Here is a 144,179-nt window from a genome sequence, read left to right as displayed (position 1 = left end):
GCTCATAACTGCATTAGCACTGCAAAGCATGCAGAAAGGAGGCAAATCACCCCACTGCAAAGTCTCTATATCTAATACTGATTTACACCGAGACTCCTGAATGTGTTTACATGTTGGAAAAAGTGGATCAATTACTGATAAGTAAGTAAGTAAAATTTTATTTATATAGCGCTCTTCCCAGTACGAATACACAGAGTGCTTTACAATAAAAACAGATAAAACGAGACAGTCAGGTGACCGTCAACCAGTGTTGGGACCAATTACTCACAAAACTAATAAGTTACAATTACTAATTACTTCTGTAAAAAAGTAATTTTGATTACTGCTCAATTACTGCTGCAGAAGAGTAATTCAATTAGTGGGGAAAGTCATTTTTATGGTTACTTTTTTTCTTTTCTTAAATCCTCTCATTAATGCACATATTTTTGCGTTGCTGTTGCAGTGTGGACATTGCTGTCAAATTTCATCTATCATTGTCAGTGTTGGGCACGTTACTTTGAAAAAGTAATTCATTATAGTTTAAAGTAGTGATGCCAGCTTATTCAGGCGGGGAATTGAACCCGTGGTCTTCTGTACAACAGGCGGCGAAACTATCCGCTCTGCCGTCGGGGAACACATACGGTTCTTCTAATTTGTGCTCAGTCATTCTCCATGCATGTTGATAAGTTAGGAAAAACTGCGAAGTCCGACCGGTTTGAAAATTGATACACCGCTTTTTCTCCACAAGACGCACATTTTTCGAACAGGATAATGAAATAATAATAATTATTAGTAGTAAGTAACGGCTAGTAACGGCGCATTTTATTGTCAGTAACTGTAACGGCGTTGTAACGGGGGAAACAGTCATTTCTTTGATTACTCGTTACTGATAAAAGTAATGCCGTTTCTTTCTAACGCCATTACTCCCATCACTGCTGATGACTGACCTGTTATCATTTTTTTGTCAATATGATAAATTATTAGACGTAGGTGAGTCAACTCCCAGGTGAAAGAAAACACTCCAGAGCAGTGATTTTTAATCGTGTGCCATCCTGACAGGCTGATGTAATGCTTGGCTGAAATAAAAAAACACATTTCACATGATTTCAAACCTCCAGCCTACAGGTCAGAGAAGCGATTCAAGTCATCAGGCTGCCTGACCTCGATGACTCGTTGTCCTTAACTCCTGAATCTCTGATTTTCCCTGAAGTAGCCTCAAGTAGCCTTTGATTTTTTTTCTTTATTGCACAACGTCATACTCTGAATCTGTTAGTTGGAACGCTTCAGTGAAGCTCCATCACACTTATATCGAGTGAAATATTCAAACCCATGATGCTGTTGTTTTAGGTGTGCAGGATTACATCAAATAGAAAATATTTAGATGTCTCGTGCATCATTTTATTCACATTTCCCTGAGATTCAACAGGATATATTTGGCATGTTTGGAAACCTTGGGATCTCCACTACAATTTAAAATAAAGTTTTGTGGGTTTGAACACAGCTCAGCAGCGCAGCGTGCATTTGTAATGGTGAGGACCGGCACAGATGAAGAGACTGTTTAGCAGCCAACAACAACAGCAACTGTGTAGAAGACTGTGCTTTTTTTTCTGCTCTTCATTATTATGACAAAAATCACCAGATCAAATTTGGCTGCTGATCGATGCACCGCTCGGCTCCCAGCAGCCTTCGGTGCAGCGCGGTGCAGAGCATCTGTTCCAAACCGTGTCTTTATGTCTGGCGTGTCAGACGCAGAAGTCTCATTGAGGACAGTCTCTGCAGGGGAGTGTCACTTGTTAGCACCGGCCCTGAGACTTCACACACATGCCGCGGCTGAGAAGTGTGTCCTCAGCACCCGTCCCGGCTCCTGGTCTCAACACCAGTGTGCCAGCACCCTCTAAAGGCGGCTCAGAGCGCGTCAGCCCGAGAGCACCCACACCACTTCACAAATCTGTGGTGTATTAACCGCGCGTTTTAAGCCTGGCTGTCCAGCTGCCAAAAAAAGAGAAATTATGTAATGCTTATTTTTTGAAAATGTGCATGCACTATATCAGAAATGGCCCGTGATTTTGCCGATGCCCATGTCCAGGGGAGCCACCTGACCTTCTCTTGGCTTTGCTACCATAAAAGCAGCCCTGCCAAACCAGGGCTCTAATCCACAGGGTGACTAAAAATGGATTTGGCTGGAACAGACGCCCAATAAGCTGCCTTTACACGGAGGACAGAATCACACAGGACACGACCTCTCTCATTTACTACTCAAATACCACAGGCTACTCTGTAGCTGCTGGTAATCCTGCACTCCTGACCTACTATATTGGTTGATTAGTTTCTATGATGATGGCAGGTCCAAAGATTAAAAAAAAAAAAAAAAAAAAAAAAAATCCACATGCTCAATGAAATTTTCACTTTTTAACTCAACCCAACAGGTTTCTCATTACAAATACATGCTGCACAGCTAAGCTTTGTTAAGCCTGCAGGAACATTATTTGATATTCTAATGGAGATCCCAAAGTTTCTAAAAATACCAAACATATCCTGTTGAATCACAGGGACATGGGAATAAAATAATGCACAAGACAGATATATTTTGTCGTTTTTCTTTTTTACGAGATATTTTCTCTCTGATGTCACGGTGCAGCTCTAATGCAATGGCATCTTGGTTTTGAATATTTCACACAATATGAGTGTGTTGTTGCTTCAATGAAGTATGGCAACCTGTAGACATATGAGAGTATGTATAATATATAAGAAAAAAAAATTCTATACCTTTGAAGATACACTACTTGAGCGTTTTTTTATTAATAATTTAAGGGCGAATCTGAGTTCAAGGGGCTAAACTTTTGACCGTAAGTGATATTTACGTCTTAAATGTGTTCGTGTGATCTATATCTATCTAGGTTTATGCTCTGAGACCAGTTCTGCTTTGAATCATATATATAAACTGTAACATGTGGAGGCTTTCTCCTCAATTTATAAGGGTTCATTACAATCTCCAGCAACGATTTCTCCAGCTCAGCGGTGGACAGTGTAAGAGATCAAAGGGGGAAATAGCTTTGTGTAGGTGAAGCAAATTGAATCCCGGATACCTTTGGATAGTTATTTACCCACATGCAGCACTGGACCAGACTAGCGATGCATGCTACAGCAGGATCGAGTCTCTCCGAGTGAGTGAATATTTCCTGGCGCTGGACTCCCTCTTCCCTCCGTCTCCAGAGGCCTCGGACAACAGACGGGTCACAGCGAAGCCACATTTCAAATCCGGTGTGCAGATGGACACCAGTAGTGCCTCTAATCCTGAGCTAGTTGGCACCGGGCAGAGAGGAGAGAGAGGAGAGCGGGGCCGGACCGATATATCTGCTGTCTGATATGTCAGGTCAGTATTGGCCTTTTGGTACCAATCACACATTGTTCAGTTGGAGTAGTTTTCATTTTTCATCATCACAAGGTGAGAAGAAGAAGACGCTCACATTCCTTTGTCCTGTGACCCTAAAGGGCATGATTATTTAACTGCACTTTATGTAATGGAGGAGGGCTTGCTGATTTGCCAAGTTGGTGTATTTTGTTCAAAAGGTGGCCTTTTTTTTTTTTTTTTTTTTAAGAGAGATGGAAAGGGAAAGTGCAAAATTTGGGGGATACCTGACATTACCTGACAACCTTCAGGGTGCTGTCGTTCCTGTATTTGAATGAAACGGCTGGCATTTATGGTTTGAAACATTAGTGTTAAATAATTCAAACATCACAGCATTAAAGAATAAATTAATTTCAGGTGTCGCTCAGACGTCTCGGTGTTAAATCGGTCAAAAAGAGGACAAGGGTGGAGGACATCCGGTCCTTTTTACAGAGGAACCAAAGTGTAAGTGAGAACGTAGCTGAGTTAAAGGCTTATTTTGGATGTGGGGTCGGACGAGGTGCTTATCGGCAGTCAACATGTCATCTGTTTTCTGGACAGGAAGTCGACCAATGCACTGTTGAAGAAGGCGGCAGAGGCACAGTGTTTTTTATTCATGTGAGAAAAGACACACCTAAAGAAATCAATACATAAATCTATATTTAGACTATTTCCAAGCTCAACCTTGCCTTCACACCGCCCTTTCCTGTGGCACTGTCAGACTTCCAGCACAGTGATACACTAACTGTAGATAAGTACCTGATAAACCACATCAAAATCTCTGAAATAACCCTTTAAGACTGTTTTGTAATCACAGCTGAGCAAACAGTGAGCAGCTTTGATGTGGAAAACTAATTTAGCCCCTTATGTTTCATGAACTAACACCACGCCCCCTGCTCATTTGAGTTGAGTTATTACTGTATGGATCATGATAACATCAGCATTATTCATATGGAAAATTAGCCACAGCACGCTGATTTGTTTGTGAACGTGATGCATCATTTAATTAGGAAAATCCTGGTCGCGGCGGCTCAGAAGGTCCACAGGCAGGTGGAGCCGCCGGGCCTCAGGTGAGCTCTTACGCCACACTGAAACGAGCGGCTGCAGGTTTGGGAGTTATGTGAAATGAAAACAGGTGAAGGTTTGAGCGCGCTGCTGTGGCTCTGACATGAATGTGTTTATGAGATACCATTAAAATACAGTGGAAAGGCATTTATCGGTTTGATTTAGGTTGGCTCACTTTGTGTCCATCATACAGCGACTCAGTGTATGAACTGCTGGTTTATCAGGCACACACACACACAAACACACACACACACACACACACACACACACACACACAAACACACAACTCATAAAATGTCCCTACCAACGTTAAAACCAGACCCACAGCCTTTATTACTGATTAAATACTACTGCAATTTTGACAAAGTGACATCATGCAATGCAAGGCTGAAACTCTACTTAACAATCATAGCTATTTTTATTCTTTTATTTCTGGTGCCATATTAGTATGGAGGACTAAAAGGGACAGAATGAAATAAATAAATACATCTTTAAATAAATACTTAAAAGTGTCATTAATTAATTAAAATGGGAATTAAATAAATAAATGTGTCATTAAATAAATAAATATGTCATTAAATAAATAAATGTGTCATTAAATAAATAAATGTGTCATTAAATGTGTCATTAATTCATTAAAATACCAGTTCATTTAATGTAAAAACATATATATAATTATTTCATTATTTATTTAATTATTTCATGGACCGGTGTTGCAGTGCTTCATGAATTAATTTTATCTGTCAAACTCACCCATCAAAGTCAGTGGGCGGGACTAACGTGAATCTAGCCCAATCGATTGCTTAGGTCTGAAGCCTGGAAGTCTGCCGGAGCCGGAGGAGTTTTGCTGAGAGCCTCTCCAGTTAAAGTTACTGCTTCTCTGAGTAGTTCTGGGCAACTTCTCGACATTTTGTGGCTGCACCTATCTAGCACGCATCGCGCACCGCAGTAACATTTGCTCCTGCAAATCCCCCATTTGCTTGAACCGAGTAAAGGTTGCGCCACCAAGTGTGTCAGAATATCAAATCAAATCAAATCAAATCAAGCTTTATTGTCATTAAGCTACACATACAGCAGTAGTGCACACAAAATGAGATAGAGTTTTTCACTTGGGAACCCCGACTGATGGTAAAGTCAGCAGTTTAAAAGTCTAACAGCTTTCTGGAGGAAGCTGTTGCTCATTCTAGCGGTTTTGCTTTTCACCGTTTGCCTGATGGAAGCAGCTCAAAGTATTTGTGGAGCGGGTGAGAGGGGTCTCTGACAGTGTTCAGTGCTCTACTCCTGCAGGGATGGGATGTTTCCATGGAGCCATGTCTCCGCAAAAGCAAGCACACAGCAGTCTCTCTCCTGCGGGTGTCTTAGCAAGCGTAGCTCGTCCAGCTTGTTGTCGAGGGAGCGAACATTAGAGAGCAAGAGCCACGGTCCTGCTGGTCTGGAGGGGTTAGCCTTTAGCCTTTAGCCTGTAGCCTGTAGCCTTTAGCCTGTAGCCTGTAGCCTTTAGCCTGTAGCCTGTAGCCTCTAGCCTAGCGTGGATCCCGGCTCTCTTCCCCCTCATTTGTTTACGTTTGCACCGCTTGCGCTCCCTCCTCTCCCTGGTGGCTGCCGGTGTAGACGCAGGTAAAATCCCGTGCTGGCGTAGTGTGTCCACATCAAAGCAGAGAGCCTCAGTTCTTGCAGCGTGCTTTACCTGATGTTTAGTAAAGTCTCTCGGCTGTAGGTTATGCAACCTGAGCGTCTGGATTAAGCAAAACAGTTAAAAACTTTCACTCTAGAATATGTTTACTTGCTCTGCATCAATCGATTATCTGAAGTCGATCTGTCTTGGCTTGCTGTGCCGGGTAACCAATCAGGTGTTAGGATCCGCCCACTGACTTTGATGGGTGAGTTTGACAGATAAAATTAATTCATGAAGCACTGCAACACCGGTCCATGAAATAATTAAATAAATAATGAAATAATTATATATATGTTTTTACATTAAATGAACTGGTATTTTAATGAATTAATGACACATTTAATGACACATTTATTTATTTAATGACACATTTATTTATTTAATGACATATTTATTTATTTAATGACACATTTATTTATTTAATTCCCATTTTAATTAATTAATGACACTTTTAAGTATTTATTTAAAGATGTATTTATTTATTTCATTCTGTCCCTTTTAGTCTTCCATATATTAGCGCATGCCTCGCTTGTAAAAGAGTTTTAATCTCACGTGGACTTTCCTGGTAAATTAAAGGTAAAGAACAAAATCATCACATAGCTGAGAGATCCCTCTGGTGTGCTGTGGGAGCAGCTCTGGTACCTTCAGGGGTTTGTATTGTTGAAGGTGCAACACAGTTTATTATGTTTATTGTGTTTATTCATATATTTTTGTATTATTCAGTGAGGTTTATTAATCGCCTTTCTTTTCATGTAAAGGTAATAATGCATCTCCAAGTTTTAGCCTCGCACTGAAGCGGCGAGGAGGGTCACCCTGCACCTTACAGCAATTAATTAGAGCAGAATTCATTTCAGAAGAGGGTTTTGGTGTTGCATGAAGGTCTTAACCCTATAAAGCCTTTTGTATCATATATGATACACATTTTCAATTCCGTTTTTCATTTTCAGTTTAATCAATACTTGACCAAAATACTGTTGTATACCTTTGGACACTTCCCCTGTTCACCCTGGACCATACCATTGGCACTTCAAGTACACATCATATATCATACACCAGAAAGGTCATGTAATAACATATTTTTTTATTTTTTTATATATATATTTTGTTATAGGACTAAATAAAGGGTTCATTTAAAAAAAAAAAAGGAATTTTCTGCCAATTCTTTCATAGTTCAGGCTTTATAGCGTTAATGGTGTTTTAGAAGCTTCCTCACACTGACTGACTGAAGAAATGAAAATCTGGGAGAAATACTGAATACTACTTTTTTCTTACTTTCACTTTTTTTTTTATCTATTATATAGATATTGGTTTTAAAATGTCAGCTCTGAGCAGCTTGAGTGCAAAACTATCGGTACCAGTACTGACCTTCAGATATAAATATCAGTCTGAGCAGGAGAGGGAGGGAGCGACACAGAGAGAGACAGACAGACAGAGAGAGAGAGACAGGGCTTGTAAACGTGCGCGGTGGCAGCGGCCCAGCACGAGTTTGGAGGGAGGACAAACCAAACTCTGGACGTTTGATGAGGAGCGCGCCCTGAACGCGTCCAGTCTCTGTCCTCTTGAAAACAGACCAACAGTCCTGTGCATCGAGCGCACCAGATCCACGCTGACGTCAGCAGATCGTTTCCGTTTGAATACCTCGACACCCAGTTATTTTTATCCCGATCACTAATTCAAAATCGTGCGCTTTCTCCGGGCTTCTGTCTCCACACGCTGACCTCTCTCTCTCTCTCTCTCTCTCTCTCTCTCTCTCTCTCTCTCTCTGCTCTGCCAAAGCGTGCATGCCGGATTTCAGCGCTGTTAGTTTTCGCCTCACACCTCATCACACTCACATGCTCCCCCTTTAAAGAGCAGCTTCACCCGGGCCGTGTTAAAATGTTGACACCCATTTCCAGCCACACAGAGCGAAACCTCACCATCAGCTTCAGCGACAATAAACTTGGCCTTCAGCACAATCCAATACGGCAAAAAAAAAAAAAATCTTTTTTGAAGACAGAAAACTCACAGCAGAGTCACATATATCTAAATATTGTCCACCCAGGGTATTTTTTCCCAAACAAGTGTTATTTTGCATTTGGAGTAATACATTGCCTGATATGTGTGTGTATATATTGTTATATATGACCACAGTGTTCTGCTGTTGGTCTGCTCACGCTGCGTTCACTTGAACTCGGACTTTGGATCTTCCATCCTGTAAATGTCTGACCTTGGACAACGTTGCGTTCCCAGTGTCAGCTTGGGATAAACAGCTGCTCCTTTCTTTGGTTTTTCCTCGAGTTTCTCCGACTTGTGAGCGCGCAGCCCGGCACAACGCCGAAAAGTTCACATTTGCTCTGGTCGCTATTCCTGCTGCCGTCAGTAGAATGAGTAAAAATTAAAATATGATACGATAAAAAAAACTATTTTCACCCTCCTCTGAGCAGACCACCCCCTCTAATAGAGATAAAGTAGATCCACCCTGTTTGCTTAAACTGATTTCATGCGTCCTGTGTGGTCTCCAGTAGAAGTAATGAATCAAAAACTAACAGTTGAACCATGACTGTCTCCTAAACCAGTGGTTCCCAACCCAGTCCTCAAGGCGCCCCTGTCCTGCAGGTTTTTGTTTCAGCTCTGCTCTTTCACACCTGATCCATTTAAGGGCTTCATGCTGACTGGCTGAAACAGATCTACCTGAAGAGGGCATGCATGAAGGTGCATGGGCCTTAATTGGGTCAGGTGTGCAAGAGTAGAGCTGGAACAAAACCCCTCAGGACAGGGGGGCCTTGAGGACTGGTTTGGGAACCACTGTCCTAAACCATCACCTCCACCAGCCGCTACGGAGGAAATTAGGTCTGACGAGTGCAGTTTACTGATGACACTACATCATTTCTCAGTGAGGAAGTGCAAACTTTACAAGGTTGGTACAATTCAAAATACTTTATGTTATTTCTATATCATCTCTCAATATCAATAATAGCACTTTATATTATACTGTATCTATATTCATTCCTCAGGCTTGCCCTTGTGTTACAGTGATTTGTGTACGGTAGTGTAATTGTGTAATGTTTTATCTGCACTTTGTGATTTTTCATTTGTCCTGTTTTGAGCAGCTTCATCTCATTTCATCTCATTTATTTGTTTCACACATGTACAAATACAAAGAGAAAGGTGGGGAATCACATACAAACAACAACAACAACAACAACAACAAAACAAGAAAAATATGTGTGAGGTGTGGTCAGAAACCTATAGAGGCTCATATGAAAACCACACCCCAAAAAATACTAATGTTAAGATACACACAATACAAAAATCACAATTACATATTAAATGTTCAAGTTGAACATATCATGTAAAAAGAAAAAAAAAAAAGGAAAATCATAATTCATCAATAAAAATAGACAATGATTTATACTTTTTAAAAAAAAAAAATAATAATAATAATTTAGAGTGGTTCTATTTTTCTAAATCAATAAACTTCAACAGAAGAGCATTTTTAAGTTTCTTTTTGTGTATGGACACACCTCTTGAGCAGGTGGTCGCTCTGAATGACAAGCTGCTCCCAAATGACTTTTGTTGTTAAATAAATTTGAGGTTCTCGCTCCTGTAGACTTTTTTGCTCCCGTTTCCCTCTCCTATTTTCTACCTCTCACCCCTTTCCCCCCCCTTTTACTTTCTCCCCGTGTCTCTGCTGTAAATGAGGCACTGCCCCATGCCAAGAAAGTGAGTTTTCTAATGCATGGCTCTCCGGTCACCCAATTCCCCGCCTGACCTTGCATTACCCACAAAGCCACGGGTCATCAGCTGTGTTCTCACCTAATCTTACAAATTGTGGCTGCACACGCGACGGCAGCTCCTTTTCTGTCCAGCCCAGCACTTTTGTTGCCATTTATAGCATGAATCTTCTCAGGATTCTTATCATTATTTTCCCTAATAGGTCGAAGGAGGGAGGGGGAGTTTCGGCCGAGCTAAATTCCTAACGGCAGCACCTCTGCGACGCCGTAAAGGGTATTAAACCGAAATCATATTAAGCTGTCCAGGTGGGAGCGAGTGTCACGCGGGCCACTATTTCTTCTTGCCTTTGTGGCTCATGTTTAAGGGTATGAGCTGCCTGCTGACATGGCTGGAACAGAGACATTATAAAAGGACAGCCAGTGTCCCGATCCGCCGGGCTGCGCTGTATGTTAAACACTGCGGGGCCTTCAATCATGCCATTTGCATGCATACCTCGGGTCAAATTTAATCAGAAAAGAGCCCAGCGGCCGTCCGTGCACTATACACTGTCCTGCTGGAGGAAGCGTGCACGTGGTTACACATGGGGCCCTGCCGGGTGTAATTTAATGGCATTTTCCTCTTTGTGAAGACTCTTGTGTGTGTCAGCTTTATGCGTTCCACTCCCACCACAGAGCCTCTACAAGCCCCATCAGATGTGATTTTTATCACCTGAGTGTGAGTCTGCAGCTCTTCTCTCCGGGGTAACAGCACTTTGTATGTGTGTGTGTGTGCCTTAGTATACATAAAATGTCAAGTAAATAGCTGGATAAAAGCGGATTGGAGTTTTTAGTGCATATGTGCTGCAGTGTGTAACATGCAGGGGACACAAAAACATGTTTATATTACACAGATAGACAGATTGAGAGATGGTTGTGTTTTCGGGCTTGGAGCAAGTGATTTTAGTGCTTTTTAGACCGGATGCTTTTCCAGGTGACACTAAACTGATCTTAAATCTGGACGTTCATCTGCAGAATGGGCGGAAAAACTGAACATTTTACGTCTCAGACCAGGTCGGTCACATTTAAGTGAAGGTTATAAGATCTGAAAGGCAGAGTAGCAACAAAATCACGTTATTTGTACACTTGTCTCACACAGATTTATTTATTTTATTATTTAAAAGTGGTGCATGTTTGGACACGTTGCACGTCCTGTCTACCTGCGCTCCCCGGTATCCTGGGCATTGGGCCGTCCGGCGGCAGCCTCGTCCCCCCCGACCGGCAGCAGCACGGACTGCAGCTCTGCTCAGGGGCGTTCATACCCGGCCATGAGCCCCTGTGTCTCTGTGCCCATATCTAGATTGTATGTACTGTTGTTGTTGTTGTTTATTTTTCTGGTTAATGACACACACACACACACACACACACACACACACACACACACACAGTCATGTTTCTATCACTTAAGCAGATATGACATTGACTTACATTCATTTTCTGGACATTTATCTTAACCTTAACCCTAACCTTAACCACTTCACTTGAAAATGAATGATTTTCACTAAGTGGACCTGCTTTTTGTCCATTTAAGGGAGGCAACTCCTCACAACATTAGTATACCTGGTACACACACACATACACACACACACACACACATCTTTTATAGTTGTTGTTCATCTGTCCCATGTGAATAATTTTTTTTAAATTGAATTAACAAGTCACCCGTATTACAAAAAAGACTATAAAGTGACACTGAAACTAAGTAAGTCATACTTAAGTAAACTTAAGTATGACTAAGAATTTTCAAAAAATAAAAACTAAACTAGCAAAGTCAAAAACTGATAAACTAACAAAAAAAAAAAAAAAAAAAAAACACTAATGCAAAATGCAAAGCTGTAATAACCTTGATCAGAGAGCAGCAATCAGCACTGACCTGAGGTAAGATCAAATGATCAAATCAATCATCACGATGGCAAAAAGTAGGAAAATAAAGCCCAGCTTGTCGTTTTCAGTCAATCATGCATAAATGAAAGCTGTGTATATGTAGAGGTGTGTGTCTTTGGAGAGGTGTAGGTATGTTCTTCATCTTTTGCTCTGTTTTCTGCCCATTTATTCATCTGTGACACAGCACGATCAACTCTGCGGGCTGCGAACCTCTCTGAAGAGTTCCTGGGCGTGTGGCTCCCTCTTCTGGACACGCAGCTCCATTACAGTGTCAGAGTGCTGAGAGCTGTGCATCAAAACCAGATGGAAAGGCATAATTAATTGGCACTCAGCATGCAAATGTGTGAATAAAGCATCCATTTAAGTGTTCGCCCTGACACGGCGTTTGGTAAAAAACACGCTGTTTTGAGTCTGTGAGTCAAAAATCGAAATTTCACAGAGCAACATAAAGGTGGCGCGCTGCAGATGGCTGGTGGATAGGCAGCGTCCTGTCGCGCTCACAGCAGATGGCTGGGTGCTGGGCTGATGGATGCCGTGTCTGCCGCTCCAGACAAGATACCTGCTGGTCCCCTCCAGCCGGAGGAGCTCATGGAGGAAGCGGGGATACACCGGAGCGCCTTTTCACCTCCAAACACACAGGAAGCACGGCTGCACCTGCTCATGGAAGTTAAATATGACTTGGGTTAACATTAGAAAGGCCAGAACATTCTCAAACACAGCCTCTTTCAAATATTAGAATCAAACTTTTTTTGCTTTCAAAGTGTTCCTCCATGCAACGGCCTGGCCTGGTTGATTTACTGGGATCTTATAATGTTTTGAATTGCATGCAAGGATCTAGAAGTTACTATATCCCCCCCCCTGAACTGATGTCTTGCTGGCTTTCTCTTATCCCCCAAATCCATCAGGCCTTTCTACTATCAACAACCGAGAAAGATACAGACATAAATTTGTTACAAGCAATTAAGTTTTTGTATTGTCCCCCACTGAAACATATTATCACTTATTATGAGATAAATTGCACTGAGTGGAGGTCAAAAGGGGATACCGTCTTTCGACAGCTGAGATTAATTATTGCAATATTTACAAAAAAAAAAAAAAAAAAAAAAAAAAAAAGCAACTAAAAGTGTCCATGAATCTGATTTGGACCGGAGTCCTTATTTGACCAGCCGGATGTTCTGTCTTCATTTTTAAACGCTGCTGAAATGATATTAGGGAAATGCCTCTACCTTCTTAATAATTTGATAGCGCCGTCAAATATTTGCGTTGGCTTTCTCCGCCACAGCAACACGCTCGCCGCTTTGTCAGCCGCTATCTGCTCCTCTCTGTTGGAGTTGATATATGGGGTCTCTCAGCCCCTGCGCTGGCTCAAATCCAAGGCCCATTTGTACAGATGGGCTTTTACGTGGGCCATTTTAGTAAAGCACCCTCCCCATAAAGCCAAAGTGTCTCATCGCTTCATAATTGTGTGATTATGGTCATTTCCTGTGGTTGGGGTGACAGATCCTATTCTAGTTCAACAGATGCTTTTATCATATTTGAAGTCCCCATTTGACCTTAATCAGCCGTTACATGTATGAATAAAACCCAGAGATAATATTTTACCTCTGAGGTGCGCCAGGTGTCCGTGTATGACAGAGGGGAGGGACACTGCGGCTTTAAGATGAGCTACAAGTGAAAATAAAACCAGCCGTACTCCAAGACGTAAACTGGCTGCACTGAATGAATTATATATCAACTGGAGCCTGTAAACAACACATTTGCAAGACAGATGTATGGTGCCACCATGTGGGATTATCCTGACATTACAACTGTGTTATGGGAAGCAGTGGAGCAATAATGAATAGAAAAGTGTCTTTTGCAGATGGAAATTTTTGCAATGGCCACCGAGGAGGGTGATTTTTAAGCAGGATTAATACATTATTAATCATTATTGTGGGTTCAGTGAGGACTAATGCTCAGGTTGGACCACATGAGGCTGTTTAAATGTTATTAATAAGCCAACAATCACCTGGTTCATGTTTAAAGTGCCTCAAACGCTCCCCGTCATAATCACAGTCGAGGTGATAAGACTGTTTTCTAGTGAGCTCTCACTCTTTCACTGAGGAATAATAAGTGGACTAACTACACTTACAATATAGGGATGCTAAATTAGATGCATGTGATGATTATTGGCACTCGGTGCTTCAGTCACATCGGGTGGCTCATTCCTGTGATGAAGCGGACATCAACAGGGTAGTCTGAGCAGCAATTCAGTCCTAAAGAAATAAAAAAAAAATCTGTGTACTGAATGAAAAGTAAAAAAGAAAATGAAAAGTCTATAAAAAGAAATAGTCAAAAATCAGCACACAGTGGAAAATCTCCGCCTTAACAAGTCACTCAGTCTCATGTGCACTGCTGACGTCTTGATTTTCTTATTAAACAGCTGAAAAACAACCAGTATGATGAGATAATCCCACTTCCACTACATTTTTTTTTCTGGTAGATTAATATATATTTTGAAAAGATGAGGAAAATTAAATGTCTGGGCAAAAGATGATTAGCATTGGAGACAAGTGGGATTATCTCATCCCACGGGCAGATTAGATAAAGAAGTGCACTGAAGGAGTTCTGCAGCCATACTTTACTTTAATGCACTCGTGTAATGTATATCTGTATGTTTTCCTTTTAAAATGCTGCAACCAAACTACCATCTGGAAATGAATAGAAAACTGATATTTCTTTTCACTTGTTTGAAGAAAAACAAGATTTTAGCACCGGAGATGTGACTAAATGACTGGAGATAGATTTTACTTTCAGCGCAGCTTTACCTCTTGACCCTGACTTTGCTGAGCGCTACTTTCTATCTAAATGAAAAGTTAAAAAAAAAAAAAAAAAAAGTGTGATATGGGTTTGCATTTGAGGCCTCAGGCTAATAAAAGTTAAAAAAAGAAAATGAAAGAAAACTGAATATATGTGCACTGTTGATACTCAGTGTACACTCACCCACTGATAGCCAGTGCACGTGCTGCATCTTGCACATTTTGATGTGGCAAAGCAGTGACACATAAAAAAACAAAAACAAAAAACAGCCTTTCCTGGATTTTCTTTTTTTTTTTTTTTTTTGGCTGCGGAAAAAAAAAATCCCATCTCCCATTGTTTGTAGAGGCTCAAAGGATTAAACAAAGCCAACAATGATGGAGAGGCACTGATCTTTTGAAGTATTTACAGCGCTTTTTTTCCCTTTTTTTTTTTTTTTTTTAAACTTCTTTTCCCTTCTCCCCCCTGAAGGCGCCCTTATTTTTCTTCTTGCGGGGTTCAGTTTGCCAGTTTGTCTTTGCTCGGGTTAGGTAAATGGCGGCCTTGGCAACAGACAGGTGTTCTCCATCTTGTGGGCCCGGAGGGGGTTTGGTAAGACAAATGGGTTTGGGAGCGTGGCCCCGCCCCGTTCCACCTGGCTCGTCCCATGCGGTGTCGCCGTGACGTCGCGTCCTGGGATCTGTAGTCTTACCAGGCGCCCCGACCGCCGCAGCTCATCACTCACCACAAAACAACACCGACACCCGGCGGCTGAAGTAGACAAGTTTATTAATGATAATAATGAGGATGATGAGGATGATGATAATATTAATAATTAGTCATAATTATAATAACGTTAATGTCATAATAAATAGAACTCTTCTTCTGAAGCACGTAAAGAGAAGCATACAGAAAGAGAAAAAACAAAAACACAAAGTTCAGAGTACAGAGCCAGAGGAGGGAGGGGGGGGAGAGGGGGGCTTCTAGAGACCTTTTTTTTCAACCTTTCAATATATCCATTTAATTTTTTAACATTTTTAAACTTTATTTAACTGGAACATTTACAAAAGGAGAAAGAGATAGATTTTAAAAAATCCTTATAAATAAATTTTGTCATTATTAGAACAAAATACAAGATTTTCGGGGGGGGGAGTTAGAGGGTGTTTTTTTTTTTTTTTTTTTTTCTCTTATTTATTTATTTTTTTAACATCCCGAAGGAGTGGCGGGGCGGGGGGCGGGGAAGGGGGGAGGTCGGGATTTATTATGTACAGTACACCAGGAATACAAAAGGGGCCGGTCGACTCACACAGTAGAAGGGCATGGAAGTTGGGGGGGTGGGGAGTGGGAGGGGGTGGCATGTTGGGGCGGGGTGGGGGTCGAGGAGGTGGGGCGGGGTAAGGGGGGGGGGGGGGGCTCTCAGAGGGACATCCTGCTAGTGTCACAGCTCAAGCAGTTGTGCTCAGGACTCAGGAAGATCAGGATCAGTTCGTTACACTGAAGGCCAACAGAGGGGTCGGAGGGAGCGAGCGGGGGGGTTCACACTCACACACACAAACACACACACCCCGTACACACACACACACACACACACACACACACCCTCCCCCCGCTCCCTGCTGCTGGGTTGCAGATTGGAGTTTTAGTTGCACAAACATTTCTCGGAGGCAGAAATAAAATCTCACTGGTCGAGTTAAACCTCAGCTCAGTTTTCAAGCCGGAGAACAAAACGCATCGAGCGTCGATCGAATCCAAACCGAAACAAACACAGAAGCTGCAGCGGCACCGACGTAGGAATCCATGACCGCGATGTGCACGAGCTCGGAGGGGCATGCTCCCTCTCACTTCCGTTAAAAAGCGCACAAAAGACGAAAGTGCTCAAAGAAAAGGAGGAACATGGAGGAGTTTCCGATGATTTTACATCACCCGAGCTGAGTAGCAAACGCGATATCGGTGGCACCCTCTTGTTTTTTGGGGATGCCTACGTTATCATGCATGATGGAACGGGTGCGACCAAGATTTAAAGGTGCATTAGCAAAAAAATTACAAATCAAACTCACACAAATCAGACTCAGACAAAAAACACCAAAGTCTGCTTTCAAATTCTCACTTAAACGGACCCGTGGGAAATTTAGCGTAGTGCACCTTTAACGCGACCAGAAAAAAAAAAAAAAACGGGCTTCTTCGGCTCCGCCCGTCACCTCCACCAGTGAGATTATTTCTGCCTAAACCCTCTAAAGCGCGTGGGCAGAACTAAAACTCCAACGTGCTCAGGAGTCTGTCTTTTCTGACCCGCTGCAAGTCTTTTTTTGTTTTTTTTACATTTTTTTTGTAAGAAAGCCAGATGCACCATGTTCCTCTCCGAAACAACCCTCTGCATAATGCTAAGCCTGCTTATGATCGCTGCATGGGAGAACAAACGACTGGCTTCGCCCAGTCAGACTTCACAACAGTAAGGTGGCGTGGCGTAAGACATGGGAGGTATGAGGAGCCGTCTGAGGATGAGCAGAGGTTACGTGGGTATGAGCCCTGATTCAGAACAAGTTTTTAAACCTGAAATAAGATGAAGTTACTCAAGAGTTGTACGGTGAAAACGCTGTACACAATATAAACAGTACATACTTTCGTTTCGTATAAGAAGTCAATGAGTATGTTTGCATCCACCGTTGATAATCTGATTAAGGTTTGGCTGAAAACCCGACTAAGGCAATACCTCAACCGCTGAAGCTGCAATGGGAACACCTTCATCCGACTGCTTTTCCCTCTTCTCAGAATCAGGTTTTGGAATCGGAAACGCGACCATAAACATCTCCACGATTGGATTCGTAGGACACGCGGCGTAATGAGTTGCACGTCACTTATGAGATGTTGCATTTACAAAGCAAACGCGGTAAACTGCAGCTCATCTTGACGTAATAACTGAATGTTTCTCTGGGCCTCGTGGCTCTAAAAGGCTCTAAAAGTGGAGCTGACGGTTTCAGGGGAGATCACAGCTGATCCATGCATGTATTTAATCAGGATATATGACCGGCAAAATGTTTGACCATTAGCCATTAGCTTTCTTAAATTATGAACTGGTTGTTTTTCTTTCATGATGATGAGATAACGAACTCTAATAACCATGAGAAAACAAAGTTTGGTTACGCTGCGATCCTGATTAACAAAGTTATGAGCAGCCACTTCCGCGGTGCGGTAACGAGCTGTGGACTAAAATGAATTCTTGTAAACTGTTTTGTTGGAGAAATCGCATTACTTCGACTCATGTAAACACTGGGATCGAAATATTGCCTTCGCTGATTACTCCCCGGGATCGGGGCGTCTGTGTGCATGTAAACATACTCAGTGTGTTTGTTAGAGGAGCTTTCTACCGTTTCAGTTAAACTCGATCAAAATAGTGTTACCCTGATGGACCCTGATGGAACTATTCACACAAAACAACTACCAACTAAGTTGCGTACCCTGAACTCTGAAACAAAGTTGTGCTTCGCCCAAACCTGCTTGCCTCTGATAAAAAAGTTTCTTGTCAGGGCCAGCAGGTTATTTCCAATATGCAATAAAACGCCCACCAGGGTCAGTGTGAGAGCTGCTGGAACGCCGGTTTGCAAACTGTAGCTGTGCAGAAGCTATGAGCAGGGCTTCATCAGCGGGGCTCATTATATTAGCAGAAGAGCGCGCTCTTCCTCGGCGATGATGAGCGAATGAAATCTAGGTCACGTCAATACACATCCGGGCTCCGCCGCCATCACCGAGTCCCGCTGTCTCCTGATCAAAGAGCACAGAGGCTGTGTTCAAATCATACTTTGGTTCAAGTAAGAGAAATCAATATTCATAAACGTTTTATCTGACATCCACAACACCTTGCTCTAATTAGCAAGCCTTCCCAACTCCAAACGACGAAGAGCCAAGAGCACTGTGGGGCCGGTGCAGTTGTGATTCTGTTTTTTTTCTGAAGCGCTCTCGGTCTGTTGGCAAACAGGAGGATATGATGTATTGCATCTGATGGGGCAAAAAATGTGTCGGTCGGGAAACGGCGTTTGCGTGTGTTGTGTGTGTGTGTGTGCGCGCGCATGTCCGCGTGTGTGCGTTCGTCTCCGTCTCTCTGCACAGGGTGTGTTTGTGTGGTAAGGGGTGGGGGAGATCAGTTCACACTATCACCATCACACTTTCAATCATATAACACATGATCACATGTTACAGTATATATCAGGGTATATTTAGTTGGAGGGGGTCTGATATCTATGTATGGGGGCGGAGGACAAGGCGTACTTGCCCACCCCCTCTACTCCCTGACATCACCACAGCCCATATAATAGATATGTATATATATTTATATACAGAAAAAGAATACATACTTATTGGACACCCTAGACATTAAAGTACATTCAAAGAACTGAACCAACATTCTTGTTTAAACACGTTTACAGTGACTCTCCTGATATAAATTAAGGTTCTGCTTCACCAAATTAAAACGTTTTTTCCTCTTTAAAAGTTTTCAGTGCTGCGAAAAAAAAACAAAAAACACACACAAATAAATAAATGTTCTCAGAATACATTGACAAAATAAAAACCCCCAAAAAACAAAACAACAACCAAAAAAAAAAAAAAAAAACAACAGAACATTGTAGTTGACATATTTCAGCCCTCGTTCCTTATTACCGTTGAATGGGCACTACTGTATTTCTATAATGTTTTTTATCTAGCGACATAGTCTATATGCCTCAGGCTTGTGTTTTGGTTATGCACCTGCTGATGTATTACAATGGGATTATTCGATTATAATTCAATTTGTTACATGGAGGTTGATGAGTTATTCTCTTGGGTGGAAACGTGCATCGTTGGTAGTTATATGCACCTCGTCGTGTTGGTCTGCGCTCTGGGTGGGATAGTTTGTCGGTCGGTGCAGAGTGACACAAAGGCTTGGGCTTGGAGCCTGGCAGGTGAGTAAAGTCAGGGACTTCTGCGCCATTTTCTCGAGTCCTCAGTCAATGACCTCTGCTGGGGCGTGGAGAGGGGCAGACCGGGGAGGCTTGGTTTTCGTACCGTCTCACCGTCCCGCCGTGGCTCGACCCCCCCGCTCCCCAAAGCTGTAAACCGGTGACACCGCCCGTCGGGGGAGGGTGGGGACACCCAATGGTGCTGTCAGGAGGAAATGACATCATGACAGTATCCACGGGGGACGCTGCTAACAGTAGTGACTGCCGATAGATAGATAGGAGGCCGGCCGGGGACGCTGCAACACGAGCGAGGAGCAGCGCCACCAGCCCAAAAGTCGGAGGGGAAGAAGGTCGGAAGGAAGAAGGCGGACCAGTGAGACCAGGAAGTGAACCTCAGAGACCTCCTGCTGCAGGACATCTGACTCCACCCACAGGAAGTACAGCATAGCGAGCCCCTCTGCCTGGATGCCGAGCTCTCCCAGCCACCGTTCTACGTACTGCACTGTTTAGTCTATGTAGGCCTGTTGTTTGTTTTCACGACCTCCTGTCGTCTGTCAGCGACAGGAGCAGTGTGCCATAGAGAGAGGAGGGGGATTTGTCCTCCCTCTCCTTCCTGCATACCACAGAATCAGCATCGAGGGCCAACTGTTCATCTCCCTTACCAAAAAACATAAAAACATATTTGTACATATATACTGTTTTATACACACTTTTTTTTTTTTTTTTTTACCATTGTAAATCACAAAAGTATAGAAAAATAAAATGTTTTATAATAACGGGACACTTTTCTTTCTCGCTCTCTCTTTTTCTACCCGGCAAAAAGGTGGTCCCTGGTGGAAACTGGCTCGCTCCGTCTGTCAAGCTTGTGGCTGGTTTGACACCGCCGCCGCGGCGCCACTTTGTACGCCTCCCGTCTTCCCTCGCCAGCCTCAGTAGAGGGACTCCTTCTCGTCTTCTTCTTATGTTATTTTCTTAAAGCTAGTTCTCCTCTCCTCGTTGTTTTCATCTGTGATGTCCATCAATACTGAGTACAGCTCTTCCTTTTGTATTTACTGGAAACAGGGGAGAAAAGCGGGGAGACGGGTAAATATGCAGAATGTCATGTTTCTGATAGGCATACATAATGAGAGTTGTTATGAACAGCCGGTATGGAGCAGTGTTGTAGCTCAGAGCAACTAGTTTTTGTTTATTTCTGTCTGAGCAAGTTTTTAGGAGAGTAGATCTTGTTACCAAAAAAACATAGTCTAGGACATTTTTCTTAAAATAATAATAATAATAAAAAAAAAAAAAAAAAAAAATACAAGTAAACATATGAGATAATGTATGGAAGAGTATACAACACCGAGCTTTCATAAAAGTCCTTCTGCCCCGAAAATTGAGAAAAGTGAGAAAAGTACACAATGTGAGGTTAAGATACAGTGATGGAGTCAAAACAGCCGATTGGAAACCATGCTGGAAATAAAAAAAAAAATAAAAAAAAAAAAAAAAAACTCAACAGAAAAGGAAGCTTTGAGAGGGAAAAGAGAAGGAAAAAGAAAAAAAGCTTCATTCACTTTTCATGCCATTCTTATAATGTCGCATAAAAGAAGCGGGAGCAAAGACCTTAAGCTTGCTACTTCTCTCCACAGAAAAGAAAAGAAAAAAAAAAGAAGAAGAAAAAGAGAAAGAAAAAAGAAAAGATCAGAGTGTGCTGTAATCATACAAGTGGAGATTGGTAGTTTGGCAGTGCAAAGTGGAAAGTCTCTCCAAGTGAGGCCTGCTGTATCGGGGATGGATAGAGGAAGCCGGGGGAGGGAGGAGGCAGGAGGGGAGGGGGGCGGTTGGTGAGGGCAGCCACTGGAGGGAGGGGGGGCGGGAATCGAGCGTCGCGGGACCCTCGTCACGACGGTCGCTCGCTAATTCAGAGAGATCTCCAGCAGCTCCGTCGAGCTTCAGACCAGAGGAAATAAAATAAGATGAGGCTTTAATTTCCAAACGGCTTTGTAGTGTGTAACCTCCCTCCCCTCCCCAGGAGACACACACACACGAACCAGTGGCATGCTAATATCAGCCTCCACCCCAACCACCACCCCCCCCGCCGCTCATCAGCTGGCCTCCTCCATCCATCCCGTCTTTCCATCCCCCCTCAGATTCACCGTGGACGCTCCGCACAGAAACACCCCGGTGCCGTCTTACAACTCAGCAGGGAGGGAGCACAATGGAGCCGGAGCTGCACACCGTCCTCCCTGACAGGCGGGCAGCCGGGAGACGGAGGGGCTCGTCGACACAAATATTAATCACCTATGGACATGAGGAGTCCAGGAGGGGGGAGTTTAAAGGAGAGGTGTGGTGTTTTTTTTTTTTTTTTTTCCCAGCCCAGGCTGTAAGAGAATGTCTTTCATCACCGGACACGGCACAAACTCACCGCCGGCTTCAGTGACGAGAAAAACTCACCGCTCTGCTGCAGCTTCGCACAAGCCTTCTACGTTTTACGCCTCAAAAACCACAAAAGAAATATATATATATATTCATACATAAATAAATGTAGCTGCAAATGGTGCTTTCCAACAGGTTTTCTTTAGTGTTCACTGTAAGGCTGCATGAACTCCGACCTCGAAATTTCCGTCTCGTAAATTTTGACATGGCGTTCGCAGAGTTTTCTTTTGTGTTCTTTTCTCACGAGGAAAATGAAAAGTTTCCTCTTTTTCATTTATCCCGAGTTGACACTGTGAACGCCATGTTGTCGGAGACGAAAAATTTACGAGACTGAAAGTCCGAGGCTGGACTTCCTATATAAACAAGGCAATGTACGATCGTAAATGCTAAAATAAAACCTGTTAGAAAGCACCATTTGCAACCATTTTTTTTGGAGTGGACATTTTTAAATGAGTTTTGACTGTGCTGTGAATTCCCTGTTTTCAAAAAACACATGTTTAATGATTTTTGAGGCTAAAAACAAGTAGACTGTTGCACCGTGTTAAAGGCTAGCACTGAGTTTCCCATAGAGTTTCACACCAGCCTACATCACACTGCACTTTGCTTTCCAGAGTGCGAGATGGACGATGCACTAAAAAAAAAAACAAAAAAACGTGCCTGTGAGGAGAAACGGACCTCTGTCGGATAAAGCGATGTGTCTAATCTGCAAGCAGGTGAATGCAAAGCGGAGAGAGTTGAACATAAAGCGCCGTTGTGATATCGATCATAAGATGTACGACGAGTTCACGGACGAGGCGCGGTTTTCACAAATCTGTTTCAGCCTCTTTAAATACAGGTTGTGTTTGTTTTCCGCTGCAAACCGTCTCCAAAGTATGAACTGGAGACATCTTTGTCATTAAAACATCTGCAGATGCTTTACTGACAAATGGGAACACAACTGACATTCCTCACGTTTCACAGTTTGCATGACTTTCAGTCTCGAGTTGCGCTCCAAAAGAAAAGATTTGTTTTGGAAAATTTCGTGTTCTGTTTTTTCTCGGGCGGCCCTCAATCCAACGTTGGGTCCCTAGATTGGTCCTTAGCCTTCGAAACTTTGAGAATGAGCGCTTAAATGATAAGTATCGACATTTTAATACAGCCTGTGTTGAAAAATACCAAACGTGTTCTTTAAGTGTTATTCTCATGGCATAGGCTCACATTTCACTGCCTCTAACAGTGACAGTCTGGAAATAAAATGTCTAATTTTTACCCATTGATACCACTCATCCACTTCAACTCACTGAAAGAAAAAAAATCTAAAAAAAAAAAAAAGATCAGATTGGACCAACACCACCACCGACATGCATCCATCTCTGAAGGCAGACATAATGTTCTTATAACTGCTTTATTCTGACACTCAAAACAATCAGAGGTTACTTAGATATGTCACATATACGGACAACAAAAGTAAGTCATGAGTAAAGAAAAAACAAAAGAGTCATAATAGTATACTTTACCTATGAAATTAATCAGAAAAGCAAATTACTTTACACCTTTCAGACAATATATTCTCATTATAGAAAGTACATACAATTCAAGAACAAGTTCAGCTGAATTGAAAATACACAGATAACCCCACTTCATATAGGAATACATATAAAACAGTTACTCAGAGAATTGCGATATAGTGTGTATATACATTTAAATGTATTTACAGGTACTGTAGCTTTTTTGCTTGGTTCTCTTTTTACAAATCTTTTTGGATGGATTAATAAATGCACCCATCAGCTTATCAGGGCTTAGTGAATACAGTAGTAAATATAAACGATGGAGGATAAAGATTATTTTCTGCTGATATGTAAATATCCCTAAATACTGCTAATAATAAGTACTAGCAAATTTGTTGGTCAAATAGAGGTCTGGTTGCATATTAAGGTGGTAATGAAATATAATGAAATAAAACTAAACAAACAAACAAAAATATATTTATATATATATATTTATATCATAGTTTTTTTTTTTATAAATTCACATTTTCATTACTTTTGACTCACTCTAAGCATAATAAAACGTTTCAGACCTCTACAATATTGACTACCATAGCTATTTACATGTCACATTTAAGCCTTGATAAGCTGACACAGTTTAACAGTTTAACAACGCTAAAGTTAACTTTTCTGTAAACGGTGGACAAACCCGTGCAGGCTCACATGAGCAGCTCTAGATGACCGAACTCACACCCGTCCCCGTCGTAACACGAGCTGCACGAGCTTCATAAAGAGGCGTCTGCAGGGGATGAGCGCGACGCGGGGCTCTTTAAACTCGGCCGGGACAGCGCCGGATCTCCTCCCCTGACGTGTTTTATTAGGGATACTTTGCTGTTTTAATTTACTGCGCTCGTAAAGAAACACCCAAAGTCAAAAGGTGCATCCACGGTAACAATCTCCATCTCCTTTTAATCTCCATCTCTTCCTCTCCATTTGGTTCCAATCCAGTTTCTGTCACCATTTAAGTTGATCAACAAGCCTTCCAATATGCCAGGAAACAAACAAGAAAAAAAAAAGAGCTGTGTATGTGCGCTATTTTGGGGAATAACTTGGGTTTTGGAAGGACAATACAGGCGATGACAAGCGCCTGAGACGATGAGACGAGGCTAACGGCGAGGACTTTAGAGGACTATGACAACATTTTGGGATATCGGCCCATTGATTACCTTACCTTTCCTAATTACCATACCCAATATCTGATGAGAGGATTGGCACCGAACTGATCTCTTGTCTGCAGCGGATCCTCCGGTGCTGTGCGCATGCAAACACTTTAGCAAACATAATACTGAGGAAATTGATTAGAATGAAGAGCCGTGGTGGCGCGGGCTTCGTGTCGGGGCTCGGTCTGAGTCCAGGCCCCCGCCCTTTGCTGCATCTCACCCCCCCCCCCCCCCCCCCCCCCCCCCGTCTCTCCCCTGCCTTGCCTGTCTCTCTCTACCAGTCCTATCAAATAAAGCAGAAACAAAAATAATCTTGAAAAAAGGTACACTGCAATTTTATGGGTCTTTAGCACCATCTAGTGGCTGCTCTTCATCTGCGATTGTGCACAGATTCAAGAGGACGCCAGTTTTAAGGTAATTTATTTTTAGGTGAGGTTTATGTGTTTTCTGCAAAATGAAACCAAGAAGCCAGACTTTCCAGGCTTGGCTATTTAAGGAGCTCAAAAATCTTGCAGATTTGAGCAAGTAAATGATTACAATATGTAATCATTAACTTGCTTAAATGTGCAAATTATTATTATTTTTTTTTTTTATCGTACCTCTAAATATGCCAATAAACATTTCTACAATCCAAATTTGGTGTTGTTGTTTTTTTTTTTTTTTTTCTATAGCTGCCAGTAGATTTCTAATTTCTGAAAACTAAATTGCAGTCCTCCTCATTAGTAAAACCCATTATGAGTCAACAGTGCTCAGTGCCTCTGTGAACAAAACTAAATTTTGCCATTAAAAGTGAATTATTTTTGTTGCATTTATTTCACCAATCCCCTAAAAGAGCCCGGCAGGTTCAGATGCATCATTAACTAACCATCCAGCCTCAGAGCCGCTCTCTCTCTCTCTCTCTCTGTCTCTCTCTCTCTTTCTCAGGATAATGCTAGTCACCGACAATTGCTTAACAGACTGTATGCTAAAGCGTTAGCATGCACGCTGCGTAGAGCCGTTTCGCTGCCAGTTCTCTCATCAGATATCTGGTGAAGTGGCCAATGGGCCAAACTCCCCAAAAAAAAAAAAAAAAAAACCTGGTGTGGTCCTTTGATACTTAAATTAATTGAGATGAGGAAATAAGCTGTATATCTCCATAATGTGGTCGTATTCATTTGTCACGTCCGGTGAGTCGCGCGGGTCCTATCTGAGCTGAGAGCACCTGCAGAGTGAAGCTGCCGTGATGTTATTACAGCGGACGGGGAGTGGAGTCATCTAAAACTGTCAGCTTCCTGCAAACTACAGCATATTAGCAAACCGCACTCACTCCCTCTCTCTCTCTCGGCCTCTTTCTCTCACCTCCCTCACACACACTGACACGCACACACACACGGAATGCATATACATAGGCACGCACATTCAAAAACAAACAAATGACAAAAAGAAAAAATAAAAAAAATTCAATTTCATTCCCATGTAGCTTCACTAATAGTGGTCAGTAGCTGAACCCCCGCACACACACTCTGCTGAGAGCTCACACAGGAAACTCCTACAAATGCACAAACCAGTTCTCCCCTTTGAAAATGGTAAAAATAATATCCAAAGTTTGTTTTCACTCATATAAAAAACCCCAAATGGTCTCTACATAGAAGCATAGAAAAGGAAGGACAACGTTTGTTTACCCACATAAAGATTTTCTTTGCGTTAATGAAATAACGATGGGTTCCTTTTATTATTATTATTTTTTTAATACACTGTATATACAACATTACTCTTTTTTTTAAACTATTTTATCATGTTGACTAAACATAACTAGTTGTATATGATACTTTTGTAAATATGTTACATCTTGGAAATGATTAAAAAAAAAAAAAATAAAACAAATAAAGTGCAAGAAACAGATCTGGAGACCACAAACACTTTTCTGTGAGTATATAGAAATTAAATAGCATTGGCAATAGCTATGTTGCTCGAGTTGTATTTCCATAGTTGCATTGAAATCTTGACAGCTTACAGCAGCTACACACAGAGTTTCTTTTCAAATCCGCCTCACTTTAGCACGAGGTTGTAATAGAAGCCGACGCGACGACTGCATGTCAACTAAGAGGCGACTCGATAAACATTTACATTGTGTCTCATACAGTAAGTCCTGGGTGGCTTTCATATAGTCTGTTACTGTATTTGTGGTATGTTTTGTGTTTGTATACAATGTAAAGTATGTTGTACAGTATATGTATACATACATATATATATATATATAATACAATAGCTTTAATGAGGAACAGTAAAATCTTTTTGTTTCTGCTTAGACAAAATCAACTCCGCTAGAAAGCCACGTTGCAAAGAGAGCAAAGCTGCTGGTTATGTTCGAAATCAAATCTCCTGCCTGCTGAAGGTGAATAGCATTGTATTCTGTGTGGTCTGTGATTTTGCTCTAAGTTGCAGTTAGCTTATCCTGAGGTAAAACATTTTGTGCAATGCTTAAAAAAGAGACCGGCGACTGTTACAGTTCCAAAGGAGCCTCTGGTTGCACTAAAGGACCCTCGACCCTCCCTCCGGTGTCACCCGCGTGCGAACCTCGCAGACGGGCCGCCGCCGTGTGCGAGTCGGCGCGCGTGGAAAACGCCCGGCGTGACGGCGCGCCCTTCGGTACAGTGTATCTGCCGTGTTGGATTAGTGAGCGTGTGAGCAGTGTGAGTCCGAAAACAGAAATCTGACCTCCGTGGCCTTTTACTCTGCATGCTGTCACACCACATACTGCAGCTTGTAAGGCTCCACTGCAAGTGCACAACAGTAGGACACTCCAACGTTTAAAAAAAAAAAACAAACAAAAGAAAGAAAGAAAGCAATCAGGGCAGTGCCGTCGTGTGAACTAAGAATTACCAAGGCATGCTGTTCAGAGTTTGAACTGAGATCTCAGCTTCTGCAATGGCAGGTGGAAGAGAGAGGTAAACAAAAAAAAATCTGAGTTAGTGAGATTGAGCAGCAATCGGTGTCAACTTGAGAACACGCAGGATGTCTCCAGTCTTTTCAGGTATATATGTGTGTATTCGAATGCCCCGGTATATTCTTAGTCAGATGACAGCAGCTGCATACACACACCTCTGAGCATGCATCATGCGTGCTGCAGTAGGCTCACATTGGTTATGGTGACACAGCACCCATATACAGCAGTCGAGATAATGCACATGTGCATAAAACTTTCCAAAAGAAACCAAAAGCACAAAAATGAGTACAAAACAAGAGCAGACCAATGATGACATCAAAAAGGTTGTTGTAGAAATATCGGCTTGAGAGGGAGTCAGGGGAGGGGCTCAGCATGGGGACCTGGAAGCTTTTAGTTTGATTTAGCTCTCCACCAAGGACCAGCTGTTCGCTTGTTTTGCTTTTTTTTTTTTTTTTTTTTAAAGATCGTTTTTTTTTGTTTGCTTGTTTGTTTGTTTGTTTGTTTGTAGGGGTAATGTCTCTGTCTTTCTCTCTTTTTTCTTTCTTTTAGTAGGGAGTGAAGCGACTGTACCCTCCTCTGTATAGGCTAGCCTGCAACATCAAAGATGAAAAAGTACCAATCAGTATTCAGGTGACAGCTTAGTTGGTTTCTTTTTCCCCGCAAATTTCCTTCCTTTTTCCACGTGGTCACTTTGTAAGGCTGTGCATGCAGGAATGATGAAGAAAATAAAGATTGAGATATTTAAGCTGATGTTTTTTTTTTTCTTGTTTGGTTTTCTCAGGCGCACAATGTGAGTGTGTGTTAGGAACAGGGTCATAAACCGCTTCGGAGGGACTGGTGGATTTGGAGCTTGGTAGTGAAAGTGGAAATCAGCGAAGTTAATGGAAATTTTTTTATTTTAACCATAGCAGGGGGGGAAAAAAAAAAAAAAAAAAAAAGAGTTCCAAGATATCAGTATCCCTTTGCCTCGACAAAAGCGGAGAGACGTGGGACCTGCCCTGACGCATTTTCTTGAATTAATTACATTAAGAAATAAATTGGAAAATATTGTGCTCGGTTCATGCTTTTCACTGTGGAAAAACATTCCTTGAGGAAAAGGCTTTTCAGGCTATAACAATGGCAGAGATTCAACCAAAGCAAAATAAGTTCAAAGGGGTTTAATCATAATTCCTTTTCAAGTCCAATGGAGGTGCCTGCACCTTTCTGGAGGGGCAAACCACCACGGGGTATTAGTTCCTAGATTCAGCACCATGCTCGGGATATCTGGGGCAAAACACGCACATCAAGCATGCACGTAGGGGCCTACGCATGCACACCTGCTCATGCACGCACACACACACACACACACACACACACGCACACACACACACACAGCCACTAACTCCCTCATCTCATCTTTCACCGGCTCTGCTGCTGGTAGGAATTGGGGGAAAACTCCAAAAGCGAGTGCATGTGTTCAAAGGCTAATTTCTCCTAATTTTGGGGAACCCTCTTGCTTGGTCAAAACTTTAATCCGTGTGAAACGTATCGGCGCGCTGGAAATGAGCAAAGAGAATTTCATGCAACCTCAGAGGAACTAATTATTGTATAGCTTTTAAATGCAAAAATGACTCGTCTCTGCTGTGGAGCCATTAATCAAATATGATTAAAGAATTAGGAGCCAAACTGGTATTTCTCCTCGGCTCTCGAGTCTATTTGATGTGGGCCTCGGCACAGCGGATCCCCCGGTCTCCACATCATTTGTTCACCACCAGGCTCCTCTACCACACCAGCACACGCAGCCTCCCGAGTCTCTGTTATTTCCCTCAGCTCCCAACACACACAACATTAGCTCTGACGGTTTTTTTAGGGGCCAAATCATGTCTTATTTTTGTTGGGGAAAAAAACAAAAAAAAAAGGACGGCTATAGTGTCAGAGAAACGGAAGGAAATTTGGAGGAAAAAGAAGAAAGAATAAAAAACGTTCAAGCACATTTTTTAATTAAGTAAATGAAGAGGAAAAAAAAAAAGAAATGTCTTAATTAATGAAAGCTTTTAGCTAGCAGCTGCACCGGGGAACTGTATGCTTTTTTATGTTGTTGAAAAATCGCATGCATGCCGGAATGGTAAATTTGAGTCATTTCTCAGGCAGAGAGCACTCCTCCGATCAACCTTGTGGGTAGAAGGGGAGGGTGAGACAACTTCCTCCTTCCGTCTCGCTCTCTCATTTATGTCCCACGGCACACTGCTGCATGCGTTTGGTGGTCCTTAATCTTTAGATTAAGTCTGTGAGCCCAGTCCCATTCCCTCAACATAAAACAAACCAAAGAGAAACTCTCTCTGTTTTCGGAAAAGATGCTCTTTTATTTATTATCATTTTTCATCTTTGATGTTACAGTAGCTGCAAAAGCTAGCTAAAAACAGACATTAACGATTCAACTTCATCCCTTCAAGTTTGGTTTGGCTGAATGAAAAAAAATGAGCCAACTCCGGAGCGAGTTGAGTGATGCAGAATGAACAGAAAGCTTGGAAATGTAGTCATTACGTAAGATGCAGAGTTGGTGTAAAACATGTTGCAGTGATCGCTCATTCTCACTTCAAGAGAACCTGTGTTGAATCAATATTGCATGAGGTGGGCTAGCATGGCATAACACAACATAAGTTTGTTGCACTGGGTGTCTGAGCCAATTTCCACATGCTGGGCTGTTCAGTACTGCTCAGCTCCACTAGGCTGTGCCAGATAGCATGACAAGGGGAAAAATAAAAACCAGTGACCGCTGGAGTCTCTGGTCTTTATTTTGGAGTGTGAGTTGTGTGTCTGCTGGCTCATGTCTTAATGTTGCCGACAGGGTGCAGATATTACAGGTCAAATCTCACAGACTTACCATAGTACCCACACTGTACGTGGCGGCAGGGCCAATTGTATGGTGGTAGGGGTCTGCTGTTGCATAGACTCTGCCATAGCTGCACAAGAGGAGGTACAGAGAACACGGTCATTGATCTATCATTGACAAGGAGAGAAGAACATTTATGCATGCTTGTTTAATGCTCGAGCCCCGAAGTCGACTCTTTCAAGTCTCTAACACAATCAATTATTTCCCTCCTCTCCCTCCTGGGCTTTCTACATTATACAAGGTGGTTCAAAAAGGGGAGTTCAAAGGTTGGTGAATTATACTTGTCTTTTCATTGTCATCTTGATTAGGTGGAAGGAATAGGTAATGAGCATGGAGAGAGAATGAGAGAGAAAAACAGAGAGGAAGACAGAGAGTGAGACAGCGAGAGAGAGAGGGAGAGAGAGAGAGAGAGCTGAAGCTGGAGGGCTTGGTCTTGGTCTCTCACCCTGTTCTTGTTTACCCAAGCTGCACAGTGGGCTCACGCCCCTGTCTTTTCATTGTTGCTGGTTTGGAACTAATCCTTCCAATTTCCTTCTGAGACAGGACAAGATGTGTCTGCCTTATTTATTTATTTATTCGACTTCACATATTCCTCTATTTACTTTCTTTTTTTTCCCTTTTTTTTTTTCAATGCTCGCTTGCAAATGAGGGTCTGCACGGAGCAGATAAGGCACACCCAGCCAAGGACTGAGGGCACCAAATCAACCAGGAATAAAAATCAAGTGGAGAGAGGGGAAAAATTTTCCTAAAGGAGACAACAAGACGTACAGCATGCATGCCTTTCGCATGAGCTACATTGAGTTATATAAGATCTAAATATGGCTTGTCCCATTTAAGTCCAGCAGCACCCAAGGTCAGTGAGCAGGACGTGAAATCAGAAAGGCTGTCTCGGCTCCTTGGGGAGGAGGCCAGTGCCATGAGATGGTCAGGGAAACTCTCCATGGTCCTCTTATCTTCAGTGAGCACCAAACCCCACAGGCCCTCTAAGGCTAATATATCTACAAAATGGCTCTCACCAGAGTGGCACTGCTGACATCCGCCAGGTCAAACCACCCTGTGCAATGTCACAGCGCCTCAACAGAGCCGATTGGAAGCTGGCAGGGTCTCTACAATGTGACTGGTTCCTCACAGGGCCTCTCTGATATATCAGACTGCCGGGATGAACTCTGCGATGGCTACGGTTACTTACAGGGCTTCGTGATGCAGGCCTGTAGGCTTTTCAGATAATGAATGTTTCATATTTTACAGGGGTTTCACAAGCCTTCTGCGATCCCGGTGACCTCTTTTCATGATTGGCTGATTGCTCCACGGTTAAGTCTGATAAGGTATTGCTGAGACAATACCGACAAACCCCTATTGATCCAATGGGCATGACCGCTTATTCAAAAGGAAACAAACAGACAAGGGAGGCAAAACAAAAGCAAAACAAACAACTCGGGAGCGAATTACATTAAATCTCAGGGAAAAATATAGGCAAGAGAAACAGGAATTAAATCACTCCCAGAGGAAAAAGCTCCTGTCCAATTTCTGCTCTCGCCGAGCACGGCTGCTCATAATTCGAGCTGCGGCGAGGCCTGATAAATCTTACATTATCGATATGATCTTCAGGCTCTCAGGCAGGGTGTACGTTATCACAAGTGACATGCTCAATCCTTCCCAGATTAGATTCCCAAACCAGCCCACATCCTGGCTGACAACGGCTTTCAGGGGCCGAATGAATCAGCGACGCCTCCTCAAACGGAGCACACCTGAACCGGAATGGCATCACTCAGAAGTGATAGAGTCCCTGCCTGTCCATCTTCCCCCCTCTCTCTCATTCTCCCTGCCTCCCTTCCACAGTCCTGGGGCAATTCATAAATACCACTGATATACCCACTCTCCCATCACGGGCAGAGAGTCATGGGATATATACCTTCTTCTTTTTTCATCTTGTCCAACAAGGTTAGTCTTTTTGTGTGCTTTAGCTTAGAGCCAGATGGTGGGCTCCCTAATGGACAAGATAATTGAAGGAGGAAGGGTGGGGGTGGGGGGTGGGGGTAGGGGAGGTGGGGTATAAACCCTGAGAAGGAGATTCCATATATTTTGAAAATGTTGATAAGGTGGTCTCCATTTATCAAATCCAGTCAGCGCCAAATGTCTGGGCCATGGATCTTTCGCTTTTTTAGGAATACACCGTGATTATTTAGAGGAAAACTCCACCCTCTGACACCGTTAGATATAATCAATTTGTGATGCGCGATGCATTCCAGCAGATATCTCGTGATTAAGTGCTGTAATTTAGTTTGTTGATGCATCCACTTTCGCTCAACCTTACTTCCACTTCAGCCGGTGATTTCTTATGTTTCCGGGAATGCGTTTTCAACAACCCCCGGAGAAGGGGAGTCGGCGTGCGGTTTTTGATCAAAGCCGGGTGTACGGGCGTAGAAATGCAGCGAGTCAGCCGGCTAGCTCAGAGCACTGTGGCGTGTGCGTGATTGTGGCCATGCTCATCTCTCAAAATGCACATCCTTGTATACAAACAATATTGAACTGACTTGCATTGAAAATGGGTGTGAAGCTGTAGAAAGAAGCCAAAACCTGATCTTTACTGTGTTTTACTGTAAATAGCCGGTAAAATATTCAAGTATTTAAATGTTTTAGGGTGGGTCTTTAAATTAAAACAGTTCAGTTTGTGACTACATAATGACTTTCACATTTATTATTTGTGGCGCTATGTAATTAATGATCAAAAAGACATGCCTTTTCTGAACTAGTGCTTAACTATTTTGACTCATTAGTATTATAAGCTCGCAGTATGATTCATTTCTGTTTCCCAGTAGCAGCGCACTTATTAAACTGATGAAGTTTGCATGAGGGAGATTCTCACCTGTCACTGTAGGCAGCGGTGGTGGTGGGCTGGGCATATCTGTATGCTGCATAGCCACCCTGTGAAAAAAAAAAAAAAAAAAAAAAAACCCACAGTGTTAATCAGTGATGGAGCACAAAATGCCGCGTGCCTCATTGATAAAGATGCATGTCGTGTTACAGAAGATGAAGTATTACAGAAACAAGGAGGCGGCAATACAGACTGTAGGTTCATATCATCATACGAGTTTAATTTCAGTGCACAATATTGTGTGCAATCCACAGACTGCCCAATTGCAGGATCCCTTGCAGACAGCCAGAGGGCGCTGTTTGATACATGCTGTGTTGGGAAGCAGGTACTGGCAACCGGGGGAATGAATGATGTGCTCAGAGACTGGATATTAGAGAAGCTGGTCATTGTCAAACTAGAGGCTCATCCCAGCAGCAGTGGTAGCATAACACAGGCCAAATGAGCCAACTCCCAAAATTCAACCCATTTTCAGAATGAGAAAGCTCTCCTGCTACATTATTGAAGAGCTCCTTTTTTCTCCGCGCGACCCCCCTGGCTGGCAAATGAAGTACGAAGGCAGAAGATGGTTGGACCATTGGGGAGTCAGGACCGTTGTATTCATTTGCCAGAGTAGGAAAGGAATTAAAGACCTCATTGTGGAGTGCAGCTATTACTCTCTTTGAAAAATGAAGCTGTTCTCCTACTGTTTTTCTATTAGTGCCAGTGGAGTGTGTGCCCATCTGCGTCCATACGGTGGATAGGTGGCTTTTAATAATGCATGTTTTCATTTATTTTTAAACTCAAGGGGGGAGATGTCCGATAGGGAACAGCGGGAAGAAGCAACGTCAACGGCCGCGGCCATGGCTGCACGTGAATGCAGGTCAGGGGCCCCGGCGTTTGAGCCGCCCCCCCCTCCCTCCGTCCCCCTCATCCTTTTCCATGGGGACAGGAAGTCACAGCACTTAAGGCAGATGACTTCCTGTGGGATGGCCCTGCCTTGGGACTGTGCTGATTACCGCTACAGCCTGAACAAACACAGGCCAATAAATCACTCTCCTACGTTGTCAAATCCTGCACACAACAGTGCAGCACATTTGTTATTTTGTCGTGCTGAGTGTGTTTACGTGCGCGCGCGTGTGTGCATGCGTGCGCTTGTGTGTACGCGCTCATGTGTGTTTCTACGTGTACGTGAAAGCATGCATATGTATCAGCACAGGAGATTAATTCAACGTATATTTGTGTGTGCCGACAAATGCCCTCTCTGCCTCTCTCAGAACGTGTTCGCATGTTGTCTGCTGCTCCGAATGGACGGGACGTCGGCCGGTCGCGGCTTCGACAGCAGGACGGCGTCCACTGAATGATTGTGGAGGACGGTGAGGGCTGAGGGACTGCTTCCTCCCAGTCACCGGAGACCTTCGGGCGCACTCAGCCAGTCTGAAGCAGTGCAGTGACCAGTGCCAAAACTAATGGCAGTAAAGCACCAGGGGACAGCCTGACGGGTTGAGCGATGGGCCGACCTGGCCGAGCCTCGGTCAAGGGACGCTGGGACGCGGGGCTAAGCTGTCGGAGGCTGGACGAGCGTGGGAGACAATATCGCTTACAGCACAGCCTTGGTCTCCTCTACGGCAGTGGGTGTCGCTACAGTAAAAGCTAGTGAAATACAGTCCTATCATTTGGGCTGGTGTATAAGTCATATATCACTGGGATTCAGCGTTTTGTTCCCAGACACTGGTCATCTGTTTGTATGCCGACAGGGTGAAAGTGAGAGGCAGCTGCTGTTGTTACTGTGCCCACTGTCATCTCGCTATCTCAGCAGACGGCATTGGAAAAAAAAATCTCCCCAGCAGATTCAAAGGGACAAATTACATCCCCTCCCCAAACGTTTGGACTGATGTCAAAGTGGGGCAGCGTGGTAATTTCAGCATTATCTCCACAGCGTCCATGCTTTTCTCTGTCAAGGGCAGTGTGCAGCAGGGCCAGCCCCTGATGTGACCCTGTCTGCATGGACAGCTCCAGAGGGATGGCTAATCCCTTTATCTGCCGCCGCTCCTCTTATCTCCTGCACGGTGATGGCTGGGAAGAACCGGCCCCACTCAGGCCGCACACGGGCCCCCTGGGGCAGGCAGGGCTATCCCAGCCAAACCTTCTGAGCATACACACACACATACACATGAGCAGGAAAGAGAAGGAAAAGAGGTAGCAAGAAGGGAGGGCCGTGAGAGATGAGCCACCTCAAAAACCCAGACAAATTTAAAGGAAGAGACGACCTAACTTGACACGGGACACTGAGCCGGGGTCTGCCTCTTTGCCAAAGTCTGAGATCATAGGAAGGGAGCGAGAGCGAAGAGAGAGCGAGGAGGGAGGAGCTGAGGGGGTTTTAAATTTTGTTGTCGGGTTTCTTGGCACAGCAGACAGAGGCCTAATCGACGCCGGCTTGGCAGCAAGGCTGGGGGAACGCTGGGGGCTGAGGAGATCACGTTTTCCTCTCCAGGGCTGGGTTTTTGTCTGCTTTACTTCTGTTTCATCTAAGCATGCAAGGGGAGAAAAGCCAACTGTACTTACATAGATCTCTGCACCATAGAAGCCATCTTGGTACACCACCCTGCGAAACGAGAGGGAGAAACGAGAGGGAAGCGTTAGCCGATTTGACGTATGCAGCGTCGTTTTTTTTTTTTTGCACAGCCCGATTGAATCTCTGCCCCTGATGTTTTCGATATTTCCCATCTCAAACCAGGACCAAGTCAAGCGCATATTTGCATGGTGGAAACGAGGAGTGATGGAGGCGAGCTGGGGTGAGTCCATAGGGTCAGCTTTTAGCGGCTTCAGCGCACCACAAATAATGAATGACATATTAAGGGGAAAAGCGCAACCATTTCACAATCCCCGTCCAATTTTCTGCTCTGGTAAAATTGTTTGTCTTTCCAGTTGCTGCAGTGTTGTCAGGAGGGATGGTGATGGTGTTGGCGGTGGGGGGATAGTAAGGGAGAGAGGCGGGGAGGACAAAGGAACTCAGCGAAGGGGCTCTCTCACGTGACTCTGCTATATAAATCAACCAGCTGCCATCAGTAGCAAAGGGCCCCGGAGTGGCAGGGAAGGGAGGGGGACATGGGATTTCCAGTCCCAGCTTCAGCAGTGAGTCTCTCCGCAGTGAGACGGATCCTGATCTAATCACAGATAGACAGCTATACTGGGCCCTTGGCCTGCCTCCGTCAGACCTCTCCCACGGCCACACAGACCACTGCTGATAAGAGACGAGTGTAAGGCAGGGCTGCACAAAGCCAGGAGATCAGCATGGGCCCTGGTCACAGTCCAGTGAGATCTGCCCAGTAATACGCTATCTCAGCTCTCTATAGCTCTCCCTGTGGCTTTGTTAGGTCCTCCTTTGTCAACAGACAGCGTACAAATATAAGGACAGGCAGACACAGTTAAGCATACGTACACAGATAGAGACACAAAAACAAATATGGATGCAGAAAGTCGAGCGTATGCGTGCACGCCCACACATGTTCGCACAGCGAGGCGAGAAAGCCTCATACATATAGACACAGACGCACACACACACACCCACGCGCAGATGCAGATACTAACACATGCCAACATAAACACAGAACTAAAACGTCTGGCACTGCGAGAATTGCTCATTGCCGTTGTCTATTTGGGTTAGAGATGACATTCGGATACTCACGCTCCGTAAGCTGGGATGGGTGGTGGTGGGGGTGCCGTGCGGAACGTGTTGTACACGGCCCGCCCCCGGCCTCGCAAGTGGGCGCCCCTATAGGCCACCGTGGCCCCTGTGGCAGGGTAGGGAAACCCTGTTACTATGGAAGGAAACACACGAGAGAAAAGAAAATGACTTTCAGAGAACATCCTCGACTTGGCATTGCTTACCTTATGACAGAATACATTAGAGAGAGACGTGTGGCACTGCTTTCCCTATGACAGAATGCATTATGGAGAAGACAAGGAAACAATAGATTTAATCTTTTCTAGGTGCGCCTCATCGAGCACTCTCCCCTTTCCCAGCTCGCTGCTTTGTGCCGTACTCAGCAAGGATCCACATTTGCTGTACGCATCCTTTCCTGATGCCTGGTGAGGGGCAGCCTTGAAGCATAGGCAGGTAATGGATGCAATACCACTAGTTTCGCACCATGGCTTTTGCATAGTTTAGACACAATGGGCTAGCAGCAATGAGGGAGGGACGGTGCGGGGGGGGGGGTGCAAGGGGGAGAGGTAGAGGGCGTTTCTAGGTGTTGGGGAGAGACAGGTGGGAGGTGAAGGTTGTTGAACATCGTCTCTGGATGTTCGGAGCCTCCCCGAGGGGGAATGGAGCAGATGGGCTGGACAAGCGAGGCCCGAACCTCGGCGTGACCCTCGTAACGAAACCCAGCTGGGACCACCTTCAGCCAATCACACAACCGCATCTGTCCTTCTCGCAGTAAATGAGGATAGCTAGGGGCGTGGGGCGGACGTGGGGGTGGGAAGGTTCGGTGTGACAGTGCAAGGAAAAAGTCCATGGTCACAGATTAGAGGACGGGTGATGTGATCTTCAGGTCTCTACTTAACCTTCAATCAGTCCAGCAGCTGTCTGATTACGAGTCGCGGCGCTGCATACAAACACGCCGATCCCTCTTCCTCCCTTTCTCTCTGCCTCTCCCGGTCATGATTAAGCCGGCCTTTTCTCCTCCAGCCACTGAAATTCCCGCACACCTCCTACCCTCTGTTCTGTTCTTTACCCTCTTTCCCTCCCTGCCTCACCCACTCCATCACAACACAGCTACCCCCACCCGCTACTATTATCGTTCATACCAACCCCCAACTCTTCTCCTCTCTCCAGTTCTTGATTTATTCATTACCATGACATGTTTTGGGTGAATTCATCACAGACCACTTCAATTTCTCCAGTCTGGGATCACTGTGCGATGGGATGCAGCGAAGCCCCCGTCTTGTATTTGTGTGTGCGTGTGTGCGGGAGGGAGGGGTGGTTGGTGCGGGGGCTTACACAGGTTAATAACATGTATCCAATGCGTTTCAGATGAACCCGCTGCCGTGAAGAAGCCGGCAGGCAGTCCCTTGCAATCGCAGATAAACTAGACTACAATGAAGATCCATGGTAGCTGGTATGTATTCAGTGGTGTATAGGTTTCTGCCTGGGGAACGACGGCCAGGCATTACTGTGCTGTGTGTAGCGTTAACCCTGCAGGTGGATAAGACTAGTGAGCGCCCTAATGAACGATGCACACCCTAGCCCTGCTGCTTCAATAAAGCTGACAGGGAGACAGATTAGTGGTGCTTTTAAAAACACAGAGAGCCAGGTTTAATGTCTTCTGCCATTAACATCACGCTCCATTAGTGGGTCCGCACACATATTCAAACTCTGCGTCTCATTTGGCCAGGTAACGCCCCCCTACCCCCCCACCCCCCTACATCTACCTCCACCCGCCCCTCCCCACGAGGTGCAGGACACTTTGTTTGCTGCCAACGTAGCAATAGACTGCCTGGACTCGCAGTGTGCCCTCTTTCCCCCAAGTGATTTATAATGCTGACCTTGACATTTAAATTAGTCTCTTTTTTTGGAGCAGTGGACATCTGAGCTCAGTTGCTAAAGGGCAAAAACAATCCTCTTTGATAGTTTCCGCGGTGTTTTTTTTCACCCCCTCCTTAACAAATCGCTCCTATTTGCGGGCTTGGAAAGTCCACTGTTCTGTTATTTATTTATTTATTTTATTTATTTATTTTTTTTGAAATTTATATGCAATATGCATGTGGTGATGTATGTGAATGTAAACTCATAATGAGTTGGCGATAGGCTACACTGCTTCAATAATAACCCATAAATCAAAGGCACTGTCACACCTTGGTAAGCCCATGAAAAGCAACAACAGCCACGGTGTATAGGAGCACAAACCCGGTCTAGCCACCAAAGTCAAACACCTTTTCCGGGAGGAGGGCTGGAAAAAATATGAGTTATGTGCTGGAGGGCGGCGGGGTCACGCTGCACCTCATATGTCATATGTGTCAACTTGAGAGAAGCTCAATACCTGCAGAGCCAGTTGGACCTGAGGTAATCCAGCTCTGTGCCAATGATGGGGTCGTAACCGGCCCCCATAAAGAAAGACCTGATTTTCCACAAGGTTGATCTCTCTAATACTTCCTGCTCAAATACATCGGGCAATGAGCACTTAATCCAAGCACTGGGGACCAAAAACAGCTTAATCTAATCAAGAGTCTGGAGCTTAATTATCCCCTTAACATACACTCCAACAATGAGAGGATCTGTCTACATATATTAAGATGGCAATTAGCCTTTCTTTTCTGTCATTTACACAGCTGGTAGCTTTTCACCAGTCCTCAAGAAAACTCCACCTCAGTAGCTGAAAATATGAACTGGTGAATGAAGAGCTACTCATCCCCTGTCTCCTTAGGAATTAGCTGGAGAGAAGAGGGTCTCTCTCTCGTTCTCTCTCTCTCTCTCTCTCCCTCTCTCTCTCTCTCTCAGTGTTAGCCTAAGGAGCTTGTCCAAATAAAGGGATTTCTAAGTGGTAGCTGTCCATGGTGCTGAAAACATCCAACGCAAGGGATAATCCAGATAAGTTTGTCAGTGAGATTTACAAACACAATAATTCAGTTACGGTAAAATGATCAAAACAATACAATATTTATTCCATTATTGGGAAAGCTGACAATGTACATATTAGCCCCATGTTTTCATTTTTCAATTTGCAGCTATTTCCAGATTGAGACACTATTCTTATTTTTTATTTGCTACCTTGCTGTATTTGCTTTTTTGTTTTATAAATCAGTCAAAATAAATTTTGCGCAGAATATTCTTTTGAGTATTCAGCAAAAAAATAATGATATATGCTGCCATTTTTAATTCATCAATCATTTAAAGCAAAACTAGAATATAACACTCAATATTCTAATAAAAACAAAAACAAAAGAACACATAAATAGGATGAATATTGCACTGAAAATATGATTTAGAAAAGTTAATAAAAGGTTATTGAGAGATACAGCAGATACTGCACAGCGACACACCCACCTACTGTAAATGTGAATATATATATACATAAGCACATACACGCACATATACAATGCGTTTAAGCATGTGACAATAGAGAATAAAACGATGCAGTCTTGTACTGCTGTGTAATTTTTAGCCCACCCAAACTTTTCTGTGAAAGCGCATCAGAGTAAAACAGGATAAAGTTGAGCTCAGCTTGTGGACAGCTACCAGTCACTATACACCAGCATTTCTGCCACTGCCATGTTTTTCTGCCAATCCCTCCATTTGACTGGGAATCCAATCACCTTGCTCTTGTTCCCCGGACCGCCACCCCCCTCATCAGCTCCCCACCTCCCCCCCCAGGAGGGCTCTAGGGGAGGTTTGGGTTGCAGGTGGCAGCAGAGGACATGGGCCCGGGGTTGGCGCCGCCCGCCTTCACCCCACCAACCCCCTCTCTCCCCCATCAGTAGGAGGAGCCAGTCTACCCTGCGAGAGGTTAAGAGCGGGGAGCCGGCATGAGGCTCTCATCCGTCATTCTCCTGAATGGGTTTTGAGGACAATAAACCTGTAGCGCCAGGACGAATGGAGACGGAGTGTGCTGTCACCGAGCCAGGATTTATGGCTCCCAATTTCACTGATCTCCCGCACAGAAATGAGGACTGATAAACAGTGATTAATCGCCTTTACATCCCATTTTACTCCCACCTAAAGTATATTAACTGTAGCTATGATGATTTTAGAATACATCCACAAAACTGCACGCGCCTGATTCTTGATTTTTATTTTTTTTTCATTTTTCCAGGGGAGTGGAGCAACATAAAAATATCATGGTCAAAGGCGTGGTCCGCTATTTATTTTCTGAAAGCTAAAACGCCCTCTTGGCTCCTCGTTAGGACATTTTTGTTTCAAAAATGTATCTCTTATTTATGTTTCCCATCTTCCCAGCTGGCAAGCATATGTTGTCGTTTAGGCTTGGCAAACTCCAGCGCCATGTCAAGACGACTTGAAAAATTAGCAGCCAATAAATCACCCAACCCCTCCTGCTTCCCCTGCCTGGAGTGGTGGACCACACTCCCTCTGATTTATGAGATGATTTGGGAAGTGTGTGTGTGTGCGCGCGTGTGTGTAAAACGGGGAGAGAAAGTGTGCAAGAAAGAGGGGACATCCGTGAGTATCTGTGTTCTACATAGGTTACATATTTCTGTGTGCTGGAATGCGTTGCTCTGAGTCTGAATCAGACGAGAGAAAGCGATGTCGTCTGTGAAAATTGAAATGGGAAATTTGAGGTGAATTTCAAGATTTTGTATTTGTCACAAAATATGCCCGACTGTGGCATAATGTATGAGCGTGTGTATGCTTATAGGGAGGTGTGTGTGCGAGTGTCTATGTGTGTAATTATCAGGGGAAGATGTCGGAACCAAGGGAGTTGTGAGGGGAGGGAGGAGGTGAGGGGGAGGGAGGGTGGGAGGGAAAGAGGGAGGGGGTGAGGGGTGCGAGATGAAATAAAAATGATAGATGACTGCTTTCTGTCATGGACAGTTATTTAGAGGTTCGCCGTAAAGCTGTCCGGGGAATGAACAGATTTTAGTCTAATGAGCAGAAAGGAAAGCCGTTAAAGTGGCGCGATGTGCTCAGCACTTCTTCCAAATGAAATAGTACCATTTCCCCCTCATTAAAATGCAAAGGGTTCATATAACATACAGCAATAAAGCTGGCTTGTCGAGGCAGGGAGAGATAGGGAAAACCCCACTGAGCTCATCTCATTCCTCCATTACTGAGACCAGAAGGAATAGCGGCCTTCGACAGGGTAGGTGCCAACAATATCGCTCACTCAATCTCCCTTATTCGGTTAGCTCTGTAAAAGTCAATCTGGCGCACTTGGCAAATCCATCCACGGCAGCAGCCTCCACAATCTGATAACAGTTGCAGGGGCGCTTGCTCTTGAAATCATTTTTTTCAGCTTTACAGTTGCACACCGCGCAAACAATGGCTCAGGCTCCCTCAGCCACTCAGAAAGGCTTGGATCATCCACTGCTTATCTGGGCTGCTGTTAGATTCACTTTGATTTGAGGGGAATTTCATGTTCGGTGGGTTCAGGATGAACTTGATTGTAGAATTCAGGGGTCAGATTGGATTGGGCCCGACTGATAGTGGCCACACGTATGGAGGAGTGTGATGTGATGGTGCGGAGGTGTAAGGTGGAGAGCGGAGTGGCCATACTGCGGGTCTCTTACCAGCATACAGTTCAGGACCATAGACAGCTCCTACCACTGGATTCAGCTTCCAGCCTGGCAAAGACCAAAAAGCAAAACAGGTCTTAGAGAACAGAATAACTATAATGGTAATGACAATGACAGATTTTTTTTTGCTTTTATCATTTATTTATTTATTTTTTTTAAAGGACTCACCATTCGTATAAGGGTTGGCCACTTTTTTGTTTGTCATAACCCGTGCTGTTGCATTGTTCACCTGTTCAAACCAACAAAACACAGGGCCAGAGTTCACTGAAGCGCACACTGCAACACAACGCCTAGTACGGGTCAAAAGACCAAGACATGAAAGCAAAAATTCATGAAAAAAAAAAAACGAGATAATTTACGTTACACAAATAGGTTTGAAACGACTGAAGAAACAATGGCCTTGAATCACCTATACATGAATTTATTCATCATTTCAATTTTCTTTCAGATGATTCAATTACTGTAAAGAGAGGGAAAGCATGCACCAATTATCTACGGATATGAAAAAAAAACAAAAAAGACAAAAAACAACCTCCAAAACCAGTAATTGGTTGGATAAACAAATGGATTTGAAAAGAAAAACACAGACAGTGCTTTGATTTTCTTCTATTGACCTGATGAGAATGACTGAGTAGGGGCCTGGCTCATTGTAAACAAGGCCAGAATTAGAGCAGGCAACACTAAACGATGGTGACAGGGGGGGATGCAGGTCCTCTCAGATTTGACAGGCTCCTAGGGGATGATAGCATGCATTCATTCTCCATTGTCAGGTAATGATGGACAACTGGCACGTCCGGGTTGTATGTATGTATGGATCCTGCATTCCACTCGGTGCATGTTATATGCGGCATTACGCATGCATGCATCCAGGCACACATACAGTACAGCAGCCACATGCTAATATGTGGGGCTATGGGTGAGAGTGGGTGTTGAGAAAGGGTTTCGGTAGCAGGCAGAAAATAGAAAAAACAGGGAAAAAAGGGGGAAAAAAGGAAAGCACCTCTATTTTGCGTCCTTCTACGATTGTACCATTTAGTTTCTCCCGTGCACGATCGGCATCTGTGCTTGTTTCAAAAGTTACAAACCCAAAGCCCTGAGAGTGCCACGTTAGCCACCGGTAAGAGAGGAGGAAGTGGGTAAGGATGGACACGCCCACACACATACACACACACACACACACGCGCACACAAACACGCACACAAAGAAAGAGGAAGGGGGAGGGAGGAGAGAAGGGAAAGAGAAGTGAGAAGACAGGAGTAGGTGAGCAATAGCGGCGGCAGAGTCGAGTTGTAAGCAGCCAGATTAATTAGAGGCAGTTAGTGAGGCGTCAGGAAACAGCAAACAGAGAGATCCAAGGAGAAGAGGATAACGGTGACATGACCTCACACAACAACACTAACAAACCTGCCTGCTTTACCCAATTAAACAGCATAACACCAGCGCCATGGGTGAATGTCAGGAAGCAATGGATGCATAACACTGTGTTAGCCGGCATAACAGTCACATAATTACCCGCACTACTTCAACACTACCCTCGCCCAAACAACCCAGTCCTCCTTTGAAGACAGGGACGATATACACAAAGGCGAAGAAGTGTGCATGGATCCTCAAAAAAAAAAGAGTGATTAACTTGACCGTTGACTGTTTCTATTCGGCGAGTGAAAGTGCCCCGCGTCTTTGTTGCATTTGATGAACCTTTATGAAAAGAAGTGAGTGATGTCACGGCTAATGTAGTGTCCTCCGCCACGGCATTTTTGAAGCTAATGAAAAAAAAGAACCTCTTTGATAGAGAATGGGAGGCGGAAATAAAAGTGGAGGGTATCGACTTAAAACCTCAACCAAAATATATCCACCTCTCATTTCCATTCTCAACCCCCAAGCCCCCCACATACTCTTGGTGTCTCTCTCTCTCTCTCTCTCTCTCTCTCCCCTGGGGGTTTTGTCACTTGCTTGAGTTATGTGGACTGGGATACTGGACCTGAGCTCTCGCGAAAGCCTTAAGATATGCTGGCCAAACAAGTCCCATTCCATTGGTTTCTATATATACTTATGGAGGTATAGGCAGGGGGAGAGGGAGCATGGCCAGCACTGCCTGATAATTGCTTGAGGATGTAATACATGTGAGAGATGGCAAGCAGTGTGATCTCGTATGCATACACAGGATCTCCGGGCTTCTATTCCTAGCATAAATAACATGGGAGCTGTCCTTGGGGAAAGAGAGATAAAGAAATAAATTCAAAAAAGGAATTGAGGGCAAAATTAATCCTTTGGACATTTCACCCGACCATGGTTGCCCCCTCTATCTTTTTTTATCATGCACAAATAATTAGCTTACATCGAAGGAGGGAGGGGGGGGCGCGGACGGAGGGGGAGTGGAGTCACCATTTTTCAAAGGAGACAAACATATTGAATGCAAATTGCCAAAGCTTCATAGAAAATAGATTGTTTATTAATGGCCTGGTAGGTTCATTATATAGCGCGCAGGGTGCGGGAGAGAGAGAGGCATCATGGGTAATGGCTTTGTAGGGCACAAACAATAAATGCTTGTTACGGCGGAGGAGGCAGGTTTATCCGGTGCTCAATCTTGTCTGGCTGAGGGGGCTGAGTGCAGCAGCATTGCCGGGTTCCAGGGCTCCCTGCATACCTATATAAGACCCCAAACTACTCCCAGGTAGGAATGGGAATCAATAGTATTCATGCCTCAACACCCAGCTAGGGAGCCTGTCTCCTTTATGAATGGAAAGCCGTGGAGCTTGGTACACTCTATTAAATGAACAGCTGGACGGGTAGCACTCTGCTGTTCACACCACCGAAGGCTTCGGCTGCATTTTACTACACAACGCTGCGGCTATTTTGCTGGATTAAGAATTAAAAATTTATTCCGTTCGTATATTCATGAAGACCGTTGGGGTTTGTTTTGGAGTGGTTACGTCTGAAGGACCACACCGGCGGTCGAATGTCTGGCCGATTTGCTACAATTTCCCCGCATTTTCCTTTTGCAAGCAAACCACTTTGCAAATCATATAACATACCAATCAAGATCCCTCGATTTTCAAATTTCAGTTTCGGGTTGAAACGGCCGCCGCGTAATGTTCTGCATCTGTGACTAACAAAGCTGTCGCCACTCGTAAAGCGCAGACCTGATAATTGGCAAAAGTTTCCGCCCAATTTCAAGTCATCAAAACACAACACGGCTGCTGCTTTAAGGAAAACTAATGTGGATGAAAGTTTATTTTCATACTGTAGTGGAATGAATGGAAAGCAATAAAAGGTTAAAAAATTATATCAGAGTTCTAAAACACAACTGCTTAGCAGAAACGTTGAGTATATTATACATATTACATAAACATGAAAAAGCACTGGAATTCAATAAAAGTTCTTCTTCCCGTATGACATCAATTCAGCATTAATTTTCAACTCAAAAAAGAGTATATTTATTCGCCAAACATTATGGAGTGCATTATTCTTATCCTGAGCTGTAGCATATTTTAAAACCATATCATAAACGCTGAAAAACATGGGACCCTTTCAATCAGCGCTCCAGCTTTAAAGCGGATCGGCTCCCTAAATGAGCAGTTTCAATCCCATAAGCTTGAGGACCTGCAGCCGCTGGTGAGTTGAGTGAATTGTGAAACAGCTCAATCATGAATTGATTGACAGGGCTAATGATTCACAACTTGGGTTAGAGCTACAACAACAACAACAACAACAACAATAGTAAGAGAGGGGGAGAGCCAGGCGCGGTGGATACAGCTCTCCAGGACCGGGCTTAGAGACCACTACTCCCAGCCAATGTACACACTACACTAATGCCATCATTAGGAAACAGAAGAAGTACATGGTAATGAAGCAGCTGGCGTTCTAGTTCACTTACCTTGGATCCTCGCTCATTAAAGATAATCTCCACATCTAAAATCTTTCCAAATTGCTGCAGAGAGAAAAGAAAAGAAAAAAAGAGAGGGGCAGAGATAAAGTTAGAAAGCCTCACTGGCTGTGAATTCATGAGAAGGACGACGAGCGGGGAGAAAGAGAAACCATTAAGGCAATGTGGAAATGTTACTTTTGAGAGGAGATGGTGGTCAATTTGCATTTGTTAGCTTGGCAAACAGTTTTTGAAGCCTGCGTACTTTAAAAGGAGAATCCATGGCAACTGCTTTTAGGCGATTGCGTAATTTTCTGTTTCATCAATACTAAATGAAATGAGCTCACAATATCTCTAAAAATATCTGTGTACACACTGAATATCGGGTAAAAACATGGAGAAAACGAGACGGTATCAGATGGTGTTTCGGGGGTTGTGTTGCGAGGTGGAGAGCGGAGAGCCTCGCCCCCTTCTCCCCCCACAAGCTCCCAGGAAAAACTCACTTCTTCAAATCCCCCCACTGCCAGATAACTGGGCTCTGACTTGCAGAGAGGCTGCAGGGTTTCTACCAAACAAGTGGATCAGCTCTCTCTATCTACCCATCTATCCATTTACCTGCAACCCTCTCTCTCTCTCTCTCTCTCTCTCTCTCTCCCATTCTCTCATTCCCTTTTCCTCTCTTTGTTTGTGTGCTTTCACAGTCAACAGGACTTAAGGGGCGGTCCCAAGGGGTTAACATGCTCAAGCCTTTCGATTTAACAGGCTTGCTTTCGGATCATTAGAAAACAGAGGAATGAAAGCAAACCGTAAGTTCCCCTAATGAGTGGAGTGAGAGCGACTTTTAATTGCTGTCTACAATGGCCGTATTATTTCATTAAAAGTAATTACCCTGTCAAGCGGTCCGCGTCGCCTTCATTTCTGCACAACAGGGAAGAAATGGGCCTTCCATGTGGTCGACGCTCAATGGGAATGGATGGATCGTTTGACTGAGCCACTAATAGGGGTTAGGAGGAGCTGGCTATTATCTGGCTGTGCTGGCCATGGTGGAGTGAGGAGTGGAGTGGGCTCGAGGAGGAGAGAGTTTATGGGATGGCAAAAAAACATATGTCTCCTCACACTCCAACGGGTCACGCGGCGACCTCGCCACACCAAGTTAAAAAAAAAAAGGCCGGGATATTTACGACCTCCTCCTTGCCAGCAGGAAGCGTCGTCTCCGCTGTATGCCTGAGCACTTTTTGCTCGTCTTCAAATGCGATTCCATAGGGCCATCTACACATCTGCCTCATATGGCGCTCGGCTCCATTGATTCGAATGGGAAGCGCTTTAAGTGTGAGGCTCGATCACACACACAGGCATTTATATCCCAGCGTGATGCCCCTTCTTCGCCTGAGATGACAATGCTTCCCCCACGCAATGTGCAGATGCTAATTGTTTTAACCGAGCGTAATGGGCTTGTGGCGCCGATTAATTAGTTTCAGAGGAAGTCGTCTTTGTGGATTTCCACATGGCACTGGGGACTGCTCGCTGCTCACGAATGATCTCGACACTTCTATCCCCACCCACCCACTCACACACATGCACAGAAACAGCTGCATCAGCATCACCGATAAACAACAGCATCAATGGGCGGGGTCTCCAGAGAGAGAGCAACGGAGAGACTGACGTCATCTGCGAGGCTGCATCGCAGACTAAGAAAATACATATATATGTATATCTCCATATAAAATAAATAAAATTCAATATGGAAAAGAATGGAAGAAACCAGTGGAGTGGGGAAAGTTATAAGCACTAGTTAATACTGCATGAATCTTCTGTCAACACATTTTTTCCCTCCTTTTTCATCTTCTCCTGAGACACTCGGCCCTGAATTAAGATACAACTGCATTTCTTCCGCTCTAGTCGTCGCAGCGTGGGACCACCAAACAGGGGTGAGGGCGCCATGTGTCCTGCCTTTGTTTAAATACCTCTGAGCTCTTCAGGCACCTCGAATTATCATGCTACACTGGCATGATGTATCGAAACAGTCGAGGCCCAATATAGCGCAGGTTCAGCAACAGCTCTCGGTGTGCCGTCAGGGTGGGGGTGGGTGGAGGGCAGAGGGTAGGAGAGGGAGGCGGGGCAGAGGTCTTGATTGCTCTGGGGAACGCTGTGAGAGCACTTACACGCACTGTAGCGGGAGAGAAGTGCTGCTGAAGAACCCAGACGCAGAAAACGAGGGCACCCTCAAGCAGCACAGCATGGGCCCTGCGCAGAGCGCACACTTGGAGTGTTTTCATTTCCCCCACACTCGCTAACTCTCAGAGATCACAGTTTCTAATTACTGATTAAGGTCCGCAGTGGTTGTCCTAATGAGCCCTTCATTCAGCACCTCGTTAAAAGGCTCCCGGGCTTCTCCACACCCTTAACCCTGCGGCGGACGGGGTGAATCTCGGGCCCTGCCTCCTTATTTTAGGGCGCCGGCTCTCTGCTGTCTGCTGGTGGCCAAGCCTCGCTACTGTACGCACACCGGTCACTGGAGAGGGGCTCTCCGTGCCATGTGGGAGCAGATGGAGCTCCCTGGGGGGCTTGGCTCTCCTGCAGGGCCCTTCTCTACTGGGCCATGCACCACCTCCACACTACCTCTCCTCTGCCTTCCCTTCCCTCTCCCTGCCTCCCATGCCTTCCTGCCTCCATGTCTGTGGGTTTCACTCATGCGTAACAGTAATGGCGTATTGAGCCGGTGGCGCTCCAAAAGCCATTAGAGCTGGAGGGATGAGGCTTTGCACACACTGATCACACAAAGGCCCATTGTGGAGGCCATGTCAAGGGGTGGAGCATGCCGGATATCTCCTCGCCAAGCGCTGCCCAAGACAATCAATCCCGCAATCCTGTCCCATGCCAACCACCAGGAGGGGGCATGTAGCAGGAAGGAGCGGGCAACATGGGTGGGTGGCGGTCGGGGGGGAGGGTGATTGAGGGGGACTGGGTGGGCCGCGATCAATTTGCATCGTATATCTGCACGCGCCGGCCAGGCACACAAAGCCTCCGAGCTAATTACGGAGGTGATTTGGATTCCACACGACCCGCACCAGAGCTGGGAACAATAAACCCGACAATCAGAGAGAAACGGAGAGAAACAGAGAGAGTGAAAGAGAGAGAGCAGCCATGTTGTCCACAATTTATAATGCCATGGCTAGAGCTCTCCTGTAATTAATATCATCAATTTGATGTTGTCTTCATAATGATTGGAATTAACGCCTCTGGGTTCTAATGGTCCATTTAGTGCATAACAATTAAAGTACATTTTTGGCAACCCTCTTGATTCAGATCCATTATCATTATTGAATTGCGAATGTTTGGTTCAACTCTTATTGAGGTTTCTGTGAGCTGCTGGGACTATTAGCTGCTGCTTTAATTGGGCAAAGAGAGAGAGAGTACATTTGATTAGGAGCTCCAGTATGCCAATATGTGATGTCTTTTTGTTTAGATAGCGCCTGCTGCTGCCCACTCTACTTGTGTGTGTGTGTGTGTGTGTGTGTGTGTGTGTGTGTGTGTGTGTGTGTGTGTGTGCGCCCCCCCATCACTGAATTCATTAGGAGGGTGGGTACATCACACTGCTTTGTAAATGATTGTCCCCAATCATGTCGCTATCAACACGGCACTCACTTTTAGACTATTTCTAGAGACGCGTGGTTTGGCACTGACTCCTAGATTATCTGTTTTATTACAATATTACAATAAATACTGTTCCCGTGAGTGTGTATTTTTTTTTTTTTTTTTTTTTTTTTTTTACATACACACTAAAAATCCACACACAAACCTGGGTGTTCCAGACTCCCACTCTCCAACCTGCTAGCATGCCTGAACTGTTTGTTAACTCGCGAGCCAATCCGCCTTATTACCGCGGTGTCCCTTAGCAATACCCTCTGCTTTTGAGGACGCCGCGAGAAGCTCTCAGAGGGGCAAAAAAATCATCATGAGTCAGGATGTGCGGAGATTTAGTTGTTCTGAGAGCCACATCAGCAGCTTGCTCGGATGTCTCGCCTCCACAGCGTCTGAGCTGTCCGAGCGACCCTCACGGGAGCTCCAAAGGGAAATGTGTGTGAACGTGGACGGCAAATCTTTAAAAAAAATACATTTTGTAGCCACTGAAACGTTTAATGAGGCTGTGTCTTAAGGCCTACCCTGTCCTCATACTGCTTCCAGAAGCGTTCGCACTCTCCTAACAATTAAATTTTGTGGGAAAACACCGGCGTTGTGGATGTGGATGTGTAATCTGTAAAGACCGAGGAGAGGAACTCACCCCAAACATTTGCCTTAGGTCGGGGTCCCGGAAGCGGAAGGGGATGTTCGAGACGTGTAACCTCTTGGGCTGCTGCTTCTCTGAAGAGTCTGAGTGCTGGAGCTGGAGCTGCTGAGAGCCCTCTGTTTGCGTCACGTCATCTGTCTGCCGGAGGGAAACAAACACAGAGAAAACACAAGCTGCTCATTAGCTCCTCCAGTACACTGTACCTCCCGGTCCCAAGGTGTGGGGGCGGAGGGGGGAAGAGGGGGTTGAAACAGGAGGGCGGTGGGCTGCGGGGTGGGGGTGGAGAGGGGGGGCGACTGACGAACTTACTCAGCGTCTGCCATTTTTCAATCCGGCGAGAAAGCTGAAGCGATAAACAGCCGATGACTTATAGTTTCAAACCTGAGGTCGTGCATTATAAATCCACTTATTAATCTCTTGCACTTAGCTCTTGAGCAACGGGGAAGATTGAAGGCGCTGACAAAAAGGCGTGGATATAGATCCCACAGAGCCCTGACACGTCTAGACTAAAGACACATTATTGGTGACGTTTGCACACAGCCATCAGAGTGCGAGGCCCAGAGCCCCGCGCGTTGTTGTTTCCATCATTATGCGAATGCTATGCTGACATTTCTATATAAATGACGCGTCTGATGTCAATGACAAATTCCACTTGTTTCTCTCTGTGACACCGGTGATGGATTTCACCATGGGTGCTTACGGCTTGTCTGTTCAGATGGACCTTGTTTTGGGAGAGAGGGTTTTTTTTTTTTTTTTTTTTTTTTTTTTTTTTCACAGGGGCCAAAACTTCACCGGTCGACAGTGCAGTTTATCCTCTCAATGAAAACATCATTATGGGATGATGAGTCTGTCTGGCCTGCAATGAATTATTTAAACATATTTACAAAAATTGAATCCAGATTTACAGACGCCGGTGACGCTGAAAAGAGATTAAAAAAAGGAAACGGAGAACGGGGAGAGCGAGATAGAAAATAAGCGAGGGAGAGAGAGAGAGAGAGAGTAGAAGTGGCAGATATTGAGTACAAAAGCTGTTTGAATGTGATATGTAAACTCCGAGGTCTCCTGGGAAGTGCTCTGAGCATGGCAAACACACTATACACTGGCTGGGAACTCACATACACAGACACCGCCTTGTACTGAGATGCAGGAGTGAAAAGGGAGTAGCTTGTTGCCAGAGCGCAAACGGTTCAAATGACATACACACATGAAGATGAACACACACACACACACACACACACACACACACACACATGCGCTGATCACCCTCACCCTGCTTTGAGGCTGTCGGATGGCTGCAGGCCTCTCTGAGTGATACATCTCCCACCATTTAGGAAATGGGGTAGGGATTTATTCATTATAATTCATCATCACAGTATTATCATTATCATCATGATCGTAATGATGATCGCCTTTATTATTCTCATTATCATAATCACAATCTCCAATGTAATGGCCGTCATTTATTTGGTTTTTATGGCCCATTCCGAGATGGTGACATACATTGTTAACAGTGACAGTTGTTTGATTCAAGGTCCCACTTTGTCTCCCCTTCAGCCATCCAGGTAGGGCAGGTTGGTGGCAGCTTCCCCTGCCGTGCTCAGCTGCGCCTGGGCCCGGCGGTGCCCGGACCGCAGGATAACACGCGGTGAAGGACACGGCGGCCGGCACATGGACGGAGCCGGCTGTTGCGGAGTGGATTTGTGACAGAGAAAGAGAGACGGGCGGCGGGGCAAAGAGGGTCTTAACTCTGCCATGTCCTCGTGCGCTGGAGGTTAATAGCCTGAGTAGCCATGTTGGGCCCCGGGGGTGACACATCGCAGACAGATGCCGGGACCGCGGAGGGTGACAAGGTACCAGAGCCCCGTGGGTCAATCTGTTTCATCGGTCACGCATGACACTATCGACCTTTAGCGTATGTTACCAGACTACTGAGCACCGCTGTCCTCCAGCCCCGTCTGCCTGGCGTTTTATCATGGGAGGCACAGTCGCGTGTTTGCAAACATCCAGATTAACTTTCACTCGGCGGCTCAGACAGGCCGGCTGCGCGCTGACATAGGGGGCAAATACACATACGCAGAACACAAATACTGAACCACGGACTCCCAGCCCTGTAGACTCCCTCCTACTAACTTAATAACTTACGGTGTCACTGAGATCCAGGATGCCCGCCTGAGATCCTCTGTGTCGCTCCCGAGGCTCCAACCTGCCTGCCTGGCTGTGAGACGCTGGTGTTGCAGTGGAAAATAATTACCTCGGTATTACCATAGGAGGCCACCTTCAGTGGCACTTTACTGTCCCGACAGCTGCTGTCACGGGGAGGCTTGAGGGGCGGGGGGGTGTATGATACAAACCACACCGTTACCGCCAACGCCGGCGGAGCCCAGCGAGTGAGAGAGCTGTCAACTCCAGCGACTCTCCGGCTTTCTGTTCAGTCATTTCTCTAAAAGACTCCCTCGCTGTTATTTGCAAATCGCCTGCAAAGTGCTCTGCTCAGCACTTTCCCCCTCCTCGCGGAGTGGCATTACAAGAGCATAATTGAAACTATCTGATTGGAATGCTGCCAAGCAGGTAGATTACATCCGATTAAATAGGGGGGGATACCGAGTCTTCGCTCACAAGAATTATAATGCCTTCGCTTTAATTCGTTTTTTTTCCCCCCCATCCTGGTCCTCCATTGTTTGTTTTCCCTCTCTAAAGAAGCTGCAAACGCATCCCTTCTGTCACCTGAAAGAGCAGGAGGTGAGAGGGGAGTGTGAGGAGTAGAGCCCCCCCCCCTCCTTCCTGCTATTCATATAGAGGAGATAACACAGACATCCCCTTTAACAGTGGCCTACATACTGCCATCAGCCCGGCACCCGCCTCTGAAAGCTACACCCTGGTAGAGTCTCAATCCCTTAAACACAGCTCATGAGAGATGAGAGAGGGCATGTGTGTGTGTGTGTGTGTGAGACAGAGTCTGTGTGGGTGTGCTCTTGTGTGTGCATGAATGTTTGCATGTGTGCATTTGCGCGTGCATGCCTGCCACGTGCCTTTGTGAGTGTGTGTGTGTGTGTGTGTGTGTGTGTGTGTGTGTCTATGTTATCACAGTCCCCCAGAAAACCCTTTGGAAAGTCTTCATGCGGCTGACACGGGCTGTGAAAAATCTGGAATTGAGTGCTGCCCTAACGCCACTGCCTTAATTTGTTATCTGAAAAGAGAATGATTACTCATGAAATTCAACCAAACCTCAGACTATTTGAACGGGGCCAGATAACGAGCTCAGTTTTTTTTTTTTTTTTTTTTTTTCCCAAGCAGAGCTCACTGGCAGCCCTCTGCTACCCTCATCTCTGAGGATTTGGAGAGAAAAGTTGGGGGCGCTTCTCTCCTCAAGTCGCCCGCTTTCAAGTCAGCTTGTTTGAACATGGCAGAGAGCGAGGTCCCAGAGGTCTGGCTCTGGACAACAGCACCTTCCCAGCGTAGAGGACTGGTAGACACAGACGGAGACACGAGAGGGAGAAGTGAGAGGCCCCGCGCCTCATTAAAACCCACACAGTCTCCGCTCTCTGCGGGGAATTCACACAGAATCCATACATCTCGCTGAATTTCCATTCTCTCTCGGCTCTTTTTAAGTCTTTAAGTCGAGAAGATGGGCAGAGAAAAGCGTCGTCGTGGGGAAGAGGAGCTCGGCGCGGCGGCGACGAGGGAGGGGAATAGTGGCGGTGATACCGGGGTGGTACTCTGCGTGTGTGTGTGTGTGTGTGTGTGTGTGTGTGAGGAGGAGGGGTAGTCTCAGTGAGCGCTGATCTGCTCCCCCAATCTGTGTTTCTGCAGGGTGCCCTAATCAAAGGCGCCCGGGCCCGTCTGTGGCACCCAGAGCAAACAGACTGGGTCTGTCATTAAAGCTGGGGAACACAGCGGTGGGCGACACTACACCAGAGGCCCCGGGGATTAGACTCTCTGTTTACAGCCCACTAATCTCATCCCTCTCTCCTCGCAGAGAAAGATGGGTGGAAGAGGACGGAGAGGGAGAGGACGCGGGGAACAGGAGAGGGGAGAGAGAGAGAGGGAGACGCAGAGATTGAAGATGGAGGGAAGTCAAGATGAGGCGAACGACAGCACAAGAGGGAGGGAGCATGAAGGAGAGCAAGGGTAGCTCTCATCTCTCCATGGCCACCATCTCTAGGCTTTCTTCACAGCGGGTGAACACATGAAATGAAATCAAATGCAAAATGGGGAGAGAGAGAGGAGGGAGAGAGAGAGGGGGAGAAAAAAAAAAGAAAAGGAGGCAGAGGAGTGGTGTATGTGTCAGGGGAGTGGAACCTCCTGCCAAGTCTCTCCTCTCTTTAAACTCTCTTGTGAGTCGGCCATTACTGTAAGTGCGAGGCATGACCACAAAGCAGCGGGAGAGTGTCACACAAATCTTCAAATCAAACATTACTACATTACTGAGCAATGATAATATGCTACACAGCGCCATTGCTCTGCCCGCGCCGTACAGGCATTTTTCTCCCGCCAAATGGCCATGGCAGTGCAGTAATTGTGAGGCTGGGAAAATGGAGTTATTAGCCGTGTTCTTTATGAGTGACCCAGATCCCTCTCAGGAGGGCTGTGGCCTCCCCGTGACCCCTCCCAGCAGGTGTGTTCATGCCATGGGAGGAAAGAAGGTCTCAAGTCTTTCTTTGTCTTCTCTCCAGCAGCATTTCCACTCTTTCTGGAGGCATTTAGAAAGTTTTGAGCTAAGCACTCCTCCCTTTTTTTCTAAAACCGCTTCTTCTAAAGGTAAATCCCAGGTCAAGGCATTTCACAGAAGACTATAAATATACATGTATGAAATATAGGATATATATAATGCATAATCTCACTTACAGTACAGTTCTGTGTGCAGAGCGCTGTGCCAACTTGGCCAGCTGTTTGACAAACTTTACATGAGTGCACTCTTTGTGCTGTCAACAGCAAAATAAAATGTAAATTCACCAAATAGAATATGAAACCGAAAAATGCTGCTGGCACACAAAATTCCCTTTATTTCATTTTAACAATATTCAAAAATTGCTACTTTTTTGTTAGACAGTTTAGAGCCTTGACTAAGAAAAAAGAAAAGACAAAAATAGATAGATAGATAGATAGATTATAACAATTTTTGAAAACCTGTATTACCTTACAAAGGAAAAAAAGAAAGAAAAAGTACCGAAAGTATTTAAAGAAAAAGGTTAAACTGTAATGAATGTAAATATATGTGTATATATTAAAAGAACAAAACAAAAATCAAACAAAACAAACAAAACAAATGCAGTGAAGAGTAAAAAAAAAAAAAAAATCAATAGGCTAAAGTAGCAATTTTTAAATATTACTCAAAGAAAAATGGGATTTTATTCAGGTTTCAGGGGAATACATATCCTATCTTATGGACCAGGGGGGAAAATGTGTTGCTGGTCTTTGCTAATTTGCTGTAAGAGGGAAATGGTGGCTGGGATGTGCAGTGGAAAAAAATAGATCCTCGCTGCAGTTATGTAGAAGGTACTGCAATGTGTGGGAAGGAAAATTTGAGATGTCTGGATACAGTCACAGCTAATTAGCTAATTTGACAAAACGGGTTGCCATTTGTTTTTGGCTGGTCTAGGACAGGAAGAGCACCTACAGGCAGGGTGCATCGCGTTTTCGCTCCTGTAACTGTGAGACCAAATGGATCAGGGGGAAGGCTTGTCCTCCTTTCAGAGAGCCTAAATCATTCATTTCTACAGCATGTCGAATCTCATCCACGCAAATAAATAAAACACCTCAGGTTCACATGTTTTCTAGGGAGCCCCAAATGGCTCTTTCAAAATGCACTTTCATTTTATGAGAACACTTCCAATTAAATCCAATCACCTCCAAATCCAAGCACTGGGCTTTGCTATTGCATCCTCTGGCACCAAAGTCAGCTGCTGCTCACTAACGTGTAGTTGTATAACTGCAATGTTACCAAATGCACCTCTGGATAACCCTTACACAGTCAGTTTATGAAGGAGGTTAAAAGTTATAAAGATACTTATTAATTAAGTTAAGTATATACTACGATTGAAATACGACATCGCAAATTCAGAGCCAAAAAGACAAAAAATCTTCTCTGAAAGCTCTTTAGGTCATCTACACATTACAAGGCAAATCACTGAACACCCACATTCACTATGTTAACTTTTCCGTCACTAAAAATAGCATGACACATGACAATAACACAGATCAGGTACGACATGTGCAGTATTTTAACATCAATCAGTCATTACCGCATTCATTCTGAGACGTTACCGTATGAGAAAGACAGAGATTGCGTTATTGCACACACAAAAAGGAAGGTGGCGCTGTTCTTCCGGTGCAACTGGAGCTAAGAGCGTCCAGGAAAAGGCAGATGGTGGAAGAAGTGAAAGACAATCACATCCAATATGTTGGTCCTATTCAGTAAAACCGCGCAGGGAGCAGGGGAGTGGGAACAGATCGCAACATTGCCTTCATAAAATACACTCATTTGTCTATTTTTTTTTTTAATCCATTTATCATATTTCCCCAATTAATCGCCCGGGCGTTTAGTACACAAAATCAACTTTGACCCCGGGTGTTTAAAAGAACCAGGCAGCTATTCGCTGCAGGCCTTTATTTATTTTTGCACAGACCTGCACCAGGCCATTATTGTGATGACAGTTACTGTCCAACATATTTACAGTCGAGCAATTTAAGATTACGGTACACCCTTTTTTTTCTAACGTTAGCTAGCGCTCTTATTTTGACAGAAAACGGAAGTACCGCACAGTTATCGTGCGGCTAACTGTTTACTTCTGCAAAAATAAGGTGAATAGCCTTATTTTGGGTTTACCTCAATTATTATTAATTGAGGTAAAAAAAAGTTATTTGGGTGGGCGTTTAATACGCAAAATGGATGCAGACCCCAGGAGTTTAAAAGAACCAGGCGGCTATTTCCGGCCGGGCAATTAATTGGTAAAATACAGAATCCTAGTTTATTTGGCACTGTTTTACTGATGTTTAAAAAATCACAAGTAATCTTCAGAAAACACCAGGAGCAAGCAGATTTTTACGTAGCCACAAGGGCAGAGCGAAAAGCTTAAAAGGAGCGGCAGCAGCAGATTGAGTAGTGCCACTGCACAAACTGCGTGACACAAAATTGACCATTAACTTACTGGCATTCTGTTGTAAAGCTTGTTGCTTTAATCATCAAAAGCAACAAGCCTGTGTTTGGGACCAGCATTTATTTGTAAAAATGTAAAGCCATATCCGGTTTTATGGTACGTATCGAAGCAAAACTTAAAAAACTGTCTTTGCGCTACATGCATCGATCGCTTGATGGTAATCCGATGACTATTTCACGATGCACAAGCAATCCTTTACTAAGTGGCGTTTGTTAATATTTGATGTGGAATCTGCCTTTTCTGCCGTGGGATCAGGTCACCACAACCAGCCGGCGCAGACCTGCCAACCTTGGGAAAATATTCTCAGCGCCTCAGTCGTGCAAAGCGTGGTTCACACATGGTTTTCCCAGTGTAGCTTTGCAGGCTGTCGTCCCCCTGTACATCGCTGCATTCTAATTAGTTTGTTGAGGTTTCGTTAATTTGAGGTACTGAGTCTGTGACAACCATCTTTGTTAAACGTTCTGCACCCTCCGCTCAGTCTAAAAAACACACACAGAGCAAGCCTACATGTAGAAATATATTTTTTGCTGTTGAAGGAATGAGTAAACCTGCATAATTCAATCAGGTTTGGGAAGTAACACACACCGCACAGTATTATGATACACACTAACTACTGTCATTTCTTACTTCAAAAATGGAACATAGGATTCGAAAAGCCCAGAAATAATTTCACTCCACTGCCTTATATGTATGGGAGCTTTCATAAATGTGTTATTAGTTTTGCTGTCAATATATTTTAATTATGAGGTATTATGGATCATCTAATTTACAGTGTCAATGGAAAACATTGATAGCTTATAAATCACTCTAACTGGCACTGACATTTGGTCACACAGCATTCGATTGACAATTATTTACAAATGTAACTAAAGGTTTTGGCTAAGTTCTTTGGCTGAAACGAATTACAAACAGCATGGCCAGCACATTCATTAAAAGTGAAATGTGTGACTTTTATAGAAGGATTTATGCAAATGCTGTTCATTTGATCAAATTTAAAATGTCCTTGGTGAAAATTTTCGGATGTTATGGCCAGATTTTAATCTGTCTGACTCAACGGGCTCCAGCAGAGTCAGCGTGTGATTCAAAGTTAGAGCTAAGTCAGTGTTTACCAGACACCCATGCTGTGCAGGCCTGGGAGCTGCATCCCCTCACTAACTACTGCCCTAATAAGGCTAACCACAGCTACAAAATTCAAAGTTTTGTGCATGTCACATTTAAAAAAAAAAAAAAAAAAATTTCAGTCCTTGCCACTTTCCATTTTACCTTTTCTGTTTGAATACATAGACAGAAACACAAGCTAAATTTAACTCTTTTTGTAACTTGGTATTGTCTTGAATGTCTGACTCCTGTTCTTTGAGACACTTCCAGGAAATTTGGGAGGTGGTGGGCTTCAGGTTTTATGGAAACTCAAAGGGGGCATGGAGAAAATATGTGGTTCGTACGCAAAATGAGTAGTGGTTGGCAGGTCTGCATGCACCAGTTCATGTACAGGATACAAGTGGATTGGAAACCAAACCCATATCGCACAAACTGACACTGTGCTGGTCAGGTTTAGGAGCACATCCCCACAGGGCTGCATGGACAGCTGATGCAAATGTAAGACTCTAAACATTTGGTTGATTTATAATACGCCCAGGTGTGATAAAACAACTGAGGCCAGTCGCTTGCATTTCTGGTGGCATCATTTCCCGCAGAGAGCGTGGTGAAACAAACAGTACGAGCAGCACCTTTTAGCATCATTTAAATAACATTATCGCCTGCAACATCCATGCCAAAACTGGGGAAAAAAAAAAAAAACCTGTTTAATGTAATACCACAGGATGACACTGTACGCACAGCAGGTTGTGAGCAGTGTAGCAGGTGCTGGAGGACACTGACCGGTGCGGTCGTGGTGGCGGTGATGGCGGGCGTGCTGTTGTCGGTGCCGGCCGGCTCGCTGTGCGTCTGTGTGGGCGTGTAGAGGGTCATGGCGTGCTCAGGGACCCTGCTCTGCCCGGTGTAGTCCTGCGTGGGAAGCGGGTGGGGCGCCGCAAACTCAGCAGGGATGCCATTCTGTGGGGGAGGCGGGAACTGGGCTGGGGTGTACGGCTGGGCCATCGCTTCCGGGGGGTTGGTGGCCTCTTGGTTACCCTGCGAGAAACACAGAACAGGCGGGTGAGCGGCGTCAGATTCACTGCGGAGATTAAAGTTACATTGTTCGGACTTGCCGTGCAGCCGGCATGAAAGAGACAAGAGTTTCCCGGTGAGCTTTGGAAGGCAACCGGGGAGACTTGTCCTGCAAACCAACTAAGTCGGGGGAAACAGCGATCATATCATATTTCAGCTCAGATTAGAGAATTCCTTGATCACCGCTAATGAACACAGTTTATGTTGTAGTCGAGCGCGGTTCTCCGGTGGAGGGGCAAGAGTCAGGGGGGAATCTCAATTGCACTCGTGGCAAAGCACAAGAGGAAAGATCAATTAATTGATAAAATTTTGATTAGGGTCTTTGATTTCAATGACAGGTCTGTTAAACGAACAGCTGCTTCCTCTCCGCACTCCACTTTTCCTGCTTTTAACACCAACCTGTGTCTCACCTCGCACGCTTTCCTCGCTTTCTCCATCTCTGTCTCTCTGTCTCATTCATGTGACTCGAATTCTTCTTTTTTTTTTTGGCTCTGCTTTTGACTTAAGTGATAGATGGCTCTCTGCAATGTGGCAGTTTTTGCAAACCCCTCTCTCTCGTGCGGACGCTTGAGATGACGAGCGGCGGAAATAATGGACTTTTCTTGCTGGTGCACATTGTTAAACTCGGTAATGGCTGGACTACAGGAGTGCATGTCTTATTGTTCCAAAGCGCCGAGGCTCTGCGAATCCAGACTAATGAGCAGAGCGGTGAGATCAGTGCCGCTGGAACAGATATCCGCTCTAACATTAAAAAAAAACACAGAGAAAAAGGTGAGACAATAACACCGAAATCCAATAACACACCCTGCAAATACCCTCAATCAAATTTAAAGATACAGATCATGCGAGCACGACGCATAACTCTTGCGATAAAAGAGAGGAAGAGAAAGCGCGCAATGGCGGCAGAAGCAAGGGTTTATGGCTTGAGAAAAAAAAACAATAACAGTAAACAGATAGAGAAGTTTCTGTCTCTTCCTTTACAAGCTGGCTGGGGATGGTGAGAGAGGAGATAAATTTTGTTTTTTGTTCATTTTTTTTTTCCCCCCCTTGCTCGCTCGCTCGCTCGCCGCTGTAGTGTTTGGCCTCCTTCTGCAGACTTCCACAGAAAGCTGCATTTTTGGGCAGGAGGAGGCCGTGATTTTAATGAGAGAGCCGAGCGGCGCGGCGCTGTAAATGTAGTGGAAATAATGCGCCTCTGACGTGTTGGCAAACAAACCTCGGTCCAAACCGCGCGCCGCCAATTAAGAAAATGCTCCATTATCTAAATGAGAAGAGAGAGAGAGGGCCTTCAGCCTCGAGAGCAGGGGAGGACCGGCCAGCCACCGGGAGCCGGCCGGGTCTCAAGGCTCCTGCTGGCGGAGGAACGGGCCCTCACTCCTGTCTGACCTAAACCCCCTCTCTCTTTCTCATTCTCTTCCTCTTTATACTGTATTTCTATTTCTCTCGCTCGCTCTCTCTCGCTCAGTCCCTCCTCCCCCTCTGCACCCTCTTGCTCTTTCCCTTTCATGCTCATCTCATCCCCCCCCCTCTCTCTTTATGCTGAAACTTTTTTAATCTCTACCCCTGTGCTCTACTTTTCCTCTCCCTCCAGTCATGGCATTATATAACACACTTGCATTGCGGGGCATCCTAATTCAAGGAAGCTCTTGATGTTGGCAATTTTAAACTTTTAAGTACCCATTTTTTTAAGGAGAATGGGGGGTTGGTTACCTAAAAAAGGCACACATCCGGGTAGGACGGCCGAGAATACTCGCAGACCTCGTGGCCTCCTCGTAACCGCCCCCCCGTCCGAACCGTCTCGCATCAGCATTCGAGACGGAAAACTCCACAACCTCGCCTCGAAAAAAAAAAAAAAAAAAAAAAAAAAAAAGTCTCCACTGTACATGAAACACTGTTCATGCCATTAAGGAGATCAAAGCTTGAGTTATGCCTTTTAGTTAGTGACAGGGCACTCAGGCCCGTATATTTGTGTCAGGCCTATTGCAATTTGAGCATTAAACAAGGGCAAAGGACTGAGACGGAGCCATGTGACACATAAACAGGATAACAGCCCGGAGCTCGGCGCTGCAGAGATATAACACACTACCAAAGTGTTGTAGCACCACGCCGCTGCTGTTTCAAAGGGCAGCAAGGCAAAAGCAAGGAGGCGGAGAGTACAGGCCTCATTAGTGAAACACAAAGTAACACTGGCTCTCGTATGATCTTCGCCTTCCTCTGATGTATGTGACAAACGAGTTATTCGACTGGAAATGAACTGGGAGAGGAAAAAAGGGGGCCCATGCAAATCAAGGGAGTTGTGGCTGTCCCACAGCGACCGCACGCCCTTTTCGCTGGGGCGGACGCGCCGTCATCAAGATAATCCATGGCGCCTAATGAAAAGCCCTCCACGACGAGCCAGTCAGGCGCGCGGCACATCTCATTCCCGCGGAAAAGAGATCGCTGTTCATTATGGGTGCGGAGGAGTGCTACAAGTCGTCGTTATACCGGGGGCCCGGTTGAGTGTTTCTCCACCTGCGAGCCTGTTTATGGACAGAGAGCCGGTCCCTGTGCGTCGCTTTAACAACCCCCCCCCCCCGCACGGCCGGCTGCCATGAGCCGCCTAAACCTCGTCTCCACGGACAGGACTACGAGGAATAAAGGCAACTAGAGAGAACAGTCAGCCTTTATCGATCTCCCATCCTCTGCTCTCGCTTCTGCCTTACCTTCCTCCCTCGCTCGCTCCCTCCCTCCTCTCCTCTCACCCCCTCTACCCCTATTACCGGAGAGCACAATAAAAAACACTCTCTCTAATCTTAAGCACTCTCCCGGTGTAAAATTGGATTGGAAACCCTTACTTAAGGAGATCACTTTTTGGAGCGGAGTTTTTTGTTTTTACAGTCAGCACCGGTGAGGCAAAAGAGGTGAGGGAGAGGCCTCGCGGCGACGGCCGGCGCTGAGGCTGCCAGTCTCCGAGAAAGTCTGAGTGTTCACAGTGCAGTGCTGTGGCACAGACGGAGAGAGAGAGAGAGAGAGAGGGAGAAAGAGAGAGAGAGATGTTTCGCTGGTGCTAACCCCCAATATAGATGGTCAAGGCTATATTCCATCTCAGTAGGTAGAGCCGTTTGGCTGCTTGCCAGTGATCCGTGATCCTCTTTAGCAGCACTGGGAGGGACGGTGTTGAGAGGCCAAGAGGAGATGGGCTGTGCAAATACCGGAGCTGTTAGGTGGAACTCATATCGGCAGAGTGCTGGCCTGAGACGTACACGTGGCGGGCGGGGAGGGGGGGGGGGGTCAAAGAGCAACGTTAAGGCGAAATACCGTAGGCGACTAATTGCGTTGCATTGAATCCGGAGGGAAATCACTCAAATGGGAGCGCCTGATCAATCTCAGTGATAGGAGCCGTGATGAAGTGGGCAGCTTTATGGCTTCTGCTCAGTCACAGGGAGCGCGCTTCATTTGTCAGCTCTCGTGGGCCTTAAAAGGCTCCTCGCTTCCTACTGTACGGCGCTAATACACTATCTTTTAACACACTATCTTTTAAATCTTGTATTTGTGTCTTCTTAAATCTTATGTAAAGCACTCTGGATTGCCTTGTGCTTGAATGGCGCCGTACAAACAAACCTGCCTCGCTTTGTCTCGGTTTGTTTCCCGTGCGACGGGCGATTCGCTCCTTTTTCCGCGGCGTAAACACATTTCTGAGCGGCTCGGCGGCGTTATTACAAAGTGCACATTGCGCAAATTGCTCGGCGTTGACCCCAACACGCAGCGCCGCCGTCGGATCCGTTCATTCGACGCGCATACCAGGAACTTGCCTCGTCAGATAATGGGTGACATAACATCTTCAAGTGAATCTTCAGCTTTCGAGTGACCGAAAATCGTTCTCATCTCGTCCAAAGGAATCGTGTGCCGAGCGCTCCTCTCTCTAATGTGGCTCCGACAAAGAAGTGATGCTCATTTGGATTTAATGAGTGCCTGACAGTGATAACGGCAAACTTGTGACAAATCCCGCTGAGCCGTCGCAGCGCAGAGCCCGAGAAGAGACTGGCGGAGAGCGTAACACAGCTCAGCGGAGGCCAACGTAAGGCAATCAGTTGATGCAACACAAACGAAACACTGAGTGGTTCCAGCCAGCTGCATGAAAGCCTCTTGTTGTTCTCAGCCGCGCCGCTGATGCTCGGTTAATTGTAGCCCCGCACACAGACAGTCAAGGCAGGCGAGGCGAGGCGAGGCAGGCAAAAAGACAGCCCGAGATGATTTCCACAGGCAACTGGCATTCATTTTGTCTTTAAGGCGCACATAAATAAAGGCTGTCTAGCCGGGTCCATTTTAATTAGGCGAGCCACATGATCTTACTCCAATTCTCCGTGTTAGCGCTCACCAGAGGCTGCGGCATGTGTTAATTACGACCACATGCCATACAGTAAATCCAAGGTGAGTCCAAAAAAAAAAAAAAAAAAAGAGAAACTGAGAAGAGGTAAACAACAACTGCAACATCAACAACAACAACAACACACACACACACAGAAAAAAAAGAAAAAAAAAAACACCTTGAGTTGAGTTTCTCATGATGAGGCACATATCCGGTGCAGCGGCTATTCCCCTCCCCCTCCAGTCAGCCAATTACAGCACAACTTTGGGATGGAGAGCAGGGAGAGCTGGAAGAAGCAGCCCAATTTAATGCAGATTCAAAATGCCTGGGAAAACGCTCGCAAACCCCCCCCACACCACCACCACCATCGCACCCCCAGCGCTGGTCTTCCACACCACAACAGTGGGTTTATGATTTCAAATAGGCAGGGGAGAGGGTTATTGTTTTCTCTCACATTTCCTCCCTCGCAAACTCCATCTTTCTATTTTTCCACCTCATTTGTGGAAAAATCAATTCATGAAAATAAACACTCGGTGTCTTCACTCGCCGTCCGAGTCAATTTAGATTGTGTGCGCGCGCGTTTTTTTGCTCCTCTTTTCCGAGAGGCTTAATCGTTTTCGCATGTCACATATGTTTCATCCCCAGTAACGTGATTTTTCCTTGTTATTGGGAGCACTTATTTGCCGCGCGGCCTTAGACGGTGGTATTAGAAGGGAGAGTTCATTTTCCTCAATCCCTTGCTGATTTCTTCATTACATTGCGGCGACACCGCACACGGAGCCGCGCGCCGAAATGGGACTGCTCTTAGTAGCGAGGACTGCGAGTGTTACTATACCTCAGAGACACTGGAGCGCCACTTAATAAACAGAGCAGACAGAAGATCACTTTGAACTCCTGTGACATGTAATGAACCTGTCTGTCTCCCCGCCACCGCCAGCCACCGCTCTGCCCGGGCTCAGGCACTGCACGTTGGGGAATGAAGAAAGAAAAAAAATTTAAAAAAAAATAAAAAAATAAATAAAAACAAGAAAAACATCCAAATAAGCCTACACACCCTTTAAAAAAGCCATCAGTTCCACATGGTCAGATTCATAACATTTTGCCAACACCATAAGAGGAGATAATTGTCTGTTTTAATGTTGCTGCCTTTTTGTTGCATAACAGATATTTGCATCTGGGACTAATTACTTCAGACTGGGTGTCAAAATTTGGATTAACTTGTGGGATGCATCTCCTTTTTTATGTTTATATTCATTCATTAGCAAGAAAACAGACACTGCGCCGCTTTGACCTCATCAAACACACACCACAGAACTTTCTCATCTTGATATATTCACTCCCTTTTTCCTCTCTATTTTTCTGTAAAGTTCCCCTGTGTGACTGCCCAAAAAGTAATATTGGACTCTCCTGTTAATGCACCTGAGCCGAAACACTTTTCATCCCCGAGATTGCTGCTGATGACCGAGATAAAGGCCTGTCTAAAACAAAAACTGATAATTAAACAGTTGATCGGGGATGTCCTTTCATCATATATACAACTGTATGGTGTCGCCATGCCAATGTACCGATCTTCAGACTACAAATTAGTCTTTTGAAATTCAATAGGGGTTGAAAATGCCAACATTTGTTTTAGAATCAGCTGATTGTCATGTTAATTTGATCTTTTTTGTGCGTGTGCGGGTTATGATCGGGAGGGGCAGATTTCCTCGTGGGGGACAAAATGCCACTGCTTAAGCATGCGGGAATCTCGACATGACATTCCTTGACCGCTGTGACAATGGCAAACATATGTAAATGAAGAAGAGTGCCACTGTCATTATGACCCTGTCACACAAAGAGCCCGACACCTCCCACCGGCCCCCCGGAGAAAGACTCAAAGAAAGAAAGACACCGCGAGAGACAATGAGAGAGAGATGCAAAGACGAGAAAAAAAAAAAAAAACATGACAACGACCTAATTCTGGGAGGCGAACAGGTGAACCAGCGCCATTTACATCGCCTCCTCTTCTCTTTCTCCTCGCTGCTCTCTTATGACTTCCTTTGTAATCCATCTCTCTGCTTTCCTGTGTCCTCTTTGCCTCGCTGATGCTCTCTCTCTCTCTCTCTCTCTCTTTTTTTTTTCCCCTTTTTGGCTTTGCTCCGCAGTGGAGGGAGGGACAGGTTTACATGGGCGGGATTCTTTGAAGTGAAAATGCCGACTGCTCCCCGCTGTAGCCAAAGCTCATCTAATCAGGGGCTAATTCCAGTTATTAAGATTTGAGAGATAACTTTGATTCATCACAGTCCATCTACCCCGATCGGTTAATCACTGTCGCGCTAAGCTCTTTTTTAGTCATCCTTTTGTTTCCACTCCCTCTGGCACTCAGAGACGGAATAAGAGGGAGATGAGTAGAGAGAGAGAGAGAAGAGAGAGAGAGAGAGAGAGGGAGAGAGATATTAACAATATTAATGACCCGTGATTCTCGTCTCCTTAATGAGAAGGGTTATTAACTGTGATTATCTGTGATGAAATGGTGGTAATTCTTGAAAGCTTGGGAAAACTTGTACAATCGCTTGTCTGCTGATTTGCTCCTCTGATGTTTAAGAAGGAAAAAAGGTGCTGGAGCACAGTGAGAAAGAGAGAGAGAGAGAGAGAGAGAGAGAGAGAGAGAGAGAGAGAGAGAGAGAGAGAGGGAAAGCCTGGAGGATAAAGATGCAGGGGGAAACCTGGGGAAATGGAGATGCTCACAGTGGGAGGCTGGGAGGATTTTTTTTTTTTTTTTTTTTTTTTTGGCTGGTTCAGCTTAGGCAACCGTCTGCGGTCCCGGTGCGGCATTTCATTTCTGATGGTTAAAAATCTGCGTTCTTCCAAGAGTCGGATCCAAACTCTGAAGTCTTTCTCCCCGACTCCGAACCCTCGGCGTCTCCCGTCCGCTCATTCCTCTCTCGGTGGCTAACGAGTGGGCGCACACACACACCCAGTCGCCCATCTGCTGGGTGACATTGCTGAATGGCTGTTTAAACGCCTATGCTGCTCTTGCCAGATCCCTGATGCAGCAGTACTCCCCCCCCCCCCAACTCCAAACCACCCACCCACCCTTTTTTCATTCCAATTATAGGAAGTTGCACGCTTGTGGAGTCCCTGTCAGCTCCATATGATTCCCTCTGAAAGTCGGCGGGAAGGTGGTGGGGGGGTGGTGGGTCTCTGTCTGGTGAATCACTGATGTGCAGTAAGACTTTCATTGTAGATGTGTGGGGAATGGGGGGGTAAGCAGCAGACAGATAACAATCTGAATTATGCATGTCTGTCCCTTGTGAAGAGTTGGCGGGAAGGGGGAGGGGGACGGCGATGAGGATGAGGATGGGGACAAGCTGCACTCTCACTCCCTCTTATCCTCCCCCGGGACAAATTTGGATAGAGGCAAGCGAGGCGTGGGAGAGCCGGGACCACCGCGGCGGCTTCACCTGACCGTTTTTTACCGTTTCGCCGTTGCCTCTCTTTAGCTCTGTGAACTCGTCAAAGCTGCGGCGGCTCCTGTCTCGCGCAGGCGACCGCAGAGAATCCACTTGGTAATGCACAGATAATGCACGTCTATTCACAAAATAGCCTGTTGCCCTGCTTGGCTGCTTATGAAGCCAGTCCTATGGCAATAACGCTAACAGGTTGAGTGGCAGATCCGCCTGCTCGTTCGGTGGATGTCCTCTTTAAAAAAGCATTTCCATGAATTAAAACCTATCCCGCGCTAATTATTAGCACCACTTTAAAATGGCAGTGTATCCCGGCAACACCTGACGGGCCCGGCTGAGACAATAATCCTTTCGCAACATGCCAGTACACCTTTCAGACGACAGAAATTGGATTGTTTGCATTACTGACCTGTGGAGCAAGGCAGTCTGGGAAAAGCAACAGCCTTGAGGCTTTATTAGATTCAATCGGTCTTTCATAAACAAAACCTTACTTTTCAAAAAAGGGGGGGAAAAAAAAAAATCTACTTAGTGTGGGCAAGCCAGCACTTCCTGGACACACTCCATTTATTTTCTCCAATTAAATCTCTTTAATTGGATTGAGGGCTGGCACCTGGTTTACACTCTGTCAACCACGCAATCCACAATAATTGATGCCAGAGCCATGGTGTGTGTGTGTGGGATGCCTGGCAATGGGGGAGGGATTTAGAGCATGTCTCACTACTCCACAATTGCACTGTGATCAATTTATCAATGGCCCGCCTCCCTCTCCACCAGAGTCCACAGGGCCGAGATGGGAAATGCCTTCACACTTTGGTGGGCAAGCTAACATGCAGCCGCTGACACGCACACGCACGCGGACGCAAACACACAGCGGCCGAAACACGAGGAAAAACAAACACACTCACATATATGTAACCACTCACAAGTATATATATATACATATATTTATGTATAAACACATATATGTTAATGCAGTGCATTTACATGTGAGCGCCGATGTGGGAATACCTGAATAGAAACGCCTGTGCGGAATACAAATGGTGTGCACCCACACATGGAAATGTACAGAGATACAAATCCGAGAAATGCATCACAGTGCACTGACAGAACCTTTAAGACACTTTGAGAAACGCCCCGTTCCTGAATACTGAAAACTCTACAACAATATAAATGGAGAGCGGCAGAGAGAGAGGAAGGGAGGGAGGGAGAGAGGCCAAGGGAGACCCGACACAGTAAATAAAAATACAATTTCCTCCAGTGACATGCCCATTCTGTTGGAAGCCTGACTCTAATTATTCTAAGCACTTTGAGGGATGGCTTTCCACTGCATTAATCTACACATCCCACTAGCCCATCCACAGTCGATGCACTTTTAACTACCTAAGGACGCCCTGAAACTCTTCCTAAAACCTCGGGAGGAAGAGATTTGACTTTGTACAGTGATGGGATAAAGTGCTTGCCTGAGTGCATCTTCCTCTAAATCTCCTAACACAACGCCATGCAACAATTTTCCTTTTCAATTTCACATACACCTAGCGCAACCCCCCAAAAAAAGATCAAATTCGAAGGGGGAATGTACGTAAGCGCCACAGAGCTCAAAATAAGTCAGTGAATTCTCATTACGGAAAGCAGGCTTGTGTGAGAATGTGGTTGTTTTCCTCTGGGCAGAAATACGCTCGCAGCTCATTTGGAACCGAGATGAATCGATAAATCACCAGAGACCATCAATCAATCAATGAACCTATCAATATACACCAGATCGGGCTCCCCCCCCCCCCCCCCCCGCGAGAGGCCATCTTTGGTAAGTATATGTCAGGCAAATGGGCTTTTAACATAATAGCTTTGTCTGCTTGTGCTGAGTGCAAGATTGATGCGATGCAATGTATACATGTTGACACAAGCTGTAATGGTGATACACAGCGAGGCCCGTGTTTACGTGTAAAATAATCAGGACACAAAATCCCATTTCAAAAAAAAAAAAAAAAAAAAAAAAAAAAAACATATACACTAAAGCGAAAAACCACTTGGATTCTAGTCATGTTTATCAAAATCCATCTAAACAAGATCAAACTGCCTTTGAAATAACATTGCTCGCTGATCGAGGCTGTATTTGGTTTTGCTGCATTGGAATGTCTGCTCTTTAAAAACATCTGCCCCCCTGGTGGCAAAGGAAAAAAAAAAAGAAAAAGAGAGAGATATAGAAATAGAGAGGCGGGGGCAGAAATCTATCTTTCTTAATTAATCAGTGCTCAGTTTTAAGTGAAAAGTTTGTTACAACACCGCCTTGAGCTTCTCTTTCCCTGGCAGAGGCATCGTTGGGAAACTGTACAGCGCGCGGCCACGGGAGGACGACGGAGCGTCTCCATTTCAACGTGAATTTCTGCCCCATGTTCATTTGGCCCCAGACGAAATGCAGAACATGGAACGTGGTTTCGGCTCCGAGCAGCGCTATTACTGAGGATGCATGTGGGAGCTCCGAGAGGTGAAGAGAAAGAACATCATCCTCTTTATCAGGGTGGACACAAAATTATTTTGCACGCTGTCGCATGCTTCAGAAGACGCCCGCCACCACCCTGCATCAACACCTCCATGCTTACAGGTCATTTAGACGGATCTCCTGTAAAAATCCTGCTTTCTTTTCCATGAAATATGTGAAAAAATCTGCCAGTGGGATGCGACCGTCCCACTTTTGTCCGGTTTCACTTGGATTTTTCCGTACACAAGAATAAATATGTTGAAATAAAGCAGAATAAAACATACGGTATCAAGGAAATGACACTCGTCTTGGAAACAACTTGATTAGTGCAGGAAAATGATCTCATCCCACTGGCAGATTGTTTGACCTGTTTTGAGGAAAACAAGTTTTCAACAATGACCGTGGGACGAAATTAGTTGTTGAGATGGAGATTTTCCCGCAGTGCAACGCTACAGTAAATAACTCCATAGCTAATATCCTCTCAGAGGGATGTTTGTTTTCCTTGTTTGTGGTCATCTGGAGCAGCAGAAGCCTGAAGGTTAGAGAGATCGCTTCTGACCGGCTCAATTCCTCACCCCAGCTAGGAATTTATGGGGTTGGGAAGTAAATTAACTTTCCCCAAAGTTAACACCTACAACCCATGTGCCCTTGAGCAAAACACTTATCCCCAATTGAGTTGCTCAGTTGGCCAACAGTAGAGGACTGAGATTGCACTGGGGATTATGTGCACAAATGTGCGAGTGCATTGCAGGGCACTGCTGAAAAAGGCTGCATACTCAGCAAACACGCCTTGAATTAAAAAAAAAAAGGAAGGAAGGAATAAACAGGCAACCTTACAAATAAATAAATAAATAAATAAATACAGTCATCATGTTTTATTCGGGGGAAAATGACTACAGTTGAGGCTTGAGTAAGAGGAATTTGTTCCTAAAACTAGTGAATTACAAAATTAGAGGAGTGAATTAGTCTGTATTTCATATTGATTTACAGTACATTACTGGGAAAAAGCAGCCGCATTTCTTTTTATTCAGGCGCCTAATCAAGGATTTGAGACTTTTTAAGGGTGCTGGAAATCAGAAAATCCAGCCTAAGTTCCTCATGGAATCAGTTCCAGACGGAAATAATGCCGTCGAAGGCACAAAGAGAAGGCTTATATCCAATTTTGCTGCAGCATAAGAGACACAAGTATACAGTGTGATAATGTGAGCGTCTCACAGCGAAAAGTGAAGTGACATAACGTGGCAGCTGGAGAGAAGGCAATGAAAATATGAAAATGAAATTAAAGGAAGCTAACGCTGCCTCCTTTTGAGTGGTCAGAGATAGGCAGCCCGCGCTTCTATACAAGTTGGAATGATGAGTGTGAAATGTGTTGCTTGTAATTTGCCAGCTCTCTGCCAGATCCAAATGTTTTATTTGCTCGTAAAAAGGAATCTCTTATTCCCTCTCACTGCCACTTAATGCTGTGATCCCACTCCCCTTATGGCTGCTCTTAGAGACGAGGCTTACCACAGGGATTCATCAGACCTTCTCTACGACATTATTCTACGACAGCACGGCTGAAGCTGCATGATGTGGACCTGAAGCTGGACGAGGGAGGAATGTGCATGTTTGTGCCAGCCTGGGTGTTTGTGAGTGTGTATGCAAATTAGGATCTATAAGATCTAGAGTGTGTCTGCACTCGGATTTGACCAACATGGATTTCTGAATGCCACAGAGATAGGCCGATGCATAGATACACAGATACACACACAGATACTTTATTGATCCCGCAGGAAACTTAGGCATTCAGTAGCTCAGTACAACAAACACACACAATACAATGTACCATGCGGCGAAACAAAAATCTCCATTTAACAAGTCATGTAGTCTCGTATTTATTAAATCTTGTTTTTCTGAAAACAAGTGAAAAGAAATCTGCCAGTGGTGAGAGACAGCACTGCAAACCAACTGGTTTCCAGAACCTGTCTTGAATCAGGCGTTGGCGCTTGTGGGCTGATCTGCTGATCTTATTCTGCCTTATTTAAACATATTTATATAACATATTTAAACAAATAAAACTGCATTGGAAACAAGTGGGTTTTTTATTTACCATCCCACTGGCTTTCTTTTTTTTTTTTTCACCTTGTTTTCAGGGAAACAAGATTTTAACACTAGATGACTTGTTAAGATGGGGATTTTTTGGCCTGCATTACTTTTGGTTTGAGTCAATACTGTTGTATTATCAGTAGTAGTTAATATCTTTGTACCAGCATTCAATATCTTAAAAAAGGCAGGATTTACTTTTCTCCCCAAAATTCAATTCAAAAGCAGTGAAACTATCATGTGATACTAAATCCTCTACTGGAAGCTTCTCACTGCAGAGTGACTGATCTCACCTCCCAAAATCATTAGTTAATTATTAGTTATTAGCTTTAGCAAGAGTACCAACACACAAACAGTTAAATGCCAAGCTAAACAGTAGAAATACAACGCACGGCATATTTTAATTTAACAATATTAATACACACTCAAATGAAATCAACTCACAATGTTGCATTACAGTCGATTTCAGGTTAAGAGCTTCCCAGAGACACCCGGCGTAGTATTGATCCGGTCTACAAGAAATATGTAATCAAAGAGACTGCTACAACAATACTGTTATTCACAGTGATAAATTATGATCAGCCCCGTTCCACTCATTCTATTCATCATGTGCTTAAACAAATTTTGGTCGCTTTCTGCAGCAAGAAATGGGTTTTTCCTGCAACACACCCCGCGCTGGGCTTTTACTTTCTGCAGCAAGCAAGGAAATCCTTGGTCGGAGAGGAAATCGTGCCACAAATGTATATCATATCCGATGTGGACGATGGCAATTGGCTAATTTTTGATGTTTAATGCAAGGTTAACTCGGTCTAACCTTCTAACCCCACTATGTATGGTGCAGGGTTGTCTGTGCTCGCTGTTTGTCTGAGCACAGTGTGTGACACGTGGCTCCGTGTTGACACATTTGGAAACAGATTGCCATGGGTGCTCTCCAAGTCTCAATCATATCGTAGCAGACAGAGGGAAAGCAAAGCCTGGGGGTCGGCGCTGCAGCCGCCTGCAGACACGAGGCACGAGGCCGAACCATTACCGCTTGCTAATTGGAGTTTTCCTCGGGGTCAGGCTAGCCGTCTGCAGTGCCTCTACCATGGAGGACCCCCATACCCGCCCATCACACACCCCCCCTCCCACATCATTTCCAACACCGTGTCACCCGCTGATGTCACTCTCTGCTCCTTTTGGGGGTGGGGGTTCGGAAAGGATTGTGATCTCCCTCCACCACAGCTGGTTAATAGGAAAAGTCTCTGTCTCCTCAGTGTGCCATTCATCATGTCAAATGGTAATATCTTTAAAGGTCAGGCCGAGTCATAAAGAAAAAAGAGCCTTGGCTAAACTTTCCCTGGGATTTCCAGAGGTCTAATCACCAATCACCAAATCTGAAGTGTCTCTTTTGATTGGCTTTTGATGGCCTTCTTTCAAAGTGATTGATTACCCGAAAAAAAAACGGGTTACATTCTCCTCCCGGTTTCACTGCATCCCATTTAGAAGACTGGGAGCGGGCTCGTTTCCACGCCGTAACACGGAGGGAGAGCTCGGGTTTGAAATCCACCGCAGCAGCGAGAACAACAACAACAACACAACACGAAAAAGTGCAGACAGGAAGAAACAAGAAAAACCCTGCAGTAGCATGATTTATCCGACCGACTTCAAGTTGAAAAACAGCAGGGCACAAAAAAAAGAGAGTAAAAGCTAGATAAAATGGAAGAGGAAAAGATAGAGGGAAATAAAAGAGAGGCAGAGGAGCTAAAGACTGCTGCTGTCTGACAAGTGTCACACTTGCGCTTCGATCCAGCCTTCCTCCTGCGCTAATGACTGTCAACACGACAAGCAGGGCCGTCTGAAGGGGGAGAAAATTACTCGCTGAAAAGCAATTGACTGACCCCCATCATTTCTCAGGGAACCAGTGACCTGTGAATATTTCATTATGGGGAAAGTCGTGAGGCCCATACAAATGGGGGGGCCGGTGATCCGCCAGGCCCTGCTGTCCCGCGGCTGAGGCCCCCGCCGAAGAGGGAACCTGGGGGCAGGCCTGCCTCTTGATCTCCCCGCCTGCCTGCCTGCCTGCATGCCTGCCTGCCTTGTAGTCTTTGCATTACTCCTACAATGCATATTTTAGTACAGAGATAAGGAAATGCATTTACAGTGATGAAATATAAGACCTTAGCTACAGTTCGGGGAAATGTTTTTCAATACACTGTGGTGAGAGCTAATGTAGATGCAGGTGGGGTGCATCCGGATGAGAAAAGGTTCTTCATGTACCGAGGTGACATAAGCCTAATAAAAAAAAAAAAAAAGGAAAAAAAAAAAAAGGAGAAGGTTTGGATGGAAAAGGGAGAAAGTAAAAGAGAAAGAAATGGTTTGTAGGAACAGGTCAAAGCAAGCCATTTTTTTTTACCCTCTGCACGACATTCGTCTTACATTAAGAAACATCAGAGGCCTCGGAATCAAGAGGGGCAGGAAGAGAAAGAGAAGACGAGAAAGATGAAAGAAAATCAATCCCTCGGCAAGCCTGATTGATCGGTGGAGTTTTGGACAATTTCATCAGGAGACTCCACTAACCAGAGATGACACGACCCATATTGGAAGGAGAATGCATTGTGGAGATTGATACCCGCATTAGAGGCATCAGGTCGGATAAACGCGGGCTCTGGCAGTAAATACACTGGGCCTGTGTGCCCCCTCAATGACGACTTAATGCTAGAAAAATCCTTGCAACCCACACTTTTACTTTTCAAACTTTGACTGGACTGGATAATTGAGTCAATTAGGAGCACCTTAATCCGTGGAAGGGATCTTCAAAAGAAAAATATACAGTCAAGGTTTGGGTTTGGTCTTAAAGATATAAATAAAGAGAGCTTGGAGATTGTCTCTGTTTATCCAACGATGGAGAGAAAGAGCAAAAGGATTACGACTGATCTCATTCAGGAACCTCACGTTACATATTAACTTCCACTCTTGATTGTTTTACTAAAACTTTAAATTATCATTCTCTGGGTAATAGCGCTATTTTATAATCACTTTGTGACAGATAGGTATTCAACGAAAGAGGGGACCGTAGCATACGCAGCTGCACCGTGATGACTAACTACTGATATTATCAGAAGTAAGTCTAATAAGAATAAGAGAATCGGGTGTAGGCGCTAATATCCTTTTCTGATCGTTTTGACATTTCTCTTTATTTCCTATTATTCTAAGACAAGCTTCAAAGACGGGCGGAGAAAGAAAGTCAATAAGCGCATCATGATCTCAACTTCCATTGAATCCACTTCAATGAGAAGCAAGTTCTCTGTTCGCCGCTGTATATGTCAAACCAATGGAGGGAGGAAATGGACGGGGTGAACTAGGGGGAGGTGCAGAGGGACAGAGGGAATACTGCTGATCGAGCAGATCAGGCAAGAAAGCATGAAATACTACATTACAGAGGGAAAAGGACAAAAGCAGCCACCAGGGCCTGATCATGTAGGTCTGACAGGGAGGCAGGGGGTGGAAGTAATCGAGGGTCACGCAGGCCAGATGACTGATCGGGGGAAGTTGGGCAAAGTGACAATTTCTGCGGCTGGCAAATATTTCAGTAGCATTAGGCTGTGCGGTGGAGGGCCAGCAAACTCCCCTCTAAAATACAATAGACAGGCCCCTTTAATAAAACTTCCCACACAAACACTTTTACACCGCGCTGCTTGCATGAGTTTTCACATGGTCAAAAGTGCCTTTTTTTTTTTTTACCTTTGGTTAATAGTCACAGTCTAATTTCCTTTGCTGCAGCCAGAGGAAGTTGCCTTTAGTAGAGGATGAGATTCAGGTCTACACTCAAAAGCAAAAGGGGGACGTGACCATGACTGTCGGTGACATTTGCAGTGATTCGCATTTCACACTTTTTAATGCAACAAAAAGGCCTCCTCAGTCCCTGTCTTATATCTGGTTTAAAAGGAAAGCCTTAAAGAGCGTGCAGGATCTTTATTTATTTATTATTATTTTTTTTATTTTTAGTGTGGCGGCAAGGAGGAATATCAAAAAAAGAAGGAAAAATGAAACCACAACCTCAATTTCAGCTCATTGGACTGGCATGCCTCCAGATGAGAACTGGAGTGTCCCCGCTGATACACCGCACCAGCGCCGGTGTGACGGCACACATGGATCCCGTCCATGCATCGCTGGCTGAACATCACTTGCGCTGGTTAGCGGAATCGCGTCCAACTCGAACCCTTTGTTGACTACCCAGAGCGGCCCCGTTCTCTCGGCGCCTCACTGTACCGCAGGTAACTCGTCAAAAGCACAGACGGACGAAACCTCGGCCCGCTCCAGAGGCTTTCTGCTGAGGCCTGCCACTGTAAACTTGGCAGCTGTTTCCAGTGGCCCTAGAGTCGGGTCAGACAAGCAATGTTCCTCCCACCTCCATCCTCCCTCAGCAGGTGAGCAGGGAGCTCGAGAGGTGCAGGCCGGGGGGGGGGGGGGGGGAAGAGCATTGTGATAGTGTCAGCAACTGGATCGGCCTCTCATTCTCTGTTTTACATTACTGTATGTGTGCAGTAAAGTTGATTAAAGCCCAGGCACAGATGTGAACCCCTCACCCGTTCTGCCTTTCATCATAGCTGGGGTGAGGAGGTGAGGGGTGCTCCGCTGTGCTGTGTTTGCGCTGACATTACAATGATGAAGGCTACATTACGGCGCCCTCAAAGGGTAATCAGAAGCTAAGGGTGGGTGGGGATAGGGTGCGCTGGGTGTGGGTGGCTCCAAAGAGCTGGCTGGTGGGCTCTCATTTATCAAACACCTCCAGGATAAAGCCCACCCCTGCCCAACCCCTCACACTTTCTCTCTCCCATCTAAAAAGCCGTCGTGCATGAAGAACTTCTTCTTCCTCCTAACTGGCACCCTCTTTGAGCCTGAACCGGTGGGTTCTGGCGCAACCTCCTCGTGGCAAATTAGCGTATGTAATGAGCTGGAATCCACTTCTAAGCACAACCATTAAAAAGGGCCCTTGGGTCCTGGGTAAACTATGTGACAGAGGGACCATAGGACGTGTGTGCGTGCGTGTGTGTGTGTATGTACTGTATGTGCGTGTGAAATACATACCCTAGATCTCAAGCTTCCACCATCTGAACTCTTGACCCCCAATCCCATCTACATCTTGCCCTGGCCCCCTGTGTCAGGGTTCCTCAGAACTGCATGTCCTCATCCCATAGCCATTCACCCATTTTGAAACAATATAATGGCCACAATGACTTCTTGGACTGGATTCAATAGGTACTTCGAGAAAAGGAAACCTGCCGGGATTGGCTTAAATGAGGAAAACTATTGTGCTCAGAAAGAATCAATCAGTGCTTTTCAGCGTAATTCGATTCTATTCACAAAGGGGCCGGGGAGGCAATCTTAAAATGGAAATGCCACTTTGCTTGGAGTGGGTGGAGAGGAGATGAAGAGAACTGCGTGAGGAATAGTTTGCATGGCAAGGCATCATCTCATAACGACGGCGCACCTTTCAATCATGTCGGCATGTATTTTACAAGCCATTATAGTCTTTGTGCTGAGTACAACAAAACTCCGCTAAAGTGGGTTATCGTTCTCAGCCTGTCCAAATAATTATGGTGAAATAGTGTGGCTGGGATCTTGTTCTTCAGCCTCTGGACGGCGCACACCATGCCTCTTCCCTTACATCTCCAAAGGCACATAGCAGCCTCACTATTACTGAAAATTTAAATGGTTTCTGCTTACATTTTCACAAACCACAGTACTTTAAAAGCGCCTGCCATGGACATATTAGATCAATTTTAAAAGCCTGCTAGTTCAATTGGGACTGCAGCTCAGTTTCCTGAAAACAGGAAAAAAAATTAAGGGAACATGAAAACGATTTTGAGGTGTTCCAAATACCAAAATGCAGCTAAAGCTGATGAGCCCTTACAGGTATTCACAGTTGGGTACCAACTGTGAATACCTGTAAGGGTTCTGGCTGGCATGTGTTACGCATAGTTGCATAAGACTACCGCATCCTCTGCATAACAGCGAAAAGCATCATGCTGTTATCTAATCATTACAGAGCTACAAATTGGTACATTCAAGTGCCTTTGATAAAAGAAGGCCAGAGGGCAGGCATGGCAACTGTTATCACGAAAAAACAACTAACATTTTTTTGTACTTTGATCAAAAGTTGCACCTTTTCCCTGGATTAAGCTGTTGTATTTTTTTCTTCCTTGCACCTTGAGTCAAGCCGGTGGACATGCCGCGTTATCCTACAGGCAGGTAAAATAACTACACAAACACAAGTTCATCCTGCAGAAGCTGAGCTATGATGCGTGAAAAAAGAGCTGCATGGCCGTGTAAAAAAGAAGAGCTAAGACCGATTCCTCTCTTGAGCGCCGGTCCAGCAGGATGCTGCTTATCTCTCTCATTGGTTAAGTGCGGTTGAGGCTCCGGTCAGCATCCTTAACCGCTATCTGTCGCTCTGCCTCCTCGCTGCCCCCCTCGCCTCCCCTTCGCTGCTCTGGGACCGGCTCAGTTACAACCTGGCTGCGGTCTGAGAGGGACAGGATGGAGTAGAGAGGGAGTTTGGACGGAGTCTGCAGGCAGGCGGCTCGGGGGGAGTGGGTAGGGGTGCTTTGTTAGAGGCTAACCCATGGGGCTGTTCAGTTCAGGGGCCCTTCTCCTCTCTCTCTCTGTCTTGGCAAGAGGAAAGGCAGTGTCTGCTGAATCTTTAATGAAGGCGGTTGACGCCCCGTACAGCAGTGCCCAGCAGCCAAAGTCTCTTCTGCCTGCCAGTCCGGAAGAGAACTGCATATCCACAGTATGGTTATGATGGAGGCGAAGCCAGACCTTGCTCTACTTTGCTGTATAATCAGCCATGACGAATAGAAGAACTCAGGAGATGGAGAGGACTTGCTAACTTTGGGCTGGCTTAGACAGTGACTCCCATGTAAAGTTTACGAATAACACGGATTGCATACTCAAAGATAATCCGTCTCAGTCAGGGATGAACATAAAAGCTGCTGTTTATTCATCAAATGAAATCTCAAGTGAGGAATGGAGAACAATAAGCTAATTAAAAGATGCCTCTTTTCAAATTCAAGTTTGACTGAGTCCTGGGTAACTTACATCTCAAAGAGAGATGGAGGCTCTGTCAGAGACTGTTTACTGTAAAAATGCACAATGGGGAGAAAAAAGCACCACGTCTTCTCCCCTTTCATCTACAGTGAAGACAACCATGTCACAATTGTTGCCTCCTCAGATTTCCTGATCAAAGTGCCTTAGTTCAGTTCCAAGCCTTCAAATCACATCCATACTTCAGTCTGGGAGTTGAACTCTCTGTTGGTGAAATCAATACTTCTCTTTGATTTCAGCTGAAAATTGCCACTTCTCTGAAATCTCAGCAAGCAGGTGACAACAACACATAAACTGTATTTACAGGTCCAGCCTGTAATCCGAAGATAAACACAGGGTAGTCCTACATAAAAATCTATACCACGGGACAGAAGACTATCATTCCAAAGCTGAATGTCAAACATCTTGGGTCACAAAAAAAAAAAAAAAAAAAAAAAAAAAATGGGATGACAACGTGTCACTCCTGATTTATAAATACATTTGAATATAGTTCTGTTAAATTGTTACATTGCCAGCAGTCAAGTAAAACAGAGAATTACCAAGAATTAAAAGGGCTAAATTCTATTATCACATACTAATGTACAGTCTATACATATGTTTACTTGTTTATTGTGATAAAAAAGATGGTGTTTGTCTATGGAAGAAGGACATCAAGAGAGAGAAAATCATTTTATGTATTTCTGCAAACAAATAAAGCCCTGCTGTTCCTTATATATGTCAGCAGAATGAAGATGATTGGATGTGAATGTGATTTTTTTTTATCTGATTGTCATTTTACAGAGCACCTTACCCAAAAACTCACTCAAGTGCACGGTCAGATTAAGGAGAAGGACGTTTGTGCAATTGTTCTGACAAAGTGCTTATCACCTCCATTCAAACATAAGATTAACATAGCCGAATCAATGCTAATCGACGTGTGAATGAAGCCGGGGAGGAAAGCTTATTCAGGAAGTGTACCGCTCTTCCTGCATCCCTCCACTCTGAGAATAGCCGCTAGCTTTATCTTTGGCTCTTTGTCAGTACTTCGCCTCTAGCCTTAGCCTGCTGTATTTTTTGCAAAAGCAACAACAAAACACTTGTTTTTTGGGGGGAAGAGCCTGAATCTGATTCAACTTCAGAGAGGATTAGAGTAACAATGGGGATCTTGTGCACTCACACGTGCATTTACACACACTCTCGCTTACACACAGACACGCGGATGCACACACACACACACACACACACACACACACACACACACACAAGAGCAGTCCTTGCCCAAGTGGGAATGAACTGCTCCAGAAAGGCCAGGGCCTTGGCAAGGTAATTAACCGAGGGTGCTTGTTTCACATGGCAGAGTCCATTAAGTGCCATGTCACATTGATGTCAGGGTAAAGGTAGCACGCACACACACACACACACACACGAATGCGCGTGCACACCCACCCACACAAACACACCATACAGACCTACACTTCCAAAGGGGGGCAAGAGTCTCCATGGTGGAGATAGTGAAGTGAGAACGAAAGAGGGAAAGTAACAACGAGAAGTGGCTGTGGCTTCTCTGGGGCTCTCTCTCGATCCCTCCCTAATCAGCAATCCCACTCCCCCTCCAGGTCCAGCCATCGATCGGCAGCACTACCACCCCTGCGCTGTGATGAGGAGCAGGGGGGGAGAAGTGGATGTGATACCCCTCCATATACCCTCTAATTGCCCTGCCTTGGCTACCACCCCCCCCTCAGCTGTCCCAGCGAAAATGGCCCCCACACCAATTGATGGAGCAACAATTCTGCTGGCATGGCTTGAAAACGGCCCCCGATTTAAGCCCATTAGACACGGATGACCACACCGGGCCATCAGAGAGTGGAGGGCAGGACGGCTGGGAAGGGCTGCATTAGCCGAGGGAGGAAGTGGGTACACTCGGTCCCACAACCCACAAGGCTGCGCAAACCACCGGGGTGCCAGAGTTTAACACACACCTGAGAGTATTCGCCCGCTCCGTATGCACGTAGACCTGCACACACACACACACACACAGACATTCATAGAGCCAAGGCACACACACATCCAAGCATATACCTTCCTCTGCTTCTCCGAGCACCGCCACATCTCAGATAACATTGTCCCTACTGAAGAGACTTCCACACAAGCTAACTGAGGTTTATCTCCCACTTAACAGATGAGCCAAAGGAAACAAGAGAGCCACTCAGGGATTGAACGCGGAGAAGAATGGAGATACAAGAGGGGACGGAGCGGAGGTTGGAAGGGAGAGAGACAAAGTGGCAACGAAAAAAAAAAAAACAGCAAAAGAATCAAAACGGCACACGGGGTGTTGGTTTTGTCATGCGCTTGAGGTGAAACTGTAAGGGTGGGGGGGGGGACACTGAGAAGACGGGGAGATGCGCGCGGCAGCCAGATTTCTCCATCTCCTCTTAAGATGACGATCACATTGAGCGTCGCCTTACAGTTGATTACATGAAGTGTGGTGCGAGCGCTGGACCGTGGCAGAGCGCCGTGACGGATGGGTCGGCGCCCGCAGCCCTCGGAGCCGCCACCATGCTGCCCAGAGCAGCGCTGCAATTAAACAAGAGAAAGGGCCTGGATCCCGAGACTGGACTGGGGCAGGAGAGCTTTGGACGGCGAGGGCTGAACTGAACACTGTGCTGATTTGTGCACTGACTGTCCCTGAGAATAGGGCCATGTATTTTTAATCAATGTCAAAGTGATGAAGTGCGTGTTTGCCTCAAAAAATCCCCTGACAAACACAAATAGAGAAAGGCAAACTCCCCAAGGGGCTCCTCGTGCACACACACACACACACACACACACATATAGAGCCGCACAGTGGAAAGACTGGACAGAACATTCCAGCAACTGACCCAAACATCCGGCTTTGTCTTACTTTTAGTTTTAAACCTGAGACGAAAAACTGACCCACCTATTTGTCTCTCGGCATTACGTAAGCCATTACACGAATAGCACTGCGATTCGGAATCGAATTAAGATTTTTAATAACAATAAATAATGTTCTGATAAGTGGTCGGCAGGCTGATAATTAGAAATTGGCAGATCCATGGCCATCCCTCAGGACAGACACATGCTGACGTTTCTGCAGGTTATCTGGTATTGGGAATCATTCCTGAAGCATAAACAAGCCAGGGAGATAGGCTGGCTGCCCTCCAACAGCCTGTCTCCTCAATTTTACAGGCCTCTTTTCCCCTTTCAGCCAATTCAGCCCCAAATATCGACCAGCAGAGACGGAGGGAGAGAGAGAGAGAGAGAGAGAGAGAGAGAGAGAGAAGGAGGAAAGGTGGAAATGGAGGCCAAAGAGGTGAGATATGTGGGTAAGTTGCAGAAAAGCAGAAAGTTTTTTAGTGTATTCCACACACACACACACAACCATGTGACATGAGTGGAAGAATTTTTGCAAACATGGCAGCGTGGGGAGGATGGATGCTGTAGAAAGAAAGCGAAAAAAAAAAACAAAAAAAACTAGAGGCGTGAAAGAACGGAGGAGCCTGCTGTGTCTCAATCCTTCGCCACAGACACTTGATACCGAGAGCCGTGGCGATGTAATCAGATCATTAACCCAAAGACCACTGACCTGGGGAGAATGCTCACTGATCCCTCACTGAAACACGGAGCATTAAGAGGGCTTCTGGATGATTGGCTCAGAATTATGGGACCACAGAACACGGGCGGCCTGGCCTATGGGCGTAAACGAATCCGCGGCTGCAACTCGGCGATACATTATCCGTTTAAGTTCTCGCAGCTTTTATTGGACTCTTTACAGTCTTGGCCCCTATTTGGACTCCTCGGCACTGTGTGTAATCTGACAAGGGGCTTCGATTTGACGAGGATACGCGAAATGGAATTACCACGAGTCCAACGCGCCCGAGCCACTCTCCCTTATCAAAAGAACCAATTGGAACGCTATTTAAAGAAGCGCCAGATGTTTGGTAGCAGAGGACTTGGGGGTGATCTCTGACCTCCCGCTGGAGACAACGCAGGAGAGCCAATCGGTATCGACGCATCCAGCGGCGGGAGGAAGACGGGGGGAGGAGAAGGAGGAAGAAAACGGGGCGGGTGAAAAGCCAGGCTGTGCATAGTTTTACACACTATAAAATATTCATTTGCTAAGTGGTACAGCATTTTGCCCTTTGAGAGGTTCATGCATTGTTTAGGCTGCAGAGCAGAGCAGGAGGAGGAGGCCGGATGGTGGCAGAGGAAGTGCTTGGTAATGGGGCCAAACAGGAGTGTTGATTTATGCGCGCAGTCACACAGTTGCAGAAAAAGAGGAGCGGAAAAAGGGAAAGGGGAAGTGTGTCACCGGCGATCTCCCTCCGAACCTGTTCACCTCCTCTCCGCTGCGCCGCCGCCGTCCCGGCTCTTTGGCGTCCGCTGATGAAGCCTCGCCGGCCGCGGGTTGCCGCCGACCCTTTGCGACGCCTTGCCTTCGCCAAATCTTTCCTAAACTTTTTGCTAAACGCTATATATTTTTAATTGCATGTGTTCTCAGCTGTCAATTAAGTCGAAGTTAAAAACCACTTCTGGGACTCCTCTTTAGCAGATGGCGAGTCACAGAGTGCCGCCCAGTAGCGCTGACTGATCTGTGGCATGTGCCGCTGACAGCCACACAGTCTCCCTGTCTGCTGCACAGCGCAATGCAAACCCACTGATGCTCTGCTAGTATGAAACGAAAGTGCACCCTCACTCCCTCCAGGCAAATAACAGGTATTTTACTAATTGAAAATAACTTTTCATTCACACTGAGGTTCTGGTGAGAGCCGTGAGGAGCAAAAAAACAGCAAATTAACCATTGGCTATGGGCTTGTAGGACAAACTCAAGCTGTAAACAGAACATGGCAGAACTTGCGCACCACAGGAGACGGTGGTTGATGCGACACGCACTTTGACTAGGGTCATTTCTGGTACCAAGGCCGGCGGTTCTCAGCCCTCAGCTGTAATGCAGTGGCCTCTCCCTGCCTCCCATATTCACAACAGAAGCATACACTAATGCTCGGGCCAGAAGTGGTGGCCACATTCCCGGCAAACACAGCCCAATCTTTAACCTCTTTACAGTGCACATGATATACTTTGCAAGTGGGGGCCAAGGGTTTATCCATTATGAATGAGACCCATATTACTCCAGGCATTAGCAATGTATGAGCTGGGCTTTAGAAACACAAGGTCTGGGGTTTTTCTGCCTGCCTCCCTGCCACTCTTTCCTTACCTCCTCTCCTTCGCCGCCGCTTTCCTCCCTTCCTAGCCACGTGCCGCCGCTCGCACACACAGCCTCCTGCGGATGGCCTGACTCTTCCCTGACAGCTCGTCTGTGCTGAGCCCCGCCTGTCCGATCGGCAGCTCCTTGGATGCGCCGAGCCTGAAGAGGCAGGGCCGCGCCCAGGGCTGCAGCCTTCCACTGATCTCGGCTTTCGCTCGTTCTCCAGCACACCACTTCTAACCTAGCCGACCCTCCACTCAGCTCCATCACAGGCGATGCCCCTGCCTCCCTCAGTCTGATCTTGACGCATCTGCTGCCTTTGTGATGGGATCTGACTCTCAAATGCTAGCCGGCTGAAACTTTAATGAAATGCAAGCATGCAAGAAAATGCAAGCAAAAAAAGCAAAAAAATAATATCACTCCAGAATATGCTGTTGCACTATTCTTATACTACACCTGGCATACAGATTTCAATCAATTTTTCATAGAACTGTCAATTCACAGACACTTAATATAAAATGTGTTTGTGCATGTGTGTGTGTGTGCAGGTTATATAGTAAAGAGGTCTTGCCGAGAGAGGAGAAGGAGGCAACACTAGCAAATAAGGCAGTATAAACATGTTCAGAGTCTATCAATAGGTCCCAATACCTACTGAAAAACATGTACACACCCTCCCCCCTTCTCCTTCTTCCCCATTTCATCAAGCAGAAGTCTGTACAAGCCTCCACCCTCATCCACACTAATAAACAACAAATCAATTCGAGGGAAGAGCTCGTGAGGGAATGGTTGTGATGACTAGGGCATCTTTACTGCTTACTTTTAGCATTCTGACTGAGCAGAGGAAGGTGGGGAGATGGAGCAAGTGCTCTCCTCGGAGCCCACGACTCCCTGGGGCTGCGGCACTCATCTCCACCCCCTCTCTCCCCTCCCTACTATGGGACAACAAGATTACAGCAGCCCCCGGGGAGAGCCCGGCTCCCAGCAGGCGTCGGGGTCCCCTGCTGTTTGCCTCTATGAGAGCACACTTCAAAAATCGCTCTCTGGTCCTAACATGGACCACTCTGATGAAGCGTGTGCTGTGCTTTTAAATGAACACAACAACGCGGTGCTCAGGACATTAACCCTTGCCATATTCCAGAATCGCATTACCCGGGAACTGCAACGCAATAACCGGCTGGCAAACATCTGGACGCCGAGGAGACGTGCAAAGTGCGGTTTCTGAGGCGCCGGTGATTCGAAAAGTGCACATGTCGTTAGCTGCAAGGTAAAGATATGATTGCGTGCGCTGTGTTGTCCTCGTGTAAAAGGGAAATTAACATAGTCTCAGTTGGTTTTCAGCCACAACAAATGGCGGAGGACAGGAAGGAGTGTGGTGAGCAGCGGAGCGGCAAGAGGCCTGGACAAGGCCTATTATGACAGGAAGCTCCACTCATCAGCCATTCAGGGCACTGTAAGAGGAGACATAAATCAATGGTGTGCCAATTATGACACCACACTGAGCTGTGTGAGTGCAGGGAATTAGCTGCACAAATCTCAGGATCAGGTTCAGTTAGATGGGCTCCTCTGGAGTGGGGAGGGAATGCCAGAGAAACACCACAGGGAGGATAGAGAGGAGGAAGAGGAGGAGAGGGATGGAGAGAAACAGGGAAAAAAAAGATGTAAATGCTGAAATGTGAGGCAACTCATTATGGTTGATAAGGAAGTCGACCAAATGTGTTCCTGTTTATCTCTTTTGTGTTTTCCAGCCCATGAAGGGATAGTGTACAGCTGCAGACGGTGGCGGGGGGGAAGAGGGCTTGAGAGGCCCTACAAGCGCCATTATCCCGTCTTCACTAAACCAGTGAGGGACTGAAGCATCTGAGGTGAGCGCTGCAAGACTGCAGCCGCCGCACATCAAGCATGCTTCTCATATTTCATTCTCTCACACCGAGCTTTCTCTCTTAAGAATATTAAACTCACCCCACCCATCCCGCCACCCCAAACTCTCCAACCCTCCGAACGCCTCCCTCCCTCCCACCCTCACCGACCGCAATCAAGCTGGCATCTCGGGCCGATCGTGTGGGAGCCAGCAGCACGGGTTTGATGGAGGCAGTGGCGCTCAGCTGGGCCTGAACACGACGCCTCGACACCACTGAGCACGCAGCTGCATCCCCGAACTTAGATTCTGATTAAATGGAAACAGAACAGCCCATTAAAGTCATTAACATATATCTAGAGTATGCATGGGGGGATGTGCACCAAAGGGTGTGCATGCACAGTAATGTAGCGCATATATTAAGAAAAGATCCGCAGATAGGACTTGAAAGAGCATATCTTGCAAAAGCTTATATATATTATTTATCGCGCAGACATCAAAAAGGAGACTTTGTAATGACCTTTTTTTAATTCATATGCAAAGGTAATGCAGATTTTGAAACTGCAAATCCACCCAAAAAGCATAGCGGAGGAGGCTGTGGCATTACTGTGCAGTACATAAAATCTGGGAAGGCATGGTCCTCCACTTCAGAACTAACTGCATTATTATTATTATTATTATTATTATTATTATTAATTCAGAATCATATTGGGTATTGTTTTGCTTTTTCTCATACAGCCATGAAACACACACACACACGCTGATGACCGCTAATGACTGCAGTGGCTAATGATGATTAAAACGCTGTTGATGTTCCGCTACAATATGAAGCATGTAATGGACAGGAAATAGAGCTAATCCGGGAACGTTTGTTGTTTAAAGTTGGAAATCGTGAAAATGGTTCCTCAAAGTGAAACGGCAAACAGCGAAACGAAACCAAAGACACTCTCTTGCAATGCTAATGTCATTTAGTACAAACACATTTCAAAATGATATTTTCTCGCCGCGGAAAGAAGCGGCCATGTTTGCTCAAGAGCATAAAAAGCTCGAGATTACGAAGGGAGAAAAAATTGCAAATTTAGCTTGGATATCGTGCAGACGCCTACTTCACTTCTCCTCTTGCTGATGACAGAAATAAACAGTAGTGTATTTCAATAGTGCAAACTCGAGCATTAGCATATATTGAAGTATAGATTGGCTGTCAGAGATGCAAGATAGAGATGTATCCTCTGTGTGTCTAATCCCTCATCACCTCCAGAAAATGGAGTACACACAGTCGGGAGCAGCAGGAGCTGGAGTGTCACTCTGGACTGAGACTATTTGATATCCCCACTGAGCTGCTCAGGTCACACTCCCCTACAGTGTGTGTGTGTGTGTGTGGAAGAGAGAGAGAGTGAGAGAGAGAGTGTGCAAGTCATCAAACATCAAGGTTTGTTGCCTGCAATCCCTGCTGATTTTGGTTTCTGTTCATTGGTTGATAAATCATGAATGTTTTAATTGTACGCTGACCTTGATGAAATGAATGGACATCATTTATCAATTAGGAGTGCAATGGGGTGATGTGAGGGGAAAGTGTGTGCTGACAGAATTATTTTTCATCACGTCTTTGGCTCGGTTCTCTCCCCCTCCGCACACCTTCAACGACGGCCCTCCCCGTTGAAACAGTTTTCATCTCGCGGCGATGATGTTTTTCTTCCCCTTTTATTTCATTTTCTCCTGCACAAGAAAAATCCCTCCTCTTGGTACAATCCTCAGCTGTTTACCAAGTATAATTCAAAAGAAAAAAAAAAGAAAAAGAAATGTAAAAATTGAAGGGAGAGCTGGTATGACCAGTCTAATCTGTGCGTGGGCGCTACAGTGTGCTCGCACAGTATGGCTATTCATGACACGAACATCAAATCCCCACAGAATACAGCTGCCATGATGAGATGTGTTTTTATGGGGATTTAGGTTCTGGAAGAGAGATTTGAGTATGAGACCTATTGTCAAAAAATGTGCAGTGTTCAGAAAGCTGCAGCGACGGAGGATGGGGATATTAAGCGGGGCCTATTAATGTTTTACACGGTGTTGTGATGCTCCCTACCTGTAAACTCCTCACAGTAACTTGTACACGGTGCGATAGCGTTCGCAAGTACAGTAGACGCGTGGAGAGGTGTTGCCTGTGGGGTGGGGGCGGGCTGGGGTTACATAAAGCGAGATAATTCTATTCATCCTCGGGTTTGGAGGAGCTGCCGTCCGCCCCTCCACCCCCTCGTCCATTTCTTACTCAAAGCGGTCTAGCATGGCGAGGGACAGCGGTTTTTTATCCCGCACAAAAGGCTCAGTGAGTCCTGTCTTTAACCAGCTAACAATAGACCGGCCTACCCTTTAGTTCTCCACACATCTAAATGCTGGCGGTGTCCCTTTTAGTCAGGCACTGGAGAATCAGACAGAGCTACGGGCCAATTTTCCCAACCCGGAATCTAGTCCAGCAACACAAGCGTACCCTGTTAGATGTGTGACCATGAGCCAGAGATGCCCAGCGCCGACCTTTTTGAATGGTGGGCTGCCATTCTGAAACACCAGGCCCCAGATTGAATCCGCCCTCAGCCAGATATGAGAGCCTGCTCATGTGTGAACAACCCTTACTTCCCGTGCTGGCTCGCCGGATCCAAATGCCCTGCAGGTTCGAGGGAGCATTTTACAGCCTGTTTAACAGTAACTTCAAAAATCCCCCCCCAACCCCACCCCCCCGTCCCAGTTTTTTGTTTTTTGTTTTTTTTTTTTCCATGAAGAGATTTCTCAAACGTCTGGCCACGGTTGCTGATTGCCTCCGAACACGGTTGTTGATTAAAAAGTCAGCATTGTTCAGGCTCTCTTGTTTTCTCTTCCTCGTGGATCCTGGGAGTACAAACAGCTCGATAGGCTGCGTGTGAAAGTCTTCGGGCCCTGTGTCTGACGAGGGACCGCGGCGAGAGGGAGGGCCCCGCTCGCCCCGGCTCTTGGAATTCAATAAAGTGCTTTATTCCAGGGCTGAAGCAGACGTGAGGCTAATCTTTGATCTGAACTGGAAGCTGAGGGCTCCGGAGTGGGCCACGCTGCCCGATTATTTATGGGTACTTCAAAGGCTCCGTTGATCACACTTGTGTCTCTTATCTAGCGAGCGAGAAACAGCCACAACAACAAAAAGTGACTTTGCGAGGAGAGTGGAATACAGAGCACGCCGGGAAAGGTGGGGATAAAGGCGTGTGGGTTTGAAATAGGGGGGGGGAGGGTTTTGCGGGGCTCTGTGGGGAGATCCCCAGATTAGAACTGATCAGGCCGATGTACACGGGGCCGTCCGCCTGGGAATGTGCCTCCGGCTCCATCCGAGAGACAACCAGACCAGAGGCGGATAAGCACTGCTCCTCCTCCCCGCTCTGTTCCCATGGAGGAGAGGCTGCCCATGTCAGGGAACCCCACTCCTCTCTCTTCCTCCATCTCTGCCTCTCCGCTTCTGTCCTCCCCTCCTGGCCGTCGCCCCTCGCTTCCTCTCCACCTCCCCCTCTGTCTCTCCCTCCTTCCACTATCACCACCGCCACCTCCACATCACATCAGAAATGTGACTGGCCTCAAACTGCTGACTTGCTCACAGTCCATTGAGTTTCCTCTCCTTATCAAATTACAGCCACCTCAATAACCCACTCGCTGCAGCACGCCGGAAGAAATGAGGTTTTCTCCACCGCCCGCCCCTGGCACTGCACTCTTTCCCTCGCTTTTTTCTACTCTCGCATTTTTCTTTCAAAAAACAGCAGACAGGGGATGGGGGGCTGGTGGTGGGGGCGGGCGGAGGTGGCTGATGTGAATGTTGGCGTATATTTCCAAGTGGGCGTACGAGGGCTGTGCTTTGTACGAGTGCGAGTGTGTGCGAGGGGGAGAGATGGCCCATCCGCTGCACACTGCTGATTTGCAGACGTGGGCCGATGTCCAGATGGCGGGCGCCTTCCGGGGGAGGGTTTTTACTTCCACTTCGACAACCACTCAGTCACAGCAGCCCATCGAGACCCCAGCTAGCCCCGGGGCATTGGCTGTCCTGGGTCACTACCCTGTCCAAGCCACCGGTTGTCAAAAAAAGCAGCCCATCATCCCCCTCTACACCCTCTTCCCCAAGCCCGCTAAATGTGGAACTACCACCGTACCTCGGCAAATAAAGCGACATAGGCGCATCACCTGTTATGTACCTGCGATGAGAGCCTTGGGAGACCTACGTAACGGACCAAGCAAGGTCATCAGTCTCATTTTGTGAGTGCAGCAGCAGTTATTACAAAGTCAAAATGAAAAGGCTCATCCCCAGGTCAGCTGTCTGACAGGTGATGGATGTCATTTAACCTTCCCAGCAGCTGGTTACTGGTTTAGACACCAAAGTAAATAAGGCCAGAGGAAGGAAAGTTGAAAATAAGCCACAGGCCCTGCAGGCCCACATCCATTTTCTCTTGATATGGCATGGCTGCCTTCATAGTGTAATTGATTTATTTTTGACCCCAACAACTGTTTTTTTGGTTCTAATTGCCCCCACATTAATGTATGCAGATGAGAGATGGATTTACAGGAACCTGTGCACCCATCCCACTGCTGCTCAAATGTGAATTAACATCAATATTTATCTTAGTTCTATTATCTAATTTCTACCTCATTCACATGCTAATTGCTACAATTAGCATTAAATAAGGGCCCCAGTTCAGAGGAAATAACCTGCTGGTGAGCACTTGAATCACTGGCTCATCACCTGTGAGCACACAATGCATGAACACATACACACACACACCCACACACACAAACACACACACACACGCATGCACACACAAATATACACATACAATCTAACTAGACAGAGAGATAGATAAATTTAGGCCGTGTGAGAGAGGAAGGAAAGAAGGAAAGATGAATAAGTTAATATCTGCAGAGCGGTGGATGTTTCAGCTCCAAAATACATCAGAATAAAATGCAATACCATAAGTGTATACATTTTTTTTTTTTTTGCATGCATGGGAGGCCCCAACAGGAATCAAACCCTTGATTAACTCTCTGGGCCACAGGGAGTTAATCAGAGGCCCAAATTGAAAACGAATGCTTGCATATAATCATAGGGAAGAACATGGAGGGGAAAAAAAAAAAAAAAACTGGGGAGGGTTAACATGAAAGCCCAACAGAGTGCCAGTGCCAGTTACCCGCAGAGCCGCAGCCGACGTGTTCTGCCTTCACCAGTTTTATTGGAGACGACGCTGGCATGTCAGTGACAGCGAATGTCCAAGTTGAGCAGGAGTAGATTAGATTAACTCCCCTGTGAAAGAGCCTTGTCTGCTTCCATCGTGCATGCTGTCTAGTTAAAAAGACACAGGTACGCCACGGCAATAAGCAGGTGTGCTGACATCAGAGTCGTGTTGGGAATACCGGCGCTGATTGGAAAACCTATAGAGTATTCTTCAAACACAAACACTGCTGACGCGCAGCTTTTCTCGCCGGCCCCCCGAAGCAACAGCCTAACATGAAGATCAAGTGTGCGATTCCTCAGATGTGCCGGTGCACATGCTCGGCTGTACTGTACGGCACCCACCAGGTTGAAAGCCCAGTCCTTTAAAGGGTGTTTTTCTCTGCCAAGGCATTGGCGGAACGATAGCGCAAAGGTGTTATTGAAGATGGCCTTGCACAGAGTAGAGCGGAGGCACTACTGCAACCCGAAAAAGGGCCTAAAACTGAACTGAATGTGGAGCCTGGTGCTAACCGAGTTGGAAAGTTCTATTGCCCAAGGGCCGCAGTCGTACTTTGCTCATCTCATCAGCCCGAAACGTAGGGAAGTGAATTCAGACCTTGTCAAGGAAACAAAAAAAATACACACACAGAAAAAAAAAAAAAAAACAACAACTGAGAGGCAGCGTGTACAGAGGGGGAACACAGACAGCGCAAATTAAATAAGTAAGAAAGATAAGTAAGAAAATCTGATTCTCCTCTCAGCAGCAATATCAATGCCTTTGAAACTCTCGGAAAAAAAAAAAAAAAAAAAAAGAAATCCAGAAACTTTAGGTGCAGAGTAATGTGTGTGAAAAATTGACCAACACCAGAACCGAAGGCAGTTTCTTCTTCTTCTTCTTCTTTTTTTTTTTTTTTTTTTTTTTTGCCGGATTGTGAATTTCCTATGGTGAGTACATGCAGAGTGCTGAGGGGGGGAAAACCTCCCTCAAACAGAAATAGAAATGAAGAATGATTACCAATGTCGGCGAAGTCGTGCCTTTTGGCCTGGCCCCGCGATATACAGCACAATCAGACGAACTGATGACCTTTGCTGATGTCAGAATACCTCACTGCGAGCTGTAAAGTAGCAGACGTGCCGCACAAGATCTATTAGTTTGCTCTTTATCTGTAATAATCCTGACTGAACAAATAATACAAATCTCGACTGGGAAAAAAAAAAAAAAAAAAAAAAAAAAAAAAAAAGTCATCACCATCATTCAAAGTGATGTTTTTGGGAATGAAAGAAACGAATGTGAAAATAAATTCTTGAATGGGTGTGGGCAGCGGGGGGCTGTCATCAATCTGCAGAAGCCACAGTCTTAGAGTGAATGGAGGCTCTGGAGTGGCAGGGCTAGTAGAGATGGATACCGTGGCACGCTGTCCGTCTTACACACACAAAACTCCCTCGTAAATTATCTTGAGCAATGTGGAATTTATGAGGCAGAGATATCTCACGGCTGGCCTATCATTTCCATGGCTCTGTCACTGTAATTCTCTCCAAAACTGCCCAAACCCATAGATAAAAACGGCCACTGCAGTTATAGACGGAAAAAAAAAAGAGACAGAGAGAGACGGGGGGGGGATGAAAAAAGGAGAGTAAGTGAAATAAGTGAGTTTGGATTGGGGAGGCAGCGGTCTAAGTGGCTGCGGTGTCCAGGTAAAAGCTGCCGGGAAATATGCAAAAGCCGGTGTTAACAAGAGGACAAGTGAAACAAGTGGAGTTTGCCCTGTTTATTTGGTGTTAAATCGAGTGTCGGCGAAATTTGGTGAATTGGAAGATGAGTCAAATCGGCCGGCTTACATCTTTACCTCTGCCGGCACAGCTCCTCAGCTTGACAATACCTTTTACCTTTGAAATATGTGTTTGTGTTTCTCTGTGTCAGTGGGAGTGTGTGTGTGTGTGTGTGTGTGTGTGAAGAGATTTGGGGAGCTTTTAGAGCGCTATCATAGAGTAGGTGGAGGACGGTGGAGTGTATCAGAGAGGGCAGTCCGCACATGCTGCCCTGTGAGATTGGATTCTCACCCATGAAATGTAAGCACACAGAAAAACGCTCGGCGGCAACAACCTCCAATTTACACAGCAATTTTCCACTCGCTCGCGACAGAGCTAAATCGCATTTGTCTCCCTCGCATTGATACCGCGCCGCCCTAGAATTTCATTCACATCCAGTTAATTAGCGCTTCCTCGCCCAGCACCAGAAAGAGCAATCATTGGACAAAATGTGCGGAGTAATTTATTACAGTTTATTACAGTTCATTGAGGAAGCCAGAATGCGCTGGATATTAGAATGATTACTCGTGTTGGCGCTGATAGCGGTCTGTGACAAGAAGAAAGAGGGGAGAAAAAAAAAAGTTATTTACCAAAAACAGCTGGACGGATAAATTAGGCCCTTTCTCTACATGACAGTATCTCCCCCGACTGCGCTGTTTCAACATTTCTGGGTGAAAAGCGACGTCTCTCAAGCTTTACTCCCTCCTTTGAAAACGTTAATTGCTATTCATTACTCGCTATTGCTGAATGATAACAATGTTGGAGTTACAATTCCGAGTCATTAAATTAGAAGGAAGGGGATGAATAGGAGTGAAAAATGGAAAATCCTCGCCCCTGTTGAGCCTCGACAATGTGTTATGGTCTCCAACGTTGAATGGCATCGGCTGGAGAGAGAGAGGCCTTGAGGGCGCTGACAGCTGGTACTGACCCCTCCTCCTGGATCCCCCATCATCACTTCTACACTTCCACAAGGACACACATTACTAATACAGCACTTAGATACACACAAGCAGCAGCAGCAGCAGCGGCGGCGGGTATAAACACTTTCAGATAGTAGTAAAAAAAAAAAAAATGTTTAAAAAGTTGCTCACACCGTTTTCCTTGCTTTCAAACACACATGCTCACATTTTTGCATTTATCAACTGGCCACACCAGCGCCTGTCTGCCTTCTTACACACACACACACACACACACACACCAACACACGTGCTAAGGCGAATGCACGAGCCCGTGGAGGCTGTAATTTGTAAGTTCCATTTGTTTTTAACACACACCAAAGCAGTGGTCCTGTGGGACCTAATAAAACCTCATAAGCACACGGAGAGGAAGCCCGAGGCGCTGCTCTTTCCCACAGATCTCACCTTGATAGATGATTTTAGAGAAACACAGAGGCGTGCTCCACTAACAAACTGCTGCGAGAGAAAGCACTGATATTTAGACTCGCTGTCTGAGGAGGAGAAAATCGAGGAAGAGGAGCAAGAAGAGGAGGGGGAGGAGAGGGGGGTCTGATTTGGGCTAAATTACACAAGCTTCTCTTCTTTCTTATAGCGATTACTCAATAAGAAGCAAGGCAATCACTGGGAAACCCGTTTGGTTGCCTGCAAGGGAGAGGAAAAACAAAGCCTTAGCAAAGGTTTTGCCATTTTGTTCTGCTGCTGCTCATGCAGCATACAGCTGAGACAAACTCTGTCTAAGTTGAAGGAATGATTTGTTATTCTTAAGTCCATCCAACAGTCATTTGTTCCATAGTGTTGACGGGAGTAGGCAGCAGAGATGTGTAGGGAATCACAGTCATTACTTTATATTACTTTAGTCTCTAAAAAAAACGAACGTGCCATAACTGGCAATTCAGACCCCCACCTCTGCAATATAGAAATAACAATAATAAAAGGCCTCATTTAATTTGGAGAAACAAAAACAATTATGAATCTGCCTTAGTAGAGGTCATCTACTCGCCGTAAGTGCTGGGTAGCACTTCTCATCTCGGTTTCATTTCAAAATACCTGTGGACTTTTTCAAGGAGAACTTAAAATCAATTTCAAGCCCCATTTAATTTTATACACCAGTACATGCTGACCCACAACAGTGTAGTTCAAATATTGATCTTCTTTAGCGGATGACCCGGGGTGCCTCTTAATAGTCAAACACACAGTTGCATAGTTTAGAATGAAATCATGAGAACAAGGAGAGCAAATGGAGGAAAAAACAAAAAAAAAAGGAAAAAAAAATAAATAAAGAACTTAAAATAGCTGAGAACCACTTTGAAGACGCGGCCTCAATATGAGAAATTATTTCCTCAAGCCTGATTCCCATGGAACATGCCTGGCGTTTCAATGAAGACAGATAATGACCTTTTGAAAAACAAAATTTCAGTGTTTGCCTGGAGATCTATTTTTCAGCAGCAGCAGCAAAAGCAGCAGCAGCAGCAGCAGCAGCAGCCTGTCTTGTGGCGATGGAGAAAACAGCCTCGCAGGAGCACAAGGAGAAACGGTAATAATGCTTTGCTGTTCACCACTGCCATTAAGCCGCTGGTGATAAAAAGGTGCAGTGCTTTTAATGGCTTGTGATAGGTTTTTTTTTTTTTTTCTTTTTTTTTTTTTTACTTGTACGGCCACTCTGTTAACTCAGCACACAGGGTAATACGTCTCATTTGAGAGGATCCCGCCGAGAGGAGAATGCTTGAAGGACAGTATGAGAATGACAGTACATTATAAACATAATAATCACAGCTGGCTAAGATACTGCAGTAAAGAAATAATTGGACTCAAGCTGGTCTGGCTGCTTAAGCATTTTAGCGTGCCATTTGCAGAAATAGAAAACCTCAGGACAGATTATAGTCTCAGGGACAAGCCAAAAAAAAAAAAAAAAAAAAGAAAATACAAACGATTTCCACTGTGAGGTTATTCTCTTTCCTTTTTCCTCCCGTAACTGTACGCATGTGTGTGTGTGTGTGTCAGTGAGAGAGAGGCAGAGAGAGGCAGAGAGAGAGAGAGTGATGTAGCGAGAGCTCCTGCAGTGTAAAGACAGGGAGGTGTTGTGTCGTGTCTCTTGTCTCTTTCTCCCCTCGCCGGCCCCTCAACTTGCTCGCGGTCTCCATTTGGCCTAAAGGAGCGTTCAAGCGAACATAGCAGCGGTGATTGCAAAAGCAAGCGGACATTCTTGGGCTGTAATCCCTGTATGGAAAATAAGGCCACTGCAATGCAGAGTTGACAACGCTCAACTCCACTGGCCCTCTGTGATTATCTGCCCCTCTCTGAACCTCAGCCTATTTGCGAATTAATCCATGATAACTCAGATTAGCAGACAATGTCTCTCCAGTGGACTCAAATTTTCTATTTTTTGCGTGGATTTCGATGCATAATGTGCGGTGGTAAATATATCACATGCATGTTAGTCAAAAGCTTGATTAGAAATCAGTCAGCTTATAAAAATGAATGGTGATCACTGGTGAGGTGAAGACATCTACAACTGGTGCTTTGTTTTCCAGAAGTGGAGTATATTAGCATCAAGAGCACTATGAATGCTAATTCACTGACACTATAGGTCTTGCATATAGTCAGGGGCACCCCAGGCTAAGGCTCACCATTAATGAGTGGAGGATATTTAGCATTATTGGCAAAATGTAAATATATATTTATTGATGCACTGCACGGCATCCTACATGCAAAGCCCTGCATGCATCCACCTGACACCTAAATGACAACAACTGCTCACGGACAATACTACACACATAGACTCAAATATGTACATTTATATTAAAAAAACCACTCCAGTAGAAAACCTTTATTCGCGAGTAAATCTAATGCACTGTTTGTGGCGTTCTTCTATACCGGGAACAAATTTAATTTTGTTCCATTTGCAAAGGTCTGGCAGAGTAAGACGGTGGGTAGCCTTAAGAAAAAAACACAAGTCAGCCTGACTGTGAAGTCTCTCTGAAGAACAAGGCAGCACTCGCTCACACACCAAATGAAATTTCAAAATAAACGACTGAGCTGTGATTTACAATTCTCCTCCGGGGCAGAGAAAAGTGAGAAAACATTTCAATCAGTCCCTCCGCCTTTGTTATGCTGCTATGAATCAGCTGTTTAAGGGACAAAACAGCTGAACGGCGGAGAGAGAGAGAGAGAGAGACTCTGAGCGATTTCACACCAAAACATAGAACATATTGAAAGGTATATTCCAGAGCCCATGAAATTGGGTTTGAAGTTTTTGATTTGCACTTGATTGAATCGGTGTGAATTGTGCTCGAGTAAATTGACCACAAAACAGACAAAAAATAAAAAAAAAAGAAAAAAAAAGAACAAAGCCGCCGTTGCTTCGCCATACAATGCAAATACTTCAAATACAGCGTTTAGATATAATACCACAACGGAGAAAAATCTGATAACTTGTGTAATTGGATATAACCGACACAACAACAGCTCAGCGCAGACCGTACAGTTTCCTGCAGAACAAACCTGGGCAAGATTACTGATTTATTTAAAAAGGGACAATGCAGATTAAAAAATGCAGCAAAAACATAAACGTGCCATATTTAGCCATGTTCAGGCTCAACTTCATCTGCAGGCCTTAAGCAGGTTGATGGTGTAAAACTGCACATGCATGAGGAGTAAAAGCACAACAGCATCAGTGAACCTGGGATTCACTTGCAAAAAAAGGGAAAGATGATGGCAGCACATGTACAGCACGAGTCCTATTCAGGCACGGGGAAATAAAGCCAAATATTTTAAGTTGACCTTTTTCCCTAGAGGTCAGGAGAGGGGGGGGGGTGTGGTGTGTGTGTGTGTGTGAAAGGGAGGGTGGGCGGCTGGGGGTTGGGTCTCATTTGAAGCCCAGAGAGACAGCGGCTCATTTCTCAAACTCATCTCCGATGCACCCACGATGGCCTAACGAGAGCCCATGTTGGGACAAAAACCTATTAGGCCTCCCCGGTTACAGGCAGCATCTCCATTTACGGCTGTCAATAGTACAGCTTGCCTTGGCCTACAATAATTATCCCCTCGGAAGGAACCGTCTCTGCATGGTTAGCATTAGCTCGTCCCCGGGAGACCACCAACCTGAATCCTTCGATATCTTGAAGTCCCCGTGAACAGCAGCGCTCAGGGAGACAGGATCAAGGCCTGAAGCGAGGGGGGGGGGGGGAGTGTGTCGCGAGTATTCCCAGTCCTCTCCACATCCCTCGTCTTTGCCCAGATGTACGAGTGGAGGAGGAGGAGGAGGAGGAGGAGGGGTGGGGGACTGGGTCAGAGCAACGACACACATAGGAGTCGAGTTCCAGTACACTCTGAGAGATCAGTGCGTGGAGGAGGAAGAGGAGGAGGAGGAGGAGGAGGAGGCCGCTGAAACCAGAGAGCCCGGGCAATTCCTCCCAGGCTCCTCACAGGATCCACCGGCATAAAGGGATCGCCTGTTATAGGTGGACTGACCGTTTAGAGTGATACCCACACCGCGTACGGCGAAGGGGGCGGGGAAGGGGAATTCAAAACAGCCCGACCAAAGAAGCCACAAAAAAAGAAATCAATAGATGTAACAATAACAATAGACATCAGTGCGGTGGAATGTCGTGATAGAAAATCCAATTACAAATCAAAGGAGGCAATTTTAGAAAACGAGAGATCTCGAGATAAATCCGAGGCAGAGAGTGCGAGGAAGAGAGGGAGAGAGATGCGAGACATGAAGACAATAACAACCGCTGCTTTTCCTCTTTAGACATAAGTAACGCCCTGCTTTTCGCTGAGCAGCGTCGTCTTAGATAATAGAGTTACATTTACGAGCATTGCCATATGCCCACCCAGCGCCTGGTAAATAGAAAATCCATGAGATGCCATGCTTTTATGGCTATAACGGCAGCTTCCAACCACCACGAGCAAACCCGAGCCACCCCGTCATCTTGTACCGTAAATATATTTATACCTTAATACGGGCCTACAGCACTGAGCATTGCATCTTGTAAAAAGCCTCGCCGTACTGTAATTCATAACTCTCTCAATATCCAGCGCCATAACTCACGAAATGAGGCACTACAATACAAATTGACAGTGGGAGGAAAGTGACATCATCCTGCGGCTGGAGCCGGCACCCCATGTGGCACAGAGAGAGCGAGGCCCCCCGAAACTCTGCCTGTCGGGGAGAGAGGCAGCCCTTCAGCCTGACAAAATGGCAGCAGTGGTATGATACTGCCATTTTTTTTTTTTTTTGTAATCAGAAGCCCACAGTTCTTCCACCACACCGCGGGGAGTCTCTCCTTGTGTTAATGAAAACAAACATTTAGCCGGGATTTATACACGCCGCAGCCAACTACAAAGAGCATCAAAGCAAACTGCCTGGGAACACACACACAAACACTGCTGCACACAAATAAAGGCAAGGTATGCTTCGGTAATCTTTTATGTAATAAACTCCTGTCTTCCTGTGATATCATGCGGCGCCATGTTCACACATAATAAGCAAAGCTGTTCAGAGCCCAACTTAATACAGTGTCTTATTTGAAATGCAAACAAACTGCGAGGCAGAGGCTATCACCTCAATCTATTCCCCTTCTGTTCTCTGGCTGTCATCTTACAGAGGGCCGACGCTGCAGCCCTGCACTGTGGCGGAGGGAGGGAGCAGAAGTGCGGGGGATGCAGGGAACATGGGCAGTCTACAAAAAAAAAGATGGGCGATCTGGGAGACGAAGGAGGGGAGAGGGAGAAAAAGAAAGTGGCCAAAGTGTGATTGTTTCCCTTACAGCGCCACAGGGTGAGGATCTGCCAGAGGGAGGAAAAAAAAGGACGCTCCAGATACAATAAAGAAGAAAAAAAAAAAAAAAACGAGAGTTCATGAAGGCAGCATATTAACAGTCTCCAATTCAGCTCTGTTTCGGTCTGTACTCGACTTAAAAAAGAAATTTGCTATGGACATGAACACACACACACACACACACACACACACACACACACACACACAAGCAACAAGAGGCTTACTGTGCACCCTGAAGATTTGGATGTAACCGGGGATGTAGTGGAGAGTAAACCCACCTAAACTCAGTTCACCCACATTTTTATTTGTGGAAAAAAACAGTTTACCCTGCTTTTCTTTAGCCTGACATTAATCTTTACAACACAAACTCTCAGTACACATCACAGAAAGCTGTGTAAAACCGGTGTGTTCAATAAAGAAAGATCTTCAAACGATGCTTTTCTGAAAAAATATCACAGTCTCAGTTCACATTGCGTTACATAATCTGCACATAAACGTGAAGTAAAATCTGCTTTAAAATGAATGAGAATTAGAATAATTGCAAAATATATGCTGAAATCTTTTACAGTAGCATGCATGGTAATTTTAGTGCACGCACACACGCACGCGCACACACACATTCCTGAGGTCATGAATAAAAGCAGTGGTTCCTTTGGGAAGGTAGCCATGGCTCCTCCACAGTCGGAGTGTGTTAGTGGCACCTGGCTGTCCATGTGTCCCCCCCCGCCAACTGTGGCCCACTCTGGACAGATGGGTGGGAGGGGATAGAGCCATTACCGTGATGTGTGTGTGTGTGTGTGTGTGTGTGTGTGTGTGTGTGTGTGTGTGTGGGTGTGTGTGTTGTGGGGTGGGGGGTGCAAGATTTAAAAGGAGGAAGCAGGAGGCTCCATCCCGGGCAACCTCACTGTTATTTCCCCTCAATCACTGCAGTAACACACTGTTTACTGCAGCACATGCTAACGGTAGTAAAAACAGAATTGGAGAGTCGACCCCACAACCCCCCTCCCCTCACCTCGCTGAATTAAAACATGTAAATAATTCAGGGGCCTGATGGGCACATGGGCTCTTCAGAGTCACCTTGTTGTTTTCAGCCCCTCCACCCCAATTCAGAAAATTACAGTCCTCAGGTTTCAGCCAAGCAAAGGGATCAGTGTCAGAATCAATTCACCAGGAGGGGAAAAAAAAAGCAAAAATCGATGTTAATTTACAGCGTACATGTGTCGTCAGTGACAATGATCACCATTACAAAAATGAAAGGCTATAGAGGCGAGTGAAGAGTTGCTGAATATCAGTGGAAGTTGGGTTTCGTTTAGTAAACTAAACTTCTGGGAGAAAGGGGCTGTTGGCTATTTCCACACTAAATTAAAAAAAAAAGTTTTCAGCTCGTGTAAATTCAAAGTGTGAGGAAATTATGTATTTCAAGGGCTAGATAATTCTAATCTTTTTTTTTTTTGTAATAAATTACATTTACTCTGTTAAACAGCAGCATTGAAAATGAGAATGCAGTGAGAGCAAGCAAAATGGAAAAAAAAAAAAAAAACATACAGCAACTAAGCCTATAAGACAAAATATCCAAATTACCATCATTCTCTTTCATTTAATATTTCACAGGCACAGCCTCACATGGATCTGCCTTCATTTCAAAGTTAACATGCACTTAAATTAGAGTGGATTACAGATCTAATTCTTGTACGTGATTTAATGTACAGTAAAGCAAATCTATTTAACAAGCACTCTGTGTCTTTTCCAGGAGGCCTCAAGGCCAAGTCTCAGAGGTTGAAATTTGGTGTTTACAGTATGTTGTTCAGATTGACTCCAGGGTCAGATTAGATAAACACGTTTAAATATTAGGCAGCAGAAACATTTGTGCAAAAAAAAAAGAAAAAAAAGTGTTCAATAAAGCAAGGCATTTTTGGATAATTACACTCTAACCTATCCAAAAATTGTGCAACAAAATTTGACTATGTTCACCGTCTTCCAACATTAAACTGATGTCAAGAGGAGGAAGAAAACAGCCTTGATTTTTTTTTTTTACTGTCAACATAACACTCTAATTTTAAATTCCTTTTTATTTATTTTTTTTTCTTACATTCTCATATCCAGTGGAAAAGTGACAGAGGAAGTACGAGCCCAACACAACTACAGAGAAAACACTTCCCGGCACAGTGAGTCATGAAACAGTGTGCACGGAGGTAAACACTGCGTGGCGCCTACGTCACTCTCACCGCTAATTCACCACTTTGATTTCAATCAAGTCTTCAAGAATGTGTGTGTGTGTGTGTGCGAGGAGGTATGGATTGAAAAAAAAAAAAAAGAAAGAAAGAAAGAGAAAAAAAAAGTCCCCTTACCCCCGTCCCTCCCCCTCATCCCCCAAAAGCACGGGTGAGGGTCAGGGGTTAGGGGGGTGAAAGCACTCAGGGAAACGACGACACAATGCAAGCGCAACGCCATCACGTGCCGCCGAGCGTACGGAGGAATGAAAAGAAGGGAAGGGACGGATGGAGAGCGAGCGAGAGAGCTGGGGTGGGGGGGTGGAGGGAGGGAGTGGGGATGGATGGGGGGGGGGGGGGGTAAGAGAGGGAGGGAGCGGGGGCGACAAAAGCGAGCCTCAGTCAGTCTTACCTCGGGTAGGTAGAGGAAGGCAGGGGGACACTGGAGGGAGTGAGGTAGCATCCCAGAGCCGGAGAGCAGCAGGCAGCCCGAGTTGGCCATGGAGCTCAGCGTGGGGTAACGGGACGCTTTGCGCATTTAGCAGGGAGATCCTTTCGCTCTACTCTCTTTCTTCCTCTCTTTCTCTCTGTCTCTTCTCTCTCTCTCTCTCTCTGGCTCGATCCCACTCCCACTCTCTCTTTCTCTCTTTCTCCTTCTGGCACAGCGTATCACTTCCTTTATTCTCTCTTTCCCTCTCCAGCCCTGGTCCGTCCCTCTCTCTCTCTCTCTCTCTCACTCTCTCTCTCTTTCTCTCTCTCTCCTCTCTCGCTCTCTTGTTGTTATTGTTGTCTCCTCTCGGTCCTCCTCTTGCCTTTTAAATCAGAATTTTCCTCTTGGTGGCTTTTGTGTCTCTATTGAAGTAGATGTGGCACGGCGGCAAGCAGCGTGCAGACAATGTGCATGTTCCACCTTTATCACTATTGCTCTCTCTCTCTCTTTCTCTCTCTCTCTCTCTCTCTATGCCTGCCTCTCACTACGCCTGCCTCTCACTCTCTCTCTCTGTCTTCCTCTGTGTCTCTCTCTCCCTCTCTCTCTCACTGTCCCTGGCGCGACTCTGTTTACTTTGAGCGCGATAAAAGCCAACATAAGCATTCAGACACAGAAGGGGAGGTTCTGTGCAAGGCGAGGAGGAGGAGGAGGAGGAGGAGGAGGAGGAGGAGGAGGAGGAGGCGTGAGGAGGGGTAGTGAGAGTAGGAGTGGGGGGTTGTAGAGTCGACAGGGGGTTGGGTTGGGGCGGGTTAGGATGGGGGTATTAAAGAGGAGGGGGTAACATTTTGGAGGGGGGTGGTGGAGCGGAGGGGTTACTGATGAAGTCCCCGGTGTATTCATACATCAAACGGGGGCCGGCTGAATAACAGAGGGGATGTGAATGACATTAGAACAGCTGATCCTAGGCATTAGCACCTCGCGGGACACTGCATGCTGCCTTTTAATTGCACCCCCACCCCACCCCTCAGTGCCCAGCGCCACCTCCTCCCTCTCCTCCTCCTCCCCCTCCTCCGCCCATGTATGTGTGCGCTCAAGGACACATACAACATGTGTAGCAGATATCAATGAAGCTGGAGAAAATGCATTCAAAGAAAGAAAAAAAAAAGAAGAAAAAAAAAAAAAAGAATGTTATTAGGCCCGGTCGTGACATCCCTCTTCATCTGCTGCTGCGTTTGCTGAGCTGTAAATATGCATCTAGCCAAGCATGTAGTGTAGAGCACGCTAAAGCACGGATTCAAAACAACTCCGCGCTCGCTTTTAAATTCTGTTTGATAGCAGTTATAAAGACCAAAAAAAAAAAAAAAAAAAAAAAAAAGAAAAGAGAATGCACTATACTGTAGTCCTATTCTGTACGTCAACTGGGTATGGTAATTTGAATACCAAAATGAGCCTAAATTTTATCTTCTATTTTTTTTTCAATGAAAATTTCCCAGAAATCTATTTGAAAACTCAAAACAAAGCAAACAAGCAAACAAAAATGTACTTATAAAAACCTGCTTAACCTAGAAAACCATCTCACTTCCATCAATACAGCACAAGGGACCAAAGAAATCAGTGTCAAATGGATATGGCGAGGTGTGGCATTTACTATATCTTACTATATAACCATATCCTAAAGTTAGACCATATTATTTTAAATGACAGCAAAGGAAAAGGGGCAAAAACCTATTTGAAAGCCATAGCGAAATAAATAACACCAAAACTCGAGCCAGCATTCAGACTGTGGATTTCATCAAAGCTGACAGTTTGGTGACTTACGTCTCATGATTGGCAACACTGACCAAATAATAATATATCTTGTCGGTGGCTGCTTCGCTTATCCCCCCAGAAGCTTAATCTTAATGTGAGTGGATTTCTAGGTTTTGGTGGCATACCTTGGAGTTTAGTGAATAAATCCCCCACCTCTCCCGGCTTCAAAGAGAGTCTTTCTGCAGCCACAGACTGTGGAGTCTCACTTTTTTTAGGTTTTAGTGCCCTGGCCGTACTGACAGTCATAATGGGCTCCTGCTGTGGGAGACACAACATGACCAGAGAGAAGAATTAACTCACTCTGGGACACTCGCTTCACAGATTAAATAACGCCAAGTAGACAGCGGGGGGAAAAGCTGACCGCTAATTACTCCACATTCAAACTTGTAATTCATGAACTCTGAACCGTACGCCACAAAAGACTAATACAACATAGAAGATTATGAAATATTCAAGTAGAAAATTCAAATAAAGGCACACAACCAGCTCCTCTGCGCTGATAGCTTTCTCTATTGTCAGTATAGAATCTCATGTCATGGATGGATGGTGTATGATCGGCCTAATTGTTTCACAGACAGTCAGATTAGTCATCATGTATGGCTTATATGGTTTGAATAGAGTGATTTGGCATTGCTGCTCTCTCTCTCTCTCTCTCTCTCTCTGCGTGTCTTTCTGTCTCTCGCTCTATCGCTCTCTCTCTCTCTCTCTTTTTCAGCCTGTCTCCCTCTCCCAGTTAATAATTCAAATGAGCTCTGCCAGATCACTCCCTTCAAAGGGAGTTGCTGGAACGTTCTCAACGGTGCCTTTCTTTTTGTCATGTGAAATCAAAGCTCTCAAATGTGGTGGAGATATCCTCAGTTAACTCCCTGTTTGACGCACACTGCTATTCTGCCAATTAAAGGAAGATCAACAACCACTGTGTGGACGGCTGAGAGTCAACCGCCCCCCTCCCCCCCAACACACACACACACACACACACACACACAGGAAGGGAAAAAGAAAAAAGAAAAAAAGAAAAAGAAACAGTCATCATCATCATCACCATCATCCTCATCACTTCTACTGCTGGCACCTTTTGTCTTCCTCTATTTCCTCCATGCGGCATAATCACCACATCACTGTGGCAGCCCTGTGATAATCAGCATAATCATTATTACCACAATCACCATCATCATCACTGTCACTGTCGACTCTGTCACGTCTGTCTTCTGCGCCTGCATTGCCGGGTCGGCCACAGAATGGGATTTACCAACTGAGGCAGGACCTAAATGAATGTGTACAATTTTGTGTGTGTGTGTGTGTGTGTGCGAGTGTGTGTGCATAGTTGACAGTGGGCGCAAATGCATGCAAAAATGTGGAATCGTGCATGTAAGTGAATATTTGTGTTTGTTTGTCAGTCTGTGTGAATACATGGATGCATGTGGATTTGTGGATTTGTCTGTGTGTGTGTGTGTGTGTGTGTGTGTGTGTGCGCGTGTTTACTCCTACTCTGAGATTCAGGCAACTGATTTGAGACAATATGGGTTTGAAAGTCGGTTTTAATCTCTCCCAAAACATCCAGTGACACATCCATCTTTGTATATGAGACACAGCGCCGGCGTGACGGAGGATCTGGATGTCTTCTGAGCCGGTGTTATTTTAATGTGCTCCTTAAAAAAAAAAAAGAGTGAAAGCAGCAGTTCTGGTGGTAAAAAGCCATCACATGGACTGGGAGCGCAGTCAGCAATAATCAAAGGCAATGCGCGCGGCGACTAATGGGGCCCGAATGATTCGCGGCACATTCCTGTTTTCCACTGTTTACCGTATGACCACTGATCAATACGGTGCACTAGCACTAATCATCATAAGCGACGGCTGTTTATATCCTTTACTCCTGTCACTCTGCATGGACACAGCTCCCCCATCAGGACAAGCAACATCACAGTTAGCATAATGCAAGTGTGAAGAAAGGGGGATTATGTAATATTATGCACATCACCCCAGTCTAACTTTGTAAATATGTATGAATGTAAATATGGAGCTGCGGTGTGAGAGTATAAACTTCTGCTCTGTCATATTCTCCATTAGTCTCAGTGTACAGTATAATTAGCCCGTCTGAGCGGCTGACGTGACCACAGTGAAGTTGTGGGAGAGATCAGACTATGATAGAGCTGGTGGAGTCCAGAATGGAGCAGGCCAGCCACCACCCCCCACCACCACCACCGCCACCCCCTCCTCCTCCTCCTGTCCGCACAGCAGAGACCTCTGGAGATGTACTCAAATGAAAACAAAGCAGCAGTGTTTTGCACTGGTAGATTTCGTTAAGAAGCAGTGGGGCCTTTGGAGGGGCACCCTTGAAGCGCCCCTCTGACAGGCTTCCTCATTATCTGGCATCTCCAGAGTGCCAGCCAACCCCACTGTAGAAGAGGGGGCACGAGGACGCCTCGATCAGCCCGCCCTGGGGGCAGCCAGAGAGGGGAGGGTTGTGCTCTCACTAAAGGTCCACTGATTATATCTCAGGCCCAGAGCTTCAGGGATCCCCACTAATTAAAGGTTGTGTCATATCTGCTACAGATAACAAACTTATGCAGCTCGTCTTTTTTTCTCTCTCTTCAAGAAGAGTGCAGCCTTTTTTTTTTTTTCAGATCAGGGACTCCATTTTACAGACTTCCCTTCTCCTCCTCCCCCTGCCTGCTGATCTCTGTGTTCTCCAGTACCACGTCAGATCCCAGGCTTGGTCTGTGTGCGAAGCTGTCCGGCTTGTTTTTTTGCACCCGGAGGACAGGGTTCCTGTTTAACCTGCCCTCACCCGTTTCAACGTGCCAGCGGCATTGCAGAGGCATCAGGGATCCTTTGTCTGGAGGCGTAATTAAAGCTCCCGTTCATTATTTCTTCACTTTGAGCGCAGATCTGAGTAATTAGGAGGCAGTGCCACGGGGGGGCTGGTGCCATCATGGACACACATGCATACATATGCACACATATACACACATGCACATAAACATCTGTACACATACACACACACACACACACACGCCCAAGTCCGCCTGTACACACACATGCAGCGCAGTAGCACTTGTTCTCTCTCAGCACCAAATGAGCTGCATTTATCAGCCACCTTGCTTTGAATGCCAATATCTGGCACCGGGTGAAGTATGCTTTTTCTCCCTTCAAAGCTGTCATGTACAAATGTGCTGATTAAAAGATTTGATTAAAAGCATGGCTACAGGTGGAATCGCAAAAAAAAAAAAAAAAAAAAAAAAAAGGGATCCGCGATGGGACACTAGGATACGCTGTGGGCCTCAACTTTGTGCGCCCGAGCACGTGCTCCTCTAATGGATTTCGAAACAGAGCTTGGCTTTTATGGGGCGTCATTCATCCTCATATGTTTTCACCTGCCGCATCTCACAATCACTGCTTCTTTATGGCGAACTAATGCACCCGGTGCTAAGATCAGCAGGTCGACTCCAGCCATCGCTCACCTAGCGCGGGCCAGATATTAGGACGTTTCAGACCTTCTATCTGAGGAGGCAGAGCAGAAGCCTAGGGGTACTGACCATGCCTCCCACACTGTCATACATCAACCCCGGACTCCACCGCCCACACACACACACACGCACGCACACCCCACAGCTACCCCTCCTCCTTCTGCTCAGACAAGGAAGAAAGAAAGGAGGGGGTGGGAGGCCTGGGGGGGGGCTTGACGATGGTGAGCAGTCAGCGACAATACCCTGAGCGTTTTACCATCCTCTGGTCCTAAGCTCCAGCTTGCCTGCTGCTACAAACCACCAGGACTAAGAGCGGGCAGCCGTCCTAGCCGAGGTGACGGGTGGATGGGAAGTTTGATACAGGAGGGGGGTTTTGTTGGGGCGCAGTAGGAGACAGAAAACGGGGATGATGGGTTATGCCCTGTTAGCCCCACAGGCCTTGAAAGTCCAGGAGAGAAGCTGTGACAGACACACAGAGAGAAAGAAAGATAGAGAGAGAGAGAGGAGGGGAGAGAGAGAGAGAGAGAGAGAGAGAGAGAGAGCTGACAGGGCAGAGGGACAGTCAAGCATGGAAATCACATCAGATCAATGATGAAAAATTTATTGGCAGCAAGAGTCGCTCATGTGGAGGCTGTCACATATCACATGTAAGCCGATGACTGTGTATGAATGTCATGTACCAAATGTGCATTCCTCCAGTTCAGGGTTGAAGGAGTGCTTCTTTTGATATGAGCTTATAGCAGACAGGTGACAGAGGCAAACACAATGGAAGTGAATAACCACATCAGATAAAACAAATATTTATATTACATTTTTATGAATAACCAAAATTAACCAAATGATTCCCTAAGACGTAACATGAATTTTATGTTGACCAGTGGGATGACAGATTATCATCCAAGTGCCCCTGGTATATCACTGACTCCATGCTAATCCTGTAGATTAACAGTCTCTGACTAGTAGGGCTGGGTAATACAGACAAAAACCAAATATCCCAGTATCTTTGGCTGAACAGCTTGCTTTTCATATTGCAGGGCCGATTACTGGAGCTTTCCTAAGATATTTGATTTATGAGATTTTTGATAATCATTAGCAAATTGGATATGCTGACTCAGCAGGTAGACTAAAATAAAAAAACAGCTAGAAAAGTCTCCGTTCAGAAAAATGGATCCCTTTTCTGTGGTGCAGCGTTTAAAATCAGGAAAAGACAGCATCTGTACCATGTGACAACACTGCAATATCCTAAATCCCTGACAATATCTGGTCTCATAACATATCGATATAATATTGAAATTATTAGCTGTAATAACTAGCATTACTTAATTATAGGGCACTCATTGAAATACTTTGAAATTCAAAAAAACAACAACCCTAGACTGTTATTAGTGAACATGACATGACTTTATTACTTTTATAAAATTTTTCAAAAAAATTCATTTTCCTATAGAAAATCAAAGCCAATGAGATTGGTCAAATGCCACAATCATGTGACCTGGAATGTAGAGCGATCTTTGCTGATTGGCTGGGTGAAGACCAAATGATTATTGGACTAACTGAGACAGGGGATGGGCCTGATATGTAAAATTTTTGAAATGACCAAAAATAGTCACTTGCCCGATAAAGGGTTAACAAGTGAGAAAATGGATCCACCTCAGAAAAAACAGTAAGTAACATTCAATGATATTCTTACTGTGATAGTTTTGTCATACAAGATGCAAAAATAATTCTTTCTTTGTGATGGGGGAGCTGTGCATGGGTGAATACATGTCTTCTCCGTTGAAATACTTCTAATTGTCCTGCTTTGGGCGACGCTAGTGGCCGAGTATCACTCACCGCATTTTACACTAAAGCGTTAGCATGGAGCATCGGAGCATCGGAGCAAAGGATCCACTGGGGACACGCGGGTCATTTCGGTGTCTACGCTCTCATCAGGTAACAGATGAAGTGACTGATGCGTCGATCTCCCCCAAAAACGATTAAACAGCTACAATGAAATCTACCTGCTACAATGGAAAAACTGATGTGAGGGCACACACCTGTATCAGTTCATCTGTAAAAATCTAAGAGAGAACATCCTGCACATCTCAAAACTACTCAAAGCAATCATTCCCAAACTACCATCTGATTAAATAATAATAAAAATAATAATAATAATGATAATAAATAAATAAATAAAATAAACAAGCACCCTTAACCACAATGTCTGAGGCCCAAAGTGAAGTCGATTGCGTAGATTGGTGAGGTGACATAAAGTGTATTCCATTTGGGAGCAAATTGGTCATACCGAGTAATGTTCTCTTCCAGCAGGCACACATTCAGCCATTACTCTAAACAGGCAGTCGGGGAACCGGAGACCTATTTCCCCCATCTCTGAACGTTGGTGTGTCTCCCAGAGGGTCAGAGGTTCACACTGCAGCTACCGCGCTCTCATATTTAGGAGCTACGGGTGAGAAATGGTACATCGATACTGCCAGACGCACGGGGCCGCACCGGACTCAGATACACACACACACACACACACACACACATCATATCAGTATGGACCGCAAGAAACCGCAGCCAGAGGTGTGAGGAAATGTGTGCATGATTGGTGGAATGAATATGTTTGTGTGTGTGTAAGTGTGTGTGTGTGTCTTTACACACTAACCATAACGACGTTCTATAACTGCAACGCCTTTTGCACCTGCCTTAAAGGTGCTACTTACAGCAATTTTAAATGTCAGCGCCACATTAATTGTGATATCTCGGCACAATGACTGTAAACAACGAGGGCCGTGGTTGAGCTAACTGCTGGTCTCTGTTAGCGCTGGTGTTTCTAAAACTTCGGACCACATTTCCCCAAAAACCCGTGCAATTCCAGTCACAAAGAGGAGGTCAGGAGGAGGATGCACATGTTGGAAATTTTCTCTTTTCACCATCTGCCATGGCAAAAAAGACACTCTATAGCTCTATTTACACTGTTTTGTGCAGTAAAGCAGAGTCCTGCTGTGCGGTAAAGCATCTCGGCACATTTCATAACAAATATAACTCAGTGTCAGAATTTAAAAATTTAGTGTAGAGGCTGTCTGTCATCTGGGTGATGTCTGTGTTTGCTTATAATGATTGCCCTAATATCTCAAAATTAATGTGCTAGTGATTTATTGATGTCAAAACGCGACACGCAGCACCTTTAACGATTGCTACAAAGACATTTTGAACAAGATTAGAGTGGAGAAGAAGAAGATGGAAACACACTGCAGCAGTTTTGGCATCCTTTAAATATATTAACTGCCTGTCAGTTTTAAGACTGATCATTTTCAAGGCCCGTCAAGCCGCTGCCCCCAGGTACATCTGTGACCTTCGAACCCCTTCTGAGCTGTCGCTAAAGACAAGGGATGACGGGACTTTTCCCTCACAGCTGCAGAGCTTGGACCGGTTAAATCTGTCCCACCCCTTAAACCACTTCTCGTATATACATATATAATTTGTACCAAAAGGCATTTTCATAAATTTGAATGATGTTTTATTTGGCATTTTATACTGGCAACCCATTTTTTTTCCCGCTGTCCTCATTCTTTTTATTACCCGTCTGTAACTTGTGTTTCCAGAAGTGCAAGAGAAATTAAGATTATAAATATAAAGTTTGTGCGTGTGTGTGTGTGTGTGTGTAAAACTCTGTCTGTTACATCTCTGCCAGCCTCTGTGTGTCTACTTTGTGTATTTGTGTTTCTAAGTCTGTTGCATCTCTTCCTGTCTGTGTGTGTCTGTGTGTGTGTGTGTGTCTCTGCCTGCATCTAAGTGTTTTCGTGCGTTTATGCAGTGTATTTGTCAGGCTACGAGCCCTGTTGTCCAGCTGCAAATGCCCACAGCATCTGCTGTTGTTAGCTAAGATCCAGCCTTGCCCCTTGCCCGCATCACTAACAGCACACAACCCCGACCCTGCCACCTTTTGCATTCTTTCCACTCCACCGCCATCAAAACATACCTTTGGGGACGTTCGCACAGATACAGATTTTCCACGGACATCCGCCCCGGAACGGCGGCGGGCTGAAGAGAAAGGCAATGGGTCTCAGAAATTCTGCCCCAAGGAGGTGGAAGAAATGTGAGTGTAATATCTCTGTGTGGGAGTCGATGTCCTGAATGTAATATCATGCTTCTTTTCCACTCAACCCAAATGCTGCGATCCCTGTTCAATATTTTAAAAGATGTCTGGGTTTTTTTTTTTTTGTGCTGCCCCGTCGACGGCGCGATATCAATAGTTTCAAAGGAGAATGTTGAAGTGTTAAAATCTGGGGCTATGAGAGAGAAGATTGCATACACGCGGGCGCCTCGCCCAGGTAAATGTTAAAACACAGCACCTTTTGGCGAGAGGGATTGCTCCTCCTGGTCGTGCGTGTTCATCGTGATCGGTCATGCTCATGTCGCTGTATTACTTTACGATGACGTGTATTCACTCTTTTTCCTAACGCTTCTTTTCCTCGCGTCTCTAAATGCTATCTGTCAGTAGGTGTTGCAGGACTGATGGAGGCTTGTCTGTTGCCATTCTCATTACAGCAGGGGAGACAAAACCCACCAAGCGCAGTAACCTTTCATGGAGACAGAGGGAGGGAGGCATCCACACAGAGCCAACACCTTCGTCTACTTGACATAACCCTATTACCGCTTCCTTAATTTGTCCTGCCGTGACAACTCCCAGCCAAAGAAACGGTTAAAAGAATGATTGAACAAAAGCTGCATTGCATTATGGGGGTGGAGGAGGGAGGGATGGATGGAGGCGCTGAGAGTGGAAGACAATGGGGAGGCAGAGCGGAGGCACAAGCCACCGTGGATCACCTCGAAAAACGCCACGCGTCCGCCAGAGGTGGCCCCCAATAAACTCCACTTAACTGATCAGGCTCTCAAAAGAAGACTTTTTTTTTTTTCTCTCAAAAACGTACTGATCATTCTTTTCTTTTCTTTTCTTTTTAATTTACTGCGGTTTCTCGTTTGAGCTGCGCAAGCTTTAAAAAAGGCAGCCAGGCTAAGCAACTTCCACACAACTTGGCAGAATCAAAAGGAGGTGTCGACAGTTTACATGCGCGAAATTTCTTGGAAACAGCAATTTCGACGACGATGTTTCATTCTGTTTGGCCCTTTTGTTTCCCCCCCTGCCAGAATATCTGCTTTTGTTCAACGTAAAAATGTGATAATGTTTCTTTTCCTGTTTAATCTTTACAAACACTAATGTTCTGAGGAAAGCCACAGTACTTTTTTTTTTTTTTTTTTTTTTTTTAACTAAATGTTTCTACAAAAATGATCAAAGCTTAACGCCGACGGAGCGTACCTCAACATGAAAATGGCGATGGCTCAAAAATAACTAAATGACTAAATGAGCAACAGCTTCAAAATAGGTGATAACAAAAGCAGCTGAAATAAAGCCTCGGTGAAAATGCCAGACACTGAGACAAACATACACTAAATCCAGGATGCGGCACATCTTTAGAAAGCAAAAGGACAGAAAGACGCTCTTCTTTTCTGTCCAAAACTTAAAAAAAAAAAGCTTTTATTTTTCATTATTTATTTTTATGGCTGCCCAGTTTCAACGCAGATGCCTTCATCAAGGGCATCTAAACTCCGACAGAAAGACAACCGGCTATAGGCGGGGCTCAAAAAACACCAGTTACCCCAGTAGCAAATTCCCTCAAGTATTTATGTGTGACATTTTTACATAACCAAATCCATTTTGCTGCTCTCTATCACCGATTGATATAACATAAGCTTTTGTCTGGTAGCTCTTTCCAGGGAAAAATCCTCTGGCGCACATGAAGTGATGTGTTTTATGTATTCCGGCAGCACTAACAGTGGTATGTTTGGAGGAAAAAAAAAAAAAAAAAAAAAAAAAAAATCATCATCAGAAAATACAAGGAACAGTGGACACACTGTGTGAATGACAAGTGATATCTGGGAAGTGCGCTGCAATAACACCGCAGCGATGAGCGCCAAAGACGGAGACGAAGAAATATTTCAGATGCTCTTTATGAAGGATCCAATGCAGAAACACTTAGGGTAGCTATAGAGAAAGAAAAAAGACTTGTCTTGGATTCATGCATTGATTTAACAGACTTAAATGGTTGAGAGGAGCATGAGGCTGGGACATACGCTGCTATTTCCTCCAAACCAAAGTGCTGTTCAAAGAATTTTGGCGGAGTTTGGAGAAACGGGGCGTCCTCCTCAGTCAACAGGCTCACCTGGGCGCCGGGACCCCATGTGGGCGACCCTCGTCACTCGGGCTGATCTTTCTCTTGCCTCTGATCTGGGCTGCAGCAGTGGCAGCCGTGGGTGTGGGTTCAACGCCTGAGCGCAGGAGCTGTCTATGTAGTGAGATTAAAGGGCCTGTATCGATCCACAAGCGCTCATGCATTTTGCATGAGGGAGACATTGTCAAAGAGGCATCTCAGATTAAAAAAAGAAAAAAAAAAAAAAAAAGGGTAGAGGGAGAGTTCCAGAAAATATGCTGAAGTCTGTGAAAAATCTTAATGTTGAAGTGTTATGCATGTAAACTCACTTTTATATATTGAATTGCCCATGAACTCTCATCGACCCGAGATATTACTCGTTTTTCATTTCTCCCCCCCCCCCACCATCCTCCCTTCCATTTTTTGGTGGAGCGGTTGTAATGTTTGCGTTCAGACTGAGAATGTGAAAAACAAGCCCCAAAAAGAAAAGAAAAACTGGCAGCCAGAGAGTGTCTAATGGCGGCAGTGAGTCCGTTGGAGAATTCTCAAGCAGAGTGTGAATTATTTAGGATGTGTGGCGAGTGTGCAGAGCATAAAGCCACCCCACCCAGCAGCACCAGGCAGAGTGGCCGAGAGAATTCACTGTGCAGCGTTCGCCTCTCTGAGATCTTTATTTCCCCTCCCCGGCATCAGGTTAGGAGTGTGGGAGACCGAGGCTGGCTTTCAGAAAAAAAAAATGCAACGAGCGGGCTGAGGAATATACCATCCTACACGCATAAAACTATATGGACAAAAAGAAGTACCCGAGCAAGTTTTCAAAATAAATTCAGGAAAATAAATACATGAATTAATTTGAATATCCTTTTACTTTGGCGCAGGAAATAACTTTACCCACGTGCACATCTGCCAAAACGTTAAGTCACTCTGACCCATTTACAACCCCCTTAATGCTGCTGATTATTCATCATCAACATTTCATGCAGGTCATCCATGCATGTTTTAAGACATGCTGGTGCACTGTAGTGAGGAGCCCCCCCCCCATACACACACACACACACACACACACACACACACACACCTCTCCCTGCCAGAGAGCCCCATGTATCCTCCTGTAGGCTCCTTATCCTGCGAGCACATGTCGATCTCACCTGAACCATCCCGATAACAAGACAAAAGCAATCAATCTCTGATATTCGCTGGGTGGGAGGATCGGGGATAACACCGACATTATCAGCAAACGGCAACAGAGAGGCAGATTTCTGCGCGAGGATGATTAGAAACACACGGGCCGGGGTGACACGCTGATCTGCGGCGGTTAAACAGAGGCGCCTGTCATCGCTGGCAAATGATGACGCCGTGCAGCGATAGAGGAGATGGGATCTAGGTCTGCGGATCAGGGGGCGCGTCGTGGAGGGCTGCGTTGATGCAAGACACAACAACGCTTTGCACACGCACACACACACACACACTCAGAGAGAGAGAGAGAGACACATTCACACACTTGCATATGGGCACACGTCCAATTCTGCACACACAGGCATGTCAACACACACTAAATCATGCAGACAAGCACATCTGCACACATGCAGAAACAAATGCATACACGTAAGTGCATGCAGCCATTAGGCCTCAGCTGACAGGGGTTTATGAAGGACAACCAATATTTTATGTGAAAAAAAAAATAATATGAAAATAAAATAGAGTGTGCTACAAAAGCATTTGAAACTGTCTCAAGCTTGGCACTCCCTGTAAAGCACCGTGGAGCATTGTAAGTTCAGGAAAAAAAAAAAAAAAAAAAACAGAATGAAATCAAGGCTTTTAAATTTTTTTTTCTACGGAGATGGCCTTGCATTTTGTTTTTCTTGTGGCTCACAGCTGTTATTTTGTGTTTTGTAATTGCCATTTTCATGCCAAAACAGTATTTACTCCTCCACCCCATCATTCTGTCAGGAAGAAAAATCTTGTGAAACAGCAATTAGACCATCACATGACACCGAAACTCTCCTCTGAAACCCAGACTAATGAAATCCTTTTAGGGTGAGCAGCTCTTGAACGTAGGGTAACCTGCTGCACCGACTCAGTGGCAGGGGAAACCTCTGGGACACATTACGCCTTTAAATGAAGAATTAATTCACCAAAAAAAAAGAAAAGAAAAAAAAAAACATATTATCACAATTAAACCGATAAATAAAATGTGCGAAGAAAACAAAATACCATTCCAGGTTTTCCAGACTTCTGTTTATGTGGCTGTGGTCCGAGAAAAAATTTCCATCAACACTGACTGGTCGATATGCATATTTAATAAAAACAAACAAACAAACAAGCAAAAAAAAAAAAAAAAACCCTATCAGCCATGAATGTGCACACACAATGCTGCATTATGAAGCATAGGCAGGGGGTATAAATATATATATATATATATATATATATATATATATATATATATATATTTAAAGATAGCAGAGGAGATGATGAAGGTTGTAGTAGGGCAAGAGAAGTCTCACAACATCAAAAATCAAAGCATTTAAGTAGATTGTACACAAGCACGTCTTGGAAGCTTGATCTTACTAATCTACAAATGGCTTCTTGTTATTAAACTGCTAATTCAGAGGATTAAAGGATCCATGAGAACACAATCCCCTTTACTGCTTTTCCAGGGTATGCTGAAGGTGGCTTAAATATTAATTAAGCACACACACGTGTTCACCCATATGCACACGCATGCATACACACATGTAAGCGCGCACACACACATGCACATTGCACAGTCACACACCGACGAGAGCACACTTGCTTTGCTGAGCCACTAAGTTTGTGTATTACAGTTTTGTCTCTCGTTCGTTCTCTCTCTTTCTTTTTGTTCTCGAGAAACTCCTGCCCTTTTCTCTGTAAGCCACCTTCTGTCTTAGTCACAGACACACACCCAGGGAGCTTGAGATTCACACACACACACACACACAAACACACCAACAAACCTATTCTCACATTGCAGACAACTATATCTTACAAATGAATTCCTTTCCTTCTTTTTTAGGATGCTCGCCGCCATCACTTCTGCCCTCCTCTCTCTTCACGTCCCCAAAAACTGCCGTTCACAGCCTGCACTTTGTTGCCATGACGGCTTTGCACGAGGAAGTGAACCCAGGTTGCACGTTAGGATGGCGTATTAGAAAGGTAACAGGCTTTTGCAGCAAAACTTGTGGCGAGGCAAGCAAAGCAACAAAAACAAATCTGACAAAAAAAAAAATCCTATAAGTTTTGGACAGTGTGTGATTTTGTCTGAGGCTTGTCCATGCGCTATTTCCACTCTGGAGAGGAAAAAAGTAATTATCTTAAGTTTATCACTCGATAGCTTTGACACAGAGATGATTCAATCTGTATTTTTTTTTTTTCATTTTGCTATCCAGGGAGTTGCCAAGAGGCCATAACATGCTTTGGATGATTTTGCAAGTTGTGATGTTACATTTTCAAACAGCAGATATCTCATTTTGGAATGGCACCGTTATATAATCATACTGTACATTAAGAGTGACATCAATAATACATTTCGACTCGCTGTTGCCTTACCTAAGCTGAACAAACTGCTGATAATGTGGATTTACAAGGTGTAATGCTGCGCCTGCATTAGGGGAGCAAAGTTAAATTATGAACCGATCCATTCCTGATTTTTTAACAGCATCCTCCGACTACACATTATTTTAAGTGTTCTTGCAGAGCGGCCATTATGAATATAAAACACATCAAATTATTGTAATATCTCGATGTGAATTAAAAGTTCATCTCGTCCGGTTCTGCCGGTCTTAAAAGAGACAGTAAATTGACATCGAGTGTCAGTGTGTAAAAGTCAAAGAGTCAAAGCTGCGCCATAACCCAGTGGGAATGTACTGGGCCAGCATGAAAAACTACTCACGGGAGATCAGATTACCTGCCTTTTTCACTGAAATAAGCAGTGTAATTTATACTGACCTTTTTAGATTACTATGAATGTGCTGTCTGTGTAATTTTAACTGAAGTCCTCAGCAGCTTTGCAGGTCTGGAAACACTGGCTATGAAACCCGAGGAGGCTGTTGCTGATAGAATCAATGGATGACGCCACCAATACAGCAAAGACACAATACAAAACAAATACTGGGGGACTTACAGTTCTTCAAACATCCAGATATATTACTCCGCTCAATTATTTTCATCACAGTTTCACCTTCAGTACTCTTGTCAGTATTCCAGTTGAGACGGATTCCCACCTAATACCGCCGCCACTGAGGGCTAATAACAAAAGTAGAAGCCAATTCTAGCTGTGACAAGTGTTTCAGGATTAGAATTTCATTCCTAATGGGTTCTCTGGTAACGGTTTAATTCACTACCTATGCGATATCAATTCCATTATAATCTCATTAAGCTATTGCACACCGAGGTGATTTCAAAATGAATGTGAAACAGCCAACCGTACGCTCCCCTCTAATTGAGCAATACTTTTTATTCATTATTATTGCCCATTATTAAATTAATGAACTTAATGGACTTATTTTCCAAATTGCAAAGACCCCTGGCAACATGTTTTTAATTCCATTAGCTGACATATTGAACAAAAAAAAAAAAAAGAGAGAGAGAGAGCGGGAGAGATACACAGAGGTGTGTGGGCAATTAGCCTACTGCTGCGACAGATCATCAGTGGCACAGTTTCCCTCCTCTCACTAGCGGGAGTTTGTCCATCTTGTCCTGACTCTCTGGTGACAGCACTCACCTTGCACACAGAGAATAACAGGCAAAACAGAGAATGTCAAAAGTGCAAGTTGTAGTAAAAAGTCACTTTGGCACTGAAACTCATATCTGAAGCACTTCTGACTGGAAACTTCTGCAACACATAAAAAAAAAAAAAAAAAAAAAAAAAAAAAAACAATTTTCTGTTTTTTCCGACTTCTGTGCACCCTGCTTCATAAACACTGCCACAAACCTGACCCTGTTTTTAAACTTAAGTGCGCCACGCTTCATATTGTATGTTACACGACAACATGCTTGTATATTGTATTGTAAGCCAAACTAAACAAAACTTGAATAATGTATGAAATAGATTTTCTGAAATGAGATCTTTTCAGTAACCAGAGGCCGCCACACAAAATTGCCCACAAGATGAAAGCAGCGGATCTGCATAACTGAGCGGCCGATCGATAAGTCTCAAACTAAAATGGCAAGTCTTGATAAGGTTATTGAATTTTCTTTTTAATTAAAAAGCATACTACTGCGCTCTCTGTCAAATACCACGGCATCACTGATGATGGATTTGGAAGAGGAGGAGGCTGTCCTTGGTTATATGTTTATCACTACATGAAAAACATTGGCCAATGTGTCAGCACATTATCAATCAGAAGGGCAATGAAACTTAATTTCTGTTTTTTTTTTTTTTTTTCTCCTCCATTCTCTCTGGGGACTAAGCTGTCATGCAACATCTCAAACCCCACACGGCGGCTTTCAAAATAGATATTAACTACCATATTTCAATGTCATCATCTGCGCTATGAGGATCGGTGGGGAATGAGTCATATTAAGTGTAATTTCCAAACAGTTGCTCACATTTTCTTTTGAATGTTATTTTTTTTGGGGGGGGGACTAAAATGCATAATTCAAAATGACTTTCATCAAGACATTTTTTCCACAAAAAAACAAAAAACAAAAACGCAACAACAAAGACGACGCGAATGCAGCGAAACGCCCGCCGATTGCGCGACATGCAGCACACTGTTTCCATTTTGTTTACTGTAAACGTCCAGAAGTGCCACACTCGCTTCCTATATTCTAGTCATGAAAATGCATAATTTAAAAGAGCCGAGACCAAGCTGTTCCTCTGCGGCGCGGGCGTGAGCGCTAACATCGTATCAGCGTGAACATCAATGGATAGAAAACTCTGCTCCCCGGAGAGAGTGCCATTACATTCAATCGTTCAACCGCTGGATAAAACTCATTTCACTCTCCGGAATGTCTGAATGGCTCTATACATTCCGCAGAGGCCGCGGTGTGATAGCACAGCATGTCGGAACCACACTGAAGGGCTTTTAAACCAGGTTAGAGCCGTGCAAAAAGCCACCGCACAAAGCCACAAAGCACTGGGGCAGAACGGCGGAGACACTACTACTATTACTACAACCACAGCGGGCCGTCCTCACACAACCCGACGCTCCGACTCACGGTTCATTGGGAGGTTCGAGCCGAGTTGCTGACAACAAGGTAAAGCCGGCTTCTCTTTTTCTAGATGAATCAAAGGGTTACCGAGTGAGATCAACCTGTTTTAAATATTCATTCCCCACCTCTGTTTTGGCGCTGGAAAATTTACACCTCTGTGCATCTGAAAGCTGCAAAATATTTAGCAACATCTTTAAACGATGCTTCTGTAGGATTTCCAGATGAGCAGTAAAAACAGAAAAATCGAAAAAAAAAAAAAATGATGAGTGGTGTTAGGATTATGTGTTGCAATTGTTGCTCCCTCACCTGTGTGCACTTGTGTATCAGTTTTGGAGGTAAAAATGCCTGTGTCAACCGTGTCATATTACAAAGCATTTCAATGAGAATTATTTATCAGCGGGAGCTCAGTCATCTTTATGGGCTGCCTCTTTGCACAGATGAAGAGCGCCACCTCGACGCTGCTGAATATTTCTGTTTCTAGTGGAAACTTAAACAGCGGCTTTGACCACAACGCACTGGGCATGGAAACAGACACCAGTGACCGCAAGCATACAGGGGGGTTATATAATGATCATGAAAAGCGCATGAGAATGAGTGCCCCCACCCCCACCCCTCCATTTTCCTGGCCACAACACACACAGACACCCACAAAACCCCACGCTGACAGCAGCACACACACACACATGCACACACACAGACATGCGATGACACTGAGAGAAGCCGAGTCTGACATGAGCTGAGATGAAGTATAGCATTTCTCATCATCCAGTGTGCCTGGCTCGGTGTGACCTGGAGGGGGGGAGGTAAGCCCGGGGCATGGCCTGAGGACCAAGACAGCCAGAGAAAAGGGAGGCCTCCATGGAGACTTATAAAGTCCCAGCCACAATTTACTGGGAAGGCTAAAATTGTAGTGTCCACTGGCCACAGCGCGGCTGTGCTGTCACAGCCACTCTTATTTGCTTCATTCCCTTTGACACCGCCTCTCGATTAGGGTCATAAATTCCCTGAAATCGGTCAATAACCTATAACACTAATGTCACTCTCCTGCCATTAATTTTACAGCCTCTGTGCCACACTGTTTCTTAACCCCTTTTACGTGACAGGGGATTTTATACTCCCTGGGATTGATTGAGAAGAGTATATAACTAGCTTTAAATAGAGCCTTTGCAACTATAAAAATAAAAACATACATGGAGAATGCCGGTGGAAAATTGTGTGTCTCTGCAATTTGCCCAATTTAATATCCTGTTGTGCTTCACTGAGTTTCGGCGTGTGACAAAATGTCAACTGTTTGTCACAGAGGTGTGATGATTACACCGCAAAAGCTACGGTTAAATTTTTTTTTCTCCAAAAATTGTAAAGAGTGTACAACTTAATAATTCAATTTAAATAAATGTGTATCAAACAGTGGAAAGAACACAAATTACATTTGTTGCTGGGAGAGGGGGAGAAGTGGATTCCTTATCATGCGTGGCAAGTTGCCAGTGGATATGTTTCTGCCATTCTCACTGGGGCCTCTCCTCCAATCTTTTCCGTGTGTGAGAACTGACACTTTAGGGCATATCTATGGCACAGACGTGTTAGCAATGCACACGCCTTCTGCTCCAACACAGCTGAGGAGAATGAAGGATTGCCATGTGAGACTACTGGAATTACTCGCAGTGCAACAGGCCGACCGCAGGAAAATAAATAAATAAATAAATAAATGAATGAATAAATAAATAAATAAATAAATGAACGAGGGAAAAAGGAAAAAAAAAAAAGAAGAAGAAAAGCTCACTTAAACAACTATTACCGCTCAACAAAAGGCAGCTTTTGCAAATGAATTGAGAAGCAAAAGCCTATTTATTTATTTATTTATTTATTTCATAATTGAGATGTAAGTGGTCATTTTTAGCATGTAGAGTTAAATTGCCCAGAAATAGATCTGTCTCTCCTAGGCATACAAAACACATTATGATCCTGGAGTTGAAATGTTATCTTTTCAATCAGTGTTCAACCAAAAAAAAAAAAAAAAAATCTTGGAACTTTTGCTGCACTATCTTAAAGGTGCACTAGGCAAAATTATTAATGCTGAGGACAATCGAGACTCAACTGACAAAAACGAGGAATAAGCATAAAATCTGACAGTCGAGTCTACACGATTCTCATCACAGGCCTGATTTACTGAGAAATCACAGCCATGTTTTTTGTCAGCTGTGCCTAAACAGTGACTTCAATTGAGCCTTGGCAATTTTGCATACTGCACCTTTACTGAATCGTCTTTTGTTGGTGCTGCCGTGAGTTTAACTTAATATTTCATTCTCCTAGACTGAGCACAACGTGAGAGGGGGTGGCTACACTGGGAGAGGAGGCTAATGCATTATTCTGCATAAGAAACTAAGATGTAGAATCTAACACTTCCCTCTGTGTGCGATGCAGAGGGAATCCGGTGTGTTCACCGACTCACGAGTGAGGAGCAGACAATATCGCCTCGTGATTAAACATCGAGGACTATCTGACATATGCGTTGGCAAGTTTCCATCAAAGTACTCTGCTGGCTCCTCCACTCCTCATTGTTTTGCACATGGCTGTGCAAGCTGCAGTCCTTTACTCTCTCATTCTCCTGAGGAGACAAGACCCGTCGAGCAACACAACCGTTAATCATTAAAACAGATTTTTTACTTTTGCCTCCTCTGGAATGGCTGGAGTTGAATTGACGCGGAGTCTCTACGACAGTGAGGCAAAATGGCCGTTCGTAGTAACAGCTCACAAGCCCCCGGACAACCTGAGGCATGGCCATCCAATCCCACATCATTAAGGCTAGAGTCCTTTATTGTGTTGGAAGGCATTAAACGGTGCGCTGGCTACAGCCCTGAAGTCACACTCCACTAGGAGAAAACAGCAGAAAAATAACGGCACAGCTGGATAATGACTTTTCCCTGGGAGGCTGACCATGTGTACAAAAGCGCTAATGATAGCAGGTGCAATAAGCGAGCGCAAGGCTTTTACTGCGTCTGGATCTATTTTCCTCAGCTAAACTCGCCAGTGATTTCCCCCGTGTAGGTGTCTTTCTGTAGTTTAAGGAGAGCACCCCCCCACCCTCCTCTCCTCCCTCACTCTCCTTCTCCTGTATCTAATCTCTTTATCAGCTGTGCAGCTAATATCAAAGAGGACTGTGGTGTGAAAAATCCTGCAAGTAAAACCCGCTGTCGGAGTCTAATCACAATTAGCTGGGCTCTAGACCCATTAGCCCCAAGCGGAAGAGAGCCAAAGCACACAGAATTATTGTTAAAGCAGCGGATAGCTAATGATCCCATGGAGCACAGGGTGGGGCCTGAATTTGGATTTCCTAAAAGAAAAAAAAAAAAAAAAAACTACATCTTGTCTTTCTCTTTGTTCAGCGGTTCTCCATGATGCTGAGCTCTAAACTGTCAAAAACAGGCTCTAATAGCACATGTATTTACCATGCAGCCACTGTGAGGGGACAAAACTGCTGAAACATGAAGCAGCCAAACACAGGCTGACCATGTGTTGAACATGCAGCAGACAACACGTTTCCTGGATGCACAGCCTGCTTCTTTAACAAGGCTTTGTAGCAGAGCTATTACATCAGACCGAGCATGTGCGCCTTGCAGATTATAAAACATTAAGTTGGAAGTTAATGACTGATTGCAACAGCCATTACTGGATCTTACAAGAAAATGAGAGTACTAACAACTCGCAGACAAAACAATGCCACGTGACGTCTTGGAGTGAATCACCTGCAGTATAAAGCTTTCAACGAAATGCCTCTGATTTGATGTTAAGCCCCAAACTGTCCTGGCTGTCGGAGGACTTGCCGGGAAGATAGAAATGTCTAAAGTTATTACAGCAGTCAGGTAAAGTGTGTGGCAACGCGGTCCTGTAATGGGGGTGGAGAGCCGGCTAGCAGCAGCTAATGAAAGCGTCTCAGGGAGTACTAAAGAGTCTACGTGACACTACTCCTGATTCGCCTGTCTGAGGACACAGATCAATTAATACATTAACAAACGATCGCAAGCACTTCATCTTGCAATATGAAACCGGCAGCCTGGACTTGCTGCCCTCCCGCCCAGAATGGCTGATCAGCTCTGCCTCTATGCGCAGGTGGCCATCCACCATGAATTTCAACAGCCTCTGCCAGTTAGGCTGATAAACCCTCCATGTTGACTTTTAATGTCTCACCAGAGGCTGGGGCCATACGCAGGCGCTTTAAACACACTACATTTTGATAGCATATAAGAGCTATATGCTGTATATATCTCCAACTGCATAAATCTGTGTCTCTCTTTATATGTGTATATATATAATATGTCTTTCTATCTCTCTATACACACACAAACACATCTATCTATCTATATATCTATTTATCTATATACACATATACATATACATACATATGTATATATAATTTCATAAGGGCATTTAAGAGGGTGCTTCAAGCTTTTCGATCTCTTTTTTAGAAATTTCTTAGAAACTTTAACCTAATGATAATAATTTGCCATAATGTCCCATATATGTCTGAATGAAAAAAGATCTTGGAGACCATTTCCCTATAGGGAATCCACTACTGCTAATGACCACTTGCTCCAATGACTTTGGCTCCATCCCAATTCTTTAGCCGCCGCTTATGGACATCTCAGCTGTTTTTGAGCCATAAAAACAAAGCTTTAGTACGGGCCAAACATACCAAGTGAGCAGCCTCCGGCATGCTGGAGTGTGTTGGTCGGGGGGAACTCGAACGTAAACCGCCGCTCCTTGCCGTGCCATATATATATATCCACTCTCCCCATTACCACCATCTCTACTCAACAGCAAGGGCCCTGCACTGCACTGCTAAATTATTCATCACATTGAGGGGAGGACAGAAACATGCATGGTTTCTCCTCTCCATGCCACTCTCGCTCTCCCTCTCGCCCTCTCTCTCTAATGCAAAGGAACAGCCGAGTGGAGAGAATGATATACAGGCCATCTCTCCATCACTCTGTGGCCGTCGCAGGAAATGTCGCCTCGACTTCCTCCAGTTACCACAGCGGAGTTGAGGTTGGGTTTGGGTTGCACACTGTGGCAGACCAGACGGTTGCTGGCTGGCTTGCTTGCCAAGCATACTGGGGATAAGGTGGGTGGCACCCAGGGGCACCATGCATAACTCGGGACGTCTTTGTATACACATTCATCTATATCAGTGGGCAACAGGGAAATGTAAGCCAAAGGTAATTGCCCCGGATAAGAACATCTGCTTGGTGAATAAATATTCTAATGAGGGGAGCTTGCAGGTTCCCCAGACTGATGCACGGCTGACAGGCCTCCGGAGGGACCACAGGTAATGCTCACCACCTGCAGCTCAAACAGGAGGTGGTCCCACCCTCCTCTCATAGCTAAATGCTGGCCAACCGACGCACACAAACACACAAACACACCCACACATGCACATATAGATGACTAGTATTCGGTAGTTGTGCCTTTCTCAGCATGTTGCAGTGATATTTCTTGTCTCAGGAATGAAGCGTAACACACTGAATTAATAATGGCTCCCAAAAAATGTACTTATCCTACAATGATCTTCATCAGGATCATCCAGGATCAATTCAAATTCATTAGCCTGCAAGTATCAGGAATTATCTGACATTTTGACTTTGGAGAGATGTTTACTTGAAGGCCTGCACGTGTTGAAAACCCATGTGGCACCAAAATCAAAGCTAACGTGGCATCTGTGGCCCCTGCTGCCGGCACTGTTCTACGAAACCGGGGCCTTCCTCAAAAATCTTCCTCATATCACTTCTTACAAAGCTGCTGCAAAATGAATGTTTACTTTGCCGCAGCATTGTGAAAATATTGTGAAAATTTAGTGCTCGTTTGGTTTGACGTTGAACATGGCTACATCCTGCATGCTGCCATCTGTCAACGCTTGCAGGGTATACTAGAGTTTCCAATCCAAAAAAAAAAAAAAAAAAGAAAGAGAGAAACGAAAACTAATTATGTAAAAGGTATCATTATCCCCATTCTCTGATTTGCTTTCCTCATAATCAGTCATCCTCTCAGCTGTAGCCAGACTGGGTGCAAAATGGCAAAATGTGGGAGTATTACCAGTACTTTAATTTCAAGTTCAACATTAGACATCGACACTGTTTGGCGTCTTTGTGCATTCACCACAGATTTTTTGAATTAGCAGAGAATGCACTTGCAGTTTTGGAGGTGGAACAAAAAACATAACGTAAGAAATCATGTCATGAATTACCCATCCCTGGGACTAATAAGTAAATAGGAATGACATATAACCTTTCTGGATAATGAGCCTAACAGTGATACATCTGCACATACACACACACACACACACAACCACCACTAACTTTTCGACTACATCATCTGGGTCAGATGAAGGCCATCATGCTGCCACGGCCCCGCTCAATCTGGACCACCGCCGGCGTCACTGCCACGCTCCTTTCAGTTTACATCTGTGTGTGGTCGTCGTACCGGCCAGCCGGTCGGCAGGGGGGGACATGATGATGAAAGTGGAGGTGGAGTGAGGTGAGCTGCAGCCCCTCGGCACACCTTCAAAGAGGCTAAAAGACAGGGAGGTGCCTCTTCCAATTAGCATCAACATCCCATTAGCAAGCAGCATCTTAGTAGAAAACCTCTATTATCCGATTAGCGAGGAGGACCGGCGTGTCCTGCTTAACCTGCATCACCTCAAAAAAAATGAGCGACAGACATCATTTCTTTTTGATTTTTGTTATGTGTGTACACTCCTCAATCACTTCCATTCCACTTGGAAACCAAAAAAACAAAGTTCTTCAAAGTGCCTCAAATATACGGTAATTTAACTAATGGAACTGCCCAGGTGGTGTAACTTTGGCCGGAATGGATCCTCTCTCCTCATAAATCTGAAGTCAAAATCGATACGACTTGTATTTCATTCACGACATGCTTCTGCTACTCACATACTTTGCTATGCGTTGCTATCACTTCACCTCCACTTGAGAAAAAATAAATAAATAAATGCAACTTTCCTGCGGTTCACGTGAGGTCATTTAATGGAGTCGTCCGGCAAGAGCAACTTTCACCCTAACAGATTCTCTCTCTCCAGAAATCTGAGCTCCAAATCAATAGCTGCTTGTATTTCATTCACAACATGTTATTCATATACTTTGCTGTCACTTCCATTCCGAGTGGAAAAAAACCCAAACTTTTCTTGTGGTTCAAATATGAGGTCATTTATAATGGAGTCGTCCATGTAGAGTAACTTTCCCCTGAAAAGATCCTCTCTCCCCAGAAATCTGAACTCAAAATCAATAGCTACAGCACACGCACAACCTGCTTTTCCTCAATGCAGCAGGCACATCTGTAATTCCATTACAGTTCAAACAGTTTACAGTGGCAATACCAGAAATATGTGCTGCATCATACAATAATTTTGTTTACTTCGCATTTCTGTGAAGGTATTAAATACAAGTTGCGGAAAAAAAACAACGTGGTGGATTAAAATTGTCCGCAATCTGCATTAGTGAGAAAAAATGAGTGTAAAGGCAAAGCAATGAGCATTGGGCGGGTATTGTTGTGGTGTGAATACAAACCACAGAGGAGACAAAACCAATCTGACTAATCACACATGATCTCATACAGAATTAATCAGCAGCTCTGGTTAACGATCTGTAATCATCCTCATTCTACCCTTAATGCCGCTTAATTTATGAAAAGACGAAAATAAGAGGAATTCTGGGCGAAAATGACTTTGATATAATCCAAAACAACACTGTAAAATTATTTGAAATGCGCACAAGGCACAGATGAGAAATTCATAACGTGTCCCCGAAAGACCCCGCGCAGGCATTATGAGAAGCCGGCATTAAAATGTGCAGATATATTTTCAGATAAAAACGCATACTGTGTGCTGGGCAGTTTGACTGTGAAATGAGTGGGAATAACAGTGGTTGGATAGTATTAGTGTGGGATATAATCATGCCCCAGCATCCTCCCTCATTTAAACACTGAATAAATATGACATGTAGATGCAGGCCTCTATAGCATATGGCTACAGGATCCGGCAGCCCGCCATCAGTGAAACAACACATGGAAGTGGAATAACCATCAGCTCTGTTCATGCATGTGGGAGGCGCAACACGCCGCACACCTACACACACACACACACACACACACACACGCCCCTCACACACACATGCTATAGGAGCGTGGTATGGCTGTATACAAACACACTCTGACGCATACGATCCACACATGAACTCTCCTTCCTCGCGGTGCCGGAGCAGCGCTCGGAGTCAGCTCTTTGGAGGAACAAAAGGGATCCACTGTTTGTGGTCCGGTACTCACCCAAAAGTACATCATCATTGTGGAAGCGGGACAGGTGAGGGTGGGCGAGCGGAGGAGAGCGGGGCTGAGCTCTGGGACCAGTCCAGCCAGCGTGGGCGTCAGGAGGAAGCGAGTCCGACCGTTTGGAAAGAGCGCGTTACTGGTCCCTCTTCCACTGAGGCAGCCCTCCCTCTCAACTGTTCAATGGGGCTTGACTTGAGGTTTTCCCCTTCTCTCCTCTCTTCTCTCCTCTCCTCTTCTGTTCTCTATGGCGGCAGCTTTCTCTCTTCCCTTAATTTTTTAAAAGCCTCCTTTTTCCTCTCTCTTTCTCTCTCTCAATCTCTCTCTCTTTTCTTCTATGCCAACACAAGGAGGGGGGGAAAAAAGCAGATGGAAGAAAGAAAAGAGAGCTGGGGAGGTGTTGTAACCTCTTTTTTCTTTTGACACTCTTCGAGTCCACTTGCCTCTCCACACCACTCACTTCGAGACTCTCTCTCTCTCCCTCTCTCTCTCTCTCTCTGCTTCCCCCCCTCTGTCTCTCTCTCTCTTCCCCTCTCTCTCTCCCACTCGGATTCTCTCACTGTCTTGGCTTTTGTGCTGTCTCTTATTGGTGAATATGAAATCAGTCGGTACGGCGCCGACGCTCAACTAGAGCAGCAGCAGCCTGCGCTTGACAGCTGCCTCCAGCGTTCCTCCACTGGAGCCGTGTTGCTCTGCATAGAGGAGCGCGCCGAACAAACCGGGATCCTGCAGACGGTACTGTAAAATTCAGCGTCCCAGGGTGGAGGGGGGTGAGGGGCGGAGGGTGGAGGGGGGGGGGGTGCAGGAGGCTGGGGGGGGGAGTGGGATGGAGAAGGAGGAGGGTGGTGGTGGTGGGGGACCAGAGAGCTCTGCAGGAGGGGGAGGGAAGAGGCTTCTGTTGATGATGATGCTGTTGATAGTGGAGGACTAACAGATCACTCTCTCTCTCTTCTTTTCACTGTCTGTGACTGAGACATCGCACAGAAGTTGTGGCAGTTTCAGTTCAATGAGGAGAAGAGACAACGCTGAAGAAGAAAAAAAAAAAAAAGTAGGGGATCTCAGTGAAAACCTGAAAGTATGCCACAGGCAATTGGGAGGCGCAGCCTAATTTCTACTTTTTTCTACTTTTAGCTGCTGAGGTTGGCTGTCTTGAATACGCGTATGCCTGTGGTATGCCTGTGTGTGCAAACTATAAAATGCATTTTCTGTTTTTCAATTTTTTTTTTTTTTTTTTCCTGGTTGGTGACCAGGAGTGTGTTGAGTAAAAAAACCTTTTTTGTATGTGGGGAGTAGTAGGTGGCATTATATGGCAGATCAGAGGCCAGATGAATTTGGTTAGGGTGTGAAATGCCTTGGTGTGCCAAGCTATATTACATTACATGCTTTAGTGTGTTTTCCATCTGGCGGCTGTAAAGGAGGGGGAAAGGGAGGGAGCTTGGCTATCTTTTAGACAGCATTGTAACAATGAGCCTGCCTCAGCAATTTTCAAAACATATCATCAATACACGACTGGGAGCTCACGCTTTTAAATATTAACCCTGTGGCAACCAGGGCAGGCTGCGGAGAGCTCAAGTGGTTTTGCGGCATCCTCTAGTGCTGGATCATCCAATAAAAGATGTCCTGGGGGATGAGCTAATTTGTTGTAGGATCCTAAAGAACATTTGCCAGCCATAGAGAACATTGCCATAATGAACAGAGCAGATATATTCAGGTTATGTTACCCATCAGTAATTGCCACATAAGGAGGCTGAGTTAAATTTGCAGCTGGCTTTGAGCGAATTGATACACAAGGGGCCTCATTCATATGGCGTAACTGTCATCTTAAATTTATCACCCATTTTATTTTTCCCCCTCCTCCAAGAAAGCACAAGTGAACACTGAAATATGAAACATCAAACTGGTATTCCAGGAATCTCAATTGGTGATTTTGCAAATATTGTGCCAAAACGTGTGTCTTTTACGATGCATATGTTTTAGAGGAATGCTTTGTTTTAGACGGATGCGTGTATGGTATGTGAATTGTGTTGGGCACACGACATAAATCATGGCATAAATCATATATTTCTCGGGCCCCTCATCTTTTGCTACCTCTCCATCACACTGCAGGCCAGACTTCCCATTACGTCGTACGCACACAATCTCTTATTGCCGGCATTACCATGCACATACAACTCGTCCATATCTTTTTACATGTCCACCAGACCCAATGGATTTACATTAGCAATCACAGAGTGGGTAGCCACCCCACTCTTCCATCAATCTCTGATGGGAAATAAAAATGAAATGCACTTCTCAGGCAACTCGGATTAAGGATCACGCTTTTATCAAATACTGAAGTCTATTTCAAGTCCTCCTCATAAATAACTAAGGGGAGAGAGAGGGAGAAAAGAAAAAGGATGGGGGCAAAAGAGAGGGAGAGAGGAACAGTCTGGATGGGGGGTGAGAGAAGGGGAGACGGGGTGTGTGTGTGGGTGGGGGGGGGGGGTTACAGAAAAAGCATCATGGTCTGAAGCTAATGTGCAGGGCACTTGGGGGTTGAGGGATTAGAAAAAAGGTAGAATGGAGGAAATAAGTTGAGAATCTTGAAGGCATTTTAGCATCATATAATCCCCCATGTCTCCTTTCTAGGGATCTCCAGCCTTCAATTACCAATGAAAATGGAATTCGGGAGAAGATGGTGCTGTTTTGGGGGGCTCGGTCCTGTCCTCCCATCTCCTCCCTGTCTCTCTCCCAATCTGTAATTTTTTATTTTTTATTTTTTGTACATGCTCTACAGTGCTTACCAAGGATGCAAGTGGCTTTCCCGACCATTTAGATTTCCAACCGTAGTCTAGACACTCCCCAGAGACTCTGCCATCCATTATAAAGATAAGAGAGGGCTTTCAAAGAGAAGAGGAAGTGAAGGCCTCACACGGAGCACATTCTGCTTAAAATGTCCGACTGACTCCAGCCCTCACCCGCCGACTTCTTCTTGTCTTAATATTTTATGGTGATCTCGCCGACGCTGCTTACAGAGCATCCTCTGCCGGGCCGCGCTGCAGATCTTGTCATCGTCTCATTAGGAGGACTCTGGAGGAGACAATGAGCCGCGGTCCCCAGAGTCCTCGCTCTCAGCCCGATAGGCTCCCTGTGGGGCTCCGCTGGGTTATGGCTCACTCATCCCCATTCGTCAAATACTTGACCCTGTGCTGTCCGGTCTCAGCTGGTCCCTGTAATGGCCTGAGCGCTGGTTGGCTGAAGTTGGGAAGACATGCAACTCCATCCTGAGTCTCGGAGACTAGTTTGTTCTAATCGCACACTTCACTTCATGGAGTGGTGCTTTTTTTTTGTGTGTGTGTGTGTGTGTGTGTGTGTCTTCATCAGCCGCAGAGGTAGGTATTGATATTTCTATAGAAAATGTAGCTCATCACTAAGGTAGGGCTGAGTGGAGTGCTTCTGTGAGGGTTTTGGTGTTATGAAATATTAAACTGAAATGAGAGCAAGATGACAAGCACGGTAAGCTGTTCCACTCCTCACTTTTTCCTTTACTTCCTCTGCTCTCAGATTGCCACATGTCAGTGAATGTTTGCTGAGGTTTTATCAGCACTGGCTTTTTTTATTTATTTTTTTTATGAGCTGTAACTCAAGGTGATGATCTTTTTTTTTTTTTTTTAATAACTTTGCTGTCTTGACTTTTTTTTTATTCCAGTTGTATGTAGATTTATTATGGTGGTGAAAGGAAATTGGACTAGCTGCTGTTGCTAGCTGGTTGCTAACCAGCTACCCACTTTACAAAAAAAAAAAAAACATTAACATCTACTAAACTGTGCTGTATGTATTCTCTTGATTTGTTGTTTATTTATGTATCTATCGATCTATCTGCCCTATTCTATATTTGTTTTTATTTTTTTGTTGGTTTGTTCTAGGAATATTACGAGTTGCTTCACAGGTTGAAATGTGCCTTATAAATTTGGCTGAAATTCACCTGAACTCCCCCGGTGTTTGAAAAATATAAAATCATAGGAAAGTTGCCAACTCACTGACCAACCAAAACAGCTTGTTAAAAGAGGAATTTGAGCCCACATCATCAATCAGACATCATAAACACCTCGGACCCTCCAGCCAACGTGATTACGAGTGTGCATGGGGGGAAACAAAAGTCCAACAACAAAGAAATACTGGGTGTTACTTCCTATGACTTCAGCCTTCTCACGCACCCAGTATATTTAGCCCTGAAAAACAGTCTTTGTTTCCCGGCCCTGGAAGATATCATTAAACATAATTTGTAAGCATACATTACAGTATACGCGGCAAATTGCCCATCTGGTGATTTTTGAGCTCGCTCTCTAGGAAACAATAAATCTATTGTATGGCTTCACGTAAAGAATCCCGCTAAACTAACGCCTCTGTGTACACATACGTTGAGTACATCAAACATAGCCGTGTGCACAGACTGTATGTGGTGTTAATAATGCAGTGTTTACATCTTGGCATAGAGCAGGCAGTACTGGCCCAGGGCTGCAAACTGGCAGTGTTGTGCAGTAATTAGGGGCTGTGTGTTGGGGATGGGGAGGCTTGCTGTGTGCCATGCTGATACCACTGCCGGGCAGACCCGGCGTGTTGGCGGCAGGCATGAGTGCCATACACAGCCAAACCTTGCCGGCACAGTAGGAACTTGCACCTTTCATCTTGAACATGTGCTCCCGCAGCCTGCGAGCTCCGTGCAAAGTCAGTGATCGAGGAGAAGTGACACGGATGATGTCAACACCACGAAAGCGGTCATTAGTTGTCTTCATTAGCTCTGTGTGCTTGTGTGTGTGTGTGTGTGTGCGTGTGTGTGCACAGGAGCACGTTCACATTCAGAAGTATTTGTTGCAGCATCTATTTATATGCTTGTAACTTCTGAGATATTTCGATTTAGAAAAAAAAAAAAAAAACTGTCTTGAAGTGACTTGTGAACTGTGGAAATACCCCAAATTTTCTGTTTTCCCCTTCATCCTTTTCATGGCTAAGAACAACAGGCGCATATTTCGAGAATAATAACCCTTTCTATTTAATTGAAAGCCAAATTCCTGACAGCCATGTTGTTTGATGTCTTTATCATTTCCCACATCTTTCAAAGACTTCTTTGAATCGTTTATTAGCTCGGGTGTGCATGTGTCAGTGAGTGTATGCGTGTGCGTTTGGGTTTGTGTTCATTTCTGTCTGTGCTCAGATATTTTGTTTACCTCCTCTCTATATATACAAATGCGTAAGTGGCAAATGAAAAAGAAACCTGCAGCTTTAATCAGTAAAGCTTTTGGTGAGATATTTGAGAGGCCTCAGGCACGAATGACGCTTGTGAGGCGTGTCCATGAATATGACTGACATTTCTCATATGGCCTAAAAGACATAAGCATACTTGTCCTACAGAAACAAACCACAAGCAAAGGTGTGATTTTTGTCCACAGCACTGCAGTGAGTCGTGCAGAGAACGATCCGAGAGGCAAAGAAACAGCTTTGCCACTTGATTTGGAAAGCAGGCAAACCCAACTGGAAGCCTAACTGCCTCTCGCATCTCCGTCTGACATTAATTGATAATCAAACAAGCCTTCACATTAGACATTTATGAGATCAGCTGAATTATCTATTTAATGTAACCCAATTATATGCAACCCTTGTGCACCAATCAACAGTAATTCCCAACTCATAAATGACAGCTACAACGACAGATTTAATCAATAATAAACATTGATGAAAACTTGCGACCCGCGTAGATGGAGGGTAATTAACAGGAAGAAATAGTGCCCTTCTGAATTTCTTTTTTCTTCAGAAAATGACTGGGTGATCCTCACGGCTGGTGCCATGCAAAAGAGTCTCTCTTATATAGCAGCTCACATCAACCAGAACCAGCGAGAGTAAGAGTAAAGCAAACATTCAATTTCCCTTTGACAAAAAGGGATAGATACTTATCATTAATTCTTAACACAGGCTTCAACTACTCCAGCCCTTAATTATAACCTTGTAATTTTTGCTTAGGCTGTCGCCATAAAACTAAATTTCATGAATTATTTAGTTGGTGATCCCTTTTTTCAGCGCAAGCTAGACTTATTCCACCAGCCTCAAAAGAGGGAGAAAAAGAAATCCACATATGCCTTCACCTCTTCATCTACGGCCACAGAAGACGCTGCATGAATTTGCCTTGACGTCCTTGTTAAGCTTCAAATGGAAGTTTCTTACCTGAAGCTCAAGCCTTCAGACAGAGAAAAAATCTGTTTAAAAGGGCTGAAAAAAGAAATAAGATGCTAAGATGTGGCGGGGCTCTCTAGCCGAGGACTGTCATATCACGTATGCTAAGTATAACTTCAGATAACACGTGTCAACAGAGGGGGCATCAAAACCAGCCCATTAGAGACTTGTGGGAATTGTGCACCCGAGGCCTCCGTGGGTCCGACAGAGCCTCAGGAAACTCTCTCTGCAAAATGGAGGTAAGTGTGCACAGAGGGGCCTGCTGATCTTACCAGTCTTGTGAAGAGAGGCACTCCTAAATGCCAGAGGTGATCGTTCAGCAGTCCGCTGTACACCACGTTCCCGAAGACAGCAATGCTTCCTGACTTACACAACGTGTTTCCTACAGGGACACACAGAAACACAAGCAGTTGTTACTGAAACGGACAGGAAGCAGCAAGGGGCATCTCCATGCAGTCCAGTGGCAAGACACTTCGATAGGGAAAAAAAAAAAAAATGGCCAATTTAATCAAAGGAAATCATTGCACAGGAAAGAGAAATAATAGAGAATGCAACGTCGATTGTTATAAATATCGATTTCAGAGGTTTATTGACCTTACGTGTAATGACGAGAAGAGAAAGGTAGCTCCTCTAAAATCAATAAGATTGCACAATTGAGCCCGGCTCGAGCTCCACATTGCGGGTCATCTAGACAAGCAAAGACATTTTCAGTTCCAGGGCGAAGATGGCATTTGCTGGAGAAAACACCGTGAGTCAGAATAATCCCTATAAAATGGGAGAATCTTCCACCCATGTGTTATTATGGGCAGCAATTGACCCTTCAACGTGACAAAACCAGAAAGTCTCAACCTGCACACACTTCATCATCACCTCTTAATCATCACAGCGCTCCAAGGATGGGTTCAGTGTTCTTCAACCCAGGCCGTACAAAAAATGTTGATACCCATCATTTATAACCACACATAGCACCACAAGCTTTCTGCTAGCCTTCAACACAGTCCAACAAAGCACTAATTTTTTACCCTCAAACACCCCATTATAAACGCAACTCTTCAAACAGGGAATTCACAGCATATCTTGAAAGTATCCAGCACAAAACGGCTTGCAAACGGTGCTTTTTATTTAGCATTTCCCATAACACACTGACGTATACATCGACACGTATCCATCGACACATTCTTCTGCAAAGTCGGCTAATGCTGCCTTCACATGCAACTCGGGAACACCGGATGCTATTTTCTCTGGTGCTCTTAGTGGACGAAAATTCTTGTGAGCATTCAGTTTTCCCTAGTTTTAACCATGACCATCATGTTGTCGCAGGTCGGAAATCCAAAAGACAAATATTCTGAGATCCAAGTGCCACTGAACACACCATTAGTCGGCTTAGCAGAATGCATGTATAAAAGGCGATGTATTGTTGTAAATGAGAAATGAAATGTGTTAGAAAGCTCTGACTGCAACCGATATGATGGCCCTGCTGGACTGTGTTGACAGGCTACAGCGAGAAGCTGCAGCAGAGTGGCAGGTTTCTCCTTAGCAAAGCAAGCTGTAGTGGTGAGGTTGCAATATGTATGGTTATAAATTATGGAAATCAGTATCTTCATATGGTCTGGGCTGAAAAAAAAAAAAAAAAAACCCTGAAAAACTCCAGTGCCTATCTGCTGCTAGTGGGTGACGCAGCCACACGGTACAGCAGTGCACTTGACAGCCAGACCACAACATTGGCACATTCTCAAAGCTGTATGAAACATGTAGTATCAGCCCTCTTCTAGCTCCTGCTCCATGCCAAGTCCTGGCTACTGCCACTGCGCCTCAGCACACAGTACGCCCTCCAAAAGACACTCTTAATTAGCTCAGTGCCAATGAGGGGCCTTTACAAACAAAAACACACACACACACACGCACGCACACACCAACACACGTGCATACACACACGCAGACGTCCCCAGGAGTGTGATGAACTGCACACTGACGTCTCCATGTATGTGATGAATGCAGCTTATGGAGCAGGCAGCACTGAAAACACAGGTCCCCATTGTAATTTCTGCACAAAGGAACGCTGCTAAGGCACACCAGGGGTGGAGTGAAGCAGTGCTGACAAGCAGCACATGCATTATTTAAAAACAAAAGTAAAAAATGCCCATTAAAGTGTCAGTGGTGCTTTCGGCAGTGCTGGCTTGGGCACGGTGTGCGTATTACTGTTATTAATGGGCCAGGCGTGGGGGGCATTGCTATGGTGTGATTGCTCTGCTGCTGTTGCTATCCGTGCGAGCCCCCCCCTCCGCCTTTTTTTTTCTCCATTTCCTCTGCGTGTGTGTGTGTGCGCGTGTGTGTATGTGTGCATAAGAGGAAGAGGAACAGATAAAAAGCATGATACAGACAGAGACGGAGAGACACCGCAAGACCCCGGGTGCACAGTCAATGAGCTCCTACAGCTAATATCATTTCACATTATTGAATGCATATTAAGAGAGAGGGACCTTGTCAGACGAATAGGAGCACCAGTGCTTATATCAAATTCTGATCCGCCGTCACGGCCATGTCTAAAAAATGCCGGGAATGTAGTCAGCATATTGAAAATAAGTGCATACCATTTTTCTTTGCAGTTTAAGATCAAGGGCTATACATTACCGCCACTGACACAGCAGAATGAGGTCATTGTGCATGTTGCAATTACAGCACGGTAAACACTCTGTGAAAGCATGGCTCGGCGCTGGAGACTGGAAAGAGAGATGTAATGCATGTTTTAAACAGAGGAAAAAAAAAAAAAAAAGGAAATAAACCTGGCTTAACTTCAAGGTAACACGTGTAAGATCTGCTGTATTTTTGTCAAAGGAATCACTGGTGGTGCCTCATGTAACCCCTGCGAGCTGCCTTCTATTGGACTATTTCATTATTTTTTCTCCCCGTTTCTTTGATATGTTTGGCACAAGCCTCCTGGAAGGGATTTCATACATCACAAGGAATAAATCCTCCTTAAATTGGACCAAATGATAGTAAAAAAAAAAAAAAAAAAAAGCAGATCACTGGAGCTACCCCTTGTTATGACAAGTATGATTACAACTAATTTCAGAGCAATGTAATAAATTGAAATCAATAGACCTGGTGTATTTTTTTTTTTTTTAAAGTTAGATAATACAGAGCCCAAAGAAAAAAGACAATTCTGCTGTATTCTTCTAGCACTGATCTGTTATGCCACTGCAGACAGCTATGGCATTATTAATGATGACTATGTACTGTGAATAGAGCCCATAATCAAATTTCCTTTATTTGTATGTAAGAAAATGTCATAAAGAAGAGGCAGCTCAATTTTCCCCATCACAAACTCTGATTAACTGTAGAGCCGGCGTTCAAGTTTAAAAAAAAAAAAAAAAAAAAAAAAAGTATTCAGCGCTGTATGTCTGGACCACTGGAGCATTTGTGCGTTTCTTCCCTTTAATAAAAATTAAGCATACCCTAAACTGGTGACATTTTGCTTATTGGCTTATGATGAACTGTTGATATTCCTTTTTTTTGGTTGTTAATCCTGTGTTTTTAGGGCCCTTCTCAGCAGCTGGGTGCTCTCATCTGCAGACTCAACAGCATTGAGCCCAACCTCTGATTAATTATTAATTGTGCGATTAAAATGGTGGAGGGGGTGGGTGTGGGATGGGGTGGGGGGGGGGGGGTAGAAAAAGCTGGGGGTGCAATGCACGATAGGCAGATGCAGGCTGCATCTTCTATATGCCCTGTCTGATTTTTTTTTTTCTTACTAAGAAAAAAAAGGCATTATCTAGACTTTGAATTTTTATTACTTCATCGAGATCTTTTTTTTTTTTTTTATGTGTGTGTGTGTGTGTGTGTGTGTGCTGTTGTTGCTGTTATTTTGCATTTCAGAAGAGGGCATTTAACTGGAGGCATCAAAATGATTTAGTACCCAAATCATCAGGCATGTACCTGCAAAAAATGAGGAAAAAAAAAAAAGAAAAGAAAAAGAAAAGTATTGTTTTATTAAGTGAGTGATGCCATCTCTCCGGTCGAGTCTGGCTCCGGCCGCACGTCAGAGCTCCTCTTTTATCTCTGCGCAGACATACATATAGAACAAGGCTCTGACCGATATAGCATTTATAAAGGTTCACACTGACCCCAATACTTTTCAACGGAATCTTTTTAATTTCACACCGTTTCATGGCACTCGAGCACTCAGTGCCTCTGCCAGAGAACTTCCTCTGAAACATCATCTAAGAACATCACAGGACACAAAAACTCCGCTAAAACTAAGACAATATTATTACTATTTATTACCACTAACTGCATTAAATCTATTATATTAGAAGTGGTCACTATGCTCGTATCTGTTTTTTTACCCGTCTGAAAGCCATGAGGGAGCGGCTTGTTTGACATGTTTTACTTTTTAAAGTACCGATGAATCAGTAAATAAAGCATGGACAGGCTCCCTTGTTTTGTTTTGTTTTGTTTTGCAACATTGAAAAGACCTGTGGGTATATTTTAACTAATATTTTATACGGAGATTGCACTGATTCTCTTTTCTGCGCCGTTTCATTTTCTTTAAAATGCATTTGAGTCTTTTTTTTTTTTTTTTCATTTATGGCATTATGAGTGTCTTCCTCTGATTGTGCTGATTCCATGGGTATGCAGCTGGGAAAAAAAAAAAAAAAAAAAAAAAAAAGCACAGTGCTTTGGTTGAAAAGGCCAACATGGCTTTATATATGTGTAAATTGATGTTTTTGGTCGAGCTCTCACACGTAACACCGAGGGATCATGAGTAATTCTGAATATGTGGGTGTCAGGTGTTGCTACATGGGTGATACAGCGCACACAAAACAATATCAATGAGCCATGTTCTGTATTATGAGACACAGTATGCTGGGGTACAATAAAGTTATTTCATGCTCACAAGGCAAGGCTGAAAATTATTGCAGAACACAGATCGATTTGCGCATAACCTGGTTAATAACTAAGGGAGGGAAAAGAGGGAAAACAGCATCTGAGCAGACTTTTGACAATATAGGTGATGTTATTTGGCTGTGTGTGTGTGTGTGTGTGTGTGTGTGGTGCCCCGGCCGACCGCTCTCCAACCTCGTCCCCCTGACTCTGCCGATGGAGGTGGGTCGCCTTAGCATTAGAGTGTGCAGCTCATTTCTAGCAACGAGGCACAATGCTGCAATGCAATAAGGGAAAACAACACTTTTAATAATTCAGGCCCTGAGACTGGGTGTGGAGGGGAGGTGGTGGTGTGTGTATGTGTGTGTGTGTGTGTGTGTGTGTGTGTGCGTGTCTATATGTGTGTGGGGGGCTGGGGTGGAGGGAAGATGTCTTAAAAGTACCGCAGAATGGCTCATTTAGCTCCTGCCACGCATTATTAAAGTTGTATCGAACCCCCTCCTGGGTCTTTCCCAAAGTTTTTTTTTTTTTTTGGCTTTCCTATCCTCTTTCCCCAAAAGCCTGCGAGGTAACCAATAACAGCTACCAACATTTATAAACGACAAAGTATCCTGCACCTTGGAGGAGGTAAACAATAGTGTAGCTCTTAATCTCTCTTTCTCCCTGTCCTCCCCGCTCGCTAGTCCTCCGGTCCGAAATTTGTCAGAGCTTTATCCTGCTTGAACTGTGCTCCGGAGCGCTCGCTGTCCAGATTATTTTCTGCCTGAGCTAAACCCATGATGCATAAAGAATGTGGGGAATGAACCTTGTATGGAATCAAATTGAGTAATAAAACCGTGTTCACTGTGGCACTGACGGACGTATGGTCCTGTTAAGGATGTGCTCAAAGGGGCCGTGAATTGCCTCGGAGCCTGATGGCTCTTTCCGGGGCGAAGCGAGCTAATGCGAATAAATAAAATGAAGGTGGAGGAAAAAATGAACCCACTAAACTGTGGATGCGCTTATTTTTTTGTTATAATAGGGAAAAGATCCGGGGTGTTGAAATCATCCCTCAGCAGGTCAGCAACTTGTATCACCTCCTGCATTTCTTGGGTCATTTGAAGTCACTGGCAGATGAGAAAAACAACACATTCGCTGCTGTCATGTGAACATTTTTAACGTTTTAAGTTCAACTGAGGGACTGCAAGGATCCCTGTGGGTTGATGAGAACTCGACAACCTTTGGGGCTTATGCAATGCCCCCCAGGATACAGAAAAAAATGCAATGGTGGTCAACCTAAAGAGAAGAATGTTTTTCTTAGCTTGTGAAAAGTTGACATTTCAGATATACTGTATGGGGTTTTCACCCCAGCAGCGATAAATTGCTACTTCATAATTACTGCTTACGTTGCACAATACAATGAAAAAAAAAAGTAAAAGCCTATTAAAATGTCCATTTAGGATATATGCAACATAAAATGCTGCAGAGGTCTTAAATCAAAACACGCTGTGCTGTAACAGAGCAACAGATCCTGGGACAGAATACAGGAGTTTGGGACGGAGAAGAAGGAAGTGAACGACAGAAACCAGAAGGTGGACTGATGTATGGGCCTTTTGCTAAATGCAGGATCTGGTCCGCTCAGTATTTCTATGCAAACACATTTGTTTGATTATGTATTTACTGTACAACTGATCAATACTAGACTGGATGTCTATGGGAAGCTTTTAAGAAGAAGAAGTTTTAAGCTTCTTTGATCTGATTTCACATAAATGGAAGTGATGGTGTTTGTTATTAGCAGCAAGGTCATGACTTTTTTTTCCCATTATTATTATTATTTTTTTTTTTTACTATCCTTGGTTTCAGTGGAGAGTTTTGCGTCCACTGATAGCTAAATGCTTTTCCACTCTAACACAAACAACCCCCAGGGAAAAACACTTAACATCTTTGGGGATTTTTATGTATTTATTTATTTGGCATTAAATTGGTCAATTTCAAAGAAACAAAACTTACTATTTACTGATTTGAAATTTAGTGATTTTCTCTGATCTGAAAAGAAATGTGATTTTCCATTAAGCTTCCCCTTCAGTAGCTTAAGAGTTAAGGAAAAAACTTTTTTTTTTCTTTTTTGTATGCCAATGTTACAAACATTAACATATTCTGAATCTGCTGGTTGTAACGTTTCATTGAGGCCACATCACACTTCTATTGGGTGAAATACTGAAAGACAAGATGCCATTGTTTTATGACAAATCAAATAGAAAATATCTAGATAGTTTGTATCATTTTATACTCATTTCTCTGTAAGTCAACCGGGCATGGTTAGTATCTTTGGAAACCTTGGGATCTCCGCTAGAATTCAAAATAAAGTTGTGTAGGTTTGAGCAAAGTTTAGCTGCACAGCATGCACTTGAAACGATGAACAGGCGATCAGCAGTTATAATCCAAAAGTATTGCTATCGGCCTTCAAAATCCCACATCGGCAAAAACCTGGTAGACACACACTTTGATGAAGGGGCTTGTAAATCAAAGCAACATCAGTGCAGCCAGTGGACCAGGCAGCCAGTCATCCGGCCGGCCTCGGCGTCAGACAACAAGCCAGTCAGTCCGCTCGCCTGCCGCTGAGTGTCAGGCTGTAAGCTCTGCCTGCTCCTGCCATCTAAGCTGACTAAACACAGACCCCATTTTCTTCAAAGCTATGCAAATTAGCCACGTTGCTAAGTGGATTCTTCACTTTTTTGTGTGCGTGTGAAGCCGCGGGGCCTATTTCTATCTACAGGATATATGCACACCTATATACAGCGGAGCATTGGGCTGCATTAGCCCCTCGGGGGACTCCCTTTCTCATAACATGGGGCCTTTTTAATAGATTAGTCAGTGAATTTAAAGTGAAAATAATATGCATTTCTATACCATGAAGATATAAAATAAAATAAGATTAATAATAAAGGCGGCGGGGGCAGGGAGAGGCAGGGTAAAGCGAAGAAAGGCAGACGGGCCAGAACTGTCATGCGGCAGCAACAAACTTTGATCTGTCCAGAGGTGGTTATGCTGTCTTTTGTGCGTCATGACTACAGCCATTCAGCCACGGCCGCTCTCCCTCTCTCTCCGTCTCTCTCTCCTCCCTCACCCCCCACCCCCACCCCCCTCACTCCCCACCCCATCCCTTCATCTGACTCTCTGCCTTTTCATGCGGTGGCTCCTCACTCCCTTTAATCATCCCCCATTAGTGCATAGGCCTGTTCACTTACAGTATAGAAATTAATAAGGCACTGGCACTGGCCACTGTTCACCAGGCACCGGTCCAGGCTGCAGGCAGGGCGTGTGTGAGTGTGTGTGTGTGTGTGTGTGTGTGTATGTATGTATGCATAATATTATTATTCAGAGGACTTATCATTATTATTATTATTCTTATTGTTATTATTATCATTATTGTTAAGTGTAAGGGGGGCAAACTGATGTGATTACTGACACGTCGACTCTATTTGCTCAAGTCATTTTCTTCTCGTTCTTATCGTTTTCTGTGGTAGTTCTCACCATTATCATGCTCATCCTTTCTGTCTTTCTTTATTTCCTGTTTTTTTTTTTTGTTTTTGTTTTTACTAACGCGTAACATACATCTGGTAGCTGCAAACTCGCACAAAAGACGGCAGGTACAGGCGATATGCTTACTTTTCAGCGATCAGTGATTCAAACACCTGTGAATTTACTGTTTTCTTCTGCACGGGTTTTGTTTGTCGGGATAACGTGACCGTCCGAGAGCACTTGGTCATGCCTGCCTGCCTGTTACTCAAAACAAGTCGTCCCATTAAACCTTTTGGAATAATTAAATAACCTGAGCCCGGAGGAAACGGTTTTGTTTGAGAATTAGAAAGTTGTTAGTTGTGATGTGGCCAGGAGCTCGACTTTGTTCTCCTCATTCAGTAAAGCAGATTAATTTAAGATGTGCGCCCATCACTTCGCACTGCTGCTGCAGATCCCGGTTAAAACGAAACGGCAGCAGTGAGACATGAACTACTGGGCCACATACAGTCAAACTAGGCTAATAATAGTATGTGGATTATGTCAGGAATTCTTTGTCAGGCGGAGGAACGGAAAGTACTGAGAGTGAAACTTTTCCTGCTGAGTAATTAGGAACGTAATGGGGTTACATTTTAAAATCAGTAAAAAAAGTAATGAGTAATAAATTACATAAAAATTTTCTGTGTAAGATCCCCCACAGTAATCATCAACATTATAATCATCATGCAGTCGTCGCGATGTGAGGACAGTCTCAAGATTTTGTGGAAGAAAGTTATTTGAGTCTGATGTCTCTCTCTCTCTCTCT

The 144,179-nt window shown here is 44.9% G+C and overlaps 1 protein-coding gene across 2 annotated transcripts; it reads right to left on the bottom strand.

The window, feature by feature from the left end:
• Nucleotides 1-28,018: 28,018 nt before the first annotated feature.
• LOC115364366 (RNA binding protein fox-1 homolog 3-like) lies at nt 28,019-102,885 on the bottom strand. 2 transcript variants are annotated; one of them, XM_030058898.1, is made up of 12 exons: nt 102,796-102,885; nt 59,631-59,882; nt 50,590-50,733; nt 46,320-46,373; nt 43,446-43,538; nt 42,614-42,674; nt 42,440-42,493; nt 36,885-37,017; nt 35,762-35,801; nt 33,212-33,270; nt 30,337-30,415; nt 28,019-28,063 (listed from the first exon to the last, which is right to left on the bottom strand). In XM_030058898.1, the coding sequence occupies exons 1-12, from the start codon at nt 102,883-102,885 to the stop codon at nt 28,019-28,021; spliced, it is 1,104 nt and encodes a 367-aa protein (XP_029914758.1). The 2 variants fall into 2 exon arrangements, with proteins under 2 accessions (XP_029914758.1, XP_029914759.1); XM_030058899.1 differs by lacking the exon at nt 102,796-102,885 and having other exon boundaries at nt 59,625-59,849.
• Between the last annotated feature and the right edge of the window lie 41,294 nt (nt 102,886-144,179).

The sequence above is a fragment of the Myripristis murdjan genome, chromosome 8 (genome assembly GCF_902150065.1).
Source record: "Myripristis murdjan chromosome 8, fMyrMur1.1, whole genome shotgun sequence".
NCBI classification, from domain to species: Eukaryota; Metazoa; Chordata; class Actinopteri; order Holocentriformes; family Holocentridae; genus Myripristis; species Myripristis murdjan.
Note: the sequence above shows the minus strand (reverse complement) of the source record. Positions and strands in the feature narration are given on the sequence as shown.

Bases quoted from the DNA above. Each gene is read 5' to 3' on its own strand.
- LOC115364366 (XM_030058898.1), bottom strand. From the start codon at position 102,885: ATGGCCAACTCGGGCTGCCTGCTGCTCTCCGGCTCTGGGATGCTACCT. The intron at 59,883-102,795 runs GTAAGACTGACT...TGTTTCTCGCAG, and splicing joins CCTTCCTCTACCTACCCGAG to GGTAACCAAGAGGCCACCAA. The intron at 50,734-59,630 runs GTCAGTGTCCTC...TCCCTCCGGCAG, and splicing joins CCGCCACCACGACCGCACCG to ACAGATGACGTGACGCAAAC.